We start from the raw sequence: 128579 nt of genomic DNA, 5'->3' as shown, positions 1-128579 counted from the left end.
AAATCACAGCACATTCCCCAACAAAGGGTATAGTTGTAGGGATGCGTTTTTAAGTTTTGGGAGTCAGATATTCCTTTTTTTATTGTTGCTATCAATATAGGTGAAGTTGATAACAACACAAATGAAAAAGTGCACACTGCCCACGCATCTGTGTCATCCGCCCTGGTAATGTTCTACCCCTGCAGCCCAACATTTCCCTCCACGGCTGCTGTGGTGTCACAGCTCCCATAGTTGGTCATTTGTGTCCAACTGAATCGAGTCCTGTCCTCCCCTCCGGCCAGCTCCAGTGAGGCCACGCGTCAACCGCCAGAGCAGCAGAAACGCAGAGCTTCGGTTGAGTCAAGGACAGTGGCTCAATGAAATAAGATTTTAATTTTTTTGAATATTCCAAAAAATAAAAGGAAAAAAAGAATACACAACAGACTTTGTTAATTTCAGGGCAGGCAGCCATAAGTGAATCAGTCTGACAAATGTTGCTTAGCTAAACCGTCCGTCTCAACCCAGAACAAAGAATCACACAGCAGCAAAGCTTTCAAGAGTCACTGCTGATCACTACCAAAGAGACCCAAACATTGTTTTCAGGACAAGGGTTTGCATGATTAAACATAAAAAAAAACACCTCTGAATCTCAACTCACACATCGATGTGAGCTCATCTCCATATTATGACAATTCACTCTCTCCTGCTTCTCTACGTATCACCAGTCAAGCTCTTTGGCCCATTCCAAGCATCGAGCATCTCAGGAGAGTTTTCTGGCGTGCCACTGCAGTTATTAACTTTAACCAACAGCTGCCAAACTGTTGAACTGCTTTGCTCTGACGTTTTAGCCTTTTGTCAGCGCCTCTCAACTGTTGTTAAATGTACAAATGCCTTTGAAAAGCAAGTCATTTTACTTTTTATTGGTGAGTAATTATGTGTAACTGTTGCTGGTTTTCTTGTGATCCATCACTGGAATCACGCAACAGTCCGTATCATGGTCAATCAATCTTAATAGTTTGGTGTCATAACTCTTAACAAATTGAATTGTGTCCTCTTGATGAAGTTAAACAGTCTTTGAAGAGATTCTTTGTGTTCCGCATGGTGTTCACATGATCTAGTTACATTTCCTGGACAATATCTGGCATGGCCATTCTTCTGCCTCGTGGTGCGGAGAAATTCAAGCAGAAAAGCCTTTTTGGTTCACGTGCTCCTCTCTGTCCCTCTCTCTCTCTTCCAGGAGCGTACTGCCACGCTGAGTGCCTTAGCAGATAAGGCCACGCTGACCCAACAGGTTCTCAACACTGTGCCTGGCATCAGCTGCAGTCCTGTGCAGGGTGCCATGTACTCCTTCCCTCGAATAACCATTCCTGAGAAGGCTGTGAAAGAGGCCACGGTCAGTCCCTCACCCAACAGGGTTTAATGGTTCTTGATTACTGGAATGACTCTTCAAGGCAAAAAAAAAAAAAAACAAGAAAAGAAAAGAAGTCATAATAAAACAATAAATTATACTCTACACTCTCTCTCATAATTGTTCCACTAGTTTACATAGCGTCTATGTCGCTTGTTCCCCACAAACTCATCCTAAACCTAGACAAGTCAGAAGTACTGCTGTAAACATAGTAGTACTGCACCATTCTGCATCAAAAACTTCATTTATTGGTGAAGTAGTAAGTATGCACTGTGCTTTATACCACCTTCTTGACTAAAAGGAACAAATGATTTCCAATACTTAATGTTTCAAGTGGAGGTGGTCTGCTGAGGGGGAGTTCCAGTGAGTGCAGATGAGGCGATCCACTTAGAATCTGATTAGGATTACAGATGATAAAGTCAGAGTAGAACTGACCTGCTGACCCCTAATCAATAATACCTCTAATCACTCAATTGAGCTGTTATAATACATCCAATCTACTCAAATCAAAAGTCAGAGCTCATCGAGCAACACTGACTGCATCACCTTTTGAGCTTGTTCTTCATTTAAATGTATACATCACCTGTATTTCAGCTCAAAATACCAACTATTTTATGTTTTTATTGTATTTTAAGTTCCGTTCATTTGCATATTTGTCCCACACACATACACACACACACACACACAAAACAAACCAATGACACAAAACTCAACTGCTCAATACACAACCTGTGTGTGTCTGTTAGCTCTGCCCTCGCGGAGAAAGTAGCAAAACTTTACAAGCGGCTATATTTATTTTTGTTTTTTATTCAGTCTTAACAGGAGTGCTGCATCATACTGTAGCCATGACTTATTATTAAAAATCTTCCCTTCCTGATCATAAATACATTGCCATATAGACATATTTGCACATTATTTGCTCGCATTTAGAAGTATTTTGAAGACATTCCATGTGTGTTTTAACGGATTTGTGCATCAAATTTACTTTTTTTTTTCAAGAAGTTTTTTTGGGGTTTAATGTTAATTTTTCAGATCAGTGTCACATGACTGTCAAAACTGTATGCTACTTGTGTCCAAATAGAAGGTGTTTTATGCTATTTTTATATATATAACAATTTAAATCATTGAATTAAATATACCATGAACTATCAAGGTATAGTTTTATGTCCAAGCTGGATATTGAGCATTTTTGGGTCCCAGTTGCTCAAGTCCCATGGCAGCCATATTGGGAGTTAGATTTTTACACATTCTTACATGTCTCTTACATACCTTGATGGACGTCTTGTAACCGACCATGTGCTGTCTTTTCTGCAATCTCAGTTGTCTTTGTACGGCTAAAGAAAAGGTCTCGTCCTTCCCTCGCAACAGTGTAGGGACATAAACTCAAGTGACCAACTCAGAAGGACACCTGTGCTGACGAAACCCTGAACACATCAACAAAAGAGAAGACGTGTTGCCATGAAACAGTAGGCTGCAATAATAACACAATAAAAATGAACAAACTTTAAAAGCTTTTGAAGGGTTTTACGTAGAGACACTCCATAAAATAAATTTAAGTCATACATACAAACCATAGCACAGGGGTATGGATGTGGGGAACATTGTCAATGATCAGAGGGCCTTAAGTGGCAATAATGCTATAAAAGTACATACTGTACTTGAGATGTTAAGGCCACGCTGTGAGATTTTAGATGAAGTGCAGCCAAACTGCACTCACTAAAAGAAACAGAAAAGAGGAAAAATTCAAAGGCTGGAGAAGAAGCAGAATAATCCCTCCTTATAACCGGAGCATTAAACTGGTTTGTTTCCCTCCCTGTTAGGAAAAAGGTCAACAGCCAGATATGTTTTACTGCATGAAGATGTTGGAGGAGACCGGGATTTGCCTCGTACCTGGAAGTGGCTTCGGCCAGAAGGACGGAACCTACCACTTCAGGTGCGGAACACTTACTATGCTACTAATTATCCAGCATTCTGCTTCTTATTATCTTCATTTACACTTCATTTTTCAAAATCTCTTATATCAGACTATTAAGAAAAGCTAATGATCAATACAATAATCCCCTTTTTGGGAGAAAAAAATATTAATCTTGCTGTTTTTCATTAAATTGCCTTAAAGGGATAGTTCATTCAATTTCTGAAATTCCATCAAATTAAGCAGTGTTCTGTGGACTAAAAGTTCGCCCAACCTTCCATCAGAGTGACAGTGAGTAGATAATTACTGAATTTACATTCTAGAGTAAACTATCCCTTTTAAGTGTCTGTGAATAAATCAGGTAACTTAATTGTAATTAAATTAAATTCTCTTCCAAACTCATGACTTCAAACTCTCGCTTATTGCTGAATTACTTCTCTTAATCCTTCAGAAGTCCATACAAATCATTGAACTTCTACTTAAGACATCTGCTGTTGATGCGTCACTCATTTCACAGTTTTTTTCTGTCTGTCTCTTCCTCCCTCCTGCTCAGAATGACCATCTTGCCACCAACCGACAAACTCAAGATCCTTCTGAGCAAAGTGAAGGAGTTCCATCAGAAATTCACGCAACAGTATTCTTAAATTCAAGCTTTTGTTATTCCACTTTTCAAAATAAGGGAAGTCACCTATCACAAACGGAAAGAGCTCAGCTCAGTCACAGCGTATCTGTCACTAATAAGTGCCTTCACGTGGGCTCTGGTGTTCTCTGTGATGGTGCGCGTCAGCCTCTGCTACTGTCTCACGTGGATGTTTATGGATGGTGAACAACAAGGCGATATTAGACAACAGGACTGGACAAGGAAGGAAGGAAGTCAGAGATGTTTCAGTTGGTTAGGATGAAAATGGCTTCATCTTGTAAGTGTTTCAGCTTTTGAAGGATGTACAGTGTAGGTCTGTGTATTGGTAAGTATGAATGAGTAGTGAATGATAGTGTGACCATGTGCCAAGTTTTAATAAAGGTACTGAAGGAAGCTCATGCTGCTTAAAATCTGAACATATTCCATTCCTGCAGGCAGTACAGGACGGGGAGGAGATAGGCAGAAAACACTCAATTGCATGATCACCGATACATGACTTTGTCAAGCCAAAATAAATGTCATTCTCAATATTATGTGTCATGATTCTGAAAAAAGCCTCTGTGATTTTTTGATTTTTGTTGTTGTTGTTGTTGTTGTTGTTGTACTATGCCAAATGTACTGCACGTGTTTGTTCTTCAGCGCCACCTAGTGGACACAGGAAGTGATATTTGGACCACAGAACACATCTTAGTTAGCTGCGTCATGCAAAATCCAGATATTTGGAGCAATGGTGCAGGAAGGTCAAGGAGGGGGGGAAAAAAAAAAAAATATATATATATATATATATATATATATATAAAAAATGAGACAGAGATACATGTGTGTGAAAGATGGGGGAGGGGTTCGGTGAAGTCTTACAGTCGGAAATCAATTACATCACAAAGTAAAAAGTAAGAGTTAAATCCATGTTTTTTTATGGGCATTATGAGTAGCTCCTTAAAATATATCCCCTTACAAACTCATTCATGCTTTGTCTGGCATAATGTAGGTCTTTTCTCCACCTCTGCGTTCACAGTCGTACACAAACACTTGGATTTGAGATAAAAATGAACTAATTTCAGTTACAGTTTGGTGCTACATTAAGCAATTGTTACTGTACTTGCCAGCACAATCAGTTGAAGCAATTAGCTAAAGGTAAAATACACTTTTTTGGGTGATGTATCACTTTAATACCTAACAATAATTTCACGACGTAAATACTGATTGCGGCTTTGAAGACACAAACAATAGAAAATCTGACAATGAATGACACTGAGTGTAACATTCTGTAATGGACATTTGTGGCAATGGCACTGAGCTTGTGGAAGAGATGAATTTGTTGTAATTAGTGAAACATGACAGACACCATCTCAAACGTGACCCCTCAGATCACACAAGTGAGACAGCCAACTGTAACTGTCGCCTCTGATAATGCTGATGTCAAGCCTCATTTCAGCCTCAAATATATAAATATATATTATTGTCGCTCATCTGTCATCAGTTTTATTGCCTAGAATGCATTTTCGAGGCGGGTTGGGAAGATGGATGGTAGTCGAGTGTGTGTGTGTGTGTGTGTGTGCGCACGCCGCAGAGATTGAAGGACTATATGGAGAGTGAATCATGTAGTTTGAAGGGGTTCTCTGCTCTCTTCCTCTCTACTCCACAGTGGCTGTCAGCTTCAATTATCTTTGACAAAGAGCTTCCTGAATCCTAATTACACCGAACTCCATCTTTCCTGGAGCTCCTCAGGATTCACTCCAGCTGCATGATGTGCTCACACATTCCAATCCTCTTCATCCTAAATTAATTGGGGTCGTTTGCGCTTTCTCTCCTGTCTCCTGACACCTTTGGGGAATCTGAGGTCATCATTAATTTCGGGTGAGGATGTACTGTAGAGGGACGCGCAGGCAGTCATGCATCAGACGTCATCGATATCATGTGGCTGTCATGGTCATGACAATGACCAGGCTTTATTGTCAGTGTAGAGTCTTATACAAGGAGACTCATCTGACGGACCGTCTCGGTAGCGGTTGTGAAAGGGCATCCATATGGCGTCCTCTGCGTGGGGGTGGATGACCTTAAGAGTCATCTGGGAGCTTAAGCTGCCATTTACCAAGAAAATTTCAAAAGCCACTACTGACTTAAACAAGTTAGGGTGGTAACTGATGTGTTTAAATGCTGTTTTTGTTGCGGTTTATTTGCCTGATCCGTTACTGATTCCCTCACTGACTGATTTTTTCCCCCTTTTTTCCCCCCTTCCTCCGTTTGAAATAATTATTTCCCAGAATCTACATGTGGCACTGTTGTCACGTCTTTCTTGTGAAATGAAGACGTGCTTGGGGACGTTTCCTCTTCTCTGTCACGATGCCTTCATGTTGTAGGTTTCCAGCTGCATGGGTGTACAACTCTGAGCAACTGTCAGAAAAAAAACACTCTGGCATCAATTAAATAAGGTGGTATATTTGAAGACATATGATTCTGGTTCATGTAAACCAGGAGCAACATGGTTGGTACCAGCTTGTAATCCCCAAAAAATCCTTATCATCAAACTGAGATGGCCGCCAGCGGTAATCAACACAAAAAAATCGGCCATAACAGTGAAAACCCCCAATGAAAACACACCAAATTTGTGCAGTTTTTTTTTAATTAAAAGTGGATGTAAATACTTTATAACAGATTAATTGAGAAAAGAACTGAGAATGCTCAAAAATGTGCAACCGAATTGTTCTTTGTTAAATGGGTTCCACAAATATTTTACATTAGGTCTTGTGTGTTTTTGTTTATTTTTATTTATTGAGCAATAAGCAGTAATATTCCTTATTAGCATTTGTTACACTCATTTTAACTTATTTGTTACATGGTGTCAAATCGGTGTTAAATCGATTAAACTAATTCAATAACAAACGGTTTTGTAAAAAAACAGGTTTTAAATTTTCTTATAATATATAAATGGATGCTTAAGTAGTAAAATCTGCTTACCTTCTACTAAAAAAAAAATCAATATTTATTATTATATTATGTATTGGTGGCAGGACCTTTACCGTTTTTTTCAGAAGTATTGGGGTCATGTGTTTTTGTGTATTACATGAGAGCAAAAATATGACTTACGACACTCCCTTACTCCCATTTATTGTTCCGTCAAGTCAGTCTGAATGGTGCCAGTGAAGTCTTTACAAAAGTATTCAGAAACTGCTTCTACCTTTCGCATGTTATCATTACGAAGCAATTAAACTGCTGGAACTGGTGCATTGTGGGAAATGTAAATACAAGCCACCAGCATCTGAAACCATCAACCGTATTGTTTTGTTGAATGTATGATGTGTGATTAAGGTTATTACAATCACTGAGGAGAATGTAACAGCCATGGCGGTGTAATTACAGATCAGAGGAAAGAAACAGATGTGTGTGTGTGTATGTGTGTGTGTGTGTGTGTGTGTGTGTGTGTGTGTGTGTGCAGTGTTTTCTGAATATGAAGCTGATTTGTGGTCAGATGACATTTTATGGCCATTTTTCTTTTTCCAGACACTCCAACACAACATCAGCAAGTTTAGCGAAAGTGGAAATAGAAATCCAGACAATAGGTGGGGAGAAACACCCACCTCCAGGATAAGAAATACAAACTAACGTGTACTAGTGAGCTGCGCAAGTCTAAATATGAAAAATGCGGTACATGTCAGGTTGACAGACAACCAGCAGAGTTATACTTCAATCAATCAATCAATCAAACTTTATTTATAAAGTACTTTACATACACAACATGTAACTCAAAGTGCTTTACACAGACAAATAAATCCATTCCCTCGAACCCCATCACCCACCCCCAACCTCTGTATACCATAGACAATTAAAAGCATCAAACCCACGCCACCCCACAGTTCTCTCTCTCTCGCGCACACACACACACACACACACACACACACACACACACACACACACACACACACACACACACACACACACACTAGAATCGTGGGCATTTGGCTGAGTATAGATGAACCAGACAAGAAAGCCAGACTTAATATAATAATCAAAAGAAATGTTCTTAAGTTGTGCTGCTCAGTGAGTATTTTTTACCTTTAGACCGAACATTTACCCAATTTTATGAGAACAATGAGAGTCCTTTTCTTACGAGTATTGAGAGCTCACCGACAAACGTATGAAAACAGTTTTTCCATGCTTGTTGAACCCCTACTGGTGATGAGGTGTTTTTTCTTCTTCTGATATTTGCCCCTTAAGATCCTCTAAAATGTCGGTCAAAGTCTCCACAGTCAAGTTTTTCTTCCTTTGTTGTCATGTTAAGAAATCATTCACATCTTCTTCTCACTCGTCAGGTCGGTAAAGTGGAGGAGGGCAGAGTTGAAAAAGTAAGAAAAGCGAAAGGGAGGGAGGGATGATACAGAGATTGGGTGATAAATCTTGTTCTGATCAGGTTTCTCTGGTGCCCTCACACCTCAGTCTCTTTCTGGGGGTAATTAATCAATCCCAGACTGGAGGCATTGATCTGCCTCTTGCGGCCCTCGGTATGTTTACACTCCTCGATTGTATTTGCCACTAAGCCCCTCGCTGCTGCTCAATCTCATCGGCAGAACATGTGACACTCCGCCCTCTGGTGCCATCAGCAAAACACTGCATCGATTGACATCTCGATGAAAATCAATCTACTTATTTATTTTTTTTCCTCTGGTTGCGCTGGGGATTTGGTTGTCGTATAATCCTTTGTTGTATTATTGAATTAGGTTGCAATACATAAAGTTTTTATTTTGTGCAATCAAAACAGTCCTGGAGTTCAGGGACACACATGTCCCCATAGACAGCTGCAGTTTTACAAGGTTTTATGCAAATGTTTTCCTCTCGTATTTGTGTATGGCCAAGCCACAATACACTCGAGATAATTTGCTTTGTAACAAGTGACTCTTTAAAATCTATATTTCAAGTTACACTCTCAGATTTCTTCTTAAACCATCTGCAGCCTGCTGATACCGCCTTATGACATTGACACGTACATTGATTAAGGACTGGGCATTCAAATCTCAACGTAAAAGGAGATATTCTAAGCAATTTAGTGAGCAATGACCCTTTCAGACCCGTATATGTTATCAGTCAACGCGTTACAATGTAGGCTGCATTTCAATGTTCCAGAGAGTTCAGTTGGATCTCATTGTCAATAGGAGATAAAACATCAAAACATTTAGTTAATTTACATTTGCACAGTAAATAAAACAGCACAAAGAAAATGTACACATTCAAGGCTTCAGCTGTTCTCTGTTAAATGTTCTCCTACACTACCCTAAACGGTATATATATATATATATATATATATATATATATATATATATATATATATATATATATATATATATATATTATCATGCTCCTAATTTTGTGTTGGTCAGGTGCTAAAACCTTTTGCCTTTTTTCCAGACTTCTGAATCTCTGCTCACATCGAAGAATTTCTGCAATTCAAATGCAGGGAAATGAACTTCTGTCAGGTTTTCCTCTCAAATTGTCTCGTCTACATATTCTAGGTCACTTGTGTTCAGCGGGCACGCAGATCTTTCCCAGCCTGGCCTTGTACATTTAACCGCAGCTGCGTTTTCTTTAGCTCTTAAAAAGCGTCTTGCTGTAGGTATACATAATCTTTCACAGGATGCAGCACATGATTCAACATCTTATTCACAGACTGTTAGAGAGAGATGACGTGTTTGGCTTTGAGCTCCTGCTGGAGGACAGGAGGACACCACAGAGAGGAAAACATGATATTTAAATTGAATTAGTAACATGGAGTACTGCGCCATGTACCCAGAATATTAAAAAAAAAAAAAATACAGCAAGTAATGAGCAGTGGCAGTGTCCAATTCTGTCAGCATGCAGACCTCGGGGGCCCGGCCGATCAGAATGATATCATTTTATCTTTTTTATTATCTTTAAGACAACTAATGTGAAGGTTTTTGCAATGGGAATTTTTTTTTTTTTGGATTAATGGCAAAGGTGACTTGCGACTATGAATATAGAAGAGACAAAAGAATGGAAAGGACATTAGCATGATGTCTGACATGTTGTGGATTAGCTGCAAAATAAAGAAAGAAAACATCCTCTATTAAATTGTTTCTGTCAGAGTTCTTATGAAAAGGATTTTCCACAACTGTCTGAAACAATAAAGCAGGTCATTATCGTGCAATATGGTTTCTGCATTGTCAATTGTTTTATGACAATTAAGCTTTAGCACTTAAATAATAGACAAATGACTTGATGAGAAAAAAAAAATCCTCTAAAAGCATTCAGAACTGTTCATGAACTATGTTATTTTGTTACGGGGGGAGCAGACAAAAGCTTATATAGAGAGGTTGAACACGGCTGCGTCGTCAGTGTGGGACTCATTCAACAAAAACCTTCTACCCTGAACTTCAAATGATTTGATTCCATATCTCCATTGCAATGCCGATGTTCCATGTTCTAGTTTCCCTGTCTTCATAACATCATGGTTGTGTGATGAGTGGATTGTTGGGAGCAACATGGTTCTGTGCTTCCGTGAAGAACTTTTTCTAACCGTCATCAGCAGGAGGGCCGTTCACACGTACGACTGCAGTGCAGTGCGTGAGGCCTCGTCTGTGGATCACTTAAATGAACGTTTTGATTACATCACTGGGGTTCATGTGGCAAATCTGTTCCTTTTAAGTTGGGAACTATTGTTTCACGTCTTATTTGTTTAGCAGCTGTAATGAGCAGTGATCTCCGGTTTGGAGTCTGTTAAAACAGAGAGACTGTGGTCAATAAGAATATAAAACGCTAAATGCGGCCACTGTCGTCTTTGCGTGTCTGGCAGTGTTGATTTCTTAACAACAAACAGCTTATTAGCAGGACCACTTCACCAACTGATGGCTGATTGGGAGACTTTTTTCGATTCCTTGCACACGCCAGCTATTTATTAGGCTCTGACCTCATCTCAACATTTTAAACTGTTTCCACCACCCCCTGCAGACTTCCATCCACAGCCGATATACATGCAGAGATTCTCAATAAAAATCTGCAAATTTTTAATTCAGGAGCATCTTTTTTCCCTTTCAAATTTTGAAGTATGCGTAAAGTAGACATTCAGAAAACACCAAGCACCGACGGAAGAACTCGGATCGAGTTAACACGGGCCAAAAGGAGCAGCAGCACAATGAGTCAAAAATGTGCACTCAGATCACAAATCTTTCCGCTTCCGATTCTTCACCTGCCAGGCAGAAAGAAATAAAGAAATCAGGCAACACAATTACCAAAAGCTGCAGCTCTTCAGTTTAACTTCCAGCCTGGACACTGGTGCTTGCTTCTCCATCTCTGTACAGGACCAGCTTTGAGTGGGTGGTGTGGTAACGCAATCTGTTACACCCCCTGCTGGGCTGAACTGCGGAGCCCTGCCTTTTCACTGGCCTGTCTGTGCAAAGAAAACAGGATGAGAGAGGGGGAAAAAAAAACCAGTCAAATTCTAAAAGAGCAGAATGTGTGAGAAGTAGTGCAGGACGTGTATCTTCTAATCACATGGTCGCCCGCTGCAATATGGTCTTCTATCAGTGGATGAACACGAGTGCCAGTGATCGCTTTATATCTGTATACAAAACATCAGTTATGTAAAATAACACCCACGCAGAGCTGGTCACACAAACACAACAATACAAACACACACACTCATACATAACATACTCATTTCCCTCCATACATTGGGCCATTATTGATATGTTTTATTTTATTTCCCCTTGATTAATTCAAATTCTCTACCGACACAATGAGAGCTTTTACGTAACCTCAAGTCTAACCTAAACACACACGATGTGTCCGATAAAACATCCAGTACAAGGAGTACGTATTTACTCTGTGGAAGCCTACACTTTTTTGAGATCATGAGAGAAGTATTGCATTATTCCGAGGAAACTGAGATTTTTTTTTTTTTTTTTTTTTTGCTCGTATCAAGACAAAAAAAGCACAGTTATCTCAAGACAGTTGGATAATGAACTCATCTCATTGGAACTCCGTGTAAAATGTAGCTGATACTACAGCCCTCCTCCGTTTTGGTAGAATATCTTCTTTTATTTTCCGTTTGATTTTAAAAAGCGTGGTCTGGTGTGATTTTGCTCTAATTGATACATCTAACCAGGTTTGAAATGATGTTGATTATCATGGGCACATTCATTCACTCACTCACTCATTCATTCATTCCAGGTTTAAGAAAGGAATAAACCAAGGACACTGCCAACCCCTCTTCTATGTAACTCAAATTTCCCTTTCTCCTACCCTTTGTGTTGAAGGTTTTTTTTTTTTTTTTTAAATCGCCGATCACAGTCACCTTCTGTTCTCTTACACCTCCAACACCTACTGTCATCAGTTGTATGTCACCAGGGTATAATAAACTCTAGGAATAACCTCATATAACACACCTTCCCTCTACGCCTCTCCAACCATATTTAAGAGAAAGAAATTAGCTTCCTCCCAGGTATTTTCTGGCTTCAGATCTCCACACTTTTGAATTCCATCACGCTGCTAATGAGAGGTGGACTCTTCAGACTCACTCTTTGACGAACTTGTCAAATTCCTGACTGTCAAACGCACAATTGAGGCCTGCCTAACCAACCACGTCAGGTTTTATAAACGTCATACATATTTCATGCGGCATCACACTTATCTGACAAAGGACTGAAATCACGCCTCGAATTCCATTCGACAATTGGAAAACGCGTCCGGCTTTGTGGTCAGATTGGCTGCATGTTTTATTCATGTCCTCTGAACATCTGCTTGTCCAGATGTCAAAAATCATCAGGCTCCCACTGGGACTCCTGCTTGACTGGCTGTAAATGAACTCAAAACTCAAAACAACCTGTCAGGACTCTCCTCCGCCAGAGGAATCTTTAGTGGAGGTGAGTTGAGTGACTAAAAATCTTGTGCGTGGGGTGAAAGTCTGCAATGTGAGGTCAGTTTTAAAAAAAGATATTAAGAATGTGATTCACTATGAAACATTTCTAATACAAGTTGTGTCTCCTTCCCACAGATTTTTGGTGGATTTTGACACTGCTGTTCACTCCTGCTCTTGGTTGACAAGTCTCCCTGAGTCACTTGAGCTTTGTGCCAACTGGAGGGAAAGAGCCTGACCACTAACAAGTGCTCACTGACTCATAGCCACCGAAGTATGTCTCGCTGTGTGTGTGTGTGCGTGCACCTGTGTGTGTGCGTGCGCATGTGTGTGCGCGCTGCGCGCGTCTTGATATACTATGCTATTTCTCACTTTGCACCCTTCCCACAGAAAATGTGTTCTTTTATGTGTGTTTTAGCTCGCATGCCGTGCCCTTCCGAACAATAATGTCAGGGATACATGAATAAGAAAAAAAAAATCCTTCACTTCATTTAGGAGATCTTGTACCCCCCCCCCCCGCCTCCTTTAACATACTTCAGACCAGAAGAAGGACGAAAACACAAATACAGCAGCCCCCATGCGAAAGGATTTTTTTTCATGGGGGAGTCATTGTCTCATAAGAGGCAGACGGAGAAAAAAGGTTTTCAAGGTCTTTTTCTTTCTGCTGATTTCATCTCCTTTACTGCTTTGAAATCTTACGCAACTACAACCGTTGCAACATAACGTCCTCTGGCCAATTTAGATCAAATTCATTGAGTCTGAAAGAAAGGATCAGTGGAGATTTTTGCTTTCTCCGCGAAAGAATACCTTGAAATTTCTTACATTCGTAATACTGACCACTTGACACGATGACAAGATATGACGAACCCTTCACACTGCATTTAACATATTTTGTGCAGGAGAAAACAAGCGCTGTTATGTGTCTATGAAAAAAATGATAAAAGGCTTATTGTGGGAGGCTGCGAAGTTAAGATGTATTTAACAATTGACAAATTTAGCTCCGCTGTCCTCTCAACGCGTGGCGAATCTGTACTTGAATGGAGGTACACTTATATTCCCTTTTCCTGTGTTTTTTTTCCCCTCACAAACTGAACGTGCGATTGTGTTTTTATTCTATGTTCCATTACACCACCTTTTTAAAAGAGACCTAAGTTGCGTCAGCACTTCTGAATGCCGCAACTTGAAATCCTGTCAAGACGACAAACACGTATCCAACATCTCATTCAGACCGCAGTCGAATCGGATTTTTACTTCAAATCAGATCTTTTCCTCTCCGCCCTGTTTTTTTGCGAGTGATGTGATCAGATTTGCTGTGTGGAGCCACTGCCAGCCTGTCCACCAGACACAAACTGAACGCAGCCAATATCATTGTGAGTGATACAAAAGACAATTTGAAATCCAATTTGAGTGCACGGAACAGGGCTGCCCAAACTGGGGCCTTCACATTCATTTTGGCTCACTAAACGTAAGAAATGAATACAAGCGTGATGATAAAATCTTAACTATTTCTGTGAGGTAAAAAGAAATGGTCTTTAAATGTGTAGGATCACGAATAATTACATTTTTTTTCATCAAATGATCAGCCAGTGGAGTGACTGTGTACAGGATGTCAGTTTGGCACAAAAAAAAAAATGGGGCGACGTTGGCACACACAGAAAAAAGCTTCGTAACAACACGAGTTCACCCTCAGGCTGCAAGTCGCTGTTAAGTCCGAGTTTTGCCCCACTAGGGGGAAAGAATTGGGTACCCCTGGCCTAGACAGAGACGCATCCGTAGAAATCTGATGGGAATCACGTGTCAAACCGCCTCTAAATATGACTTGGATCAGATTTGCAAATATACATAATATCGCACCACCCATGTCTAATACGAATCTGGATGCACCTAAGATGGCAGTCTGAATAAGGACAAAGCTTCTCTCCTACCGAGCAAACGGGACCATTCGGGACCAGTTTTCACATCCTGGTCATCCATCTCTCTGGGCGGTGAGGTGTGTCACTGAGTGACAGTCTCTGCATTCATGAGCACATCATCATTTGGCCTCCTCTCTGAGAATTAGCCTTTCATCACTCACACTTTGGGAAAAATACATGGGGCCAAACACAAACCTCAGAAATCAATGGTAGGATCACTTCCAGGAAAGTTACATAGTTTGTATGTGGACTATCACACATTCAAAAAGACTTTTCAACTCAGCATCTCTTTTAATACAGAGCCGTTAATGGTGAATTCCAATTCATTAAGTGATGTCACCTTATTTCCCCTCTAAATGGCCCAGTATTCAGTCATTTCATCGCTACATTTGTGTGAAGTCATCCCTCACTGCCAGCTCCTTGTGACTCCCTCCTTCTTCTCACTTGCTCTATAGATTTTCTTCAGATGATAAATTGGACTCAGGGAGCCACTGAGGTGTGACCAGGTGCCAAAGGACTATAGCTTTTTGTCTCTAATGCTCCTAATTAGGCTTAAGACCTTTAGGGCTGGTTGAGTAAGTGTTAGCAGCATGTTAGAGCGGTCAGGAGTGCTGAGACGAATAAGAATCAATACAACACTTACATACTCCGTTAAAACCCCGTTGAAATAATCCAATAACTTCACATAATCCCTGCAATAAAGGCATTGAGATGTGAAAATAGCGGCACCGTATTATTATTCTGTAAAGCGTCAATGATGCGTCTCCCAGTTGTTTTTCCACTCTGTCTTTTGATTGAAGAAATGCAGGGATTCTGTCCCATCCATCACCTCCACCCCTCCCCTCACTCTCCAAACACTGAGGCGGGTAACATTTAATTTCTAGCCCATTCTCTCACCGCGGTGGGCAGAAACTTGAGCCACAGAACGACCTAACGCATGTTGTGTAGATTTCCATCTCCTTTGTTGCTTTTATTGCGGTAGGAAAGCAGAGATGCACCAGTTGGACCGATGCTGCCGCGCGTAAAGTTGAGTTGTGGATGGTTACTTTTTCGCATAAACATTTAAGGGACAATTTTATCTCCAAAAGTTGCAGCGTCTCCAAGGATCCGGTCAAATTCTTCCCCAGAAGGAGGTATCGCTCACAAGCAGGCTGGAAGACCATCCACCTCGGAGAACACAGCGAGTCCGCAGAGCGCAGATGATCGCAACTGGTGTTTGTGGTGTCGCGCTGGTGCTGGTGTTGGTGGTTCTGATCCCGGTAGTGGTGAACTCCGCCGGAACCCCCGCCCGCTATGAGATGCTCGGATCCTGTCAAATGGTGTGCGACTCCCACGGGACGGCGACCACCGCCACGGCGAAGGCGACCAATCCAATGAAAGACAACCGCCTGGTTCAGTCGCTGCCGACCTTCATCCAGGGTCCTCAAGGAGAGCCGGGACGCGTGGGGAGGATGGGTCCGAGGGGTCCGGCTGGTGAACCTGGACCACCTGGACCCGCTGGTCCACCGGGGGACAGAGGTTCACCAGGCCCCCCGGGGCCACCCGGAGCTAATGGACCCACCGGTGCCATCAGCGCAGCCACCTACAACACGGTCCCAAAGATCGCCTTTTACGCAGGACTGAAAAAGCAACACGAGGGATATGAAGTACTGAAATTCGACGACGTGGTCACAAACCTTGGGAACCACTATGACCCCGCAACGGGAAAATTCACCTGCTCGATCCCAGGGATTTACTTCTTTGTGTACCACGTGTTGATGCGAGGCGGAGATGGAACTAGCATGTGGGCCGACCTCTGCAAAAACAACCAGGTAGGAACCTTGACCTTTACATTTGTTGCGGAGCTTCTTTGAAATATTTAGATTCTCAGCATCGTGAAAGATCATTGGTTAAGTTGACTTTCTGACTTGTCTTTTACGCACAACTTCAAGACCTTTCATTTATATAAATATATATTTCTAACAATAACAATAACAATGACAATAATGACGTGCTTTCAGTTGCTCTGAGGGTTAAAATGGAGCCAGAAGACAGGAGCTGTCCGGGGTTCTGATACCAGCAGCAGCAGAACAACTTTTCATCGCCACACATGTCAACTTTTTCTTCCAGGTGAGAGCCAGCGCCATTGCTCAGGACGCAGACCAGAACTACGACTACGCCAGCAACAGTGTGGTGCTGCATCTGGAGCCCGGAGATGAGATTTACATCAAGCTGGACGGCGGGAAGGCGCACGGAGGCAACAACAACAAGTACAGCACCTTCTCCGGCTTCATGCTGTACGCTGACTAAGAGATCTGCTCCACATTTCCACTTGCTTCACTGCACATGCTGAGTTCAATGTCAGTTGGATTAGTCGGGACAGTGTGCCACCATTTCCATGTAGTGCAAAAAAACAAAACAAAAAGATGCTGAGGAAGTCACACAGGAAAAGAAAAGTAGCCTATTGTACAGTGTAATTACAGAATAAGATGTGAATTTTAATTTGTACCACTGATTGTAACTGTCAGTTTGATTGGTGTCGCTATTGTGTGTTGAATGAACTGTTTAGCAATACTGATATGCCAAACATACTGTAGCTGCTGTGCTAATATACTGAGTGAGTGTGCATTCATTGTATTGATAAAATCACATCCACGAGACGTGCTTTGTTTTTCATAACGACCGTCGCGACGCTTGATTATAAAAGAAGTATAAAGACAGTAAAATGAAACACACCATTAAAGATTGAAACTTTTTGTCTGTCAACGTGACAGCCGGTCGAGGCATCACGGCGGTCCGGTCTGGACAGTCCCCTGACAGCAACGTGTCCTTGAACCTGTCGGCCTTCATTGATCCGCCTGCTGTTTGTTAAGTCTGCTAGATATGAACCTCGTATATAATATATGGCTTTACTCTCTAATCCTCTGACAAGATTAATCAAAAGTTACACAGTTGTTCACCGTGCACAGTCAGCTGTGGCCATCGTGCCATTGATCATGGCGTGAAGTCACCCTGTGAAGCCACCTGTTCCCAGATGAGAGGAGAACGTGTCCTTCATCTGGGCCCCGCCGGCTCGCCAGCCTCCCATTGACGCCCCAACACCCGCTGAGGGGCTACTCATCTAACACTGTGTGTGAAGAGCAGAGCGGCATACTGATTACCAAGTATTTGACGTTTAAGTAAGCAGAATTTTTACAAACTGAAAAACGAAAGAAAGCAGCGACTCTGTTGACTTGACAATGAAACAATTAGAACCCTCCTGACGACGAAACGCAGGAGCAGTTCTGTGGTTGAAGTGTGAGCAAAACAAGGCTGCTAATGAGAGCCACTCTGACACTGCAAGGCTCTTTCATATTAGTTACTTACTAAGTAAATAATACATCATCACAAATACACAATCACAGTTTAATGTGGGTCTCTGAAAGTTTTTGGTTTGGCCAAACCACAGCCTATAATCATTTTCTACTTCAAAGTTTTTGCTTTGCTACAATTTTTTACATTCAAGCTCTGGAAGCTCAGTGATTAATGGGGTGAAAAAAATCACTTTAACAGATCAATTTAAAAAGTGCAAGAATCTCAAAGTATTCCTTGTTTAATGTGTTGTTTTCGTAGTGTGGAGATAAAAGTCTGGCATCACCAAAACCTGCCTCGGCTCTCTTTTCTCCCTCACTTGAAGGTCAGCCATCGTTTGGGGTTGTCGATGAGGATCTTATCCACCTGCTGCTGCGACATGCCCCTCATCAGCATCTTCGGCACAATGTTCCTCAGGATGTGAGAGAAGCCGTGGCCACCGTACTTAGTTAGACGGTTCTTGGTGTGGATGTCATGCGCGACCAATAGCTTGTCCTCGTAGCCCTCTTTAGCCAGCAACGCCAAGCTGAACACAAATAAGGAAACGTGTGAGACGTGAAGGGCCTGCAAATATAGCACGACTGACAGGTTTAGACATTGTGACGCCTCCTGATGTTAAACTCGTGTCCTTTGTGACACACACACACACACACACACACACACACACACACACACAAACTTCAGCATGTGTGGTGGGAAACTGGTGTCTCAGTTTGTGTGAGAAAACTGCAGGGCATCTCTCCTCAGTGAGTAAAACACAAATGGAGAATGGAACTCAAAAACTAGAGGGCACTCGGAGCTCAAGCCTCCACCAAGGTGATGAGAAGGTGCTTGCACCCCTGCTGACACTGGAGTGGGTGCTGGTTCCACAGAGCAAGAGGGAGGTGAGACTGATATTTGGAGTTTGTGTGAAAGCAGTGCCACTATCACGTCCTGCATCCAGTAAGTGGACGTTGCTGAGCATCACCTGAGTGTAATTTCTACAAAAACCAAATGAATTTTCATCAGGTTTGTGACCACTAAATGGCGCCATGACGATACAACTCGTAAATGTCTTCAGACTCTCATCAAACGTGAAGTTTGGAAAAGACCCCAAGTCCAGTTATGGCAGCTGTGTGTTCCGTGGGAATTATCCTCATCGGACACCTCGGCACGAGACAAAAACATGCAGCGTCCTCTGTGACTAATCTGCCTCAGACTTTGACGGATTCTTCCTTCGCCCATAGCGCGTCCTTCAGTCAGATTTGGTGAAAATCTGCCTTATAGTTTTTGTACAATTCCATTGACAGAAAAACGCTGCTAAAAGCAAGAACACCTTGACAGGTAATAACGTTGTTACGACGTTGAAGCCCCTGAATAAAATCCAAGTTTTATCTCTGATCTCACTTCCATGTGAACACAGGGGTGTGTTTATACCTGGCACATGGACTCAAAAAAACCCACTCACGCCTTGACCCGCTGGCTGTCGCTGGGCATGTCCACCACCAGGTTGTAGGGGTAATTCAGCATCTCCATCCCAAACAGATCATATTCCAGGAAACTTCCCAGCTCAGCAAACTCCAGCAGCTCAGCGTCATCAAATATAGTCCTGCAGGACAAAGGCAGGGTCGATATGTGTAGGATTTTTAGAAGTTCATATTCCATCTTTTTAATATTGATCTCATGTGGTTAAAGGGAACCCACTATCTAAGGACTACAGAGTAGCTTGATGATTCATAGTTCATGTTGCACCAGCACTTTTATGCAGCCCCTCAGTTCATCCTCTGTCTGACACAAGCTGTTGAAGCTCCTGTTTCTTAAAGACCCCCATCAATGAACACGCTTTCTTCTGATTGGATAACTTTGATACTTAAGGTCAGATGTGGTGCTTGACCTCTTGAATTTGCTTCTCAACCAAAAACAAAAAATCGTTTTGATGGAATAAACTCCAAAAACTAAACAAAGAGTTGAAAGGTGTCTGAGGCAGGTAGATGGATTCCCTGGGCGTCCCAGGGATGAGAATGACAATTACTCATACAGATAAATGATCAACAGATGAGGAAAGGCGCACAAGTTCCTCTTTAATACATTCCCCAGATGAGCAATGGCAGCTACCAGGCAGTTAAGACCTACAATTAAATCTGACCTCAACATTCCTGCACTCCTAACCTGTCAAGGTGAGACATGACGGTTTTGCTGATATCACCGCCAGCCTCCTGGAGAATGTGGACGACTTCGGCCGGAGCGGCTGGATTCCTGCCAGGATGGATGATAACCGGGCAGCCGAGCTGGGTCTGAGCATGAGCTGTGGCCCTCAGCACCTTCTTCTCGCTCTCTGTGATTGGCCAACTCGTGCCGATCTCTCCAATCACACCGCAGCAAATGTCTGTGCCGTCAGCGCCATGAAGCACCTCACTGACGATGATGTCGGTGAGCTGAATGGCAGGAAATGAGAAGTTAGTCAAAACAGGGCACCATCCCTCTACTGCAACCTTACTCTTGCCCTAATTTGGGTCAAATTGGTACTTTAAAGAAACAGTGTGGGATCTAGTGACATCTAGTGGTCGGTTCGCGATTGAAGCCCTCAACTTCATTGTGATTTTATTGCACTCAACACATCAAAACAAGGCCGTAATAATGACAATGTTTTGTCACATCCGCCTGCAAAATGACAAGCAGACAGACATTAAAATGCTTGTTTTCTGAGTGGAGTTTGGTTCACGAATACAGTTTTAACCTTATCTAAAGCTTGTTACTTAGCCAACTCCTAGCCTGTTAGCTTGTTTTTGCTAGCACACTGAGGAGGAGGAGGATCACTCAGGTTTAGGTAGAATTAACTTCTAGTGTATTTACCTACTACCAGACTCCAGGCAGCAACATGTGGAAACAAGGCTTGAATCTCTCCATCAGCCTTCATGTTTTCGGGGTGATCGTGAAAGATCTAAATTGATATGTCGTCATGAATATCATTTTTCGTTACCTGTCTGCCCTGAGATTCCTCCAAATTCTACACACCGTTACTTTAAAATGATAATTCTGATATTTCTGTCTCATCCACCTTAGACAGACTCGACGCATGTGAACCACAGCATACGATGATGCAATGGGTGCGAGTGTGATTTTGGTGCAACAGCTACACCCAGCCTGGGACTCACCTTCTCCACGGTCATTTTCTTGGTGGCCTCAGTGTGGGTGCAGTCTACGTAGTACCCTGCTCCTGCAATGATGTGGACGCCGGTGTCCTTGGCTAGCTGCCTGAGGGTGGGCAAGTCCCTGTCGATGCCTGTGGTGGTGTTCTCCACTATCGTACCCCCGCCGGCCTTCCTGTAGGCCAGCAGCTCGTCCCGCACGGCACTGGTCTCCTGCTGCAGCAGCAGGTTCTCATGGCAGCTGTAGGGGTTCTGTCTGAGCCAGTACATGTGCTGCATCTGGAAAGGTTTCTCGGCCACCTCCTCATCACCTGGAGGAGGGGGGAAGTAGCAGCACTCGAAACTCATCGTCAGGTGCTCGTGGGTCATGGTGCGGCCCAGCTGGTCCGGGTCCACCAGACCCAGAACGGTCTGAACCTTCCCGCTCAGCTTTGACATGCTGGATCCTCAGTGTGCCCCCGAACTGGAACAGTATCAAGTATTTGGTTAATAATTAGGACTGAAGAAACGTCACACGTGAGAAGAAAAGTGTCAAACCAGGTCATCTGCACAACCTTTGGACTTGCAGGTTCTCACCAGTACTCAATCTCTTGTCTGCACAATAGTTTAATGAAAATTATTTAACAAGTTACTTGCTATAACAGTAGGCTAAGAGTTATTATACTAGCAAAGCCTTAAGTTTCATGCAAAAGCAACATTCAACGCCATTAATTCCAACTAAAACAAAGTGCAGCAAACTCAGAGCAGCAACACGAGGAGGGCGACGACTGAAGTTTCACCGTCTCAATCTCTGAAACGGCTGTAAACTAAAATAAGATATCGCTGACTTTGTTTGCCTCCAGTAGCGATCCTCTTGCTCCACTCGCCCAACACTCCCACCCGCTAGCCAACTCCGAGATCAGCACAGTTAATGTTACGCAGGTTGCAAATCATCGCGAGAGATTACGAGAGTATCGGCGCAGGAAAATCCTACATTATTATTAATTCCTTAACAGTGTGACTCTTTTACAGTTTTGATTTCATTTTAATGACGTTTAGATGCCGTTTAGGGATATTTTGAAAAGTCAAACAAGTAACAAAGATATTTTCTATACAAACAACAGCCCATAGACTTAACTTTCATTGTTTTTGAATAGATAATATTTGAGAGTTCAAATTACCCTGTCTCTGACATTGACGAAAAGGAAAATGTTTTAGAGAGAATACCTTAAGTGTCATTGATCTTCTTTGCAATGTTACCAGAATCTATCAGCTTTTAACCTGTTTTCTAAGTGGCGCAGACATACAGTAAACTGCTGATAAACCCTTCGACACCAAGTACAAAAATATCTAGCAAGAGTATCTCGAGTAACTATACTTTTATTCCACAGTGGTTGTGATTTTTATTTTTATCCTTTACATTTTTAATGAAGGATCTGTTCATTCTACTTCACTAAATGTCCCTTGGATGTTTGTGTCGCAAATTGTTATTACTCCACTGAAATCAGCTATCAACGAGTAACTATGATCTGAAAAATATAGGGAAAAAATGTGGATTTTCAGATAAAACAAAAGTAGCTCAAAGTGTTTCTCTGTTTCCTGAAAACCATAGATGGGTTAACGAACGACTGTTAAATACAGTATAATATAAGCGATGAACTATCACTTTTGGCCATTTGATGAGAATATGAAAATGATGCATCGTTCGAGAGACAGATTGTGACACTTTTCATTCTCAGCAGATGGTCTCCACAGCAGCATTTGGTCTGGCGTTGCAGGACTGCCCTGTGAACAGTCACTGCTGCACTCACCAACCTCACAAATGGCTCAGTAAACTACCACCATCATAAACGAACTGGGCTGAGGCCATCCAACTTTGTAGATCATCCCCGTGTACATCAAACATATGGGATTCAGTTCAGTTTTTCGTGGTTAAGACTAAGATCTAGTTTGTGTTTACAGGGAGAAGGTGATGATTTTTTTGTTGTTGTTTGTTTTATTCACAACGGGGCTTCGTCATGCTTTCAGGAGCCTGAGGCAAAAGTAAACAGTGGGTCCACTCCAACGCTGACTCATTTTTGACTTCTCTGTAGAATCACTAGACCGTTTTCATACAGATGCAGAATCCTGCTGCAAAGCTTCTAAATGAAACTGTCATCCATGAGGTGCCTGATCTTAATTTGCATAAAATCAGACTCATTTTAAATCAGTCAAAATATTTCTGGTCAACTTCTGCAGCTCAAGCAGCACCTCTCTTAACACCTCACTGATCCTCTTAGTCACCGCCGCCTTGTGGTGGTCGGTTCCTGAGGTCTCCTGAGGTTGATGGCTGACTGTTTCTGCTTCCAGCTCAAGTACACTGCAAAGATGTGGCTCTTAAACTGTGACGAACTACAAACTCATCTTGCTTTTGTTGAATCGTGTTTGTTTTCATCTCCATTTAATTCATTATTCTCATATTGTGGCTCAGTGTAATTTGTCTTCTAATCTGAAAAGGTGGCGAGTAAACAGAACCCATTTATCTATCCCTCAAATCTATTGTGCTTGTAGAAATCTTAGCAAACGCGAAGGCAGAATACAAAATGAAGATAAAAGTTGATGTTGTCTCCCAATCACAAACACTTGTAAATTAAAACTGAATTCAAAACACACAAAAAAACACAATTTCCCCCTTGTACTGATAATAGGCCCAAGACAATTAATACATTCAACAAGAGGTGCAAACATTAAAAAAAGAAAGAATAAAGAATGCAACAAAGATGTAAAATCCATGCTAAATTATAAGGGATACACAAAGCTCTTATGTAAATGAATTGTTGTAGTGCTGTTACTCATACATACTGAATAACATCGCTCTGCGGGGCTCCTCATTAGTGGCAAAAGAAGAGTGTCACTCCCATTCAATTGTATGACGGCGTGTCTCAGACAGACGGGACCACTGGGAGATTCTTGGGTGGAAACAACGACTACCCCCCCATCATCTCCCTCCTGAGACACAGCTCAGCCATTAAATATCATGTGATTTTGCATGCTCACTGTATTTATTTCATTAACTGCCAGACCATTATTAAGGCATCTGCGACTAATAATTGCATCATTTAATTACAGATAAACTTGCGTCAGACACCGAATCCTTCGCTGGATTTATTGCTATCTGTTATGTGTTCTACTGACATTTCTGTGCTGCCAGATAATGCAGCACACTGACAAATAGGACTTGATGTCTGTGTCCCTACAAGAGGCCCTTCCGTGAGAGGAGGGATACTCTGGCGAAGGGTTGTAGTCTGGCGCCATCTGCAGACAGAAAACAGGGACATATTTTCATCTGGCCTGAGACATGATTTGTAAACTGACACGCACTTCATTATCACTGTAGGCTTCTTGAAACATTTGCATATTTCTTCTTTTGCCTGAGGGGAAACACGATTATGTTTCCATTCAGTTTAAATGGCATGAATGAAAATAAAAGGCTTCTGATGGGCGTTTTTTTGTTTATGGCCTCCAGTCTATTAATTGAATTTTCATGCTGGTAAGACGACCCAGAGCCCTACGGGTTGTGAATCCAGGTCAATCAATTATTAAGAACTTTAGCATGTAAGCAGAGTTTACAAAGATGAAACAAAGGCAGGAGACGTGATTGTCTGCTTGCAACGACATGTGATTAACAATGTGCTGTAGTTCAGTCGCGGCAGCCTCAGCTGTAAGTGCCCTTTGTTGTTCTTCTTGGGAGAAATATCTCAAGCACACTGATGATGAATACAACACAGAAACCTAAAAGGTCATTCATTTCTGCATGTTGATGTTAACACTTTATTCTTTCTGATATCTATGTTGATACTTTTATAGTTCTGAACTTTACCAGTGAGACAACGGGCTCAATCTGACGACGTGTCTGTCTACTCGTAGCAGGGCAATGCAGCATCTCGTCTTGTCTCATCTTGTCTTTTTAAAAAACAACAACATTTATTTAACAAACTACACGTAAGTACAACAGAAACACAAAATGAAAAGTGTTGTCACAGATGCGCATATTTTATACGCAATGACAAAAAATAATATATCTGTACAAGACAAATATTATATATAATTGTAATACAAAAAAAACAATTTCATTCATAAATAAAATTAGATATCTCATCTGTCCATCCATGTAAAATCATACTATTATTTAATTTCTTGTCTTATCTTATCTCAACTTATCTTATATGCCACATGGTCAAAATTCTAAATACAAAAACTGTGTATTTGATTTATTAGAACCATGAAAGAGCCTCCACTCTTCTGCAAAGTCTTTCCGCATGATTTAGGAATCTGGCTACAGGAATTTGGCCCCACTTATCCACAAGATAACCCGCTCTTCTAGAAATGACACTTCCATACCTATAGAGATAAGGAGGTCAGCTGTTGAGGGATAAAGTCTGGCCCACAGCCTGGACCTTCTGGGATGACACCAAACTCATTCACTTGGAGAACCGGAGCACTGTCACCTTGAAACAGTAGTATGAGTCGTCCTGTTGCACTATGATTGCTGACACAGATGCGTTCGAGCTTGTTTGTGTTCAAACTAAATTTGATAAGCTGTGATTGCACGTCATCCCAATTTCTAATTGATTCATGAATGTCAAAGTTAATTTATAAGAGCATTTAACACTAATTTTTCTCTGTCTTCCTCGATAAAAGTGTGTTAGTTTCAAGAAAATGTACCGTATCTTCTTCATGAAAATGTGGTTCCTTTTGTGAACAAATGTTCGTGCTTAAAACCGCAATGATTACGAGAGATTTGATTGATTATTATTTGGAGTTGTGATAGCATTGATGCAGGAGTTGTAAAAGTTTTATAAACTCAGAGGAATCACAAGACTGGGGATGCAAAGCTTAGAGACATGAACCAATTATCTACATGTGACAAAAGAGTTTTTACTATCTTCTGATTTACTAAAACCCCACTGGTGTTTTTCTTTGAATACTTCTGGGGAATTCAGGCTGTTGAATGCAGCCCTGCTGGGGTGAGAGATGCTGTGAAATGGCATGCAAATCACTTGTGCACGGGTCCACATGACAAGCCAGTGGTTGCTCCTTTCACGCAGCATTCTATATAAACGCTGAGCCCAGAAGCCTCCAGACAGCCCTGGAAAACTCGGATCAAGATTCATCATGGCTGTGAAGACTTTGATCGTGGCCTGTATGCTCGTACTTGGATTGTGTTTTATCACAAATAGTACGCCTGCTGAAACAACGCATGCCTTCTGCAGGATTGTCTGGTAACGTTTTGTTGTGTGTCAACATTGGTGGAAAAATATGTAAGTAAATACGACGATTACTCAGTAGATGGGGACTGAACAGAATCTTTTCCTTCAGGTTGGTCGGTGTGCCATGTGTTAAAGTAAACATGGCCATTGTGTCCCAGATCAAAGCAATGGGCTCCTACAAGGTAAGAGAGGACTCCTGCGGATTAATTTAGCTGTTTTGGAGTTAAGATCGATATAAGTGCATCTTTTTCTTTGCTTTCAACCCAGCTTGGCCCAGTGACTCCGGCTCACATTCAGGCCAACCACACTTCTGCAGTCGGTCAGGTCGAGAACGTCAACTTCACCATGACTCCCACAGCTATGAGCATGGGCTGCCACGTAGATGTGAGTCTCCTGTGTTTTTACGCAGCATTCACTTAAAAAATACTGAATTTAAAGATTTGAATCCAGCCTAAAATTCTCATGTTCCATCGGTTCCTCAGGGTTCCTCTGTGTCGGCGTTCTGGTCCAGCCTGTTAGATAACGGCACCAACTACTGCAATCTCCGTAACATCATAGTAGGTGTGTTTTCACACACCCTTTCTTCACATTAGTTGTGCCTTTACTTTGAAAGTTCTATCCTGATGAGTGGAAACATGTTTTTCCTTTAAAGCTCATTGTCCCGTTCCTTACAGGAAGTGGACTCTCTAAAGCTCCTGGATTCACTGAGTTCACCAACGAGTGGCTCTGCCTCGGAGTGGGACTCTCTGCCTGCAAATGATATGAAATATCTGTCATAACCCATTTGAAATTTTTAGCTTGTTATAAGCACAGAGGTGATACAATTCTGAATCAAATAAATACGTTTTAAATTGACAAGCAACTTTTTTCTAATTTCACCTTGTCGGTCTACTGTTATTTGTCTGCTTGCAAGGCATAATAATGTGTGGGATTGTAACGTGCTCCACTAGTAATAGACATGACTCAACACAGTCACATTTCTTGAATATTGAATATTTGAATATTTGTTCAAGTCCACTGAAAACATCGGATGATGATGGAGTCACCGTTGCCGTTTTTTGTATCGATCAGAAGTCTGATTTGAGTTCCTACAGGTATTTTGACCCTTCAGCTGTAAGCCAGCAGACAGGAAAAGTTACTGTTTGACTAAATGCTGGACTTTGAGGGCAAAACTATCATTGCTGCCAGACTTGAGTTACTCCGAGGTTGACATTTCAGAGTGAAACTTGACTTGTGCTGCGAATGGATCTCCAGATGAAAAAATATATCACATGCGTAAAGAAAAATGTGATCTGAGCCATTTTCAGAGTGAAGCTAAAGAGAAGTTGGCTACACTTTAGTTTCACTAGGAGTGGTACGATAATAATCTGGTTATGGTACAATTGTTAAAATTATACGGCATAAACCTTTTAACTTTTATAATTTTTTTTTGTTTGACAGAACATTGTTCATATTAAATTAAATAAATCAAAATTTTAATATATTCGGATTGTCTATTGAGTCAATCTCAAGAATGCTGTTCAAGGTTTCTTTCATTTTACTCGCACAAATATCTTTAGAAATGTACTCATATTTGTTTACAATTTTTATTTTGCCACCATGTGTATACACACGAAAAGATGTATGTGTATTTATTTTATTTTCAAGCTGTGGTTTTGTACTTGGGGTTAAAAGAATCATCCTTAGAATTGAAATAATCAAGGCTGTACATGCAAAATGATGCATAGCGTGAGATCACTCGCGTCACAATGTTCTCCAGCTCTAAACTAATTATTCATGCTCACTTTCCTGTGTTGGAAAGACCCTCTGAGTGAGTTGGCAACCTCAAAATTGTAAGAAATTCAATTAATTCTAAGTACATTCAGTTCTTTATGTATGTATGTTTGGATTCTTCATCTCTTGGTATAAAAAATAACTCTTTGATGAAAGATGTGTGTTGTAGAAATTGAACTTTGAGGTTAATACCGATTTCTATAAGTGATTCGACAGCAAAGTCAAATTCATTTTCACCCTCTGCAGCAGTCAAGCACCTCAGAAGTAGAACTACTTCCATCACTGCAATGTCAATGTCTCTCGCTGATCCTGCTTTCAACTGTGTAGCCGTTAAACGTCTCTTGTTAGACATCAAACCACTGCGTCCTTTGCTGTGACACAAAATTGCCGTTTACAACAACTTATTCAACGCCCTGCTGCTGTGTTGAGCAATGGAGTGCTGAAGTGTGGCTGCACAGAGGGAGGTGAGTCACCGTGACTGCAGGTTTTAATCGTTTCCAAAGCTGAACATGGACTGATCAAATACTCTTCTTTATCACCGCTCCTGCTTTCCTTTATTTTGTTTCACAATGTCATATGAATCCGTTAGGGCTGGGAGATGTAGTTACATATGAAAACCTCCACCGTATGATTCGCTAAAACTGATGTTGACGTTTTTCTGATGACTCATTTGTTCATTTAGATTAAACAGAAGTTGAGACATTTGGTAGAATGAGTGGCTCGAGTTTTGAATCATAGATGAGTCACACTGAGTCAAATCTGCGGCACTTTTCAATGAACAGGATATGATCACAAGAACACATTCATAATTTCGCACTTTTGTCTGGCATGAAAACTGATATACACTAATGCACACCCAGCTAATACAATCATAGCGCACACAACTCCTCCACCATCAAAACTCCACAGCATCAGAGCTGAGCATAACACAAAAGAAGGTTCTGTTGTCTTAATTTAGGAAAATAAATCCCCATAACACAGTTTTAGTTTACTAGTTACCCTTATCACCTAAGTAAAAGAACCAATGCAGCAGTAAGAAAATACTCCATTACAAATACTTATCCTGCATGAAACCCCCATTGAAGTACAAGTATGGGTAGCAAAATGGAGTATAATATCAAAGTGAATTACTTTACTGATGATTTATATGACACTGGACCTGAAGCATGTGTGTGACAGCAGCATGCTGGGGTAGTAGTAGCTGGAGGCGGAGCCAGTTTGGACTTCTTAATATACATTTCTATATGCAGGGACACCAGATCAATCTGACAGGTTGTGAGATGAGAAATGTCAATGAAAAAAAATACACAAATGTGTTTGTTATCTTTGATTTTGGACCGGATATGAAATCGTTTGAACATGTAACCACATGCGACCAGGAGAGCTGTTACAGGGAGATAAACATTTGACATGTGACCCTGGTTTGTGTTACACAAAAGGCTGGAAAACATTGATTTACTTTTCAAATGTATTCGCAAATATATCATAGGTTACAGTATTTGCATCTTGAATGCAACTAGTCACTAAAAATGTCGAGTATTAACTACAATACTACCGTCAGACAATTAGTGGCGCAGAACTTGAGCAAATAGAGTACAAAGATGCACTGAAGGTTTTTAGATACTTAGTTACTTTCCAACATGTTAATCAAGATGTGCATAAAATGCAAAATGCAGAAAATAAGTCATGTGATATCAACATGTGTGCTTTGAGAAACTTTCTTTTTGCCTGTTTTGGTTTTTTTTTAGTTCAACGTCATGTAGATGGACTTAAAACTGTTATATATTTTATGATTCTGTTGTCAAGGTCAAGGGTTTCGTATTTACTGGTGATTTTCTGGTCCTGACGTGGTTTAAGGAAAATAAAGAAAACTCTGGTTGTGTCATACGTTTTCCTTTGCTGTGACATTTACACAAATTCAGACATTCTGTCCTGCAGATAGAATGAGAGTAAAATGTCAAGCTTCCCGATCCTCTGATGTTCCACTTTAAGTCCAGAAAGCAGCGAGGAAGTCATCTGACTTATAAATGACCATTATGCATTCTGCCATTAGATCGAGTGAGTAATGATTAAAAGATTTTAAAGTTGTAAAACAAGATTAAAAGCCTGCGTGAATACAATTTGTGATGTGATGGTTTTTCCGTCCTTCCAAATGGCATTAAACAGAACTGGAAATTGAAGTTTTCTGAACTGTTTCTATATTGATGGATGTAAAAAAAAAAAAAAAAAAGGGGTCAGAAATACAAAAAATTGGTGGTAATCCTAATTTATATTAGCACAGAGGGAAATATTTACATGCTAGAAACCAGAAATGCAGGTGAGTGCAATAATGCAATCTGCAATGAAAAGAAATGTCTCCCATGTACTAACTGGAACTAATTTGAAGTCCCTAGGTCACATGACATGGAAGCTACTGAAAAAAACCAAACCCAACGCTGAATTTTGCATTGTATGACAAAGCAATGTAGCTAATAGTGTGTCTCTAGATTTTATGGTTTAATGGCTGTAATCTCTTGTGTGAGTGTTTCTGGTATAATTGATTATTGTGAATTACGGACTCGTGTGTGTGTGTGCGTGTGTGTGTATGTGTAATGGCCTGAGGTTGCTGCTGGTCTCCATTAAATGGTTCAGGTCTGTGTCTGAAGAGATGAATGTCTCTTGACAATGCAATGAAACAGTGATGCTGCAACCACAAGCCGCAAATAAGCAGCACAGCGTGACAGTTTTGGCTTCACCTCATTCACAGAAGAATCAACTTATCTAACTGACTCTGATCTCATTTGACTTAATATTAGACCATTTTATATATTAAATATATATATGATCATTCTTAACAGCTTTAAGCTTTAAAGGTACAATAAAGCGGTGTAAAAATGAGGTAATGTGGTATAAAAACATGTTGCAGGGATCGCAATGCAACACAATTGTAGCATCAGTCTCATTTACCGTCACAGCTCTGGTAATAAATGAATAAATACACATATGCAACTGGACAAAGTCAAATTGCAGTTTTTTTTTTTATTGGTATAGATAAAAGGATAATATCTTGCTGATTCAAGCGCAGCAAATCATAGCAGTTTGAACTTCAGAGCTTGTTAGTCTGTACAGGTGGCGAGTCCGTGGCCCAGGCAAGCCCACTCGTTGGTCACCTCCATGAAGCCTGGAGATGAGGCCAGTCCACTCGCTGGAATCAAAAGATGCACAAGCGTTATCAGATGATTCCATTTGAACGCAGAAGAATCAAATACACGCAGACAACTCTGAATTTTCTATCATAACAAGCTATACAACAAATTTAAGTCAGTTAAGATCATCATTTTGGTGTTAAAGGGTACAGTTATCATACATACTATAGCAGTATGCACGGAAATATAATACACATCTGCAAAAAACGTCTCCCGAGCTCACCTGACACCAGGTTGTAGAGGTTGCAGTAGTTGAGTCCATCATCAAGAAGGCTGGTAAATCCTAAAGACGTAGACTGAGCCTGATAAACATGGAAAGTATCTATTAGAATCTAGTAGCTATAATCAGCCTCCTTAAAAAAGAAGCTTCACTGCTACTCACGGTGACACGGCAGCCGCTGACCATGACGGTGGTGCTTAAGGTGAGGGTGATGTTCTCAGCCTGGAGGCTGTCTGCAGACGTGTGGTTGGCATGGATAGAAAGAGGAGTCGCTGACACAAGCTGGAAGGAAACAACACATTAGTTAGTAAATTCATCAAATGAACCCAAACATTCATGAAATATCTAATCTTTGAAACAAATCTAGCAAGTGTATGTGGAAAAGTCCATTACACAAAGAAAATTGTCTCTTCTCACCATATAATGACAGTCCGCACAGCCAAACTGTGGGTTGAAGGCTTGAATCTGTTGAGCTATTTGTGTACTGACTTCAGCACAAGGTATTGAAAAGAGCCTGGAAGCAGAATATGAGCACATTCAGCAAGATAAAAAGCAACACTTCACTGGAAAACATTTTGACTGTAAATCTGAAGCAAGCAGAATCAGGAGAAGAAAGAGAAGAAATTTACTTTCCACTGATGTTTTCAGTCCGTCTAGGATTCCTAGGTAACGAGGTCTTTCTGAGGTCTAATACAGGACAAGCTTACCAGAGCATTCTGCAGAAGGCATGGTAGGGTCCGGGGGCTGGGGCTGAGGCTAAAAAGCCAAACAGTCCAGCGATGAGAACGGAGGCCAGCAGCAGAGTCTTCATGATGGCAGTTTTCCTCCTGCTCCTCTTCTTCTTCTACTTCTATCACGGCTGAGGTCGACAGAAATGGATGAACGCCTGTTGTGAAGCGATTTATAAAGAATATCTGACCCCATCATGAGGTCTGGAAAAGTTGCTGAAAACTGATTGGATTAGGAGTGTGACTCTTGTGGTGATGGTCTGACGTGCTTGTCTTGTGCTGATTTCAAAGCAGGATGTTTCATTTAGTGTCCACATACTTTTGAGTTCTTGTTGATGTTATGACTTTATACACTGGTTACATATTCTGATATATGTTTAAAAAATGGAAGAAGAATTGTGGGTGGCATGATGGTGCAGTGGTCAGCACTTTTGCCTCACAGCAAGAAGGTTCTGGGTTCGAGCCCCGCCTCGAGCACAGGATTTCTCTGTGTGGAGTCTCCATGTTCTCCCTGTTCCTGTGTGGGTTCTCTCTGGTGCTCCAGCTTCCTCCCACAGTCCAAAGACATCAAGAGGGGACGAGGCTGATTGATACTCTAAATTGAAAACCGTAGGTGTGACTGTGAGTGTGAATGGTTGTCTGTCTCTATGTGTTGGCCCTGGGATGAACTGGTGACCTGTCCAGGGTGAACCCTGCCTCATGCCCAAAGGGTGCTGGGATAGGCTCCAGCCCCCCCCTGTGACCCTTAACAGGATAAGAAGTAGAAAATGGATGGATGGAAGAAGAACTGTTGTAATTAATCGGGTCTAACCTTAAGGTTACAGAATTAATCATGTATATTACAATTGTATTTGATACCTCTGTTTCCCTGCCTTTGATAAACTTATTGTTATTGAAGAGAAAACTTCAGGTGAGGTAGAATTTACAGGCAATTTTGCAAGATGCAGCAAGCACATGAACATATCTTTATAAACACACTTTCACGGTTATAAATATCACATCCTACGGTAAATATATATAATGAAACTATGTAAATCAACAAACAAAGGAAAACATTTCTACAACCAGTCAGTCATTAAATTAGCAGATCATACTTTTTCCACATTAATTAATCTTTTCCATCACCTCTTAGCTTAGCATTTATACTGTATACAGCTAATTAAAACCTATATTCTTCTTCTCATCCGCATAAAAGCAGACTAAAATGGTACCAGCTTTTATTCCATTCATTGGCGGTCAACCAACACGGAGTGTGGAGCACTTCAGAGAAACACTTCATGCACATACAGCTAAAATACATGTGCGTGGGGCAACGCAGCGGCTATGACTGTGCTAACCAACTGAAGCTGCCACACCGACCCCCATTTTTTGGTGTATATGATGAAATATGTTTATTTATGAAAAAGTTCCAAAGTGGTAGGCCCAGTTACATTAGCTATTGAGCCTGAGGGGAGAATGTGTCATTCTCCGTGGTTTTAATGGAGCAGAGCACAACACCCAAGGGAGTTTTTAGCACTATTTAAGATTCAGACGTGCCCATTTTCATCACTAGCGTGTAAATTGGTAATACAATGGTGGTGTGGGAAAATACATGCAATTTCAAGGGCTTTGGACATAAGCTGTTTCCCTATAAGCACAAGTACTGTTATGTGGCATCCATGGCAGGACAAAAATACGGAGAACATAGAGAAGGCCAGGCAGTACTTGTTTAAACGTAAGTTTTATTTACCAAAATAAATGCAAAATCCTAATTGGTATAGTAAAAGCAAAGACTCAAAAAAGGCACCACGGTGAGGTGAGCAGTCTGCTCAGGTCAGATGTTGAGCTGACGAAAATATATTGACAACAAAACTCAAATATACTCAGTCAATACCAGACTAATACTATAAATGTCTGAAGAGGACTGATTACAAAACAAGACCCAGGTGAAGCACTGATAAAAGGCGAGAAAAAGACAAAGAAAGTGACAAGGACACAAAGACACAGAAGGGAAGAGCTTACAAATCAGGAGAGGAAATGAACAGAGTAAACTAAAACATAGGTAGAAACACCAACTTGAAACACACCAGTGAAAAACCAGGAACACATGATCACTACCAAACGAGTCACTGATACAGACTAAAAAGTCAAAAACTCTCAGGCCATAACAAACCAAGACACGTTCCTGACTGTTCCGATTTTTTTAATCAGCAGATGATTACTTGTCATTTCGACATGAACAGATCATCTTCACTCACAATTATGAAATAAGCATCAGTCCTGCAAAGAATAAGAGGTACTGACAAAACAGGTAGAGATATATTAAAAATAGAAATAACACCAAAATGACAAACTGGCCCGGCGATCTGTGCCAAATGATCATTGTAAGTCAATAAAATCTCAGTAATTCTGCTTGTGAGACTCCACAGGTGGCAAGTCCGTATCCCAGGCACGCCCACTCATTGGTCATCTCCATGAAGCCTGGTGATGAGGTGAGTCCACTGGCTAGAGACACAAAATGTGGAAATCCCATCATTTTACATCTAGAACAGCTAACATGAGGAAAAACTTCAACTGAATTCAAAGAAAAAACAAAGCCATGCAAGCTCACCCGACAACAGGTTGTAGAGGTTGCAGTAGTTGAGTCCACCGTCAAGAAGCTGGGTGAATCCCAGAGATGTGGACTGGGCCTGGTTAGTAAATTTGGAGGCATTAGCTTAAACCAGTAGACACACAGTAAACCTAGTACGGGCTCCTGCAGTTATGGCTGAAGTTGATTATTTCTTATATCAGCCACAATGCATAAAAACATTCTGCTACCCAAAACCGTGAGTCTGCAGGAAGTAAAAGATCAAACCTTCTGAAATATTACAGCTAATACTGCATGCATACAGAGTTATTGGCCATGTAGACTTAAAAATGAGTGTTACTGACACTTACAGTCACTTGGCAGCCGCCGGTCATTATTGGATTGAAGGTAAATGTAATGTTTTCAGCCTGAAAGCCATCTGGGGAGGTGTGGTTGGCTTTGATAGATGGAAGGGTGGCTGACACAAGCTGGACCAGAAAAGAGGATATGATGATATATGATCCGGAATATCTAACATCTAAAAGCATCATTAGCGTAATGAGAAAGTGGTTCTTACCATATAGTGGCATTCATCACAGGCAGTCAGAGGGCTGAATGCTTGAATCTGTTGAGTGATGATGGCATTGACCTCAGCACAAGGAGCTGCAAAGAGCCTGGAAGTAGAGAGAGTCACACAGTCAGACACAACAGAGTATCAAAAATACAGAAATGACAAAACTCTCATCCTGCAGAACTTACCAGAGAGTCCTGCAGAAAGCATGGTAAGGAACAGGAACAGGGACAGGAGTGGAGGCTGAAGAACCAAACAGCCCTGCAATCAGAGCAGAAGCCAGCAGCAGAGTCCCGGTGGTCATGATGAAGCCGGAACAGGTTATGAAGCAGAGCTCAGGGGGGGCTGAGTGAAGGAAGCAAGAGAATTTATACCAAATTTGAGTCGGTAACACTGCGTGACATTGATTTCATACAAGGTGGGACTGTGGTCTTGAGGTCTCCATTGTGTCCCTTTGTTTGCTCCTGTTTGCCTGAGGATCCTGGGGTCCTGCTTTTAGAACAGTGGGTGTGTATGTTTGTGTTTGTGAGTGTCTGTGTGCACGCGTGCATGCGTGTTCGTGTGTGCGTGCGAGCGTTATGTCTTCTTTGCTTGAGATTTTTTCTTTTTGCCTTTGTACTCTTAAGAACACCCGCAGCTTCTTGATGCTTGTTTCTCTTTTCCAGGGATTATAGGTTCATAAAGACAAGGTTGTAGAGGCGTGTTTAACGATATAAATCAACGAGCTAATTCTACTAACTTCTTAGTTTGTGCTGCCATATTTTATGTTTGCGCAATGGACTTTCACACGGACTTATTTATCAGATGTTTACTCCTCACTCAACATCTGACCTCAACAACTAAATAATCCTACAAACGAAAATGAGTCAGCTGATGTGGGAAGAGCCATCAGACAGGCTGCCACATTGAAAAAGAAGCGTTATGTGCTTCAATTGGTTAATGATGGTTTTCACCATGACCTACACGAGTATGACACAGAAACACACCAACGCACATAATCATGATAATCACTGCTGAACAACAGCAGTGAAGTACACTTAGTACAACTGGGCTATCATGTGTCATGCAGGAAGAACTTGTACCATCTAATTTATCATCTCCTCTTCACCCATGGCTTTAAACATCCAGTTCTGAATCCTCAGGCCTTCACGCTCTTGGAGAAGTTTAGCCGGGTGGAAGGACAATGAAACTTTTTTTTTTTTTTTAATGAAATGAGGACATATCCAAGAAGAGTCTGGAGATTAACAGGATAACAGCGGCAGGTCAGAGCGCAGGGATGTCCTCCTTGCACTCAGTCCCCTTCTAAAATAACAGGTAGCCTATTTCAAGTCATTTGAATTATTAAAGTCTTTTTTTTGTGTATGCGCAGGCTTTGCGGCATGTGATTCCTGTTTTATCAGGTATGTGGACTCAACAGTATTTGTGTTATCCATCCTGTCGTCCAGTGTTGGTTGGTGATTTTCTGGCCTTGATGTGCTTTTAGGATAATAAACAAATGATTCAGTGTCACATGTTTTTCTTTTGCTCTGGAACTTTTTATTCTGACTTGAAACAACTATAAGACCATGTCAATCAGTTTAATGGCGATGACATGAAGCTGGGTGTAATAACAGAATACTTGTGAAGCCTTATTTTGACTTTGATGGTGATGTGAATTATTTCCAGTATAGAAACTGGATTTTTGTGCATTTTTTTTGTATGTGTCATATCGACAAAGAACACCCCCTCTGAGTACCTGAGTAAGCATAAGTGCCCAGTTGAACCCATTAAAACTGCATTTCTAGTTCCCACAGCTATTAGAGTGCAAATCCATGCACTCTAATAGGCTTTCATTCTGAACGACTGGCTCCAAAATGATAGTTTTTCACATTTTTTAACAGATTTTGGCATTTTCTCTTGTTTGGCTTGTGCGACAAAAAATCATTGCATGTCCAACAGCAGAAGGGGACCAAAATGTTGCCAGTACAGAAGGATTAAGGTCCAGGATTCACAAAAAAATTGTGGTAAATGTGATGTGAACAACAGAAGCTTGATTTTTATCCGAATTAAAAATCAAGAAACCAGCAGGTGCATTTTCACATATTTAGCGTCTATCGTGAGAGTTACCATAGAAACCAAACAAACAAAACTTAGAGACACGTAAGGTTTCTCCATCTTTGCATGCAGGAGTCCCTTCATCCGCTCACAATTAGACCACGATCAAATTTCATTTCGTTCAACATTTCTATTTATCATTTTAGAGCAGTAGCTTACAGCAAATTATTAGTTCTTCCTGTCAAACCCCTCCATGCATTTACATGACAGTAAATGGGCTTGGACCGTCAGTAAAGGGAGGAGGTGACCCACAACACCACTTATAAACCATTTACTGGCTAGTCCTGACCCCCCTGGCAGCCACACCTTTCATCATGTGACCATAATGACCCACATGCTGACTGACAGCATCAACGACTCACATGTGACCCTCAGCGACTCACAAGATGTTCATGAATCTAATCTCACAAAAGAACCAAAACAAATCATGTCCAAGACACAAAGAATTAGAAAAGCACTAATACCCCTACCCTTACTGGTCAGGGTGCATTAGTGACTGAGATGATGAGTTGATACAAAATCTGCAGAAATTTCCAGAGCCATTAAATACCCAAGAGGTTGTGTGACCAGGGAGCAAATGCAAATTAAAGAAATAAATTGTTTGGACCGGTTTTGGGGATAGGGGTGACGGAATTATCGATACAGTGCGTCCCTCCACATCTGCCTCCACAGGTCAAGAGGTCAAGTGATTCCCACCATAAAACATCTACTTCTACTTTCCATAACCTGGATGGGAGGATCAGTGTAATCAGAGCTCTCACATACTCCTCTTCAACAATGTGCACCACTTCAAGGACAGCTGACTGATCGGGGTCAGGCTCGTCGTAATAGCGGACCAGTTTCAGGGTGTATTGGGATACCTCAGTGGTGACGTTCAGGCTGCAGTTTTGTGAAAATGCTGTATTAGTGAGCAGACAGGACTAGAGGTTACAGCGTGACTGAGGTATGTGTGGTTCTTGCAACAACCATTCATTATTTGTCACTTATGCAACTTTTATTCTAGAGCTCTGCTGAGGGAGGCCAGTGATTTCTACCAGAGTTTATACCAAGCTAATGTGGGTCGACAGTGCTCATGTGACTTTGTGTTGATAATTGCCGAGTCTCCTCACTGAGCGTGAAATACATCCTTCTGCCTAAGTCAGATATCTGAGGACTCCACAAGTTCTCTTCCTTTGACAAGCTCACACCCAGGAAACCTCCATCGCAACAGGCAGCATGAAATGGCTCCAAATCCAGTTTGCAAAGCTGCATTTTCATCCAAAGGTTGAATGAGATCGGAATATTCAGAAAAAGGAGTAGATCGATATTCAACACCAGTCAATAGATTGATTCCCACTGGACATTCTTGTATCAGTCAGTGCCAGTGCTTGTTTACTGCTTGCAGCAACCAAGTCTGTTTTTGTTTTTTTTAATCACTGTTTTTTGCATGGTGTCTGATGAAATGAAGGTCTTTGCCACCTGACTGAAGTCCGCAGGATCTGTGATTGCTCAAATGACAACAATCACATTTGGTTAATTGTGATACTTCATTGAGATTAAAGCTTTGCTTGGGCAGCAGGAAAGAATGTTTGTAGAAGAAATATGTTCATCAAGTCAGATTCCCTCTCTGTCTTCATGCCATTATGCACTTAAAATATGCAGATATACACACAGAGAATCGGATGAAAGTGCAACATTTATTGGTATCTCAGTGTGATTGTAGGTTACAGTACAATTAAGTTGACATAAGATCAGTTTGTTTGTCATGATAGGCAATTGTTCTATGATTTCATTTGACTTCATCAATGCAGCTTGTTAGCCTCGACAGGGGGCGAATCTGGATCCAAGACACGCCCACTCATTGGTCATCTCCATGAATCCCGGTGCTGAGGTGAGGTCACTGGCTAGAGACACAAAACGTGGAGATCTGTATTTATGCATAAAGCTCATAGAAACAGGTGTGGTAATGTTATATTTTAAGCAACACGGAACAGCGTGCATGAGAAGTTACTTCATGTCTATAAATAATTGACGCCATACTGGCTCACCTGACAACAGGTTGTAGAGGTTGCAGTAATTGAGTCCACCGTCAAGAAGCTTAGTGAATCCCAGAGACTTGGACAGGGCCTGGTTGATGAAGTCAAAGGAATTTTAGCATAAACTAGTAGACACACAGTGAGACTACGGCGGTGCTCTTTGCAGCGTCTTACGTTCATATTTGCAATAATGCATAGAAATAATATTTGAGGTCAGAAGACTGTAACTCAAATCGAGTGGAACTCCAAAAATGAGACATGTGGGTATATGGAATATAACAGTAATATATATTTGTGTTTCATTCACATAAATATTTACTGGACATCACAAATGACCCTTTTTGACTTTAATTTGAGTTTAATTTCCTGACATGTTTTTTACTACATATGACAAAACCCCTTATTGATTACGTAAATCATAACCAAAGTTTATCATTTCCATTTTTTTCAGTGAATGTATAGTTCCCAAGAGCTACTCTGGAGCTCACGGAGGGAGGACTTATTCCCACAGTTTTATTGATGCTCACACTGACACGGCAGCCACCACTGATTACTGGATCGAAGGTGAACACGATGATTTCAGCCTGGAGGCCATCTGGGGAGGTGTGGTTGGCTTTGATAGATGGAAGGGTGGCTGACACAAGCTGGACCAGAAAAGAGGATATGATGGTTATATACATTCGAATTTTTTTCTGTAATCTTAAAAAAAATATTGCAAAAAGTGGTTCTTACCATATAGTGGCATTCATCACAGGCAGTCAGAGGGCTGAATGCTTGAATCTGTTGAGTGATGATGGCATTGACCTCAGCACAAGGAGCTGCAAAGAGCCTGGAAGTAGAGAGAGTCACACGGTCAGACACAACAGAGTATCAAAAATACAGAAATGACAAAACTCTCTTCCTGCAGAACTTACAAGAGAGTCCTGCAGAAAGCATGGTAAGGAACAGGAACAGGGACAGGAGTGGAGGCTGAAGAACCAAACAGCCCTGCAATCAGAGCAGAAGCCAGCAGCAGAGTCCCGGTGGTCATGATGAAGCCGGAACAGGTTATGAAGCAGAGCTCAGGGGGGGCTGAGTGAAGGAAGCAAGAGAATTTATACCAAATTTGAGTCGGTAACACTGCGTGACATTGATTTCATACAAGGTGGGACTGTGGTCTTGAGGTCTCCATTGTGTCAAGTTGACCCCAGGCTCCTGCTGGCCTGAGGACCCTGGGGTCTCTCAATCAGGCAGCTAAGTCACAGTGTTACTCGGTCTGAAAACCCTCTAATACTTCAGAAAAGATGTCTTATGAATCGAGAAAATTCTTCCCTTTCTAGAGCTGAACATGATAGTGATTGTTTGTAAGGGAGCACCTCACAGATGGAGTGTTTTTGTTCTAGCAAATAAATATAATATGATGCAACATCTGAGGAACAAAGAAACAATAGCTCAAAGCCAGGTGTCTTCTTTGAATCAGAAGGAATTACTAAATACCAAAAATTTCTGTACATTCAAATTCCTTTCTCCCTTGATGCAGTGGTTGTAGTTTCAATTTGCTTTTAATACAGACTGGATCAAATAAAAACATTCAAACAAAAGCAACCAGGAAAGACACACTGCTGTTGAATTTTCACTCCATATGTTCTCATATGTCACTCAGTGGATGGAACACCAGAGACAAAAATGACCAAAAAAACGGAGAGAAACTAAAAGCGACTGCAAAGCTTTTTGCGATGTCCTGATTTTATTTCGATGACTGACCTTTTAAATAGGTTCTTCTTTTTCTCTTGAATCTTTTTCACCTGATCCTGTGATTTCACACGTCTACTAATAGTCACCTGTTTTGCCCATGGCAGTCATGCCTCTGCCTTTCACACACCTTTTGCTAATCATGCTGTCACCTCACTGAGCTTTATTCCATTTGTAGAGGCATGGCCCCGTGGGGGGTAACCTATTTATCTGCTTCTCATTCTGTCCTCTTATCTCTCTCGTATGCCTACCCCCCCCTTCCTTTTTTCTTTTTTTTTTTACATATCTGATAATTGAGGTTGTCAAATACTGTCATTTCTGTATGTTTGTTTGAAAAATGACATGAATTATCATTATTCTATCCATGTATATCAGTTTACTCAAATAGTGTGTTTTCTTGCACTTCCATACATACAGTAGTTTCTGCTCAGTTATGTTTAAAGTGATTTAAAAAAAACATCATTTCACAAGTCACTTTCAAATGTAGCAGGAGCCAAACAGTCCTAGCGAGAGTTCAGAGCGAATGAAACTATCAGACTCGTTTTTTTTAATCAGTAGAACTATGTTTTATGAGCGGTGGGATTGGTATAATCCAACCCTATTTGCTTCTCCTCTCTATAATCTTGCCGCAACAATCCATTTATCACAAATCAGGGCTGGTGACAATGAGAGGACTCAAACGCAGACTCTCAGGGACAGTTCAGTATTCATTGATGAACGTGTTAATGTTTCACGGATCTGCAATGAGGCGATATGCACCGCAAAACATTTGGTGAACAAGATGCGCATGCCAAATTGTTTTGTTTCAAAGATAAATGCTTCTTTAATGGTGCCGCTAACCCATCTGTATCCTCAGGCCGTCACTCTGTTGGAGAGGGTTACATGGGGTTAGACTTGGGTGATTTGTATGTGAGAGTATACAAACACATTTCACGCTTGTTTTATTTATACTGCGTAGCTTCCTTATCCATTGAGCAGATGGATCTGGAAGTTCTTCCAAGTAGATTCCCTGTCCTCATGTACACATGCGGTGCTTTTAACATCTTGACAGTGATTGAGCGAGACTTTTCTTCCACTCTTACCTCTCTGGTGTATCGATTTGCTGTTTAATTGGCCCATCTACTTTCTTTAGTGGCACGCCAAATTAGCCGTAATGCTTTGCAGCGTACATCCAGGCAGACAGAAGCAAGGACAGATTTGCATCTTCAATATGCAACGTAAAACTCCAGCTATTTCAAGTGATCTAAGAGGAAGAAAATGCTGTTGAAATGTTGATAAGATCTGAAAGTTTGACTCTCTAAAGCTTCTCCTTGACCAGAAGTTCCTGAGACAGTACTACCGGACACTATTTGTCTTGGAATGAAGTGTTCCTTTGGCCCATTGTTGACTGTGTTTCGACTGGTGTCTAAAGACCCACAAAGGTTTAGCAAATTAGTCCGCTGACATCTAGTAAGGCTTGCACAGTATCATCACTCTATCAATTGTAATCTCTTGTTATTCTGCCGCATGACGTTTCCATAGCAACAATAAACAGTTTGCGGATTTTACTGAAATGATGGAATGACAGTGGAAGAAGTGTGAAAAAACAAGCTGTGTACATCTCCTTTGTTAGCAATAGCAATTTGTAGCAACATTCTAAACCATATTTCGCTCGTGTAAATATCATAACAACACATCTACGGAACATCTGAGTTTCTAAATAGGAAATGCACCCTCACGGGAGGTTCCAGTTAAAATGTCCAACTGGGAGCTCATAAAAAAATTCAGTCTTTCCAGCTCAACCGGAACGCAGAATAAATTCAGTCCCTGGTTGTTGTCCAAAGGTTCCTAGTTTCTGGGGAAAGTTCTTGTGGTCGAAAAGGGGCTTCAGCTAGATCACCAAGTGAAACATTTGTTGAGAAACTAAAAGTCGTAGGATTTCTCGGTACCAGGAAAAAACAATCAGTGCATTTCAAACCCACTTTATTGACAGCTTCTTGCCCTCAGTACAATGCAATGCAAGAATTGAGGTGCTGAGCACAGAAGAATAAATACGGTAATAAATACAGTACTGACTCGCCTCACTGGCCATCTGCAGTTGACACTCGCTGGAGCCATCAGACCCTCACCACAAATCCACAAACTGATAAGACATCACACACAACACTGAGCCAGAGGTTTTTGCTTCCACCTTAAATTACAGCGGTCGACATGGATCAACATGGACTGATAATGCGCAGCAATTCAGCTCTGCCTCAGATGTTCCTGCCTTTAAAATATACATTTCCTCTTATTAACTGGGCAACTTTCACTAATCTCCCATGGGCTATATCTGCCTTCATGCAGATATCCGTTTGCAGAGATTATCCTCTCACCTGAAGATCGGTACAGGGAGTAAAGACTGGAAGCAAGTAATTTCACACGGTTCATAAAGATGAATCTGTCAACGCATCCGTTGCATTAACATGAAAGAATGAACAGTACAATAATATTCAAATAATTAATGGTCACAGCTATGAAAGGATGACATCTTAGTTAAACAGCGGCATGCATTGCCCTTATGTATCCCACATAAATAATGATGAGATAAACCCATCAGTTACGGTTCAATCAGCTGAAGATTTTAACTTTGAACTCAATTTCCTCATCCGATATGTCATAAAACATCATGGCTATCAATGGAAGATTACATCAGAAGTCCTGCACAGTTGACGTTTCACTACTGTATGTTTCAAGTAGAAGAGTAAGAAAAACAAGGAATATTAAAAAATTACATCATGAATGCTCACTTTAAAAATCTGAAACTGACACCACTTTTGTTACGTGTATGGCAGGCAACCAAAGGCAATATATATTCATTAGTATCTAGGCTGTGTATTGCATTTATACAATACATGAGGCTCTGTTTTGTTGCTCCTTATCCTTGTTTTAATTCAACAGCGTTCATCATATGCTAAATTATGTTATGTTTATATATGTAAAGTTCTATTTCATTGTATATATATATGAGAAATATTTGTTAGAATTTTGCTTTCCAAAATGGCCATTTAAAATTCCGTTATTTGTGTGAATGTTTGTTACTTCTTATGAAAAAATAACTGTAGTTTTCTGTGATGGTTATTAAAGAGACAGTGCATAAATAACCAGTAAAAACCAGTTCAATTTTGTCCCTGGCATCCAGAATCAATACAACAGTCATTACCTTTATTTTCACTGATTCATTTCAGTTCAGACATGGGTTTTTTTCTTCAACATTGCATTTCTTCACTTATTTGCAACATCTCGGTGGAGCGATGGAGCAATAATCGCCTGTTGATGCAAGGTTGACACGCCTGTGGTATCTGAAGATACTTTTCCTCTTGAGAAATACGTCAGCTTTTTTTTTTCCTTTCTCTTTTTTTCTCCCGTCAGTCTGACCTGCTTCTTAAAACATTATGTAAACTTACAAACCTTGTACAAAAAACATGAAAAAATATGGAATATGGATTCGTAAAGCTGTTTAAAATGACACTTGTTTGGAGTGTTGGTGTCCAAACTCAGCGGGAAAAAAAAAGGGAACCAGGATATTCGCTGTTCAATAAGTGACACTACAGCACATTACAGTACATATATAGTGTGGGTAATCGCTCTCTCTCTCTCTCTCTCTCTCTCTCTCTCTCTCTCTCTCTCTCTCTCACACACACACACACACACACACACACACACACACACACACACACCAACCATCCCTTTCTCTCTAATACCCTCCGGTGAGGCAGTAAATGAAGGCTGATGGTCTACTTGCCTTAGCACATTTCCAAGAGCATTGAACCCAGTACAGATAAAACTGCTAGTTTTGAACTTGCATTATGGGCAGTAATTAACGCCTTCATACACGGTTTGTATTCCTACTGTGTCAGTCAAGCTTGCAGAGAAAAGGAGAGAGAAAGGAGTAAAAGCAATCTGGGATTAAGGCAGTCTCATAAATATTGCAGAGAGGTTTCTGGCCCCTGTTTTGGAGATCGACTGCCACAAACAGTCTTCAGTTGCTAGCTCTTACTAACGGCTGCCTCCTTCTCCCCACAGATTACACAACAGAAGGAGTGGATATGAATAGAAATGGCAAAAAGAAAATCTGATGTCACAATGTTCGATCCACGGAGGAAAAATATCCCGTCAGAAAACAACATTGAGCAGTAATCCTCTTTGGAAGAAAAGGTCATATTTGGTCTGCGTTTCAGTCCTTCACTCGTTGAATCTTTTACAGGGAGCCTAAATTAAAAAAAAAAAAAAAAGAAGAAGAAAAAAGCACGTCTCAGGGCGATTTAATTAAGAAATGAAAGTAAAGTAGAAGCCTATGTCTAATTTGTCCGCTGGAGTTAGTGCTAGAGGCTTTTTAAGCAGTGTGCAGAGACGAGGATAGACAAAAGGTCCCACTTACTGACAGTAGCTTACTCACTTAATTGAGTTCATTCCAAGATAAAAGTCAAAGCAGATACATACATATTAGTTGGACATAAGAGATGTGGCTCCTTCACTGTCTTCAGTTGAGTTCCTCTGATCATTTTGCCTCCTTGCAGCTTGCACAACAGGTTTTTATGGCAGTTTTTAAAATCTGCAAACATGGCAAGCATTATGTGCCGTAGCCTTTACAGTGCTTCCAATTACTGTTCTCAGGGCTTCAAGCTATAACCTTTATCAGAGCGTCCGTCACACCCGTCCTTATACAGTGTGCTAACAATCCCTCAGACCCACTCCTGCATGGAGCGCTTGCAGTACAGTATGTGGCGCTGCGTGCTCTTCCTCCTGAACTGGAAAACTGTGTAAAGCAGGACCATCATGCACAGCGCCAGGACGCAGGGGATAGCGATGGCCACTGCTTTCTCTGTGCCCCCTGTGCTGTCCAGTTTTATGACAACGTCCACATCGCCGTTGTCATAGTGGCGCTCCTCTGCCACTGGAGGGCTCCAGTCCCAGTCGGGGTCTGGAGGTAGACCATCACAGCCCATGAAGTCCCTCAGGATGGACCTCGGGTAGCCAAGCTCCACACGAAGCAGCTGGTTGTTGAACTTCCAGTATTCCTTTCCCTTGTAAAAGTAGGTAAAGCCTAGATGGAGGAATTATGACTTTGAGTTACTTATTTGTATCAGCATCATGAACAAGACTAACACTTTATTGTTATTACTTTACAGTAAATTAGAGAAATCTTAACTTGATGTAAAAATTCACTGGTCCAGTTCCTGTTTAATTGTCAAGTGAATTCTAAACAAACTTTGGAAATGTTGGGAAAAAAAAGGGAAAGACAATCAGGTGTGTGTCCATTTTGAGGCAAAAGAAGTAGGCTATGCAATGCATAATTTCCTTAGAAGATGGAGATATCAAACAAACTAGTGGAGGAGGAAGTCATCTTGGACATCGAGAGGTTCTGAGGAATTACTTTCAGTTGGATAAGTTGAAATTGTTCTTTGGGGCCAGCTAGAATCGGTCATGTTGCATGCTGTGCAGAGACAAAGACAAAGCTTGGGAATGTCAGGAATGATGCTGGCAGCTGGTCAGTTACGTGAGTTAAAGATGCTACGAGCCAAAATCTCACATTTTGTGACTTTTCTCTTTTGAAAGAAAATTCAAATTCAAAATGTGCATCAAAATATGTTGATATATGTGCTTTGCAAGACCACAATCTTATGGAAATAGAAAATGAAGAGAAGTAGAAGGACGTGGAGATTACTGCTGATTGTGCATCAGAGTACCTCTAATGAGTGGATAATTCTTTCCTGAAACTGGGCCAAAGACATGCAGAAACATTATGTGCCCCTATTAACTGCTCTAGATGCAGTGTTTTGCAACAGCAGTGTAAGCAAGAGTTCCTGTTTTGCTTTTTTTTAGGATCTGACAGCTTTAAAGTGTGACTTTACACTGTACTTTTAACATTTCATGGAGAAACGCCAGAAAATTGTAGAGAAGTTCTGTCAACTTCAGTGAAACAACAACAAGAACAACAACAACATAACAAAACTATACCATGAAACTTTTTGGCACCAGTCTCTAACTAAATTTAGAGTTAGAAAAGCTGACTTACCATTCGCTTTATCCACAAAAGCCCCTTGTGGGGAGTCAGGGATGCCCTTCCAGATGGTGATTGGTTTTGGATAACCCGGGTCCATGGTCCTCATGTCTTCATTGTACCTCCAGTATCTGCAAAAGGGACACACACGCACACAAAAAAATACAATAATAATTGCGTCCCAAAGTCTGGTTTGATGGTTCATTGGCCCTCTAACTGGGTTTGTGGGATTGTGATGAATCAAACGTCGGCAGTTTTGAGAGGCGAGCCTTTCTGAGCACAGAGGTTTCTGCTCTTCATGGTAAAAGGCTATAAAAGCCAGCGCTCCCTTCCAGACAAGCATGGCAAATATACGCGTGCCCTGGACAATCAATCGTCTTCACTCAGTCAAATCATGGAAATTTCAGTCTCTGACTTATTTAACATGACCACAAAGCACAATCAATCAATTCTCTATATTCTGTTTATCTGCAGCATGGGTTCCTTTCAGGCGTTGTTGTGATTTATCTGCTTTTCATACACTGGCGCTGACACACATAAATCCTTATACACAGTGTCATTTCTTTAGATCAGAACAAACACCATCCTGTCACATGCACACACGCGCAAACGCAGACGTAAAATCATGGCACGGACGATAGACAGAACGTCCTGTTTGTCAAGATGTGCAGCAGCAGGTTGAGAGATGACAGTATCATGACAAAGCATTTTGTCATCTCTCATCACAAGGTCACCTGACCTTTGAGGATGTGATTTATTATGGCAGCTGAACAAACTTGTCACATTGGCATACTCTCAAACTGTAAGACCCTCGCCACACACAGAATCTCCTCCAAAGTCCCAAGTTTATATCCAGTGATTTACACGACTTAATGCAAATTCTTGACATGTAAAGGTTACATGTAGTGTGATAGTATAGTCTTTATCTCTATGTACAATAAATATGTCCATGGATGACGTCATGTGTGCTTTCCAGAACAACATGTTCAGATACATTTGTAGCCTTTTTTGCCTTTTGTGTCCATGATGAAAAGAACAAAAGACGCCAATACGCCATAATGAGTGTCACACCAGTAGCATAAATTACAAATATATTGACGTAGTATGTCTCACAATCTTTGATCCAGAAAATATGTTCAATATACCTCCTAAGGCTTCAACTGACAATTATGTTCATTGTCAATTAATCTGGCGATTATTTTCATGACAAATCCGTTAACCGTTTGGTCTATAAAATGCTACGAAAATCAGAAAAATGCTCATCAAAATCTCCCAGAGCCCAAAGTGATGTGTCAAACTGGTTATTTTGTTCATCCAGAAGTCTAAAACCCCGAGTTTTTCTGACATGCTCACAAAAGAATCAACAGATCCTTACATGTAAGAGTTTGGAACTGTCAACTATTCCATATTTTTGCTTCAAAAAGAACTGAAACAATCAATAAATAATCAAAACACATTGCTGCTTATCATATAATTGATTTTCAATTCATTGTTGAATCTGTAATATTAACCGAGGCTTGTTCTAAAAGTAATCTAATTACTCTTACAAACACCGGGTCATTATGGGTTGAGTCTCTATGCTGATGACTTGCAATTATACTTCTCTCTCAACTAGAAAGATTTTAATCAATTTAAAAAAAAAAATCTCAATGAGGCCCAAAAATCCCTCCTGTCTACTATTGATCAGACTGAGGTTTTTAGTATCTGAGCTTCAAAGCACCTGGACTCTCTTTTCCCAAAATATATAAAACTGCAACCAAAAAAATAAAATCTCAGTTTCATCTCTGATAACAGACTGTGGTGAAACAAGCATGTGAACACAGTCGTTCAGTCCTACATCTCAGGGGGTTTATCAAACAGAAAACTAGAGGCTGTTATAGCCTACATGCTTTTATTTCCTCTCTTTTTGGACGGCGGTAACTCTCTATACTCGCCTGTGAATCATCAGACTTTACATAATCTACAGCTTGTTCAGAATACAGCAGCCAGACTCCTCATCAAAAACGAAACAAAAGAGGACATCATTCAATGTTTTATTCTTTCTTGTAAGGCTCTTTTGTAGTTTTCTTTTGAAAAGCGCCGTATAAATAAAGAATATGAATAACAAGAATACGTCGGCTGCTTTTCAAGGCCTTTTTTTTTTTTAAACTGAGGCGACACAAAACAGTTTACATGAAGATGCGGAATAAAATATGCCAAACTCAAACATGCATTGATCAACAATCCAATATTGAATATCTCACAAAGGAACAGTCCAAAAATGGGTAAAGATGAGAAGAACAAAGAAGCCAACATATATATTTTTATCTTTCATTTCTAAGAATCACCTTTCAAAATACTGTCAAACAAAAATATACAACAATTGTAATTGGAAACCTTTGGAGGATGTTTTTCTCTTTCTTGTCAGCCCGATTGTTTGCTACAAGCTATTAATAGATAGAGTCCCAATAAAAGTTCCATACATACCTGTCTCCTTTGAAGAAGTAGGTTTTGGCGGCATCCTCCCACCAGACAGCCGTCTCAATACTCTGAGTGGGCATACCGCTCCCAAACAGCGAGATGTCCTGAGGGTACGAAGGCTGGAGAGTTGTGTCCTTGAAGACCCAGAACCGGTTTCCTGAAGCACAAACATTAAGTTAAGATGAAGACATGACCCCCAAAAATGGTAACAGACAAACTCCTGTCAGCTCATTACTCACTCAAGCTTTCTCTGTTTTTTTTTTTAATCTACTTATTTCTATTTGTGTGATTTTAAGGGTCAAATGTATCACCTTTGTTTATACGTTTTCTGCGGAGCGGAACATGTATGTATGCAGTATTATCTATAATACAATAAACAGCGAGATGATTCTCTGAAGGCAGTTCCACCGAGACTTGTTGTTTTGAGTTTTATTGAAGCGATTGTTGCATTTAATTCAGTTTGATCATAAGTGCCTCAGGCAAAGTGAGGAGAGCTTCTGTGGTGATGTGCTGGCAGTAAGTAGCTAGACACACACATGCACACACACACACACACACACACACGCACACGCACTCACGCACACACACGCACACACACACACACACGCTCACACTTAAGTCCCCCTGAGTGAATAAATAAAGCATGAGGCACTCTGATCCTACTGGGTGACAGATGTCATGTTAATCTGCCTGATGGACGGATGGACTTGCATCCATTCTGTTACCCTCCAGAACACAATATAACTGCACAGTCCACCCAGTTTATTACACCATGATGATGAAAGATTACTGCATGTTAGAGATCACACTTGTGTACATTGTTGTAGTAAAACAATTCACTGCCATTACATCATTGTAAATTAGCAGGAAAATACAAGAATTGCAGCATTTTTGTAACTGAGGGTTCAGGGGTTGATTTGACTGATTGAGTCATTTTGTTCTAAAATGGAATCTGGGGTGAATAATGATGAAGGGGCAATGTTTTTAACCCAAATTCATTGTGAGCCAATGCCTTTCCTTAGTAAACAACCTTAAATGAGTTGCGAAAAGCCGATTTTAAAATACAAATGGGGACTTTGTAACCAGTGTATCCATCCACAGCATCTGCTGTAAAAAGGAAAACAAATCTGATGTTCTTACTACCTTTGAAGAACACAAATTTCCCCTCGCTGTTCTCATAGACGGCATCGATTTTGGGAGGCAATCCTTTCCAGAAGTAGTTAATCTGCATGGGGTATCCAGGGACTACCGAGTTGTCTCGTACTCTCCAGAACCACTGGTCCTGTACAAGAGCACAAGGCAGAATCATCAGCATCATCATGAAAACCTGTATCCATATTTATACCTGCTGATGATCCACTTTACCTTAAACACAAAAAGTTCCTGTCTGAGGATGGCCAAGGTGTTGAAGCCTCCATCACAGATGTTGGGTTTGGAGTTAGGGTTGGAGGGCTTTGCGCCCTGCGGAGGGCGATGAGGCCTGGCATGGCGGTCATGCTTGCGGGGGTCTGAAGGAAGGTGGAAGCGGGGAGGAGGGACTGTGGGTGGAGGCCTGGTTGGCTGCGGGGCTCTATCTGGTGGACCTAAAACAATGAAAACATTTGAATCTTGCCCTCGTTTTATTCTCTTTGTCCTCTTTGAATATTATGTAATCATGCAGTGGGGTTGTTTTTTGTTGTTGTTTTTTTTGTTTTTGCACCTTTCATTTTGGCACAGATGATTTAGCCAAGTCGGAGCTGTGCTGGCTGACTCATGTTGTTTTGAAAATGCTGATTGCCAGACCTCGTTCACAGCTGAGGAATTCTGCTACTTGCTATTCAACCAAATATGACCCAGTTGTCTTATGTAGCAGGTTTCATAATACATTTTTAATAATCTGTTACATTTTTATAATCTTGAAGTTTAAATACAAAAGTATAGGGTCAAAAACTCTACAAAATAAATATGGCACGGACAGAGTGATACACGGTATAAACTAGCAGCCTACCGGAGCACAGAAGTCACGCAGCAGAGCATCATTGGACTTTTGTCCAAATTAAAATGATGTGTAGAAAGTCTTACTGACATGAAACAGGTAACTTTGCACATTTCACTGTCTACATCTGCAGGATTAAATACAAAGTTACTTTTACAGTCAAATTAGTTTTATTTTGTAGTTTCTTTTACAGTTGAACAAATGCTTTTCATCATTTTCTGCTTAAACAAAATATTAAAATTTGTAATATATGGAGTGGGTGGGGGGGTTCATGTTACTGATAAGCCTTATCTAAGGCAAAAATGAATGTAGAGTGTAAATTGAGGATTACCATAAATTTTCTGGATGCCCTGTAGGTCATCGTGAGGTAGTTTGAAGTTCTCTGTGTCCATGTACTGGTAGAAAGGAGCCATGATAGCAGTGGGGTCATTGGAGTGTTCCAAACCGAGGGCGTGTCCCAGCTCGTGAACCGCAACCAGGAACAGGTCGTTGCCTGAGGAAGAGACGAAAGGCAGCTGCATTGACTCTTAATAAGAGCATCTTTATGATATTCATAAATAACTGGTGTTACACTCCAGATCCTGGAGCTGAAGAGAGCATAAACAAGTGCACACAGCCAGTAAATTCTCAGACTTTTAGTCACCTCAGCCACAAATTCAACTTGTCTGTGTTCAAGCAGGTTTCAATCAAGCAGGGATCAGGCAGCTTTAAAAAAAAAAGATGCATGTGTGCACATTTGAGTTCAGCGGCAAAGGGATATAAGTGAAATAAACATTTCTATTAGATAAGAAGCTGCCTTAACTTCTGCATTCACCTCTCTTTATCCATCAGTTTTTCCATCACACAGGGAGCTTCATCAGGACATAAGCAGAAAAATAGTAAGTGCCACTGTATGCATTTTTTATTTAAGGAGGTTGTTACGTAAGGTTATCTACTTCCACTACCACAAATATTTTTGGTAGTGTGCATCTCCTTTTACCTGCTAAAAGCATTCATGTTTTCTTCCAGGGCTGTGTTTCAGAAGGCTGGTTTAACAAACTCAAAACATTTCTTATGTCAAAGCGAAGGTGAGGAGATTATTTAGATCAGACTTAGTAAATAGATCTTCGCTGTTGCCTCTTAAAGGCTTCAGTAAAAAACCTGTTACTTTTCACAGCTCATATGCTTTTAGAACCTGTGATAGACTTTATTTTCTTCCACAAAACAAATAACTGACAGCTAATTGGTAGATTAATCAGCAAAAGGTGACCTTCAACAGGACAATACCCCACTCTTAATTAAACTGTCATCTAGATCCCCACCAAATTAATCCATATCATCCCTGGTAATGTGAATTTATTTCATAAAGGTCCATGTAGTACTTCCTGGGAAATTAATGAAAATGTCATCTCGCAAAAGAAAGTGAAAAGAAATCCCTTGATATGATCGGAGATTCACATCTGCAGCCAAATTTAATGGTTTCTTCCTTCCCTCACGCTCTACTCTTCCTATAAAGCTTCAAGTAAATCATCCTGCCGTTTTTTTGTTTTTTGTTTTTGTTTTTTGTTTTTTTGCGTAATCCTGACAAGCGGCAGACAAACACAAAAACCGAACAAATCACACAACCTCTTTGGTGGGTGGCAACAAAAATAATCATCCGGTGCAGCCTTCTGGTCCACAGTGAATCTAACAACCATTAAGCTATTCTGGTGCAATGTAGTGCAAGTAAAGATTACTGGAGGTATAAACTGGCAAACGTGAGCGCTTCTTCTCTTTTGTGGCATTAGAGAAGATAAGCACACATGTGAGCCATTGAGAGCAGAGGGACGCTCACGTTGCTACCCAAGGCACCACCGAGCAACAAAACCCATGTTATTACAAAGCATCTGAGCACATACAAATGTCAGCCCAGCACAAGCAAACATTGAGGTTCCTGTTTAATCATAATTACGCACATGCACACACACGCGTACGTGCACACACACGCGTACGTGCACACACACGTGCACGTGCACACACACGCGCACGTGCACACACAAAAAAAGAAATGGCATGGTCAGTGTCTACGGTCAGCACTAAGCTCATAGTGTCAACCTGATTTAGCAGGAAGTACAACATTTGCGTACAGCTTGTGACTGAATGTGTCCCCAGGAGATTGTTGCCCTTTAAAACATGATATCCACTCCTGCTGGCGGCGCTGTACAGAACAACCACTGACCCTCAGCCAGCAGCTAAAAGGTTACACCTCCCCCTCTTCCCATTTATAATACAACCAGCCTCTTCCACCAAACCAAAAATGTCCCATAAGGGCTCCCAAGTGACCAGCCTGAGCTACCATTAGCGCACATGTCAACATGCAACATTTACAATTACACCGCTGTGAAAGCCCATTAAAGCTTTCCAGCTTTCCAGACACATAAGCTCAGACAGGAGCTTTTCAGAATCAGCCTCGGTACTCCACATGGACAACCGAGGGACGCTGAGGAGGGGTGAGCATGAGTATGACTTGAAAGTCGGAGACAATTACCACTGGAGTATGAAAACAAAGGAAGAAGAAGAGGAAGAAGAAAACAGGGGAAGGACGGCGGGCTGATGGGTGACAAGCATTTTCCCTGAACATACAAAAATATGAGCTTCTTTCTCACGAATGGGAGGATAGGATAAGCACATGGGTATTAGCAAAGCAGCCTGTGACAAGCCTGGCACCCCGTAGGTAGGGTAATTTAGTGTGTTTGGATGCTAAGAAAGGCCTCTGATCTCTATTTCTGGGCTGCTGCACCCTGACACAATGCACACTGGCAGGATGCTCTACTTTCCATGTTATGTGGGCCACTTCGTAACAAAATATAACATAAAATAGCCCAACCGATCATAACTTTGCCCAGAATAACATGACATAACTTGTTTAACTAGCCTCCTGATGTAAGACAATTTAGCGTGACATTCCTTGACACTTAAAGGAGTTGCTATTAACCTTCTCTTTGTGTTGGCTTTGGCGGACCCCTCTGGCCAAAACCCCACTGTTTACCAAAATGATGACAAGATCAGTCATAATATAAAGATGTTCTCTCTGACTCAGGAGCGTGAAACAAGGATGCCATATATTTAACCAGTGCAATACAGAGTGATGAGGTAAAATTCTTTTCTTTCTTTTAAAATTGCTGACAATGTAAGATACTTCAATAATATGATGATTGTGAAACTTGTAGCGTTGTGTTACATTTTAGCACCATTATCTGACATGAAAGGTGAGACTACACCCGAGCTTTTGTTGCTCAGTCATCATAAATTTCATTTCATCTGATTTTCCAGGAAACCGACCTGAGCACAGGTTGTTAGAGGCACGATATAGAAATGGCAAACCTCCTGGGTGATGGACCTGTTTGCCTGAGAAGGTTATAGAGGCGTCAGTGTTACATTTATACAGCTACATAATAAGGTAAAAGGTCATAACAGCCGTTGTAAAGGTAGAAGATGTAACACGGAACAAAAATGTCTAAAAACTGAGTTTGTGTAGTTATACAATCCATTCCAACAATTCCACCACTACACAAATCTGTAATTGTATTCAGTGTGTTTCCTTCAATATGAATTCACATAGCACATTTCCATTTTAATGCAAATGTCATGGCTATCAAGAGCATTTTTATCTTCCAAAAAGGCAGAAGTTGACTAAACTGTCTCCACTAAGCTAACACATAAGGTATAACTACACAACAAAATTCAACCACGGATAGTTGACTCATTCAGCCACATAATCTTAGCTACAGTACGGTAGCGGATGCACGTCATGGTAGCGTGTTACCTGTGAATGTTGAATAAAATGGCATAACATGAATAAACATGAATAAAAATAATGTGGTAAAATCTGAATATATCACGTTGTCCATGAACATGATTTCTACCTGAACAAGAAATCAGATCATAATGAAAAATCCCACCATGATCCCAAGCTACATTACATTAACACGCTACCTCTTTTGTTATTGTTTATAACCCTCAAAAACACAATGACAATAATGAAACCGCGCGTGAATTTTTACTTTTCCATCAGCCTGTTTTGAAGCAAACCACCGAGCTACAACAAAATGGCAAAAAAATAAAACCCCACAGAATAGCCATAATCATGTGCCAGCAAACAATGTCTCAAAATAGCTGTGCTTTCTATCCTGTCATCTGAAGGCTTATTATGCAGGAAAAAAGCATCCATATCCTGACAGATGGGGTGATGCGTCTTTACAGAGCACAGCCGATGAAAGATTTCTCAGCATTCTTTGTTTTTGTTTAAGCATCCTTCATACTGGGCCCTGTGATACCATCTCTGTCATTTTGCCCTCCTGCCAAGCCATCTGTATTCCAACTATTTACTTTCCATCAGTCCTTATCTTCCTCTAGCCATGGCTGAGTATTTTTCTCTTCCCTCTTCTGTCCTCACTCTTTCCAGACTTGTTTTCTTACCTGACAACAACCTGCATTTCACATTTCCTATTTCCTTCCTCTCTTCTCTAATCTCAGCTCGGCTTCTCTGACACCTCGTCTTACTTCTGCCTGCAAGGATTTGAGAATTAACTCCTGTTTAAGTTTCAATTAAAATTTTAAATTGATAATCAAGTTACAATAATCGTGGTACCATTTATCGTTTCGTAAATCTCAGGGAAAAAAATCATATCTATTTTTTAGATGTAATTTTTAAAATAATTTTCATTATATTTAAACTTCAAAGAAATCTAGTTCAGGCAAAACTGACCAAAATAATCCTGATGATGATTTTGCAATGATCAAGCAGCCCAAGTTTCTACCATCATTGTCACGAGTCAATCTTTTACGTTTACATCCATTTTCTTTCCCACTCACCATCATGGTTGGGGTTCCCAAGGGTCCAGGGCTCATCAGAGTCAAAGTGCGTGTCCCCTCCTATGCCTGGACCTGGGAAATAAGCGTGGGCGAGGAATCCCCCCTCCCCATCGAAGGGTGAGCTGTCACCGTGAAAACCCGAAGCGAAAATGATGGTGATGTCCACGTCACGCCTGCCAGTCTCCAGGGCACTGTATGGAACGGCCTCGAACCGGAGGGGAGTCACACCCTGCCACACGTCAAACGCCCGTCGGATGGCATCATGAGTCTCCCGGGCGCCCACCTTTGGCGTGACATTTTTAATGCTTTAAGAAGAAAAGATGCAAAGCCAGTCAGCAGAAGACAAGAAAAAGCTCTGCAAAATGCAGTTAAATAATGTAGAATAAGTTGTGGGTGCAGCCCCTCAACCCTCGCCTTGTTATCCCATTAATTTAGAGAGATTTAAAAAAAAAAACTTTTCAAAATAAGGAGACACAAAAAAAGTACTTGAGACAACTATTTCAAGCCCGGCAGCATTCACTGAACTTTTCCATAGCCGTCTTTATCAGTCGCTAGCAGGCAGAGAGGAATTGTGAATCTTCTCTCTCTCTCGCTGCCCATTTTCATGAATAAAGTGCAGTCAGCAGCAGCGCTGGCTCTGCACTGATTGACATTCCATTTGGAGAGGTGCCTCATCAGTTCAAATTAGGGGAGGGAGGAAGGATTTGAATAAATTGCCAGCGTTATCGTCTATTACTGCTGAAACCTGTCAATTTGCAGTTGTGCCAGAGACCCGATTATCGGTTCTCCTCAGAACCTATTAAAGGCTGGAGCTTAACAGTGGAGATAAGAAGGTTTCTGCTGAGATTAGGGACATTTTACACTCAAGAATTTCAAACAATTTCATATGACCAGCCAGAAAAGCCTCCAATCTTCATGCTACTCAGCTAAAATAGTTTGTTTTGTGTTATGAAAAGGAAACGGAAAAGAAAATGGAAGAAAAACTACTTAGTCCAATTTTTTTATTATGCCAGCAGGCTATCCAAATGCTGTAATGTAAATATATTCACTACACACACGGGCAAAAGTGTGTGATAATTTTTGAGTTTTTACATTCTTGAGTGTGTGCCTGTGTGCCAGTGTGTGTGTGAGTGTGTGTATATGCCCCCTCATATGTGACGTATTTGAGTGGTCTCTATGACAACAAGAGCGTATGTGATCCCAGGTGATTCAAGATGAGAGACTGAAGAGAGCTGAGAAAATTAACACATACTAACCCTACAATAAGCCCTGTAAAACTCTATGGTTGCTATGACAACTGCCTCCACTGTCTCTCACCTGTAGGTGATGTGTGTACGCTGCCACTTCTGTCCTGTCAGCGCGTATCTCCGCTTCCGTGACCTTGAAACACTTTTGAATCTGTCCGGAACACCGCAGCGTGGCTTTTGCATCCAACTTGAGAGGAGAAGAGAAGAGAAGAGAAGAGAAGAAAGAGAAGAGAAGAAAGAGAAGAGGAGGTGACTCAAGTTTGCTGACTCAATCGGGAGGTAAACACCATCACAAGACAACATAACCCGCAGAAGTGAACTCAGTGGTTCTCTTTCTAACAAGTGCCAAAGTGTCACAGCAGCAAAAGGAGTGTGTTTTTGTGCAAACTAATTCAAACAATCTCATTTACAAAAATTACACCTAAATAAGGGCTGAGAGGAAATCAAATTCAGACCACAACTAAGTAACACAAGTACAGAACACACACAATATGTAGGCAAAAACATTCGTTCTCACCTCAGAGTGATATCACTGCATCATCATGCAAAATGAGAAGAAGGAAAAGTGTTAAAAACCGTCACCTGAGGTTGTTTCAGGCAAGGTGATAGCGGGTGACGTTAACATCTCTATTTCTGCTCTTCTCTAATCATTTTATTCCCACACTTGCTCAGGCCTCATTGTCATGTGCAGCTTGTGTTTATCTACCACAACGTTTGTATACTCACTCCTTGGTCTTCTCATCCAGCGTCCCTGTGACATTGAGACCATAGACGCGCTGCATGGCAGCAATGGCTGAGTGCATGGTTTGGGCCGAGCGCAGGACAGACATTCCTGGTTCTGTGCGGGGAAGGTAGCCATACCTCTGTAGCCATCCCTGCACAGAGGGAATAAAATATGTACGATTAGAGACAGCACACCAAGAATTTGCCCGTTCTTGGACTGGTTGACATTCTTGGACTCACTTGTCCACAGCCATGATGAAAAGCCGTTCTGTTGAGCGTTAATGAATGAGTTAATCACCTATTACTGGGTGTATGACTCACCCAGACTGTTGTGCTATGTGCAATTCATCTGAAGTGAAAGAATACAGAGGAGCGCATTCCCATTAAGTCGATTGTACTTCTTTAGTATTGATATCTCACATCGTGCAAGCTGTCTAACAGACGTACACACTCGAAAACAGAAGTACTTGTGTACCTAAAAGAGTGCAAATGCTTGTTGTAGGGGACTCTGTACCCTTTCTGTTAGTCACAAGTTTCCCTTCAGCCTTTTTGAAGATTATATTGCACTTTGGAGGTGACAACTGTACCTTTGAGGCAACATTCTTCACAACTGTACCTGAAAGAACTGAACTGTTCTTGTCTCGTACCTCCATTTTTGAGTGGGTGCCCAGTAAATGTTTAATGAAGATAAATTGTTGTCAGGTTTTTCCACAACAAGAGTGATTCAAAGTGGCAAATTTCCAGCCATTGGCCTGTGTCTTTAACCTCTAGTCTGTTGTCAATTCCATCTTAAAAATGCAATGAGTCCAGCTGGCTGAGCATCATTTATTCTTCATCTCACAAGAGGCTGTGTAGTGTCAAATCACAGCTATTATTACCAGAAAACCGCACAGTTATATTTATATTCCGCATCCCATTGTGCATGAGATGTTTAGAAGCTTTAATGAGGAATGTGTTATGTGTAGGATTGAGGCCCAGCTTCCACTTGCCCTGCACAGAGAGTGTGTGCCTTAACACAGGGCAGAGAGGTGAGATTGAGCATCATCCGAGAAGGGGGGTGGGGGTGGGGGTGACAGCCAGACTCAACCCTGATGCCGAGAACCACGAGGTGCCCACGCCATCCACAGCTGTCCACATGCCAAACAGCTGCCTGGCTGCACAGCCTCTGAGATGAGATATGCTCCAGCCAGCTAATCTGTCCATCCCTCCCCGACCTGCCTCTGCTGAGCTCAACGCCTTGTTTATCCCTGTCTCCCTCTCTCCTGCGGGTGTGTTTCCTGTGTGTGTGTGTGTGTGTTTCCTGTGTGTGTTGTGTTTATTCAAAAGGCACAGATCTCAAAGAGATATCAGGCAGATTTCAGTGAGCCATAAAATTGAATAATTATCTGTGAGTGTGTGTGTGTGTGTGTGTGTGTGTGTGTGTGTGTGTGTGTGTGTGTGTGTCAGCCTCTACATTTAATTTCTTTGGAGAGGTGGGAGGAGAGCCTGTGGAGAGGATCAAAATTACATTGATTATTACATTACAAAAAAACCCTGTTATACAACTTATGTCTGTAGATGTTAAATCTCCTTCAACACCAGTGATGCTGCCTGACTGGAAGCTGGCCTGTCACCACTGTCCATGAATACATTAAAGCGTGAATCATCTGAAATAGACCACCGCATGCAATCATATCTGGGTTGCACATTTGGGATCAGTGGGCTGGATCAGCTCAGCTCATGGACCGCAGTGTAATAACCTCAAATGAGCATCCTTCTGTTTCATTGCACCCCACAAAGGAAGAATGCGCGATATTCTCGCCGTTCTGTGCGCGATCTGTCTTGATAGGTTCACAATGTCTCCGTGTTCGTGTGAATTGTTCCCAAGGAGACCGAAGGGAGTCAATAATAAACATGTTATTGACGACGTGGAGGAGACAGCGCGGTCATTTATGATAAGCAACGGAGGGAAGGCCATTTATCTTACCTCAACGCTGAACTGATGAGCCTCCTCTCCGGATACGATGCACGAAATCCACAGCAGAAAATGCAAGCAGAATGCTGCCGCGTGAATGCAATCCGATGGTTTTCTTTTACTGGAGGATACTAAGGTCATAATGACCTGTTTTTCCCGAGTGTTTATTAGAAGAAGCCGCCCGTCTGCTTTGGCTCTTATGTCAAATGAAAACCATCAGGCGAGCTGTCAAGGCAGATGACAACGAGAAAAAGGGCCCCGCGTTTTCACAAATCCCGATGGTGGCATAAAGTGTTCCGATGTCAAGCAGAGATAAGGCGACATGTCAGAGCCGCTGCCCTCGCCATTCTTATTTACATCGGGCGCTTCATCCATCCAGATCCAGCAGCAGCAGCAGTAGCAGCAGCAGCAGCAGCATCAATGCCTGTGTACAGTAGCGACCCAGTCTGCGCCAGATTGGCTCCCTCCCGATTCCACGCCTGCGCTTTGATTTCTCTCACAGCGCAGCGCTGCTTGGCAGCATCCTGAGAGATGAATGCAATCCTGCAGAACTGAACTGCCTGTACGTTTGACTTCCACACCACAGAGACCACTGAAGCGTACATGCTGTCAGGTAGTTTGATCTTAAAGGCTGTAAATAAAGGCCTTGCTGATGAACAGATGCGCCTACATTCCTCCCAAGCAAGATCACCATGTAGCTAAACTGCATATAACTAAATATAACCTCCATCTTGTAAATACAAAGTAACCCATCATCCACTTTTATCTTTTGAATTCTGCAAACTGACACATAAGAGATTTCATAAACTGAGATATTAAAATGTCTGCCCCTTAATTAACCCCTGTGTTCTTTCTGGCCTGAAAACCCAAGACATTTATTGATGTTCAAGCTGCTTCAAGCACATAAACCACAAGATGGCGGTGTTTCACAGAGGAACCCGGCCCCCCCAGCTATCTACTGGTCTGTCAATATAAGGACACAGCACACACTGAAACCTGGATTCATCCCCCCCCCCCCCCCCCCCCCACACGCACAAAGTAATGAGTCGAGAAACTGATGTGAACTTGATCCGACATGAACCCCAGAAGACAAAAAAAAAAAGTGTTTATCTTTATGGCAGTGGATGATTTCATGTTGACACGGACAGTCAGGTAGTTTAAGGATACACACAGACAAATCAAAGATTTCTAGTGACTCATCTTGAGGTGCCATCAAGGAGCGATTATGTTATGACAAGCCCTCCCTGTCCCAGACTTCTGTCACGAAATGAGGCCGTCAATGCTCCTGCCACCTCCTCCTGTGTCCCTGATAGACCCCTGAACTCCTCATCTTGTAACAGGGAGGAGCAGCCTGAGGAGAAATCTATATTTCAACTGACTGTTCCATTCATAATCTCATTTTCCCACACGCTCCCACTCCAAGCGAGGGGTAAAGTGAATATTATCTGCCAAATTTTTTTCTTTCCTGGGGAATGGCAGGTTTTTGTGACCACGGCTCGATGCATCTGCTCTGCTGCAGCCTACATCTCTCTAACACTCAATCTTTTGATTCCTTTAAAGCCCACTCCAGAATGACTTGGAGGTTCTTTGTGGTAAGGGGTGCTTTCTCATCACGGCGCTGAATGAAACAGGTCATCGTTTACTATAAGAGAGCCGCAGCACCAGCTTTGAGAATTCTGTTGGTCAAGCAAACCAAATCAGTGCACCCTTGTAGTCAAAGCTCTATGAGCCATAAGGACGGCATCAAAGAGGATAGTCCTCCTTAACGAGATTAAACTGAACAGACTCCCGGCCTCGCTGGATTGTCAATGACATCACAAAAGGCACATTTTTGTCTGCACACATTTTCTCTTAAAGAGTTGTAGCACCGGCAGCCCTGACGAAATTCATTATTGACCTTTTAGATATTCAGACAACATTACTAGAAGTTTTCATGTTTTGTTGATGCAATTATGCTTAATATCAAGCGGTATAATTGAGGTTACATATCGGTGGAATATCATGCTTTCTTCTTTTCCATTTGTTTCTGTCTGGTTCAACTGTCAGCAAAATGATGCAAAAAAATGTCTTTCTTAACTTGGTGGAGGGGTGTAGAAAAGACAATGGAAGAAGCCTTTAAATTTGGGTGCACGTAATCGTAGCAGCACATGACGGCACCAGCTTCTTTACACTTTGATGTACTCCTCCATGAGGGTCGACTAGATCCATGTGCAGTTTGATCAGCTCACATCTATGTGATGGGTTACTGTGAAGACTGAGAGTTTAAAACTGTTGTAACTGGACTCTCCGTGGTCAGATCTGTTCAAAAATTTACGTTCGGTTTTTAAGTAATACTGCCACCTGGTGGTTAGAGGAAATAAACCTGATGGAGGAAACATTGTCTGCTTTACATCAAAATTACGGAGTCCATACATGTCCTCAGGTGGTGCACAGCAGCATTAGAGTACATGTGGATTCTCTTGTGCCACCTGGTGGACACAGGAAGTGACTTTTTGCACCACTCAGTCTACTCCTGCAAATAACAGGTGGAACAGGTGTGGGCTCCTTGAGATTTCTTTTTTTAATGCTTTATATTAGAATTTTATAAGGAACCAGCTTATCCTTGTAGGTTCGATGTCAATAAACACAACTATTATAATTATTCTCATAATAAAACTTACATCAAATGTCAGAATAAACAAAAAATAGCCACAGCATTGTTAAAACTTGAACAAACAAAATCTCCAAGACACAATTTCCGTCAGTCACAACGGTGAACAAAGTTTGAACAAAGTGTGAACAGAGTGTGTGTTATGAAACAGGATGTGACCGGTGGAGAGGTGGAGAGTGGGATTCCTTTTGGATTAAAGCAGGTTCATTCATTTACTTTGAGGTATTTACTGTGTAACCCAAAGGGCTGCCATGGCGACCACATGCTCTGGCAAGTGAACAACATGGCTCAGAGCCAAAGGCCTGAGGCTTCAGCAGGAAAAGGTAAAACACAGCGCAAACACACACACACACACACACACACACACACACACACACATTGCAATTCATATGAACTGCACACAAAGGTTGCGTGTGTGTGAACTCACAATTAAAAACAATGCTGTCAAATATTTAGCTTAACTACTACACTAATAGCTGAAGGATCGTTTCCCTCAGAGGGCAGATGGCCAGATGTATCAGGTACTCTCCCCGCTTCTCTAATTAAACCTAATTAGTTTGACAAATGTTCTAAATGCCTGGAGACTTGCAACCAAAAGGCTGAAAACAACATTTAGAAAACTATTTTTAAATCTTTCCAAGATAAGGAGAAACGAAATATGATGCTTAAAATTTTTATTATTAAAAAATCACAAAATAAAAGAGTCGGGAGGCAGGAAAAGTTTGGCTACATTGTTACTTTTTACCATCTTCTGAAACACACAGTGACCACTGTGTAATTCTGTGTTTTATATATATATATATATATATATATATATATATATATATATATATATATATATATATATATATATATATATATATATATATACACACACACACACACATATGCTGCTATTGTGCTCATTTATTCATATTTACATGCCACTATCATGAAAGTTGAACATGTGATTCCAACTGTTTAGCTTACCTGCACATTTACTGATTTATTTTTTATTCTATTCATCTGAAGAGTAACTTATTCCATGCATGTTTTTTTTAGCACTGCAATGTTCTGTTTTTATTTTCTTGTCTACTCATACTGATGTGTACTTGGAGCTGATCAGCACCAGGATGCTGTGAAACAGGATTTCAGAGCGTCTTTTGCGTCACTTACATGCTGCTTCTCTGTTGAAATGGGCCTTAAGTTTGTATCTTGCAGATGGGCTGGTGATGTCTGGACACAACAATCATCATCGCTAACAAATAACAGTGTGGACGGGAAAGAAAAAGATCTGATTTAAGATAAATCTGATTTTCGAAAACAAATCTGATTTGCTTACAGTCTGACTGAGATCCAAGTGGCAGTGTTATGGTCCCTGCGCTCTTCTTCCTTGCTTCTGCAGTGTAGCCTCCATCTCTCCATATCATCCAAGCTAATAAAAAAAAATATGAGGGTGTTGGGGGGTGGGGGTTGTAAATATTTTTCCAAAATGTACTGAGATGTTGCTGCTCCATCTGGGCCCGGTCATGCAGAACATCAGGATAACGAATCATCCCCACAACACGGTCACACAACCTTTCTGCTTCACTGAGTGACTTAATAAGACTCCCTCACACTGAATGTATACTTTATTGCACTTGAAAGATCTCAAATGTGTAATTTTGCTGCATTAATGAATTCATATTAGGCCTTTATACCAGGACAGAGTGAACACAAGGTATGGTAAATGTGTTGGGACAGGTATTTACTTCACCAGCCAGTGGCTGCCATCTCCATACTTTCACACACTTTCTTCTTCCCTCTCCTTTTATTCTCTTGAATCCCCAGCAGTCTGGCCATTATTCTACGTTTGTTTAGTGTTTCTGCTCAGCTAACAAACAGCTGCGGTGTGAGGCTTCGGGCAGCCCTGTATGACACACACACACACACACACACACACACACACACACACACACACACACACACACACACACACACACACACACACGCCGAGCCTCAGGATAGCAACATGCACGATAAAAACAACTGGGACTTCTTCCTTTTTCTCTGTCTTTCTTTCCTGTAAAGTTTCATAAGAGACATTGGCCAGTGTTGTTGAAATCGGCTGCTGGTGAGAAGCCAAGGTGACACCCCCCCCCCCCCCAAATTTGCTTTGTATGTGGTGAACCTTGGTTTCAAAACCAAAGCCAGAGTCAGTAATGACCCTGAGGTGAAACAAAAAAATGATTTTTACTCAAAGTGGTACTAAAATATTTGGCTTCTTTATGAGACTTTCACCTTCTAAAAAAATGTAAACAACCTTCAGAAGGGGAAAACTCTCACTTATTTCTTTATATAGCACCTGTCATACACCCAAAGGCAACCCAAAGTGCTTCACACAGTACAACTAGAATCCCAGAAAGCACCAGAAACAACCCATGAAAACAAAAGAAGCGAGCAAGCAGCACAGCACGAAACAATACATCACAAAACAATTAAGATAAGCAATGTGTTTTTAGCTCAGATTTAGTCAGCGTTCGCCTAATTGTTCCGCATTAGAGCAGGCAATACTTCCTGCGAGGTTGTATCACAGGATCTGACCAGTAGTGGACAAGAAGCTGAATATTAAAGTTGATTCTGTGAGAAAATGGTCGCCAGTGAACTGCAGCTACGTTCAGAGCTTGAGTGGTCCTGCCCTGGGACTCTTGTCGTCCCTGCAGGTTTATCTTGGTTGTCACATCGAGTCTGATATTTTTAGACATTATCAGGCCTTTTAGTCTCCATTTAAATTTAGAATATTTATCTGAGGTGATAATATTTGAATTCAATTTTTATTCAAGTGTGTTTAAATCACCTGTTCAGGCAAAGTTTGTTTGTTTTTTTTGTTTTTTTAACCCTAACAAGACCCCGTTAAACTTGGTTTTAAAACGTCGCCGTTTACACGTTAGCAGGGACGATTCAGGACACAGTGGCACTCACACTATTAAGAATACGTGGCCAAATGTGCCCAAGACCACCTCAGCTACTGGTTTGTGGAACTGGATCACAATGTGCATTCACATATAGAACCAGATTGATGATACTGACCAAGACGCCTTCTAGAAGCATGTGTAAACAGGGTCAACTACAGCAATGCAACGCTCACTCTCTGGCTGTTTGAACAAACTTATGACTCGATAAAAAGAAGCCATTCCATATTTCACTTGAATTCTAAGTCATTCCATAGAAAATCCCCCATTTCTGAAAAAGGTTCTGAATGCTTCACGATCACGTTGCAGAATAGTGTATTTAATGAAGCCGCGCAGGCTGTCACCTTCACATTACAATAAGAATATTGTCCAAGTATGGTCCATGTATTGGGACGGTATTCATTCATGGAGGCATCTTTTATATCTTGCTTCTTTTGTAACAAATGAGCTCAGTCACATCAACAAACCATTTCCTCTCAGAAATGTAAACAGATCATCGTGCTCTCGGCTACTAAGCATCACATTTAAGCCCATTCAATCCAATATTTTGAAAAAAAAAATGATGCAGTTTACTTGTCTGAAATATTAACCTGTTGCCAAAACAACTTAAAACCATTTTGGTTTTTTTTTTTTTTTTTTTTTAAGAAAACAGCTGAGTTCAACACAACACTTCTCATCTTTTCCTCTGCAGTTGAAAAATGTCTTTATCTAGATTGCAATCTTTGTTCTTTAATTTAGGTTTTTACCGTGATGACTAACATGTTCACAGGTTATGATTCACACAGAATTTACTACATTTCTCAAGGCCTTTGAAAGCACATGAGACTTGGGGGCACTTCTGCACTTTTTACTTTGCTTTATTTCTCTTGGGCCTTCGTAACTCCATTCGTGTGGGTGATAGATAGCCATATGATTCGTTTTGTACGGATGAAAAACAGATTTCAGTTGTGTTAAAAACTGCAACTGAGTCTTGTTTTTTCCTTCTCAACCCCTAGACAGCAACAAGAATCTTCCCTGGGGATCCTCGTCTCTGCCAACCCCTCAGCCCAGGGTGGATTCCATGTTGTCACTCACATCGTGGAAACAGCTCTTGACGCGTTATTTGTCAGCTTTAAGCAATCAAATATAAAAACTTTTCCGTCTCCGTCGTTCCCCGTTTCAAAGCACATGAGCACACTGAAGTTGGAAGAACCCTTTGGGGAAATGGGACCACGTGAGGAGCGCTTTGATTCAGCATTAAGGGTTTGGAGAAGACCCTTGAAAGCAGTCAACTGTTGCTAGGCAGCTTTAAAGTCTTCAAACGTTCGTGTGGCGAGTCAAGGTAGCGTGAGAAAGGGCGACATGTAGCACGACATCCTCGAGAGTTGTGAGATTTGTGACATCAAAAGTGAGCCAACAGTTTCTCAACGGAACAAAAAAAAAAAAAACGGACACTTGCGTAAGACCCATTCAACGCGGCTGGTCGAGCATCTCCTGTGAAACACAAGCCTCACGTTAGGTAATTTTCCTCAGGAGGATAAAGGTTATACATTCACCAAACACAATAATCTCTTCCTCTAACCGTACAAACAAAGACCATTTGCTGAGCTATTAGGCTGCGATAATGAAATAAAGGCCAGCGTGAAAAATGATTTCTATCACTCTTGTCCCCGCAGAGTCTGATGTGTGTACAACAACAAACACATTGGAGCAGCTTAGCATCCAATTAGGTCGTCTCAGATGAGGCAGACACTCCGTCAACAGTCTAGACGTTTTTGCCGTCCAACCCTGAATGACACTGATGCTGAGGGCTGTTTGTACACACTCACATCTAAAAATACCACTAAATATGTGTGAGAATCTACAAAGCAGCGTTGATGATACCACAAGTCACCGTTGGGATTTGTGAGCCGCTAAATTAAAACAGTAAGCTTTTGTTTCTCTGGTGTAACAATGAGATTCAATATAAAAAACAAAAAAAGCTGATATAAAAAATGATTTTTCTGGCTTCTTAGAAAGACTCGGGATGACTGCAGCCATTAAGCTGGATCTAGGATCATTCTGTTGCGATATAATCAGCTGATATCTGTGCTGATCCTCCAGGCTTCAACCTAAGCAGTCATGAGAGAGTCATCACCATCTTAATAACGTCAAATAGACCCCTTCTGACAGCAGATGCAGGCAGGATAAACATGGGGGACACTAGACAACAGTGGTATTGGCTACGTTCCACTTAGATGCACCCGTTCTATTATTTTGATGTTTACATGCTCACTAACCCATGTGGCTCCAGAACCCTGCCTTTATACACGACACTAGAAACACTGGTGGTCAAATTACTTGTACAAATTGTATTAATGAATGAAAGCGTGTTTTATATTTTGATTCCTTTGTAACGAATGAGCTCTCTCACATCAACAAACTAATTCCTCTCAGAAATGTAACCAGATCATCGTGCTCTTGGCTACTGAAGTATCACATTTAAGCCCTCTTAATCCAATATTTTGACAGCAGGGGCGAAAAAAATTGTTCCAGTTTATTTGTGTGAAATATTAACCTGGTGCCAAAACAACTAAACAACTCTGTTTTTGTAAAAACAGCTGAATTGCACACTTGATACAGTATCTCTCATCTTTAAAAAAAATGTGGATAAAATGTCTTTACCTGGATTGCTATCTTGGTTCTTTCAGTCAGAATTTTGCTGCGAGAACGAAGGTTCATATGTTATCACTCACACAGAATTTGCTACTTTTCTCAGTTTCATATCATTGTGAATTGGTAATAATGAAGGTTTTGGAACTTTTCATTGACTAAATGAAGCATTTGGAAACTTGAACTTGTGTTCTGGCTCTGAAATACACAATACTGATATGTTCACTATCCCCTAGAAGGGGTTAGAATCAACTACTTGATAGATTTAAGAATACTAAAGTATTTGCTGTGCTGATTTTATGGATCAGGAATGTCGATTTTTCTTAATTCTGTTGAACTCACTTACCAGAAGGTTATCGCTGCATCACTTCTTCAAGCTTATACAAATAACGGTAATGTTACATGGTGCAATACTTTCCCTAGAAATCTACAGATTTTATTAAAGAAACTTATAACTAACATATTCCAAGGCGTTTGCGTTGACCTTCTTTTTCTCAGCTACAGTCTCCTTTATGACTTGTCAGTAGGATCTGGTACGCGTGCTCAGTTCCAGACTTTGTGACCTTCACACTTATGTATTACGATTAAAAATAAATAAAGGATCAAATAAAAGAATAAGAAACATAAGACGTCCAGCAGCTTGAGTGGGGTTTACAAAGAGCCACAAATGTGGAGCGGAGGACCTGATAAAATGCTCTCATCTGAGTCTGGTGTCACTAAAATTAGTTTGAATAAACGTTAAAAAACAAAAGTACATCTGGTCTGGGTGCTGGAGTAGGTGTGATGGATGATATCGGAATTATCTGAGCAGATTTAGATTAAATACACTGAGGCGGTGTATTAGGTATTAAATTGGTGAACATTCGGCTCACTGATTTGAACTTGTGGTGGTGGCGCTGAACTGAAGCGTTTTCTGTGATATCGCCTGTTTTGGGCTCAAATTAAAGTGTTTGTGGATTACTGAGCATAAGGCCGGATAAAGAAGACTTGGATTACACTGGATGAAGCATCTGAGAGATTGTACAGGGACATTTTGTAAAGTTTTGCCTTGAGTCACCAAGAAGTCATGCAGAGAGGGAAAAAATCCTCTTGGATTTGAAGACTCCGAGGACTTGAAGGGGGAATTTGCACTTCTTGGGTGAAGTATTGCCTTTGAGAAGGATCATAAATGATCACATGACCTGTTTTTGAACCGATTGTGAGCAGATCTTGATGATGCTATCACTTCATTTTCTCCATGGTTGAGTATACATTCTGGGAGCGGTTTCAAGACAAATTTTGTGTATTGTATTCTGATTTGTGTAAAATAAATAAAATATAAAGGACTGGTTTAGAGTGTTTTTGCATTATAACAAAACTCACGAGTATTTCAACATACTATAAAGTCCCCCCACCCCCTCTCTAGACACCCTGCCTCTACCTGAGCGGTTGATTTTTCTCTTCTGTCCTCCCTCCCGCTGACGTCACCGCAGCCAGTAGTTTGTTCTCGCAGCCCGAGCTCGGACTGCCGGAGATTATCAACGGAGAGGAGGAGCTGTCAAACTTTGAGTCTCCTAGTAAAAGGAAAAGTCTTTCCCTCAACTAGAACAACTGGGAGCTTTTCAGGGTTTGTTTGTTTTTTGAAGCGGAGTATCGCGTGTGGGTTACATGGAGTGACACCTTCAGAGTAGAAACACCATGGCGAGCCGTTTTCTGGAGTGGATCTGTCTCACCTCTTTGCTCTGCTTGAGCTGCTGCGTTCTGGCGGAAAAGAAAGGTAAGTCAAGGGGAGAATACGGGAACGCAGCCGCGTTGCAGTGGTGTAAAAGAAGAAGAACAACAACAAAAATCCGGCTTTAGCTCTCTTCTCTGCCCGTGCGGCATTTGCGTGAATTTGAGAAATCCCAGAAAGCCGCTGAGAAACTCGATCCAGCGTGTGAGAAAAGTTTCTCACAGCCTCGCTGGCGGCTGTGTGACCTGGTTGGAGCCTCAGCGCCGCGTCACTGGCGTGTCAATACGCGATACTTATCGATAAATCACTACAAAGGGGAGCGTGCAAAACCCATACATGAACAGCAGAGTGGTTAAGTGCGTAAATACGCATCTTTGGCTTCATTCAGCGTTACGACGATGATCCAAGTACGCAAACTGGAGGATGATGATGATGATGATGATGATGATGATTTAGTAGGGAGGGATGATGATGTGGAGTTCGCAGTTTACTCGTTTACCTTAATTTATAGTCCCTTCTTAATTTATTGTTGTAACACCAAAGTGTGATTATACTTTTATATCGATTGATTATTTCACGTTTGGATTTGGTGGAAAGCTGTAAATGAAATATGTGGGTGTTCAGGAAACTGGAACTATAAGTTTTATAAGTTCCTACACCCAAACACTGATCACACAAGATCACACTTAACATTTTATATGAGGAATTTTTTAAATATCTCGACTTTGACACGGTTAAAAATCAGTGTTACCAAAATGAATGTTACTTCGCTCCCTGGCATTTCCACACAAAAGTGTTTGGAAAAGTTTCACAAAAGTAGTAAATCAAATTGATATGTAAATTAAATGTTGTTGTTTTTTTTCAGCTGTTGGGTTTTATGTTTCAGCACTTTTTCATGTTTTACTCAGCGGAGTTTTACAACATGGGAAAAAAAAAACCCTGCAACCTCTTGATTTCCTCCTCAGAGATCGAAATTTGATGTCTAACAACAAATAATCTTTCCATCTCGATGTCACTGAAGCCATAAAAAAGCTTGATACTCAGCCATAGATTAGATAATTGTCTCTTTAAGAAATTTCAACTTTTCTGCTACTACTTACTTGCCTGTAGCCATCAAAGTAGCACATTGGGAGCCTACGTCACAGACACAATAATACATCACATATAAGTACAAAAAAGATGCAATTAGACATAAAATTTATAACCTTAAGAGTCAAAGAGTTACATCAACAGGGCCTCCTTTGATCCAACATCTCATTTGTTAAATAAATAATTTTTTAATTGCCGAAAATGTTTTGAGATGGTTTGGTTTCTTTCCCAGGGTGAGTGGTTTGTTCGTTTGACTGACTCAGACCTCATCAAGGCCAGATGTCAGGAGAAAAAGTGATCATTTCACTCCCTAATGTCTTCAGGTTCTTATTAAACATGAATCATCTGTCTCCGTAATCATCGGGGCTGATGTTCCTCCTCACGAGAAGATAAGCACCAGTGTGGTCATTGCCAGAAACACGTGTGGACGTAGCGTCTTTCCCATCTGCTCCAAGAAACCCTCTGGTTTCGAGAGAACTATAACAAACCCAAAGTGTTTGGGAGCCAAAAAGACCGAGTTCCTAAATATTTCTAGGGTTCTAAACACACCAGTCAGCACAAGTTTCTCACAGTAAATAAGGATTCTGGAGAAGAGATGATTAGAAACGAGCAGCTGGGATGGTAGTTATAATACGCAGCACATTTCTTGCAAACTGGCTCAATTTCCATTTTGAGGGAAGTCCAGGGTGGACCATATGTTTTTACGTTTTGTATTTGTTATTGTTGTTGTTGATTTGTGTTTGGCCAGAGGCTGAGACAGATGTTTCTTTGTGGTGCGTCATGTTTTCCCTGCACACACTGTTCATACTAGTTAAACCTGATTTAATCAAGATGTACAATGTTGTCACCAGAGGAGCATCAAATACTGAAAGTGTACTATGAAATACTGCGCTGTTAATGCCACCGTGTTGCTTTTGCAGTCGCTTGTTCAAGACACAGTTCGAAAAGTTTTTTATTTTGAAATTTTTCTTTTTTTTTTTGCTGGCATGCTTTCCACTTTAAAACATATCACCAAAATAAACATCAGGGAATGAAAAACCAGTGTTGGTGTGAGCTTAGTGACTTTTCTGAGATAATCACGCAGGATTTGAGATGTTTTTATGAATCTTAAGAAGAAGGATCATTTCCTCAGCCCACGAGGGAACATGTAATCCCTTGACTTATTTTGCAATTACCAAACCAAGCAATACATGTTTTGAAGGGATCTATCAATAGAGTCGGTACCCGAATGATGAATCAGAAATGTAAGGAACAGATTGAACTGTTTTTTTATTGGCTTTTATGCAAAGTATCAGTATTTCCAAGGTAACTGAATGCATCATTAGTTATGTAAATAACGTCATGTGGCCTCTCCTGCAGGAAGCCCACCTGCCTGTCCTCACCTCAGCCACTCAGAACTTTCTGGATAATAAAGAAAAAGGTCCCTCCTCCTCTCTCGGAGTGCTGGCATGCTGAGTTATTAGCTGTCATTGCTGTGGTTTGAAATAATGCCTGCAGCTTCACCCAGCAGCCAACCACAAGTACTGACTGCGGTGGTTCATTTCCCCGATGAGCTGCTCAATGAGCTCAGAATCAACCGGACTCTCGTTTGTCGCCGGAGGTCTGTAGAGGTGGTGGTGATGATGCTGATGATGATGCTCTCATCTCTTCCTGCTGTTGAAGGTCACATCTTCAATGCAGTGCAGTTATGAGCTGATAAACCTGTGTGAGATTAAGTTTGAATTAAAAAAAAACAAATCTTTTCAATCAGTTTTGTGAATCATAATGTAACTTGGAATGTTGTTTTTTTTGGGGGGGGGGGGGGGTAACGTAACACTGAAAAAATATACCAGTAAAGTGATAATCGCTGTGGTTTGTACCAAACAAAAATGTCCCAGTGTGCCTGAGGAATGATTCAGAGTTGCAGCTATCGATTAACCGCCAGTTATTTACAGTAGAAATCGATGAGGTAATTGATTAAACTAATAGCTTTCAGTGGCTTTTGAAACAAAAATGTCAAATTCCTACCAACTCTTGAATATTCAGATTTGATGGACTCGTCAATTACTCAACAATTCATCGATTTATGGTGATGGGCAGAATATTTGATGATGTGTAGAATCGTCAATGGTTTGCAGGGTGAGGTTGAGTGTTGTCAGGTTGTCCCGTCATCAAAAACCTCTCAGCTTCTTGAATGTAAATATTACATGCGGCCACATTGTGATATCAACGATATTTCGATAAATTGTGCAGCCGAGAGTTCCTCTAACTGGTCTATTACCTGTGAAAGATGAAACTAATCTCAGGGCATGTTGGTGGCTAAATCTTTAATCCTTGAAGCAAGGCTCGCCGACTCTCCGCGGCCCAGGATAACCAGCTTATATCAATATGTTTTTTCCCGAGCTAATGGATTATTCAAGGTCTCGGGAGAATTAGATTTGAAGATAATATATGAAGGTGCAGTTCAGCTCCATCGCTTATGAATTTAAATGTGCTTGCAAAGGTTGAGCTGAGTCATGACAAAGCTTCAGTCCTGCAGTGCGTCTCAGCACCCCGAGTGCTTTTCCGTGTGCGCCGGGAACCGGTTTCCATCATCAGTCATTTTTTCCCCCATTGCTGAAAACGGCATTTTCTTATCATTAAAGCCCACTCTCTTGGATTAGATGGATGTCGGTAGTGACATACAGGCTGTGATCCTGTGTAATCCTAGAATCTCGAGTCTGCGTTTCAGGGTCCAGGCTGCTGCTGCTGTCTTGCTGATTCTGACGACCTTCCCAGACTTCCATCTGCTTGTTGGAAATATGGCTTTTTGCTTTTGGGCCGTGGGAGCTGGCGGATAATTTCTCATCGCCCTCCTTCCCAGCTTTGATAAACTGCACCCAGTCTGAGTGTTTGAGATTTTAGAGAGCTTCTGGCGAGGTGCAGGATTTTGGTTTCACTCAGGCACAATAGCACCTCTGTAGAGATGGCAGGTTATCTGGCAGCGCTGATAGTTCTGTAGAGCAACTGAGATCTGTGGCGTGCAGGAGACGCACCCGAGGCTAGACACGTATGTCATCAAGAGGCAGAAGTGAAGCAGCTTTTGTTCGTCTTCCTACTTTTAACCCGAAAGACACACGACAGTAAATCTATTGTGTAGCGCTGCAATTCTGTTGCAGTCAATTACTTGCCTGCTTCCACTGAGTTACTGTTTTTATGTCTGACATGAATCAGTATTTAAATTTGTGCTCGCTATCAATGATTTCAGTAATCAAAAGTAACCCTGCAGCTTTTATAACACATCGATGTTCTCTGGTTTGTATACATGCAGCGTGGAATACGTCTGTCAAAGTGGTTACTCATTGAACTGATTTGTTTGTACATGGTAACAAAGTCATCCGCTGCATTTATGGCTTTCCATGATCCACTGGCTGTGCACGGAGGCTCCAGTGGAAAAGGACCAAGGAATTCATGTTGGAAAAAAAAAAAAAAAAGCCGCTGTGCTATCTTCCCATCTCCTCAGGTGCCACGGTGCCGTGTTGTAAAAGGAAACCAGACCAGAGGTGTGTGTGTGTGCGCGTGTGCGCGCGCGCGCGCGTGTGTGTGTGTGTGTGTGTGTGTGTGTGTGTGCAGATCTCTAACAGGAGTGGTCATAACTTTGAGTGATTTCATTCTTTTGCCTTTTGGAGCAATACTGAGCTCTTGTCTGAGGGAGATGGACCTTGTCTTTTGGAAAACATGACTCACTGGTAAATTCTTTTTTTTGGATTCACAGTATATTTATTAAGAGTCAAGTTCGACAATTCAAAGCATTTAAACACTGACTGGAATAAAATTATTTGGTCAACGGGCTTTTCTTTTCGATCAAATTTGAACTTATCAAAGACAGGTATATTACATGAACTGGAAAAAATACATATAATGGGCACAACAAACCTTGTCCACCTGTTTTTAGTTTAGAACAATTCTTTTATTATTTTTTGGAAGGGGGGTTCAGGCTCAGATACCAAACATCCCAAAGGTCCGGTTTCTCAGTAGTGAGGATTTCCTCCTTTTCTTTGTCTTATTCAGTAGTTAATTTATTTTCTCTTGGTTTTGGACAAAGCAGGCTCTTTAAAGACATCATCTTGCGCTTTAAGATACTTTCACGTTCACCTTCCTTTTAATAGCATTGTTTTTAATCAAATAATTATTTGAGAAACTTATTGTTTTCAATCTGTGTATCAAATCAAATTAACATTTGTTGCATATCTAAATAATATTTGCACGAAGATAGGAACTTTCAACCTGCTCCTCAGCATTTATTCCAATATTATGAGTGTTCTGATAGTGGCGCTTGGTGACAGAAGTGGAATATACCTCTGTATGTATCCTTAGATTAAATCTATACCGACAGTCATTTTTGAAGACTAGTACTTTACGAGAATAACTTCAGGGGTTAAATGAAAGGGAACACCGTTCTCATTTGGCTGGCCAGTGTAATAACTTCTCTTTTTTCCAATGATGCCAATTATAGCTGTTGAAAATTTTCTCACCAATCAGTTTCTACTGTGGAATAATTTCATTTTTCCAGTTGTTGGATGAAACATTTTGTGAATGTGTCTTGTCAGACTTAAATTGCTGAAACAGTGATTCAGTGCTGGTCTGGAGGGTAAGAATGGAAAGTGAACATGTTTCCTTCCCAGAGGCTTTCAGCTTGGATAAAAACCGTTGCTCTAACACACTGCATGCCCTGAGAAAGAGACATTTTCAGCTGAATTGATGGTGAACAGACATAAAATGCTTTCTCATAGGAACCGGCCCTTTTACACATGTAGCACACAAAAGGAATAGTTCAGATGCACGTTGCTTTAAGTGTTGCGAGAGCGGGAGATGACGCAAAATGTCTGTTGCGGTTTCCTCTTCGTTTGAGGTTAGTAGGTGATAAGACCAGTCCAACCCAGCTACCTGTGTGCATCACAAGTTTGAGCCCAAACAGCTCCCGTAACCAGGTGTACTTTGCATTTTTGGACATGTCAGAGCATCTGCTTAGAGGAAAAAGTAGATGATGATGTATGCAAATTGAGCAACAGAGATGTGCACTAGTTGGAACACAGATCTTCATATTTTTACTCTTTTGCTCCCAACCTGTCCCCAGACACATCTGACCAATACATTTCCTTTTTTGGGGTCAATTGGTAGTCGACAAACCAGCCAGCTTACAGCTGCATCTGTGCAACCCAGTGTGGTTTGTGGTGATGCAAACAGACTACAAGTATGAAAACACCCATTTGTCTGATGGTTTGGTGTCAGCACTTATCGCACAAAAGTTCCCAAACATTTTGGAACCTTTGTGAAACTTCTTTTTCTTCTTCACTCCAGGATTATTGGATTCCTCCATCTTCACACCGGTCAAATAGTAGAAATGGCATCAACACAACAAGTCACTCACCATTAATTCTCCATTTAATGACTTTATTTTCTTATTGTGCACTGGGAAATTTGATGACTTCATGTTTGCAGCGTGTGTGTGTGTGTGTGTGTGTAGCTATACATAGTTAAAGTTCTTTTTTCTTCTCAGACAAATAAAGTTGGAGTATTTGTATTCACACCGAGCGCCGTCTCTGTCACAATGCAAATGCATGAGGTGTCAATTCGACGGACAAGGGTGGCACATAGATCAGAAGACGGATCACAGCAGAGGAGGAAACAGGGACTTGGAGGATAAACAAACAAAGAAGAATGACAGGCTGAAATCACTGACTTTGCTGTTTCTGTCCTAGTTCCTTTGCTTTAGCCTCCATATTGGAACATAAGAGTCTTTCACCTTCATCCTACAGACTAAGCCTTGGGTTATTTTGAGGAGCAGTGCTCATCTAAAGAGGAATCACCCATAGGGAGGAGAACAATAGCTTCACAAACAAATCACCATCTCTGAACATCTCAGGTTGATCCCTAAAACTTGCATGCGGCCTCCTCCTGTGTGGTCCGTCGGCCTTGGAAAGCTTGTTGTACGTTCTCCCTCTCTTATTAGGCAGTTTGAATCTTGCGGTTGGTTGTATCGTGTTCAATTTATGTACATTTTTCTAAATTCATTCATGCATTTCAAATGCTACTGAAACAGAATTCCAGGATGTTCAATTTGTAGTCCCTATTGCCGTCTTGGGAAGGGGGGGCTTCCTGTTCCACATCCTGATTAGAAGGATGTTGGAACTCTCCAGCAGCTTTAACTTGAGCCATGAGGGTACTTTCCTTTAGTTTGCTTTGGCTCTGTTGCGTAGACTTTTGCTTAAGCTTTTTTCTTTCTTTCTTTCTTTCTTTCTTTTTTTTTTACTTTTTCCTCTTGTAAACAATAGAAAAAGTGTGTCAGACATTGATATATCAACATTTTGCTTGACTTGAATTTACAACAGCCACTTTAATCACAGGGAAAGAGGATTAGCGGACTTCAAAAGCAGAATTCATAGAATACATTATTATTTCTGAGTCTTGATCTGGCTTGTCTGTTTGCTGGACTGCAGAAAAAAAAGAGTTTTTAAACTTGTTTTAATAAGTATTACACGCTTCATTGCATGGGTGCGGTCGGGTGCCAGTCAAGATGTACAGTACGCTATTGCAGTCTTTAGAAAAGCGAGCGTCAACGAGTAAGAACTAGTCAAATAGAAACAAAGGTTTAGCTCCTGTAGCCTCCCCTCGATAAAGAAACACACTCGTGTTAACATTTTGCATTCAGCATCATTTAGATTTGAAAAAGTGTCATGGCAGATGTATGTGTGCACACAGGAAAAACTGGAGAAGAGTAACCAGACACACAGAATACCCTGATAACTGATACCTGGATTGCCATTTGGTCTTATAGCTAAATTATACGGTACTCCCCAACACACGCTCACACACGGGCAGCTCCAGACACTTTGGTTTATACGACTCCTCTGGAGTACTCTTAAGGGACACGTTACACACACACGCTTGATAGATGTGTGTCTACAGGAAAGGCTGTGTAAGTTTTCCAGTGCATGTGCAGCTGGCGCTCTTGTGCGCTGACATGTCTGCACAGTCACAACAAATTTGCTGGGTACAGAACCACTGATGACAAAATTTATATCATGTGGACCCTCAAAGTGGAAACTGTAACACTAGTCAAGACATTCTGTCATGTCTTTGCCGAAAGTCTGGTGCTGACAACCTGCAGAGTGTAAAGTTCGGATTCTCAGTTTACGCCGGCTATTGTGTTTGGCTTTCCTAACTGGAATCTTGCCCATAGAAAATGATATATACATGGGTGTGTGAATGTCTGGGTGCTAAATAAGATAATGAGCGCACACAGAGATGCACTCGTAAAGAAAAGGGAGAGCGCATGAGATGAATAAATTAAGCCCCTCAGTGCCTCATGTATGTGTCTCTTTTTCTCTGCTAAAATCCGGAGACAAGGACAAAGAATTCTTTATTCAGGACTTTGTTGTCTTCTTTGACACAGACTTATCTGTCTTTCGCTGACCTTAACTTGCCATGTAGACATGACTTTTCAACCCTTTGTCAACAGTGAGGAGAAAGGCATCCACGTTTACGAAGATTTATGGAGGCTGCTATGGAATGAAAGGCCTTTTGCTGTTTGTTTTCAACTTAGTATTGATAGAATCCAACTGTTGATGACTTGAAGTCGTACAGAAGTGAAGGCTCTGTCGCTCTTCATAGCCACATTTCTTCGCTTCAAACATTTTAACATAAAAACATAGCGTTAATTATGGCTGCATGTAAGATACTGTAAGACGCTACATAGTCACAAACTGTGGTGCACAGTATTGTTCTCTAAATCAGCGCTAAAGAGCAAGGAGTTGGTCAGATTTCTCACAAAATGATTATGGAAATTTTAGGGGAAAATTAGCGATTTGGGTTGTCATGTCACATTTCTTAACAACATCAATTGGATTACGTGATATGTACCTGAGCAAATATCCTTATATCGATGTTGTTAAAAGTGCCTCTGAATACTGTCGTATTGCTATTTCTTCTATATTTCCCAGTCCTATTGAGTCACAATAAATAACACTGATGTACGTGCTTCAAAAATTAATGCAACAGAGCCCACAACAAGGGCACTTCGCCTAAAGGTTTGTCTCCATCACTACAAGAAGTCAACGAGTTATCTTGTCGTAGTGAAGTATAATTTTAGTAGCCCTCCATGACAAAGTGCTGGCTGAAGTACAACAATGATGACAGGGCTCCTGAGTGTGTATTGTGTTGAGGGTGTGTTCGAGGAATACAATTAGATGTTTCTCACAGTGGTTCCGGAATTTTACAGGCCCCTATTACCTCTCAAGGATTTCATCATCTTCATAAATGTTTTTCATCCCAGTCAGTGATAGATGAGCTGATGGCACGTTGGTGGCAGGACTGGTCTACCAGGCTGGAGCACTAACATGCAATATGCTCCGAGCACAACACACCCTCTGAGGTACCCTCTCACATTACCTAATAAGTTTCAACAGCACCGATGCTTCGTTGAGTTCAGAATTAATTTCCTGGTGGGACCTTTAGCGCAACGTCTACATTACCACGTGTTTTCATGATTGAAGCCAGAGACCTGTAAAATCTGGAGGCATTCTTGCTTCACTTGCAATGTTTCCCTCCGTAATAAAGGTGGAAGTGACCTTCTCGTTGCATGATTGCACATTTAATGAAGGAAGGCCGCTGTGTTATATTCCAGCATCATTGACAAATCATCGATATTAACTACACTCTCCTCTGATTTTCACAGCAAACCACTTCGGCTGGATAAGTGTGTGGTGAGCTAGTGAATGTGGTAGAAATACCCTGGAGTGCATAGCTGGAGTAATGCCAGGCAGTCAGGATTAGCTCTCTGGACCTGTATTTTATCCACTACAACAACAACCTCTTCCTGAGCTGATTAGAAGGCAGCTCCAGACTTTTTTTAATATGAATCCACTTGTTTGGGTTTTATTTCACTAATCAGGCATCCAGACAATTTCCAAGAGATTAAGAATATTCAAAATCTAATTTGGGTTACTGGGTCAAAGGGCATTTAAACATCCTACTACATTTGATTGTTTCTCATTGTCAAGCAGGATGTATTTGAATTATGAAAAAAGGGAAATCCTGCGCTTTTAAAAAAAATGTCTTTTTATACTTCCTTCGAGGGTTTCTGAAGTGTACCAGGATTTATCTTGGCACCATAGTGGTTCACTGAAAAAATACATTTCAAATTGATTCCAAGATTTGAAGCTGGAAACATCATCTCAGTTGATTTATGTATCTCTTCCACCATGGAGGTGATTGATGCCATTTATCTGTCCAGGATCGAGAAAATGTAAAAAACTAGTAGGCTGATTCTGGCTCCAAATTGGACGCCATGATGGCGGTATTCCCTCTCTGGGTGTCCTCTCGTTATGAATCTGTGACTGTGGAGCAATAAGCTAACAGGGTGATGCCATGAAACATGTTTGTAATTGAAAACATGACCCACTTTCTCAGCAGATGAAGTTCTAGTCTGAAATTGTAGATTTATATTATTCAATAGCTTAAACACTTTTTTTTTTATAATTGGAAGAATAGAATACGGCACACGTAATCCCAGCACCATTGAGGTTCATAATTAATTTCATCCAACTCTGAAACTCTCATCAGCTTTAGAGTTTCTTGTTGCGAGTTATCAGCTCATTATGTCGCTGTCCGACCCCATCGGCTCCAGAACTCAGTGGCTAAAGAGACGCGAAGAACAGAGCTAAGCTAGAGGCCACTTGGAGACAGCATACCTCAACCAAGATGAACCCAGATGAACCTGATGTCGAAAAAAAAAAGTTTGCAACAAGTGAAACAGAGTTACCACAAAATGTTATGGTTTCTTTCTACACCCCTCAACCAAGATTTTGTGAAATTCATCTCATAGTTGTTTGTGAAATCCTGCAACACAGCCAACACAGCACACAAACATCATGGCGGAGGGAGGGAGAACAGGAGATATCCTAGATGCTGGATAACAATAGAGTAGGAAAGGTGTTGTTCCTGGCTTGGACGCCGATCATTTATTCTTCAAGAGAAGTCATGAGAGTTCACGTCTCTAAACACGATGATTCCGAGCCAGGATCCTTGTTTTCGTCAGTATAGCTGATAGCGAGGGAAAGGTCTAGCCTGCCAAGTCTGATGGCTTTGATGACTGACACAAAGCAGCCAGGCTGAATGTTTTGCAAAAGCCCCTCTGTGTTCCCGTAGTGAGGGGGCGGCCTTGAAACAACCGGCCGCCTCAGTCATAATCATCTTAAACAAGCTCACACATTGTTCAGAGCTTTATAAATCATGTGTGATGTGTGTCCATGTGTGTTTTATTTTCTGAGGGACAATGATAACACCCCTCACATACACACACACACACACACACACAATTGGCGAAATGAGCATCTTGTGAAAAAGGAGTCACTACTTTTCTATCTGGCCTGTTCTCTCTTACTCTGAAGGAGATGTTGTGAAAATACTCCGAAGATTTTAAGTGAGAACTCCGGGGCCCCAAGTACTTGGCAGTGGCGCGCCACTGCATTTCAGACATTTTAGTCTGATGTGTCATCAGGACATTGCTAAAAATTCTCTCGTGTTTTCTTGTACAAATGAAATTGGTCATGCCTTTGGTGAGTACAAGGCAAAATGTAAGGCAATCCCTCCACAGTGTTAAATTATGCAAGCTTCTTGGTTGCGCACACTAATTCCCTGGGCTCCCTTCCTCCGTTCCTTGCTCTTGCCCTGTGCCAGATGAGGAAGAAACTGCTCATCAGTGATTTTAACGGTTTCCTGATGTGTAAGTCGGAGGTTGAAAAGGTGAGTAAGGACTGAGCAACAGAGTTAAGCTTACTGACACAAACCCCAGAGCTTTTGTTGAATCTTCCTTTTATGGGGTCTCTCTCTCTCTCTCTCTTTCTCTCCCTCTGTCTCTCACACACTCTGTGTGTGAGTGTGAAGACTCCAGTGAGGAAGAGTTGCTAGAGACATGACTAAAGCAATTGTTGGCAGGCAACGCTGTGAAGCAGCGGTTAGAACTACACAGAAATGAGCCTGTCAGCAGTCAGTCTAAAAATAAGAAACCCTTAAGCAGAGAGGCTGCCTCAAAGAGCGTCTATCTCCTTTGTTTAGTTGAGGAGAGGAGTCCAGTGAGTGAGACTTATCTGTTGTCTCCGTTGATGTCCTCTAACCTGGGCCTCCTGCACTGCGTTTGGGAATGCTTAAACCAGCAGGGAATTCCCAAATCCCAGCTGCTTTCTCTTGCTGGAATGATGTGTGAAATTTGTGGGTCTATTTACTTGTGGTGGTTGTTTTTCTCTTTCTCCCCTCTTTTTCTACCTCTCCTCTTCTTTTCCAGGCATGGTTCAATGGCGGTTGGTGGAGGAGGGGAGGGGGAGGGAGCAGTGAGGCAGCGGCGTGCTTGCCGCCCACTCCCTCTCCGCTCTTCCTCTCCGGCTTCCTGTGGGATTGAAGAGGAGTATGGTTTTAACAGGGAGGGAGAAAGAGAGAAAGAGAGAAAAAACGAGGGGTGGGGGTTGTCTTGGCTAGAATGGTCTCTAACAGGGAGAACGTCTCAGTGTTGGAACATTTTAAGAGAATGGCGGGTGCATTATTGGAATTTAAATGGGGCTGGAGTTGATGGAGGTTGTGCGAGTTTTGGGTAACAGGAGTAGGACTGTTCAGTGACTCCATACTCAACTAATGGACTTTACAAAAGGTTATGTGGGGGAATTATATGACCAGTGATATGTATATGGGCTCATAATTCAGCCAAAGCTGGAGTATAATAAGAGTGCAGCTGTGTTGCGTCAATAAATCAACCTGGTGCTGAGTAGTTTATTTTATTTTATTAATGTAACTTCCATCATACATGTTGTATTTATCTCCTCTATCATGCTCACCACTTTGAATCTGGGTTTTTCTTACTCATCTACTGCAGAAGTTTAAATAATAACCAACAGGATTGTAATAATAGATTCCTTGTAAGTCAGTAACTGAATGTTTTTCTAAATTAAATGGGTGGGTTATCCAAATTCCAAAAAGAAACCATATTTTCGCCTCTGTCTCTCTCTGTGTAGCCTCACAAATACTTTCATTAATACTGTCTCCCCAGATATGAGGAGCTTTTTGTCTCTGGTTTTTTAGCTCCACCCCAACACAGTGAAAGGGAAGCAAAACTGAAAGAGCACAGTTTAAACCAGTAATGTTTTTTCAGAATATTGTTGGTTAAAAACACAAAGTACCATTAGAATTTTTTTGGAAATATGTTTTTTTTTTGGGGGGGGGGGGGTGTTTGTTTGTTTGTTTGTTTGTTTTTTGCAAAACTAGCAAGTATTTTTCCACTTGCTGAAAAACAGCTAGCTTTTCTGTGTAGTGGGGAAAAATATTTTATTTGGTGTTCATTCCCTGGTCAGATGACGCTGAAGTAGACACGGATAAATTTCTACGTTGTGTAGAACTTCTTCGACTTTGTATCATCTTGGTCACAAATTCAACCTGTCAGCATTCAAGCAGTGTTCAGACACCATTCTACGGATACACACTTACGTCCCCTAGGGGGAGCCCCCTAAGTATGAGTTTGAAGTCGAAGTACGAGTTTGAAGTGGTACTTCGAGTTTAAAGTGGTACTTCAAGTTTAAGAAAAAAAGTTGAAGGAACAAAAACACAAAGACAACAGCAAAAAAGACAAAAGTGTTCCTTAAAAAAAAATCGAAGGAGAAAAAGAAAAAGTGAAAGGAAATAAAGACAAAGTGTTAGGGAAATAAATAAAAATGTAGGAGAAAAAAAATGTAGGAGAAAAAAATAAAGTGTTAGGATATAAAAAATAAAGTCGTAGGAGAAAAAATAAAATGTGAGGCGAAAAAAAAATAAAGTGGTAGGACAAAAAACAAAGTGGTAAAACAAAAACAACATACACATGTATGTCCCCTAGGGGGCTCCGTACCATTCCACACAACAGACAGAAGAAAAGATTATCAGACATGCTATTACTACAAACTCGATGTACCAGAAAAAAAAAAAAAAACAGAACGGTAACTTGTCTGTGCATAATTCAGAAAGGAGTCAGAGACTGTTTTTTTTGCAGTTTTTCCTGGGTGTGCATATCCTCAATATATACGTATATGTGCAGTGGATAAAAAGTATAACATCTCCTCTCACACTGGCTCCATTTTGGGCTCCTGCACCTCCTATAAGAAATGTATTAGCACTTCTGCGCCTGAAAGGCAACTTCAGCTGATATTTTTGTTGGTCTCAAGTTTGGTGCTTGGCAGTATATATAGAATATATAGCGTTACATCTGCTTGCAGTCCATTTTTGATACACTGCAGCCATATGATCAGTATTTTTATGAAAAAAGCTGTTGTTGTTTTTTTAACCTGATTCCTCTTTTGTCATTTGGAAAGTATAGATTTTAATGTTTTTGTGTTAAAGAGACATCAAATGTGCACTTAGCTGTACAATGTCAAATTCCTGCTTTTGGGGTTTATGGTATTTAACTTCAGTTACATTGATATTTTCATGTATACACGGACACATTTTCTTATTATGTTAGAGTAGATTGAAGAAATATCGAAGAAATATTGCTATTGTGCACAAAGTGTCACAGTAATGTTGTTTTGAGGGTTAGTCTGTGATTCCCAGCAGTACTGTGCAGATGGTTTATCTTAGATTCTTTGCTGAAAACAACTGAGTGCTGAGGTTGGAATGGTCGTGAGAGTGGTTGGACAGTCATGTTGAGGGTTGTAAAACTAAAACCATGAACTGAAAGATGCTAAAAATTTGTTGGGTTTAGCTGAGAAGTGCCGAGTTTGGAGATACTTCTCTGTGGGTCTGTCACTTGAAGTGACCGCTGCACGCTACATATAATCATTTGACCACTTGTTAAAATAAAAATGTTGATACAGCAATTTAGAATTCAGCAAAAATATCTGTCCTTGTCACTCTGGATGATCGGCACACCGACTTTCTTGCCATTAACCTCTTGATGTGAGATCTGTGGAGTATCGAGAGAAGTAGGGACACTGTTTCCAGTTAGAGATGTCTCAGTTATATCTTTGTTTATTGGGAGTATAACAAAAATCTATTCTGCAAACTTGGACAAACATATGTTAAAAAAAAGAAAGTAGAATTGACCTTGTTTATGTACTATATATAGATATACAAATATAAATAAAATAAATATAAATATATATATTATATTAAATATTCATTTAGACCCAAGAATTTAGAGACTGATCTGCCCTGGGACTGGTTCTGTTTCAGATGTGCCATGTTCAGGGACAGATGTATATGGTGTATACTGTATACGCTTTAAGATCTTAAAGCAGTCCCAGTTTGCAGAATTGTGAGTATACATACTGTTTTCCGGTGTTTGCGTGGAACTAAAATCCACGGTTTCCTCAAGCTGAGATGGAAAGTAAATATTATCTGCTGCAGGTATCTGGAGTGTCTCAGTGACTGCTAGAGAGCTCTCCTCGGTAGCAATGAGTAAACATGAGCCTTTTTGGTCTTTATTTGGTCACTTTGTAGAGCTTTAAACAGACTGAACTCCAGAGGCAGCTGTCAAATCCGAGCCAGGCGATGAGCTTGGACCGTTTCGAGGAGGAGATGTGATGTGTTCAGAGGGATGCTCCATTTATTTGTGTTCTACAGCTGCACGACCTGAGGTTTGGTCCCCTTTGTTAGCCTTTAGGGAAAGAGCACATGTTCATCCATTAGCTGTCAGGCTTGACACCCCTTTTCCTCAGTTTGACCCCAGAACCAGCAGCTGCAGCCCACTTCTACAGCTCAGTTAGCTGAGCCACTTGGACTCTTGCATGTACTAATGTATGCAGTCCTGCATGTAGTAATGTATTTAGTAATGCATGCAGTCCTGCATGTAGTAATGTATTTAGTAATGCATGCAGTCCTGCATGTAGCAATGTATTTAGTAATGCATGCAGTCTTGCATGTAGTAATGTACAGTATGTAGTAATGTATGTAGTCCTGCATGTAGTGTTGAAAGTAGTTTTGTATGGGAAGAGGTCCTGCATGTAGCAATCATGTAGCCCTGTACACAATACTCATGTAGCCCTGCATGAAGTAATGTATGTAGTAAAGTATGAAGTCCTGCATGTAGTCATGTATGTAGTCCTGCTTGTTGGACTCTATGTAATGTTTGTGTCGTCTTGCATGGGAAGTAGTCCTGCATGTAATACTCATGCAGTCCCTCATGTAGTACACACACAGCCCTGCAAATAGCACTCATCTAGTCCTATATATAATACTATGGTACTATGTAGACCTGCTTGTAGTACTCATGTAGTCCTGGGTTTCGTTTTATGTAGGCCTGTATATTATACTCTTGTTGTTCTGCATGTCGTCCAGCATGTGGTACTCATATAGTCAAGTGTGCAGTCCTTCATGTCGTACTCATAAAGTACTCATGTAATCCTGAATGTAGTATTTATGCAGTGCTCGTATCATTTTGGATGTACTGCTTTTGTAGTACTTGTGTTGTCCTGCATGTAGCGGATGTTCATCCTACATGTAATGTTCATGTTAGTACTCGTGCTCTTCTGATACTAATGTAGTACTCATGTAGTACTCATGTAGCTCTAAACCACTCCTGACTCTCCCTTTTATCCTTTTTTTCTCCCTATTCTATGACGGTTCCGTCACTTCCTGTGGTTCTCTTTCTCCAATAGTACATTAAGTTAGATTTAGAACATCCTCCTCCCCTGGAGACAACAATCAGTTACCATCTGCTTCATCATCACAGGCTCGCCGTCTGGAGCCGACCCGGCACAAAGATCAACTTCCTGAGATGTCAGAGGGGCTTGTGTTGTTGCATTACTAGGGGCTCCCTTTTTTCCTTCTGAGGCCCCAAGATGTTTTCTCTAAGGGATTGGAGCATCTCCCACACAAAGGAAGATTGCCTTTCCCCCTTAAAGAGAGCAGGATATTTATCATTTTTAAGTCCTTGTACAAAGTGGCTTAAAAAAAAACCTCCAAGATGCCGCCAAAGAATGAAAATATAACTGCTAGTGAAGCTGCTTTGCTCTTTATAGGCAATTTGATCCATCGTCTCCACCCTAAATCACAACCACTCAGAAAATGTAAGAGGAGGAAGTATGGGCTGAGAAAGAATTGAGGAAGTGATTTTTTGTTTTGTTTTCTTTTATTCGCTGATAGCAGCCTTTGGGATTTTTTTTAATGCTCCCGTTAAATATGAAAATCTGGAAATTTGAGTTATAGCCACTTAAAATAGCTCCAATAAAAACGGATACTTTATCAACATCATTTTCATACATCTGTAGAGATATAGGAGGCATAATTTAGTCCAAAATGAGAAAATTAATCTTAGCATTGATTAGTTATCAGCGAACTGACGGTTGAGTTACGTAAGATACTTTGCCATAATGTTGTTTCTTGCCAAGAGACATAAACAAGAACATCAGCTGGTTGTTTCTCCCCTCGTATGCATTTTCAGATCATCGAATCATCCGACTCTGGATGCGGTGTAATTGAATTGCAGTTAGTGAATGAGAGGAAGAGAGGACAGTTTCTTCTGTCTGCAGGAAAGCATGGTGATTCAAAGGTATAGCTGATGGCTCTGTGTGCCAAAAGAAACCATTAGATGGGATTGAAAAGTTACTGCTGTGTCCCGGGACAGTTTGGTTTGCTTTTGTGGACGCTCATTATTTCCTTTTGTGGCAAGGAAAGTACAATGTTTCATTCAAACATTTAAATTAGACCTCAGAATGTGAGTTTACGACGGACTTTGACTTTTCCCTCGGTTCGCTTTCAATCATGACAATGCGTATTGCATCATATCCTGTTTAGTTAATGAGTCTCAAATGTTGTGTAAATTTTGTCCTCAATTGAAACCCTTTTTTTCTGTCAAATTCATTTAACAGCCCCAAACGTAAAAAAAGTTAACAGCATGGTTGCAACACGGCAAAATAAATACATAATCCAATGAAATATTCTTCCATTAATGCTCCATCTGAAAGTCATTCAACTCGAGGCTTTGCTTGAGGTTGTGGTTTCCGTGTTGTAATGACATTGTCAGGGTTTATACAGTCAAAAACTAGCAAGCTGGGAAAAGTTTTTGAAAATGACAACAGAAATTTGGGAAAACTTTCTTCACGAATGCCTGAATATTAGCGTATATGTGTTTCTGTTAAGGTAGATAGAAGTCTAAGTTATTTTCCCAAGGGTTTCTCTGATCTGTTTTCATGTGTAAACAGATGTTTCACAGACTGTAGAATCATAAAAGTTTTTCTCACGCATGTTGAAATGTCCCAAAAACTTTCTAATTGGGATTATTTCTACTGAAGTGCTCGATGATTCACAATGCTGGAAGGAGTTATTATTGTGTGGTTATTCATTTTCTAAGTGGAAAACATATTGAACTGATAATGGTGTGATTTTTGTGAGGACCAAAGAAAGTTGTTTTTTTTTTCCAGGTTGGAATATCTCTGCAGCAGCGCAATACTTCATTGAGAAACTTTTGACACATATTTTGCAAATATTGCACCTCCTGAGTTTTGGATTTTTCTTCAGGCCATATTGCAATTCAGTAAAATTTCTTGAATTTGTTCAGCCCTCATGTGCATGTGCATGAACCCTTTTCTATCTACCTATAGTTATGATAGAAGCAGGTGCAGTCTCAACTTGTGTGGTATTTGTTTGAAAGTCCAATCGTCATGCTGTCTTTCTAGAAAAAAAGAATCCTCTTCTTTCGAACCTGAACAATCAGTTAATCAGCTCTCATAATAAGCTCGGGCAGTTTCCCTTTCTGTAGATGCACGGATCCTCTAGCCCCAAGAGCCAAATATCAGCCAACACACCCTTGACTTCCAACAATAGTCCCTAAGTAAACATGGAGAATAATATGTGACCACACACTGCAACAAGCCTAGATGATTAATGATCGGGATTATTGAGCCTTTTGTCAGGCTCTGACTTGGTGCTGATTGGTAAGGTACAATCCAGGGGATGATTTGTGCAGCTCTAAACCACAGTATTGCACATGCTCGCTCTCTCTCTCTCTCTCCCTCTCTGTCTCTCTCTCTCTCTCACACACACACGCTCTTTCTCGCTCTCTCTCACTCACTCACTCACACACATACATGCACACTACTGTATGCCGAAGCAGAGATATACCAAACCACCACTCCTTACTCACGGAATCTGGACATACTATGATGACAATCCAGCTGGAGGAAGTGAAGCAATATGTAATGGCTCTTTGTCACAGTATCAGTTAACGTCACTGCAGGCCCCACCTTTGCAATTTAGCAGATACAATGTTGTTGTTTTTTTCAGTAGGTTTGATGAGTCAAAACTGAATCAGATTTAATGGAAATTTTGATTACTGTAATGTCTGGTCTACATATTTTTTTTACGTACTGTCTTGCTTTAATAGCAGAGTAATTGGCAAGTTTAGCGACCTGCATGACTGCATTTAAGACTAGTGATAAACAGAGTAGAATAAGTAGAATGGTTGTGTGGACATAAGGCCAACCATCCTTTGAAGGACATCTGTTTATGGTGGCAGTATCTGAATAAATGGCTGATATTGCCAAGCAGGATTAGTGAGGTTAGCAAGATAACTTCAGGTTCAACTCAGGATTTTCTGTATCAGAGAGATGGTTCACTTTTTTTTTTTTAGATTCGAAATGAGTGCGCCCAACACATGAAAACATCACCTTCTCACATCTCACTTCTTTGGAACAAAATCATGTCACTAATCCTGAAAGATCCCCCGGACCTTTGTGAGCAGAAATCCCCAATTCTGCTCTTCGTGGATTATTTTTTCCATATGTTGGCTTCAGTTAATTTTAAAGCTATTTCTTTGTTCTGAAGGCCTGAGACTGATTACTGCACTAAAACCTTGTACTTGTTGAGTTTGTAAGATTTGTAATGAAGTGTATTTACTGGTTGTGATCAAGTTTTTATAATTACTCATTCACTCCCTGTACAGTTTAACACCGTGGTTGTAGCTGAAAGAATGACCCCACTTTTTTGTGACCTTGGCCTGACTTTGGCTTCATCAGTAGTGCTGCTGTTTACCTGTGGAATTATATTCCTCTTATTTGTTGTTTGAGTGAATTTCTTGGCTTCTCCATGCTTGTATCCCTTATACGTGGACACACACCTAGAATGGGAAAAGCTAGATTTACTTACATAGTTGCAATGCAGCTTATCATTCAGTTATAAGAGTTTGGTTTTGTTAAGCCAGCTAACTAAAGATATCCTGGATATGTTGATCTTACTTCCTTCTTAAAACAGTGCAATAAAATATACATAGCAATATATTCTACAATACTAGCTCCTGTATAGAAAGTTTTTATTTTGTAGGTATTTTTATCAATTTGTCAGTTTAGTCATGAATATAATGTGACATGCCTATGATTATACTGCCCAGGTGGTACATCGCAAGTTGTATTTTAAGCTCTTGCATGAAATTATCATAGTATGTATATTATCGCAAAAGACGGTATTACAATCATAAATTAAACCATGCATTGTGATGTGTATTGTATCATAAGGTCCAAGCCCTGGTCTTTCATTACCGGTGTACTGGACAAGATCAACGTCTGGATTAATATGTTTTTCTCTCTCGAGTGCTCGCTCGTTTCTGTAATCTCCTGTGTTTTCTTCCTCCTTGTTTGACGAACAAGTCCGACGCGTCTGCTCAGACTTAGAGGAAGTTTGCTGAACTTTTGATCACCTGCCTCATCCAGCTTTTACAGCTCATCGTAAATATTAACAGAAAGAAACAGCCAGAGGGGAAGTGGGCCGTATGTTGCTGGGAGATTCACTACATTCAGTGTATATACAGTGTAAGAACAAACCATTTACTAGTATATAGCTTCCCTATCAACAAAGATGTCATTCGGCAGGTTGAAATCAGGTTGATTAATATTCACAACTGCACATTCTTGACAACCTTTTGTTTATTACGGTTCAATTTCTCAGCCTGAGTAATAATTAGAGGGCTAATTACATCTCACACAGTTCCTCTAATTAAAACGGTCAGCTCGCTTTCGCTACTTCGGCGTCTGTAGCCTGGGCGCTGAGGCTGCTGGACTGCAGGGTTCATGTCAGGGAGACCCCTCAGGGACGAACTAATGAAGAGGAAGAAAGGGGGGCCGGAGACAGCTGTTTGCGCCTAATTCTCATTGATTCCATGCCCTCACTGTTGGATTGCGTGAACTTAAAATAATAAAGTCACTGCAAAAGAACAAAATATTGGCTTCTGGTTCTACCTGGAATGTTTATTTTTTTTATGCGACAAATTAGAAATGCATCATTGCCGTCCAATTAGCTGTTGTGTACAGTTTTGTTAGGTGTGTCTAAGAATTTAGAGCTTGTGTTTTGGTTGTCATCGCAGTCAGGAGCAGGCATGTTGTGGAATGTGTGTGAAGACACCACATTACAGCAGCAGCATCATCATTTCTAACACTCAAGAGGAATACTCTCTGGTTTTAGTTAACCTATTTTTCTATGTGACCCATAAATCTTGACTTCAAAGAGGAAAAATCGGTGCTAATTACATGTGGGTGCAGTGTGTTTTTTGTGTTTGTACGGCTGTGTGTGGTGGAGGGGGGGTCACAATGTTAACTTCAGCTGAATCTCTTCAGATTGCCAGCCAGAACCTGTCTGACCAGCTCAAGAGAGACAACAAGTTCCATGCTCTCCCTTGCTCCATTTATAAAGTAAAGGTCTCGTTTGTCTCCTGCAGTTATCAGTAATAACCTCCTTATCCAAACACTTTATTGCATATGGTGAGATAGGCAAATATTATCAGTTGTAGTCCTGTGAATCTCTAAGTCTTTATTGGTCAAAGCCAGAGTCTCATTTTAATCCTGCTTTGTTTTTATTCTAAATTCAGACATCATAAACTAGGCTGAAGTTATTGTGACAGTTGTTAATAATGACAAGATATAAAACGCCCTCCGCAAATTCACATGCAGATCTCATGGAATCAGTGACACACCGAATCTAAATCCTTTTCTCTGAAATGACACAATGTCCTGGTCTCGCGGTTGTTTTAACTAGCCCGCGCAGCAGTGGAAAGACTCCGGCCCCTGCCAGTATAAATACAGCCAGCTCACTTTGACTCATAACCAAGATCTTGTTTTGTTGTGGAGATTTGATTCCTCTTGTAGATGTAGATTTTTCATGCGAAAGCTGGCCAAGTTATGACTGACATTCACAAACACACAGCGAAAGTTATAAATCAGTGTGTTGTATAAGCTGTGGACGTCTGTGACTGAAAGCGCTGCTGCAGGCTCCAGTCTGGACAAATGCTTGTGTGACACTACGACTTCTGTTTCAAGTAACATATAAATAAATCTGACAGTTTTTTCTTTTTTTTTCTTTTCTCTCTGCAGTTTGCCAAGGCATCACTAACCGTTTAAACCTTCTTGGTACCAGAGAGGACCACTACCTTAATATGGTGAAGACTTACAGCAACTGCACAGTGGTCCTGGAGAACCTGGAGGTCACCTATATGGAGGAGCACCACGACCTGTCCTTCCTCAGTGTAAAGACTTCAGATGCTCTCATCTCATGTGGTGGTCTGATGTTTGTCTGTCCTACATCTTCACAGCTTCCTCGCTGCTCTTATCACTTCAGCACGGATCATTATAGTCAGTGTGCCTGTCGTGACGGGTGGCTCAGTGTGTTTATAACACAAGCCCAGCTGTGGCGAGCAGGCCTTGAACGCGGGACAGATGTGATTAGGGACCACACGCACTCACAAGCAAGCGAACACACACAAACACAGAATAACATCAGCGTCAGCACTATCATGCAGCCACTCGGGGTGTTTCCACTGGGGAGGATGGACGCATCTCACTTTTCCGCATGCTGTTTTTTTTTCGCCCCCTTTGATTTTACAGTGTTGAAGTGATTTCTCTTAAACAAATGTGAACTCTTACTGTCCAGCTATTACAGTTAAAATCGTACTGTCTGCTCATCGCATTTTCACCTAAGGTTCTGCGTGTAAAGCTTCTGTACAGACGCAGTGACGTAACCCTCTGATTTCTTGTCTTCATACAACTGGGGAGTGGGAAAGCTCCCTTTTTGGAAAGTTTCCAGTTCCCAGTGAAGAGCTTTTAAGTAAAAACAACAAATATGCAACATTCACTTGAGAAAATCTCATTTCTGATGTCAAAATACAGACAAATGGCAATCAAACTCATCACCAACATGGACAGTTACAGTATTGACAGATAAAGTTATGAATCCGAGCCTGAAAGGATGATGTGCAGAACCTAAAAGTCTTTGCATGAGTGAGAAAACAGGGAAATTTCAAGGAACGTTTCATGAATGAGGTTCATTGCTCTGCATAAATATTGCACTGATTTACATAGTTTTTCCCAATTATTTTCATTTTCACTCCTTATTTAACCAATTTCACCTCAGTGTTTGAAAAAGGTTGATGTAGATGAAAGCAGATCTATGTCCTTGACTCTAGCCTTCAAAGAAACAAACTTGTGTTTTCCTCCACAGTCAATAGAAGAAGTGAGCGGCTACGTCCTGATCGCCCTCAACACAGCATCCAGGATTCCACTGGAAAACCTGCGCATCATTCGTGGTCACTCCCTCTACGATGGAGGCTTTGCCCTCACTGTGCTCGCTAACTACGACAAAGACACAGGTCAAGGCACCAATGAGCTTCTGCTGACCAGCCTCACAGGTCAGAAAGCCTCAATTTTAGGGGCACTTTTATTTTCTTTTTAATCGCAGTATTATTAGGAAAACATAGTGTTTGAATTCATGCAGTGGTTTTGTTTTGCAGAAATTATTAAAGGAGGTGTAAAGTTCAAAACCAACAGACTTTGCAATGTAGAGACGATACAGTGGTATGACATCGTTAATGGTGACAACAAACCCAACATGGAGCTCCCAGCTGCCAGCAACAATCCACTTTGTAAGTAATCCATTCCGCGTCAGAAGACAAAGACTACAGAAGTCACTCATTACATCGGTTAATCTGTTCATGTTGAGGGTTTCAAGTAAACATTCTTTCTCTGCTGCCCGTGTTCTGTCTTTACAGGTAAAAAATGCAACTCCAGCTGCTTCAACGGCTCATGCTGGGCACCTGGTCTGGAAAACTGTCAGACTTGTAAGCCTCATTCTGTATTTTAATCTTAAACAAACAAGTGAAATCTGTATCGATGTTATATTAAAGGAATATTCTCTCATGTTTTTGGTTAAAGATCCCCTCCACAAATATAGCAACAAATACTCTTAAAAAACACAATAAGTCTCCTATTTCTCTACAAAGTCCATTATTCCTGTTTAAATTTTATATTTAATGAGCAAAGAGAAAATTTACACTTTCACCAATGAATGAGAAAACTGCCTTCTAATGTTAAACTCTGCACAAACAGCATTCTACACAGTCAAGTTCAAATATTCAACTGTCAGAACACGAAGAAAAACACTTTGTTGACTGGAGGGCAGACTTCTGATTTACCATCATTAGTGTCTCATCTACATTACAATACCTGTATGCCAAAAACAGCAAGACGCAACAACTAGGGAAACACGCTCTGCCATCTTTGTTGTAATATGAACCAGTACTGTAACATAACACGTGTAAGTAGCACAAAAAAGACTTGCCCTTCCCCTGAATGTGTCTTGTTGTGATTTCCAGTAACAAAGCTGAACTGTGCTCAGCAATGCTCTAAAAGATGCAGAGGACCTTCCCCCAGTGACTGTTGTAATGAACACTGTGCCGCAGGCTGTACGGGACCCCGGCCCACTGACTGTCTGGTGAGGAAAAAAAAGACACCTCGATTTTTGTCCCTAGCAAAATAAATCCCTCACCCTGCAGCATTTACGATAATGAGACATTTAACTTCTGATTAATCTGAGCATCAGCCTCCTCAGCTGTCCCTCACTGACCACCTCTCAGGGTCTAGCCAAGGCTGTGGTAGAGGAATGCACTGTTATCATTAGTTTTGTTGTGTTACCAGTGTACTGGAAGTCTTGTTTTTGCTGCAGGCTTGTCGAGACTTCCAGGATGACGGGGTGTGCAAGGATTCATGCCCAGGCCTCCTGCGCTACGACCCCAACCTGCACCAGCTGGTACCCAACCCACACGGAAAGTACAATTTCGGGGCCACCTGTGTCAAGAGCTGCCCACGTAAGAAAGATTTAAAAAAAACAAACAAACAACTTATTCTTGTTACTGACTTTATGCAAGATTTTTACTTTTACCATGTTTGTTGTCAAATAACAGGCTGCATTTGCTGGTATGAACCACTTGGAGCATGATTATGAGCTTTGTCACATTGTGCTAAGCTGAACTAACATGCAGGTTGTCCTTCAGAGTTGTTAGACATTAAATGGTTGTCTAGTTTAATTATAAACTCTATAAACAAGGAAAGAAAATGATTGAGTTTCAGGGCGTGTTAATGCCACAACTGTTCTTTCTTAGTTTAACTTCCACAGTCATGTCAAAGTGCTACTCTATGATCTGTTGCAATACATACAGCCAGATTATTAAAGCCTAATATATTTGTACGTTGTGATTTACAACCTGTGAATGTACAAAAACTTTATTTGCAATCTTTCAAGATAACTACGTTGTGACTGACCATGGCGCGTGCGTGAGGACGTGCAGCGGTAACACATACGAGGTGGAAGAAGGAGGAATCAGGAAGTGTGCTAACTGTATTGGACTGTGCCCCAAAGGTAGGGAGTCAAACTGTCATTTGTAACATCCTTCTTAGTAACATACACAATAATATTGGCACCATTTATTAAAAGTAGCCTGTTTGCTTGGTCCTTTGAGCCACTAGAGACGCGTATTGCACTATTCAGAATGCTACATTTATATATATATATTGAGCAATAAATAGTATGACGCAATAGAATCATGAAGTTAAAGACTTTTTCTCAAAGGGGGTGGTGAAATATCACATTCATTTTGAATGATTAATAAAAGAAAAATAATACAATGACACCCTAAATTATTCACCATAGCTCTCTGTGTCTGGATTAAGTATAAATCTTCTATATGATGGTTTTATATATTATTGTATTGAAAGAACGTATCTCATTTGTAAGCGATCATGGTGCTGCATATCCCAAAATGGTGACTCATTACATTTTACTATTTTATAGTTAAACCTTACTCTCATTCATACAAACATCTTTTATGTCATCCTGCATATATTGTACTTTTTTAACTGCCAACAAATTGCTCCACTTCGACCATTCCAAGCATGAAGAGGCTGCTTTGGACAAAATAAGATGAGATGAGATGAAATGAAATAGATTTTATGAAATTCCAAAAGAAATCAGTCTTGGGTACATACAGTGTTTTGCTCTGTTTTGATGAGTTCTCTGAATGACAATAAGTCACTAGCTTTTAAACTGTTTCTTATTCTCCTATGTATTTTCTTTACTGTTTGCAGTGTGTAATGGACTTGGCACAGGCGCTCTGACTCACACTCTGTCTGTCAATGCCACCAACATTGATTCCTTTAAAAACTGCACAAAAATCAATGGTAACATTGCTTTCATCCACACATCCATTCATGGGTAAGTGAGCGAACACGAGCCCTCGTTCTAATCCCAGCAGATCAGTGTTCTCGCGGCAGTTAATATGTTTGTTGTTGTTTGCAGGGATACATACACTAAAACACCAAAGCTGGACCCTGCCCAGCTTGATGTGTTTAAGACAGTGAAGGAAATTACTGGTAAGACCTCTGAGGTCTCGAGAAATCGTTGCTCACTGTATGTACGCTTAAATGTTTCACATTTAAAATATTTGTTGCTTCAGGATACCTTTGGATTCAGACATGGCCAGAGAGCCTGGACTCACTCAGTCCTTTTGAGAATCTGGAGATCGTTCGAGGACGAACCAAACGGTATAAAAAAGCATAGCATACAAATTTGGCCTCCTGTGGATTTATTCAAGTTTTTTCATAAAACCTCTCATTCATTTTCTTACTTTCTCTCCCTATTTCATCATTCCCCATGGTAGCGGTAGCCGCAGTCTGGTTGTGACCCAGCTTGGAATCAGCTACCTGGGCCTTCGCTCCCTCAAAGAAATCAGCGATGGAGACGTGGTCATTTTCAAGAACCAGAACCTTTGCTACACAGTCAAAGATCACTGGAAGAAGCTCTTCAAATCTAAGAGTCAAAGTGCTACTGTCGACGAAAATGTGGATGCTGCAACATGCTGTAAATACAATTAGCTCCCTAGCAATCTGCAACACTCCTAAAATTGTTGTGTAACTTCAGATTATGCAATTCACAAGACAGATTAGATTAATCACATCTTCTTTCAAAGTTGGATAATTATACGGGAAAGCTCTCGTCTTAAGTTTTTATGTTTGTTTTCAGCTCTGCAAAACAACACTTGTGATAGGAAGTGCACGCCAGACGGCTGCTGGGGCCCCGGTCCAGACATGTGTTTTGCTTGCCGTGACTATAACCGTGCCGGGAGCTGTGTTGACTCCTGCAACATCCTGGAGGGGTAAGGGAGGAATCAGGGGTTAACTGCCTTTAAATCTGCAAAATGCAGCATTCCTTATTTAAGATAAACAATCAGCACGTCAGATCTGTTTACGGTCTTGTTCACTCCCTCGTCGTCTATTTTTATACTATGAAAATTTCCACACCAGGATCTTTAATGGAGATTTGTTACTGCAGCAATGCTAAACCCCCCCCCCCCCCCCCCAAAACCCAGCCAAAGTATTTTGGCTTTAAACTTCAATAAGACAAACACGGCAGCTGAAATGACACGTTCACTTGCATCTGTTTATTTTTGCTGTCGAACATTGAACTTTGACATGCTTCTAATTTAACAACTGCCCTAAAAAAAAAAAGAAGGTATTTCACTTCTTGTGTATCTGTTTGAACTGAGGTAGAAGTCTGTCCATTTTTTCTTGCAGTGAGTTTCGGGAGGCCATCGTCAATAACACCTGCATGGAGTGTCACCCTGAGTGTCAGCGGATGAACGGAACCGCAACCTGCAGCGCTCCTGTATGTGTGCAAGAAGCAACCAAACAAAACAAAAACACTCGTGTTAAATAAAGCCTTGGCAACATTATTTATGAATCTAAAATGATAAATGTTGCATTTTTGTGGCACAGAGCATCATGGAGTAACAATTCCGCAGCCTGAAATGTGTTGCACAAGTGTCAGCTTCTTCAGCAGCAGCCTAAATAGACCATGATGCAATGCAGCATGAATATATGTTTTTGTTTTGAGCAAGGGGTGTGGCTTTGTGATCCAGTTGGCTCCTTTTCCTTCTTTTTTTAATACAGTCATAATCAGATCTTTGATTGAAAACACAGCAGTCAGGCGCCTGTTTGGTGTGGCTGAAAGTAACTCTTAGGGAAATAGGGCAAGAAGTAGACAGACCAAGAAAAAGAGAGTCATTTTTTGGTTTTTTTTTTGAGAAAGTGGGTTTTCTTGGCCTAAACTAAAAGCACCTGACTGGGCAAATTTTCACTGTCAAATATGTGCATCTTTTATGAGGAGGATTAATGCAACACGCATTGAGAAGTGATCACTGTGAGACATTTGCATCTACATGAAATTCTCTACTATTCTCAAGAGAGTTTCTGTATAAACATCTTTTGTGGGGTTTTTTTTTTTTTTTGTTCTCTTTTACTTCCAGGGTTCTGCAAGCTGCACCAAGTGTGCCAACTTCAAAGATGGACTGTTCTGTGTGTCTCGCTGTCCCCAAGGTGTGCCAGGAGAGGACGACACACTGGTGTGGAAATACGCAGATGACATGAAAGTGTGCCAGCTCTGCCACAAAAACTGCACTCAAGGGTAAAAAGTATTGTTCAGCTGAAACTAAGAACTGGCAGTACATTTTCTTGCATTGCAAACATCTGTATGTCATAATGTTCATGCTGATTCTAAGCCAGAAGAGCCTTCAGTGCTGGCACAGATTACACAGAGAGGTTAGCTGTCAACATGAGGTAGTTTTATATGATGAAATCAAACAATTCAGAAGATATGTTGTGGACTATACTTGGGTTAAGCGGTACTTAGATTTTACAAGTTTTTTTTAATGCCAGTTTGTCTGTTTCAAGTTAGTTTCTATTGATTCAAACATTAAACAGAGACGTCAGCATTGCACAATAAAACAAAATAAAAGAAAACAGAGCTCAACAGTGACGTCCTAGATTTTAAACAGTTCTGTTACACAATTTCTCATTAATTACCCCTATTGGTGTTTCAGAAATAACTACCAGATAAAGTTGATTCCGGGCAAAGCAAGACACACCAGATCGCAGTTGTACGCCTCCTTGAGGTTCATCTGTAAAAATAAAACTTGACCTTTGACCACCATATATTTTCAGGTCATCTTTTTAGTCCCAGTGGATGTTTGTATGGGTATTGTCACTTTCTGAACCGTGTGACCTCTCTGATGTTCTCTGTCAAGCAAGCTGCACATCAGGAGGGATTAGGAGTTCAGTGTCACCTCTATAACAACGTTAACAGAAATGAAAGTAGACTGTGCTCCCTTTGATGGACCAGCAACACACTAAAACGTTCTTTACTCTTGATGTGTGTCTGGATTTTGCTGTTTTTCTGTGAAAAAACTGGAAAGCAGGTCAAATATTCATGTATTTTTACTTGTTAGATACTTCATGATTAAATTGGACCTCATAGAAATAAACAGATCTCACCTCAGGGATTGATGTGTCCGTTTGAAGCAATTAGTCTTGACGCTTTTAACAAATTCCAGATATCTTGGAGGGTTTCACTGGAAAATATCAACGTCTGATCAGTTTTGGAAGGCTGAAGTGTTCTGGAAACAAATGGAAATATATCAAGAGTTTTTAATGGACACTGATTGCAAAAGCATTTTCTTGATTGTTCAGCTTTTTAGGAAATCAGCAAATGTATGATGGATAGTGTGACAGCACAATAATGGTTACTTATGATTCTTTCAATTAATTTGATAACAGCTGCACCGGACACGGACTGCGAGGCTGCCAGCCAGCTATGTATGTATACAGCAGATGTAATAATCAACTCTCTTTGTTGTTTGAATTCACACTTGTGCTCTATTTTTTTTATGCACCTTTTTTTTTAAATCAGCTCCTGCTTGTCTTTCAGCCCCTCTGGTCTCTCAATGATTTCGGCGGGTGTCGTCGGCGGTCTGCTGGCTGTCCTTATCGCAGGCTTGTCCGTCTTTGTGTTGCTACGCCGACGCCACATCAAGAGGAAGAGAACCATGCGCAGACTTCTGCAAGAGAGAGAGGTAAGATGAGGAAACTGGTGGGGAATCCAGAGACGGGAGCGGTGTTTTAGTCTGTTCACTCTCAGGCTTTTTTTCCTCTGTACTCAGCTGCCAGTAAAACTTTCTTCTTCACCAGGTTGACCGAAAGCAGAACTGCACTGAACAAATATAATCGTAATCTGGCTTCACAGATAGAAATAAGCTGTTATTAAATTTGCACACTTACCACCAGTTAAACCACCAGGCTTACAACCCCACTGGAAACCCCGATCAATTCGACAATATAGATGAAACCATAAAAACAAAACACACATATTCATGTGACATAAACTGAGGTCCTGATGTAATGAGTCAGCGTGGTCTGACACTTTTGATAAAATTGAAGCCTTTTACTGTGTGTTACTTGAGACGCACAAGCAGCAGACATCCAAACCACCCCCAGTCACATGTGGTTTGACCTGCAGTCACCGAGCTTGTAGTGAGACATAAACATTGTGAGAGACAGACGATATTTTACAGAGATGCCTGCTCATCTAGTTTCTGCTCAAATAACATGTTTATTTTTTTCTCTCCTGTCACGTATTTGACAGGACACAAAATGTTCATCTGCTACATTGCACTGTAAAAGAATACATGATGTTTCTTCCAGTTGGTTGAACCTCTGACACCCAGTGGCGAGGCACCAAACCAGGCTCTGCTGCGCATCTTGAAAGAACCTGAATTCAAGAAAATCAAAGTGCTGGGCTCTGGCGCTTTCGGCACAGTTTACAAGGTAATAACATGCCTAAGGTTTGTTAAAATGCCTGGTGGCCAGATTTCCCTCCTGTGCGTAGCTTTATAGGAGCTCCCAGTCCCGCGTGTGCCAAGCCCACAGAACCCTGGCCCAGCCTTTCACTCGTCTCCATCTGCTGTCAATTTTTCAATTAAAATTAACATTTTCAAGTTGCCAGATCATGAATGACTCCACTTTCACCTCCAGTGGTGCTTGTGCGTGCATTAATCACATTGTGGGGACATCTGTTAATACACTACATTGTGAGGACTCACTTCCCTTCCGGGGAAAAAAACGTGCAATATGTAAATCATTTATTTATCTTTGAGGAGGATACATGGTTTGCGCAAGTATGTGTTTGGCTATTTTATTTCTATCGTTGCAAGACAACTTTAGAGTTTTATACCTTTTCAAATATTTGAGACTGTTCACATTTCTTCACTGTGAATAGTGGCTGTCTGCAGAAAAAAGACTTCAAGGCTGCAGTTTGACTTTGGATAAGTTTGAGTGAAGTTTGTGATTGGCCATGTACTTTGATCATGAAGGTATGGCTCAGTCAGTGGCAAAGCAGTATTTAGATATTTAACTTAATCAAGAGTAGGAATGATAAATAGGGAACTAGGGAGTCTAAAAAAATCCAGCTAACAGGTATATCCTGCCACGTATTATTCATGTATGTAAACTTTTTACTTTGAGAGGATGTATGCATAAACACATGTTTTGCAATGGTCGCTCAAACATGGCATATCTGTGAAGATAATACAAAGACAAGGATTGGAGGTAGAGCATTTAACCGTTTAACAAAAAATAACTTAACAGCGTTAGGGTACAGTCTCAGAAAGGCACTGTCTAATTTTAATTTATTATTATTATTACTGCTATTATTGTTGCCGGGCAAATGATGCAAGGACATGATTTCTAAATTAAACCAAGATACTTTGCCTGCATGAAGAAAAGTGTTGACATCAGCTGATATCAGTTAGCCAAATAACTGTCCAGGCCTGAACCAAAAGTGGGAGGCTAATATCAGCAGATGGCATCAGTCTGGCTCTATACAGTAGAATGTGGTTCCAGGCATGCTGCACTCATGCAAACATGCATGTCTACATTACTGGTCATACTAGAACATTTGCTTCTACATGCATGTGTACAAGCCCTGACATTTTCAGTTTTCTAGCCTACGTGAGGATTCAGGTGTAATTGAAGCCCATGAAATAACACATCTGTTTCCATGCAGGGCTTGTGGGTTCCAGAGGGAGAGGATGTGAAGATCCCAGTGGCCATCAAGGTTTTAAGAGAGGCCACATCACCAAAGGCAAACAAAGAGATCTTGGATGTAGGTTCACAGATTTATGCCACATTTCTGGATTTAAAGTTTAAACTAATGCTGAGTCAGGAAGAAACAACTGTCCTTTTCTCATGTTGTTCCCCAGAACTACCTTAGTGAAGTATGTGCTGCTGGTGGGAAAAGACCACGGACAAAAATACATTTAGGGATCATCAAGATAGTTTGACGTACTTTAAATAGCTCCATTGTGATGCGGAGTGATTTATGATTATTGCTTTCTAGATATTATTTGGACTGTAATGTATCCTGTAATTCATTGGACCGACAAGTTAATTTGAAAGTAATGAGCACTTATTTTCAAGGTAATGGAGAACATGTCATGTTGCTGTATGGTGACCCTCTCGTGGGACCGTAGGAAATGGGATTAATTCATTCGAGAGCTGTGTGTGTGTACGTGCATGTGTGTGTGTGTGTGTGTGGGTGGCAGTGTGTAATCCAAGGCTGAGGTGTTCTGGAAAGGAACGCAGCCTGCAGCCGCTCTGAGAAAGCAGCCTCCTCAGACTGCATTATGCAAACAGCTGAATCTGCATTTTATAAGCTGTGATTTTTTTTTCTTCTTCTTTTTTCGCTTTTGGTAGTGTTGCTCAGTCGCTCCACATCTGGACGTTGCGGTGTCCACTCACATCCTCTGAACTCTATGGCTTCAGGGTAGAGGCTTTCTTCTGAAGGGAAAAATAGACGTGCCTCTCATCAGACTTACAAGGCTCCAAGGGTTTAGGTAGTTAGTCACTCACTAATGTAACAGCCACATGGAAAAAGCACATCATTAGGTCCACGTGTGCAATCTAATGTGATCCAATACAACTGCTCTGGCATGAATTGTGCTATTATGAAGATGATTGACAACATCAGAGATGTAGTAATGTAACCACATGTTTACAGTTAAAGTTGTAGGACTGAATGTTAGAACCTTTTTAATATAATTCACTCCAAGGACCTCAGTAATGAACATAAACTATCATTTTTCACTGAACTACAATCATTAGTAGAAGTACCATTTAGAAGGACTTTTACAGCTCTGTGGTATGTATTTTTTCAAACACTATATTAATTGAAATGTAAACCATTTTTTTCTTAATGTAATTACATGTAGAAAGACTTTGATTTAAGAGTCAAGGAAAGGAGGAGCAAAAGTCAGGTTCATTCAGGTTCAACTACCGAGATAAAACTAATGACCTTATGACAGGAAATGAAAGCTTATTTCACTGTGTTTTACCTTGTTAGAAACTTCCTTTTGTTGACCCCTGGAGGTTATCTTGTTTGTTTGTTTTTAATCATTCAGGTGGTTTTCTATTCTCAGGTGAGCCAAGTCAAATATCTGCTGCTAAGAAACTATAAGCTGTCGTGAAAAATATATAAATGTCAATATTTATTCATTGAATGTCACTCAGTTAGATTTCCTTCATGTTGAACCACAAGCGTGGTTTTTCTTCCTCTTTCCCCCTCATGCATTAGATACCAGATACCAGGCTTTGATCATTTCAAATATCACTCCCTAAAAAATAAAATATCAAAGTTGCTTGTTTTTTTTTTCCAAGTGAACTTTGAGTGGTAAAATATGTTGACATATTAAACCCAAGAGTTGACATGTAGTTGAAACTATATTTACAGTACTTAGTTGAACAAATGTTGTTCTGAAACTGTTTCCAATGTGTGAAAATACCAAGGAGCTGAAATTTTTTTGGATTATTTTTATGGTTTTATGATGATTTTTAATCAAAATCAAAATAAATATCACTCAGGTACTGGTATCACAGTCAAGGTACTGGAAAAGGTACCAGTATTTAATTTTTTTTTTTTTACAATACCCTGCCCTGTAGAGTCTCGATTTTCTGCCGCCCACAGCAAATAACTATTAAATTACAAAAAAAAAAAAGAGAGAAAACAATCCGGTCTCCACTTTCCTATGGCAGGAGGCGTATGTGATGGCGAGCGTGGATCACCCCCACGTGTGTCGCCTGCTGGGCATCTGCCTGACCTCCACGGTGCAGCTCGTCACCCAGCTGATGCCCTTCGGCTGCCTGCTGGACTACGTGAAAGAAAACAAGGACAACATCGGCTCCCAGTACCTGCTCAACTGGTGTGTTCAGATCGCTAAGGTGAGAGAGAGAGAGCACTGCTGATGTTTCACTCTACGGTGTGATTATGATGACGTAGCAGCTGTTCAGCAACTATAATGAATTATCCATCATCTGCACGGGCCTGAGACAAAGCAGACAGTTGAGTTTTGCTTTAGAGGGTCTCGTGTTTGCTGACAGAAAAACACACGCCGCCTTTTACTGCCTAATCTGACAGGTTATTGGCTGAGTATTAAGCTTTCGTGAATGACCTCAGCATTTGTGTCTGATCAAGCAATAATTTCAATATTTTTGACACAGCTACTAGAATAAAGCGCTTTTCTTATGAAACAAGCTCTGCTTCACTATCTGTTTGACAAAAGGGTATGAACTACTTGGAGGAACGCCACTTGGTCCACCGTGATTTGGCAGCCAGGAACGTCTTGGTGAAGACTCCGCAACATGTCAAGATTACAGACTTTGGTTTGGCTAAGCTGCTCAGTGCAGATGAGAAGGAGTACCACGCAGATGGAGGAAAGGTAGGTTAGAGATGGCGACAGGAGGTTCCAGTCCCGTTTGGTGCTCTTGATCCTGTAATGACTCAAGACAATAAAAAAAGACAGAAAGGTCAAAGCTTGGGTCATGCAGGGGACGGGGGCCGTCCCTCGATGATGAAATGTTGACTCAGTAAAGCCAAGAACGGGAGTGCGGGCGCATGCATATGTTTTTGATAACCTTCTTGTAGAAAAGGAGATTTACCCCCAGAACCACAAAGGTTTTTTAGTGTCTGAATCTCATTTGTTTCCTTAAGTTATGATATCGCCTCACGCCAAAATTGTTTGGTTTCATCATCGTTGATTAACGTTGGACACAAGTCACAGATTGGCTCGTTTGACGGATGACTTCCTTTGTTTCAGTCACATCGTTCCCTGTCATGATGGAAAGATGGCATTTTTTTCATGTCTAGATTTGCTCTAGATTATATCTTATGTAAGTGAAGTGTTATAAATAGTGTCCGTCAGAGAGCTGAGTTCTAAGAGAAATGACAAACCAGATAAGTTCCTTCTCAGTTGTTCTTTTCATCATTGTACTAAATAATTTTCCTCATAAAAAACACTTCTTGTGTATGAAGAAAGTGTTGTATGTCCTACAAAGTCCTTGAAATATGAATATAAATTCTCTTTGAAAAAAAGAAAAGAAAATGGGTTTATAAGACGTCCTTGAAGGACTATTTGTGGTCAACAGATCCTTCAGCCCTGATGACCATTCAAGTTGGGAAGATCTGGTTGGACTCAGGAGAAGATCTAAATTTGACCGTGTTTGTTAAGGTTTAGAGCCGATGTTTTCATTTTTCGGTTGAAAGCAGGAAAGGAATCCTGGCGTTCTGCTGCCTGCCATATCCGTGAAATCTCCTCTCACAGTTAGCAACAGGAAACAAACTGTGGTTTCCCAAACTAAGTTTGGTGTGTCTCCTTATGTGGACTCTCTTGCTACATTGGGACTGAGAGGTTGCGAACTCTTTTTTGTTTTGGTAACTCTAGTAGAGTGCCCGAATACAAATACGCACCAATTTAATACTGAAAACCATAAGCAACCCTGGATACATTTTAACTTTACATTTGTGAACTTTTCCAGCTTATTAAATGTTTTTGTCGACAGGTCCCGATTAAATGGATGGCTCTTGAATCTATCCTGAACAGAACGTACACACACCAGAGTGATGTATGGAGTTATGGTGAGTGTCATGATGCGAATGCGTGTTGTACCCAGCTCTGCATGCAACATCCCAGATTGCACTTGAATCTTGATCTCCTCAGATATGTAAAACAGCTGGGTTTGACTACTCATGTGTATTGGGGACCGCCTCACTGGAGAAATATTTATTCGCTGCTAAGTAGCCAAAGTGCTTTAGCAGCAAGTGAGGCTGAGAGAAGACAGAAGTCATTTTGGATGAGATGTTGTTTTTGGATCTAAGAAGGATATAGCTTGCAAAATTTGAAGAACACAAGATGAGAAAGGAGAACATCCTGCTTTCATCTGTGATTTTCGGACACAGGTAGCACACGCCCACACGTCAGATCATTGCATCAACCTACTGTACATATACAGCTCTGATTTGTACACACACCCCCAAATACACACCAATACACAACGCACGGCACAGGTTTTACGCGTGGGCCAGTTTCCAAATTCTATTTCCCCAAGAGTTTGATCATGCCTTCCTCTCAATATGGCAAAACCATCAGCAGCCCCTGGCAGAAGTGACAAGCTTCCTTTCCCTCTTTTCCCTTTCTCAGCTCCTTCAGCTCACAGATACATCCTGCTCACTCCCACTCCTGCAAGCACAGCCAATTTGTCAACATGGCTATTTTGATACCGTGTGATATTTGCTAAGCGTACATTCTGTCCCTCTCGTTTTGACTAAAGAAAAACAAGAGAGAATGACAGCACATCACATGCCAACTGTCTTTTTCTTGATGTAGGTGTAACCGTTTGGGAGCTGATGACATTCGGGACTAAACCATATGATGGGATTCCAGCCAGTGAAATAGCTGGCGTCCTGGAGAAAGGCGAGCGTCTGCCTCAGCCGCCAATCTGTACCATCGACGTCTATATGATCATGGTCAAATGTAAGTTAAGTGGAATTCTGGTAGGAACTTTTATAATATAATCAATACTACAATTGTGCAATACCTGGTATTACTTATTTTGTAATTGTTCTCATACAGCCTACAGCCGTAGTGCTTCCTGAAATGACTGGTTTGCTTCATTTTTAATAGTTTCTTTAGGAAAAAAGGTAAAGTCTCTTTCATCTTTTGCTGTTCTCTCTGCTGATGTGTCCACATAGGTTGGATGATTGATGCAGACAGTCGACCTCGTTTCAGAGAACTCATTGCAGAGTTTACAAAAATGGCTCGGGATCCCTCTCGTTACCTTGTCATTCAGGTATAATGTCACCTGACCAACTTCCTGAAATCTCCTTTTGTGACTATTTCTGTCGTGAAGATGCTGACTGGACTAATTCTGTTTCAGGGGGATGACAGCATGCACCTGCAGACTCCCACAGACAATAAATTCTACCGCAGCCTGATCAGCGGGGAGGAAATGGAGGACGCCGTGGATGCGGACGAGTACCTGGTGCCACAACACGGTTTCTTCGCCACCCCAACCACTTCTCACACCCCGCTGCTCCACTCCTCCGTGAGCTCATTCATAAAAAACATCACACATGCAATCAAACATTTCGAACTGACCGTATTAGTGCGTCCAAAATAAATCCAAAGCCGTAATATTATCACAGGTTTGATTAGGGTCCAATCGAAACAGGACTTTGGTGGCTGATGCTGATCGCAGTACTGGATGAGAAAATTTCAATATCCATACATTGGCCAGAGTATTTATTTGTATTTTGTTTATTTTTTACAATCCCTCAAATATGCTTTTCCAGCACTTGTGATAAAGAAATGCGTACATGTTGCAAAAGACTGCGAAAATAGTTGAATTCATTGTGCGATTAAGGTGCATATTTGTCTTCAGTGCTTGTGTCATACGACCAAGACCAGAATAGTCCACACCTCAGCTCTTGTTTACTCTGACATGACCTTAAGTTCATCAGAAAATGTTATTTACCATGGCAGTCTTATCCAAATACACTGAAACAAGAATACCAGCTGGTTTCCCAGAAAAAGCAGCATTTTCTCCACATGCATCAGCAATTCCTTCTTTTTCAACATGCAATCAACTGAAAATGGAATCAAGCCATTTTCACAGTGATTCTGTGAAATTGGATTTCTGCATAAATCATCAGCCTGTGAGTCAGAATGAAACTAAACATTCTTTTTTTAGCTTGTTGAAAGCTATTATTTTTTCTTTCAATCAAGCAGAACACCAGCTGTTGAGCTGCATGGTCACACAGCAAGGAGTGTTTAACCTGTGGTCCTAAATTGAACTCTGTACGTCCACTCTTATCCCGGCATGAACCCCCTTTGACCCCAGCAACCCTTGAATCTGTATAATTGTCATCACTGAGACTATTTCTCCTCTTTTTAACCCCCTACCCACGGGGCCCCATCATCATCCCCTCTCCCACGTTTCCTCCCAGGTGCCCTGTGATTGACGAGAACTCTTCTACCTCAGGTTCAATGAAGGCCATGCGTAGGTCTGGTGCCTCTACCTGGGATCAGTGCCGTACACTGACAGCCTGGTTAGCCTATACGAGCTTTTAAGTTTGATTACCTTTGCAGGCAACCATGCAAACTTTTAAATCTTTGTCCAATAAAATCTGAGAAGGAGCCTGTTTTTGTAATATGACTGGGGCATGGCCCAGTATGAGTCCAGAAATGTTTTACAGATGGTTGCTCTTTCAGAGACTTTAATTTCCTTTTCTTGTCCAGAGTGATTGCATTGCTGCAGCTGTCACTCTGTTCGCTTTCTTCGCTGGGTTTCCATGGTGTAACACCATTCACCGTCCTCTGACTCGAGAGTCTGACAGAAACAACAAAGCTTGTCAGACAGCGTGAATGAGTAGGAATCTGTTTGATGGTTGCTTATTTTAATCCTCATTAGCTGGTGTTGAAATTACAGCACTCTCCAAGCATAAAAACACATCACGATCGCTCTTTAAAAAGCGCTCGCTTTCCCTCTGAGATGCTTTAAAATAGGAGGTATGAAAAATAGCTGTAGCAGAATCAAAGATAAATAAAGTGGAAGATTAGAAAAATAAAGGTTTTGGCCAAATCCAGAACACAGCAGACTGACTCCTGGTGCACTGAACTTGTCTATTTGACAGCACATGAACCTTTTCCTGACTTCATCAAGCATGCTGAGTCCGTTAAAACATTAGATCTTAAAAAAAGCTTATCTTCTTTACAGAGCCTCAACAGCAGCATTGGAATGTGTCACAGCAGAAACGGCTTATTTGTAAGGGAAAATTCCTTTTATTTTTCAACCCATAAACACTTAAAGGAAATGCTTTCCTTTAAGCACAACAGTTAACAAAAAACGCCTGTGTTTTGTGCTACAGAGTACATTACCGAGCAGAGATGGAAGCATGGTTCTTCGCTATATTCCTGACCCCACAGACAAATCTCTAGACGAGGCCTTCCAGCCAGCCCCAGGCAAGTATCCTTCAACTTCAAAACCCTTGAGTTGCACAACATGTTTATGTCTGTCAAGTGAGGCTCAGATAAACTCTCTTCTGCTGCCTCATTGTTGGTTAAGTGAGGAAGGGGGACACCTAGTGGACAAAAGTATTTTGCTCTTAGAGTGCATTTATCTAGGTGGCTTTTTCTTTTTGGTGGTTCGATGGAATTGATTAGGTTTTGGAGGTCAGAGGTCACCGTTACTGGAAGAAAACTTTTTTTTTTGGCCCCAACTACAAACACCACAACAAGATTTCACACAAATGTCCAATCATATGAAATGATGACATGATGAAATTCTATATCGAAAAGGTTGAAGGTGGGCTCCAGTATGATGTCATAATATTGTGCAAAACCTTTTTATTTGAAAGCCATCTTAGAAACACCTGGAGAGAATGGTCAACCAAAAAGAGGGGGGAAAAAGCCTTTACTCTGACTGGAGTGATTGGCGAGACACACAACCAGGAAGCAGTATTTGTTTGTTTGTTTGTTTGTTTGATCTTAAGACCAAACGGGTGTTGCTTGATTCTTGTCTGTCTTTTTTTTTCTTACCATCTTCTGAATACACATCCATCTTTTTACTGCTCCAAACTCCTCCTCTTAACTTTAACCGGATCAAAATGTGATAAAACAGTGTCCTTGAACACACGGTGAAGACATCATTTTCAGAAGTTTGTCATGTGACTGTAAAGAAGCTTTGATCTGAGTAGAGCAACACTCTTTGATGTGTGCGGCCTATTAAAGGCGTTTCAAGTTTGTGAGTAAGTAGTCACCATTAATCCTCTGACCAGAGTGCACCCATCGATTTATAGTGTATTGATCATAATTGATGCAGCAGAGGATGAGAGAGTTGATTTTAAGGATGTGGTATGAATTAAGGTCCCCATGGTACGTTCCTATACTGTTTCTAGTTGTAGCATACTTTTGTAAGTTTCTCTTAAACACCCACTACTTCTTTGAAAGACTTCATATAAAGTTCAGTTCAAATTATTTTACAAGACCAACGAAATGTCTTTCAGAGCTGCTGCTGACATCAGATGTAAGTTCTGATAGGTTTTTGTATTTCGCCGGTATTTGAATCAGACCGTCTTTGAGGATGAATCAACACTACACATTTCAAGGTGTAAAGTAACTTTTTGTGTCAAAAGGTGAAGGCTGTTTTATTTGCAGATGGTCAATGAGACAGATATCCTCTGATATCCATACAGGGTTGATATACCGGCGCGTCCGTGTCATTTACATCTCACTTGTTCACTGTTTGTACCTTGAATTATTCACATCGTGGTTTACCGCGACAACCCGACTGACTTGTACTCTTAAGGACCTGTCATTGACCTTTTATATGCAGTATTATTGTACCCCGTTAAAAATGTTCCACTGTGCAGTAATGTCATGGTTTATGGGTAAACTGGTAAAACTTTATGGACCATTAAGTTCCATATATGACCCGCGAGTATGTATTTCAGCTGTGTATACACAGCACACCTGTCTCCTAGCTAATATAACCGTCTTCTTCCCACAGACTATATGAACCAGAACGGAGCTTCAAATATGATGAATCCCATTTACCAGCACCCCGGCCCACCCCGCACCCTCCTCCCCACCATCTCCTCGGATGACACAGAGTCGGAATACCTGAACTGCTTTAAGAACAACGCCAACGGACCCGAATATCTCAACGACGTCCCATCCCCCGCCATCCTCCCGCTCACCTCCAACGGCTCTCTTCACAACATTCAGAAATACCACCCGCAGAACAGCATAGACAATCCCGATTATCAACAGGATTTCACTCCCACCTTCAAGACACACACCAACGGACACATCCCTGCAGCAGAGAACGCAGAGTACCTGGGTCCAGACTGAGGATTTAGTGGACAAGGAGACGACATGCAGACAAGAAATAGGAGACTGTTTCCTATCTCAAAGGGCATTCCTGACTGGGACACATGTCCACGTGGTACCATCAGTTATCATATATGTCATATCCTGTCTTTAGGAGACACTTGGTGCAGCTTTCTGTGTTGTCTGCATGCAGTCCTGCTCAACACTCCTCTCATTCCAAAGAGTTTTCTCCTTACAACCAGACTACAAATGACTAGATGAAAGTGGGACTTTTACTAAAAGGAAACTGTTGTAACCCCTGTAAGACTCCCCTTAAAATCACAGCAGTGAAAAAAAATCTCTAAATGTTGTGCACAAAAATGCTGTGATCCAAATGTGTGTGGGTGGAGAAGAAGATGCTATTAAAAGGATGCCAACTCCACCGTTTTTTGTAGGAGGCGGAAAGCTCTGTTGCATAGAACTGAACAGAAAGGCGGCAGCTGAAGCCAAACTATAACGTGTGTGTGTGTGTGTGTGTGTGTGTGTGTGTGTGTGTGTGTGTGTGTGTGTGTGTGTGTGTGTGTGTGTGTGGAATCACACAAGACACAAACAGGACAGATAAGTTGAAAACCGACACCTGATGTGAAGCCTCAGAACTTTTATCTGAGGGGGAAGTCAAGGAGATAAGGAGGGAGTTGTTGAGATTAAAATGCTGGCAAGGGTCCTCGGAGGCCTGACGACACTCTTCCTGAAGGATGAGTCAACGAGGAAACAATGTTTGGATTGTACAGTCAGCTCAAAGGGGAATGCAGGTGAATTAGGTTTGTGCCCTGAGACTGTCCAGATTGGTTTCTTAGGATGTCTACTTTGTCCCACAAACTATGCAAAGGTAAATAAAGTTGTTGTTTTCACACTGCTGTTTTTACCACTGCGCCCGCTCACAAGTCAGCCACCGACTAAGCAACGTGTACTCAGATGGAGCTTTGTGATTGGATGTCAGCGATGATGGTATTCATGGGCAAACATCAGTGACCAAGATCAGAGTTAATGGTCTTGCTCACTGACAATGAAAGCAGGGCAAACCCATAATTAGTCCCGCTAGGGCTGGGAATTGAACTGGCAACCCAAGCTTAAAACTCTATACTTTCAGCCACTTCTCTACACTTCCAGATGTGTGAATCCTTTGTTGGTGTATTAGCCAAAGATAACCACGAGCTTCCTCCCTGCCAAACATCAAAACACTAGCAAATCAAATCAGGCGCCCCAGTGTGCAGCACACATGTCTGATGTTTAAAACCTGCAGCACTCTTATAGTGAATCTATCTATCTGGGACATTAGCTCTTTAATTCAGCCCTTTAATTGATGGTGCTGCACAAATCACATCATTTGTAGCACTTCTGAGTCCAATAAGAGCAGGTTTTTAATGAACGCATTGTTTTTAACAGTTAAAACAATTTTCACCAAATAAAACTGCATCAAAACTGTAAAAGCGGTTAACCACTTCCAAACACATTCCAAAAGAGTTTTCACTGTTCTTACATTCCAGAAAATTTCTGAACTGTCTTAGACCATGTGAGCGTTTTTACATCAAATTTGTATTTCCCCCTAAACGTGATGGACTCGATCCTGTAACTAAGGATGTTCAAGGTGGTCTAATGTATTGATCTGTGTGTACTGTTTGAACACTATAGTTTCACACAGGGTGTCGACACTGAATCTATGAACGTAGCTTCAAAGTCTTGCGAGAGCGTTAACTTTGACATAATTATTCCTAGTTTTAAAGGAATATACAGTTGTAGCAACCTGTAAGCTTTCTGTTGCAGATTTCGCAGGTACATGTACAGATGGCAGTGATAATTATAAGTTTAAAAATGATAGTTATAATTCATGCTATCCGTTTTGCCACATCATACACAAATATACACTTATTCCTGAATTGTGATTATTTCATTTCAAATAAAAACAAATAAAACATCATTTTGCTATGGAAATAAATATTGTGGGTGCTTTTCTTTTTATTTGTTGTAAACATGTTCCCAACTTTTTTAAGTGCAAGGTAACCTACAGGGAGGACACTTGAGTTCCCGATGATTCACTCATCTGTTCTGTTTTTTCATCTTGACGGCTGCAGCCCTTCAAGTAACAATTTGATGAGAGCCTTTAAAAGATAAGGGGCTGAAAGAAAGCCGTATCCATGCCCATGCTTCACTCTTTCATAAGAACTGATTGAAATGCACATATGTTTGGTGAGTGACGTGACTTGAAACCGTCACTGCAAGGAGATAAGAGGTGCTTGATTAAGCATTAGGGGGCATCTCATCACTGTATGTGAACACAATACTTTAATAATGTAGTTCAGTAGATCAAAGGCAGGTCTTGATTTAGATGCTCCTGATTCTGCCCTTCCTGGCTGTCCAACCAAGGAGTTACCTGACCGGTGTGTCACGGCCTCCTCACTGGGGGCAAATTGAACCATTAAATTGAATAAACACACAGAAAGGATGTGGTGTTGTCTACTGTGTCCACAACGCAAATGAAAAAAGCGTAATTATTACCTCAGACGCTACAGCTGTGCAAGGGATTTTCTTCCGCAGCTGCAGATCTCAAGCAGATTTAGATCAATTTTGAACATTTCAGTAAGAGTGAGTAAATAAAAGATATGCGGATATAGAAGTGTGTATGAACCTATTTCAAAAAAACAGCATGAATTCATATTTAATAGGATGTTTTGCGTTAGTTTAGTCATGTTCAGCAACAGTAGAGATCTCTGAACTTAGGTACCAATTTACTATTTAAATATTAGTGATATATAATAACTGAACTTTAAGCTTGGAATTGGTGTTTTCGGTGTATTATTAAACTAACTCAGTAAGTCCCTCATTAACACACTTAAAAGACCAGTCTGCCGGTTGTATATTTCAATAGCTAAGTTGAAAACAAAAATATGTAATAATAATGGAGCTAGGATATATTAAATGGACTCAATTTTATATAGTGTTTTTCTACCTTAGTGGCACTCAAAGCGCTTTACAGTGTCATCTCATTCACCCATTCACACACACTGATGGTGGAGGCTACCATGCAAGACACCAACCTACTCATCAGGAGCAATTATGGGTCCAGTATCTCGCTCAAGGACACTTCCACATGGTCACCGGGGTCAAGGACTGAAACAGCGATCCTTTGGTTGCTCGATGGCCACTCTACAACTGAGCCACGCCGCCCTTAGCAGCCATTCGACTTGAGGAGAGATCTGCATCAGTTTAAAACAATGAATTTCTATGAATATGAATACAGTTGCGCTCTTTCATTTTGTTCATGTATTTCCAAATTAGCTTTCATTCATATTTTCTGATATTTCTATTTCCATTAGACACTGAATGACCGTATCATGAAAGGGCTAATTGATGAGATCAACACGATGATAGTAATAAAATTTGACTTGATATTTATGAAGAAGGCTGATATGTTGTACTTATGTTTTAACACCTCCCCCCCCCAAAAAAAGAGAAACAAGAACTCAGTTCCTTACTGAAAGACTATAACAGCTTTTATAGATTCAGATGTTTGCGTCACGTCAGATGTGTTTAGATGTAATTTGTCACCAGCACCGCTTGGTGGCAGCACTCAAGGGACAGTTTGTCTCCACCCCACACAAATAATCCCACGAAGAGTAGAGCAACAACAAGATATGTGAAACTTTGCCAGACCTGTCACTTCGTTTCGATCTTTTCAGTAAGCGTGATGAGGTCCTTACCAAGAGGAAGCGGTTTGTGTATACTTTTTTTTATTGCATTCCTGTCGGAGGGATATTTTAGATGGGTAAGTGAATTAAACGTCCGTGTTCTCGTGATAAAAAACATGACTCAGCTTCGTGCGCCCCTGCCAGTGTAATGTTAATCTGAGGCAGCTAACGTTAGCGAGGGGTTTCAGGTCAGTTCATTTACTGAGGATACCCGTGTTTTCCCAGTGTTATGATTCCCTTCGACAGTAATGGATTTACTAGACAGCGGAGCAAAATAACCAATGCTACTTGAAATTCTGGTTAAAAACAATAATAATGCCATTAAAGTGAAAACGCTAGCTTGGACGTGGCTCTGACACTGGTAGTGCCTGTAATCGTTAAACGTGTCGGGAACAAAAATCTAATTATATCATCTTGTCATCATTCAGATGAAACTAACGTCAAATCTAAAATAAACGTTTCTCATTGGCTGCGTCTTGAAGCTGTAAATATTCCCAGTCAAAATGTTAGCAACCTGGAATGAAAATCTCAGAATCGAAATGGCATACCTCTGCTTGTGGATGGAAATCACATTATATTTCATTTGGGGTTTGCAGAGTTAATTCATAACCAATCATATGAAAATTCACAAAGACGTTAAGTAATGCTTTATTAAGCATGTGTTCGACTATATTTACATCAATGATGAAGGGCACCAATATGTTATTCTCCGGTAACTGAGATGGCTGGTTAAGTATTACGAAAGATGGATGGTGATGATCGTGTTAAAAGCAAAAGGGTACCAGATTAAAATGAAAACTGTCCTTTCAAATAACATACATAAAGGTGTAATAACACAAGATTCCTTTTTTACAGAGCAATTATTTTTTCCGTTATCCATCAACAGGTAAATAATCCCAATCCGGTTATCAAGTGATGGATGTCATGATGATTTCATTCATTCATTCATTAGATTTGAGATCTGCTCATTGAGTCGCTGCTGCTGCAGGATGTGCTCCCTCATGGAGAGTTATTGGTTGTAAATTCATTAAAGAAGTGTACCTGTAAGGTGTCATGAGATAACTTTTGTTGTGATTGTTTAGACAAGTAAAACTGACTTGACTTGACTAGAATTGATTTAATCAGATGTAGATAATGCTCACTCACAATCAGTAGAGTCACACCCCCACGCATTGTCACTAATCATTGATTTTTAAGATAAGTTATGAGTGTAAGAACAAAGTTGTGGAAGGAGTTAAAAGTATTGATCACTTGAGGACAGCAGCGGTTATCTAGAAAGGATTTTACAGAAACGTGTGTGTTTCTGTGAGTAGCATGATTTGTTCATGAAAGACTGCAAATAAACAGTATAGGTTTCTGTTTGGCATTCGATTCAGATACTGTCTACTATTTTTCAAATGAATGTTTGATAGATTTGCAGTACTGGCCTATTCTGGAGCTCCTGAAGTCTTTAAATGAAAAAAAAAAAAAGGGCAGAGGCACAAGTGGGCCAAAGTGTATCACTGGTCTTCGTCATGAAACTGTAGAGTAAGTGAATTAACTTCCCTAAGTCGTGCCTGCCGATGAAGAACATGTGAGAGCTCTGCTGCTGAATAGACAAAAACATTTTAACTGCAAAAGCTGTTAAAAGACTGACAATAAAAATCCATTCTAAAACCTGTCAAATTCAGTTTCCCTACAGTTGCACAAAAAAACAACAACCCAGAACTTGGTTATACACGTAACACATCAACTGAAGTGTTGTTTGCTGCTGCTATAGAAATGTGATCATATTGTGTGTCAGGGTTTGGTCAACATTTCCTGATATGACTAAGCCGAGTGATGCTATGTCTTAATTACACCGCTTACTCTTCAAATATCACGTTGAAAAGGGAAACATTTTTTGCAGAAGTGAAATTTTTATTTTCAGAATTGCAAAGCACAAGACACCAGATCACCGATAAATAAGCATGATCAGAGTCTTATCCTTGCAGATCCGGACCCTCGTGGGTGTTGCCATTGTTGATTGGAAATCCAAGTTGCTTTACATGGTATTCACTTGATTAGATGAGTTCTCTGCACTTGTGAGCATTGTGTTTTTGTTGTGTTACTGTCAGGTTGAGGCGCAACACTGTGTGTGGTATGGTGAGTGTGGAGAATCTGAAAAAGTACGTGGAAAGAAGTACAACTGCAACTACACTGGTCCTCCAAAAGCACTAAATGAGAGTCTGGAACTCCTCACGGTACATATCCTGATACTTCCTACTTACTGCTGATGTTTCATGCTCAGATGATTCTCTCCAGCTGTGTTTCATTTGTATGACGTAAAAAAAAAAAATCATGTTAAAACTTATCAAAGTGACATCATTACTTGATGGGTTTCTGTGCAGGAGCTTTGTCCTGGATACGACTATGGAGACCGTAATATCTGCTGTAATGCCGACCAGTTGCGCACTCTCAAAGGGAGCCTCCAACTGCCCCTTCAGTTCCTGTCCCGGTATGCACTTTGGTTATAACATTAACGAGCACATGACCCGAAGTCACCATTCTGGACCATGAAGACGAGGCTATCTTTCGCAAACTCAAGACTCAGATATTGTAGTCACTTAACCACATTTGTCATCATGTTATTGTTTTCCCTGTGCACTAAAAAAACACTTTTAAACTTTCACTTGTGTTATTATTCCCTCAGTTATTCAGTGACTACTTTCACATCTGTGTGTAGGTGCCCCGCTTGTTTCTACAACTTGATGAATCTCTTCTGTGAGCTGACGTGCAGCCCCCACCAGAGTCAGTTCATGAATGCCACCAAGTTCAATGGGTCCAACGTCCTGGAAGTGCAGTATTACATCGGAGAAACATTTTCTAACGGTGAGTTCACACACCACTGATATGCTGCGGAAATGACTTCAGCATGAGATCACGCTCTCGCTTGGCTAATTCTGTCTGTAGCTGAAGTTCATATTCAGTTGAAACAGGGAAGCGTGAAGTGTAACTTTTGTGACTTTTTTTCCAGCCATGTATAATGCCTGTAAGGACGTCCAGGCGCCGTCGAGCAATGTGAAGGCTTTATCACTGCTTTGTGGCAAAGATGCAAGTGACTGCAACGCTACTAACTGGATCCAGTACATGTTTGATATAAACAACGGGCAGACTCCCTTTCCTATCAACCCCATTTTCTCCGGTAAATCTGCCACCTGTTTTCACAATGCAAATAAAAAGTTATTTCTGTGTTTATGTCAATACAGTTTTCATTAATTTCTGTTTGCTGTTTCTTTGCTCAAGACGTCCCAAAGTCTGGTTACACTCCTATGAACAACAAGACGTATGACTGCACAGAAGGACTGGAGGACGGCTCAGGTCCCTGCTCCTGTCAGGATTGCTCAAAGGCCTGTGGTCCTAAACCCGTCCCCCCTCCTATCCCCCCTCCGTGGACAATCTTCGGTATCGATGCCATGACCGTAATCATGTGGATCTCTTACACAGCCTTCCTTTTCGTCTTTATTGGAGCTGTGCTAGCAGCTTGGTGTTACAGGTAAAGGACTGGTGGGATATTCTACTGGGACCAGTATTGGATATCAACGCTCCTATCGTTTGTTATCGCTCTGTTTTTTTTTATATCTAATTATAATTTGTGTTGTTGTTTTTGTTTTTTTGTATTCAGGAAAACAACAATCATGTCTGAGTACGGCCCCATATTGGACAGCAATAACCCGCTGTCCCTCAACAGTGATCATCCTGACACAGGTAAATCTAACATGTCTTGTTCCTAAAGTTGTAACAGAAGAAATCAAATTATTTCATAAAAGTCACATGACTGAAAGTAACTCCCAGTCCTCTTTTCATCTTAGTAAATGCATCATGCTGTGAAACGCTGGGTGAACGCTTTGAGAATATACTGCGGAACATCTTCAGCGCCTGGGGTTCCTTCTGTGTGCAATATCCCTTCCTGGTCATACTGGGCAGTCTGATACTGGTGGTGGCCTCGTCCGGGGGCCTGGTCTACATGCGCATTACCACTGACCCCGTCGAGTTGTGGTCATCTCCCAGGAGCCAGGCACGCCAGGAGAAGGATTACTTTGACAGCCACTTTGGACCTTTCTTTAGAACTGTACAGCTCATTATAACCACGCCTCTCAATGACACGTTCATCTACTCCCCCTACCTTGGTGGATCAGATGTTCCATTTGGAGCCATCTTTGACAAAGAAATACTGCATCAGGTGGGTCCTTTGAGTGGTAAACTTAAAGCGATCTTGCTGTAATTAGAGCTTCGGGGAGTTTGGTACAAGTGCTGTTGTTTCTGTAGGATCCAAACTAAACTTCATGAGGTTAGACTATCATCAGGAGCAGCTGCATCTGTGAAACTGTGATTCATTTGTTCCTCTTTCTTTATCTTATTTTGACCTTCCAGGTCCTGGATCTGCAGCTGGCTATTGAAGCTCTTGTAACCACATACGAGGGCCAAAATGTTACCCTGAGGGACATTTGCTTGGCTCCTTTGGCCCCATTCAACGACAACTGTACCATCTTGAGTGTCCTCAATTACTTCCAGAATAGCCATGACGTGCTGGACCACATTAAAGGAGACGAATTCTTTGTTTACGCAGACTATCATAGCCACTTCCTCTACTGTGTCAGGTGATTATTTGTGGTTCAGTTCTTCTGTTCCTCAATGACCTCTAATTCTTTTTTGACATTCTTTATTTCCTTGTTTTTTTTTTAGCAGAACACTTTGTGGTCAAAACGAAATTAGTAAAAATGCAAATCAGTGTCTGAAGGAAACGTCTGCATCTCAGGAGAAAATGTGTTCTCCCTGTCTGCAGATATTGAGAGCTGCTGTGGTGATCGGTTGGCTCTTAAAATAGAATAATTACACTTCCTTATTGGTTGTCATGAAGGGTTTCTATTTATGGAGGTCGTAACAGCACAACAATGAGGTTTAAAACATAGCAGACAACCACTGATCGAATGATGACTGGTTTTTCATAGAAAATTTCATGTTTTCCTCTTGCAGTGCACCAGCAAGCCTCAACGACACCACCCTCCTCCACGATCCTTGCCTGGGTACTTTTGGAGGTCCCATCTTCCCGTGGCTGGCGCTCGGTGGCTACGACGGTAAGATGTACACGGGCGTAAGATTTAGGCGTATGCACCTGGACTTCTTTTGGTGTAGAAGACGTTTCGCCTCCAAGATAACCTTCACCGACATAAGATGTATATGTTTTTGAGGAAGTGGACGGACTGTTTTTCACTGACGCAGGTTTTTTAAATTGAGCTAGAACACGCTGTGCAGATTTTAAACCTTCATGCTATCTTCGCAGATTTTTTTCTTGTTGCACCAGTAGGGGAAAAAAAAAGTGAACTTCTGGACATTATCCTTCTGCTTGTAGATTTCCAGCTGTATGAGTTACACCTGACACTTTTACACCAGCTGCTGAGCGTGCACAGTATTTTGAATATATTGGCACTTAGAAGCTATAAGAACCCCCTACATGCCGTGTACAGTGTAATAGCCTCTGTGTGGGATGCGTATATAAAAGCTATTACCTACTACTCTGTAATGATTAGCCAGGCTGCTATAGCAATAACTGCCATGATTCTCACAATAAAATAATGCTTCTCTGAGCACATTTAGCTTAAATATGCTAATTTTCAGCTTCTCTGATGTTTACTGTTAACTGTTTGCACGACTCACAGTTCAACAATAGAATTTTTTTCTCTTATCGATCCTTTATTCAGCCCCTCGGATCATCCTCTATCCAAGATAAACCATTTTAGCTTCCATCTATTTAAGCTCCCTCCCAAAATATCCTACTTTCTTCTGTTTGGCCATTTCCCTTGAGCCCGCAGAAGTGCTGCTGTTCCTTCAGTTGTTGAGTTTGCTGTCTCAGTAGCAAATATTAATTTAAGGACCAAAAAAGCATAAATAAATCCTAATTAACTTTCCATAGTACTTGTCATTGTGGTTTATATTGAGAGTATGCAATAAATGCATCTTGTTTGTTTGTTTTTCCACACCACAGATACCAACTACAACAACGCCAGCGCCCTGGTGATCACTTTCCCTCTCAACAACTACCTGAATGACACTGTCAGGCTGGGCAAAGCTCGGGCCTGGGAGAACGAGTGAGACATCCACCCACTTTCTAAAGTTTGTTCGATTGAGCTGTTAAAGCTAGCATCAGTTCCTGGTATTTACTGTGCTATTTCTGTGCATTTCAGATTCATCAACTTCATGAAAAACTTCAGTAACCCCAACCTGACCATAGCCTTCACTGCAGAGAGGAGCATTGAAGACGAGATTAACCGAGAGAGCAACAGTGACGTCAGCACCATCGTGATCAGCTATGCTATCATGTTCATCTACATCTCCCTGGCGCTGGGTCACATCCACAGCTTCAGGAGAGTCATGGTATGAGTTGTGCCTCTGAATAGAATTCCTATCTTACTGTACACACATCACCTTGGCTTTCCTCCATCCATCATCTGACGCATGAGCTCAACGAACGACTTTGAAACTCGCACAACACGCTCGACAACTTTTCGCATTTCAAGCGTGAAGGGAGCAGCGAAGGAGAGACATTGAGCTGATCTTTTTCTCACTCACAGGTGGACTCTAAGATTTCTCTGGGTATCGCTGGCATCCTGATTGTGCTGAGCTCTGTGTCCTCCTCTCTGGGGATCTTCAGCTATGTTGGGATCCCACTCACCCTCATTGTCATCGAGGTCATTCCCTTCCTGGTTCTGGCTGTTGGAGTGGACAACATATTTATTATAGTACAAACATACCAGGTACATTATTAACTTTCCCTCCACTGAAATTGTGTACCGTCACCTAGTTTTTTATGATGTATTTATTGTCTTCCCTGATGGTATAATAGTGCCTGTATTTATATCGTTTGATTGCAGGGCTTTGTCTCTGACTTAAATGTGCTTTTTTATATTTGGTAACAGCGAGATGAGCGGCTTCCTCAGGAGGAACTCCACCAGCAGATTGGTCGTATTCTTGGAGATGTTGCTCCGAGCATGTTCCTCTCCTCCTTCTCTGAGACTGTGGCCTTCTTCCTGGGTAAATGTAACATATACTGTGTGTGTGTGTGTGTGTGTGTGTGTGTGTGTGTGTGTGTGTGTGTGTGTGTGTGTGTGTGTGTGTGTGTGTGTGTGTGTGTGCTGGTATGATATAAATTCAAGTATTGAGAGGACAGAATGGACCGAGTAACCTCAAAAAGTGTCATATTTTTCTAAAGAGTCACATGCTGATAATACTGTTGACTCTTTGGTCTGCAGGAGCGCTGTCCAACATGCCTGCAGTGAGGACTTTTTCTCTGTTTGCTGGCTTGGCCGTTTTTATTGATTTCCTGTTGCAGATCAGTTGCTTTGTCAGCTTGCTTGGTTTGGACTTGAGGAGGCAGGAGGTGAGTTTGAGGGAAAAGTTGGGGACAGTGATGATAATACTGTAGGGTATTTTTGTGTGAACCCTACTAAACACAGCACGTGTTTGACATCTTTTAAGTAAACCACGCTTTGTCCAAAAGGGTAATCGTCTAGACATCATTTGCTGCGTGAAGCTGCCGGAAGGTCAGGAGACAAAGACAGACAGCCTTCTCTTCCGCTTTTTCAAGAAAATCTATGCCCCTTTTGTCCTCAAAGAGTGGGTGCGGCCCATCGTAGTAAGTGATTTTTTTTTCTTTTAATCATGCTGCTTCTTTTCTGTCCTGTTGGAATTGTGTTAAAATGATGTGACATGAAAGAGAAAGGAATTATATTTTGTACATTAAATGCATCTGTTTCTCTTTTTTCAGGTGGCAGTGTTTGTGGGAATGCTTTCCTTCAGTATTGCTGTGGTGAATAAAGTAGAGATCGGACTGGACCAGAAACTCTCCATGCCTGATGTAAGTCATTGTCACTTCCTTGTCAGTTGTCAAGGAAGCGAACTCAGTCACGTGACTTAAATTAGCTTAACACATGATTATAATCTGGCTTGCCTTCCTGTTCTTGGTCCATTCTGACACTCTGTCTCCTCATCTAGGACTCTTACGTGTTGGAGTACTTCAAGAACATGAGCAAGTACCTCCACACTGGAGCTCCGGTGTACTTTGTGGTAGAGGACGGTCTCAACTACAGTAACCCAGAGGACCAGAACGCTGTGTGTGGAGGGGTGGGCTGTAACAACAACTCTCTGGTGCAGCAGGTCTACACAGCCTCACTCATCAGCAACTAGTAAGAGTCAGAACCAAGTTCATGTATATACACAAGACAAACTGTCGATATATTGAGAATAACTGAACTTATAATATAGATTAGTGTTGGACATTAACTATAAAATGGAATGGTGAGACCTGGATGGACAAATCCTCATTAAATTTATTTAAATCATATTTAAATCGTACAACCTGCTAGAGATGTTGCTCTGATCTAAGCGTCAACTCGACTGTTCCGTTTGCTTTCAGCACCACCATTGGCTTCACGCCGTCCTCCTGGCTGGACGACTACTTTGACTGGGTGAAGCCGCAGTCCACCTGCTGTCGATACTACAACGCCACCGGAGCCTTCTGCAATGCCTCTGGTAAACGTTAATCCAATGTCAACACGCTCTGACCTCTTGTCTCAGCCTTGCGAGAAGCTTTTTTTTTTCCATGTTTTCATGCATACAAGGAAGTCGAGCACATTTCAGGGCAAAAAGATAGCAAGGCTGTGGCGATGCAAAACATTTCAATTTCATAACAGTTGAAATATCACACACTGGTGTGCTCAGGAAGATTCAGACATTGCAGATGTGACTGAGTGTAATTCACACACTATAATTGATCATTAAACAGCGCAGATATGAATTGTGGAAAATCATGTGTTCCACTTTCAGGAACCATTTATATATCATCATGCTGCTTTGACATTTCAAAAATACTTTTCCTTTAAGGGAAATTAATTCTACTCTTGCTGAGAGGGCTTTATGAAATCACGTTATTTTAGGTGTTGTTTTGCCTCACAGAACAGGTTTGAATTCTTCTTTTGGGATATATTTTTTCAGTGGTAGACCCATCATGTGTCCACTGTCGGCCAATGACGCCCAGCGGAAAGCAGCGGCCCGTTGGGGGAGACTTCATGCGGTTCCTGCCCATGTTCCTGTCTGACAATCCTAACGTCAAATGTGGAAAAGGGTAATTTTATAGATCATTTAATCGTCATGTTTCTTGTATGATTATATGCTCAGTTTCTTTAACTTTACTCTCTCTCTCACGGTTCATTTATTCTCCTCCAGCGGTCATGCAGCCTACGCAACAGCAGTTGACCTGTATCCCAACAACACAGGGGTTGGAGCTACTTACTTTATGACCTATCACACCATCCTGAAGGAGTCCCCAGACTTCATAGATGCTTTGAGAATGGCCCGAAACCTGGCTGAGAATATCAGTCAGACCATGGATCACAAGGTTTTTGCCTACAGGTCAGTCCTCCTATAATAAACTGTCAAGATGATTTTTTTTTTTCACAGAGTTAGCACCTGTCTGACATGGTGTTTTTAATCTAAAGGTTTTGTTTGTTTTGAACTCAATGTTCAAGGCTGTCCAGGGGCTAAATGGGTCATAGATAAGCCCTCAGCAAAGAAATGATTTTAAATGCTGACGTTTGACCTTCAGTAGGAAAGTTTCCTGTCCCCTCTGCTGCTAATGTAGACCAAAGCCTCGGATAGAGAGGTTTTGTGACAATATTCCACCAAAAATTAGATTTTTTGTTTCGATGCTTTGAAATAAAGGCGAGCTTAAAGCAGCTGGGTTTGTAAAATTGTTTTCTTCCTTCGCAGCGTCTTCTACGTGTTCTACGAGCAGTACCTGTCCATCGCCTATGACACGGCTCTGAACTTGAGCGTGTCCCTTGCAGCCATATTTGTTGTGACGACGGTGTTGCTGGGCTTCGAGCTGTGGTCAGCCATCCTCGTCAGCTTGACCATCGCCATGATCCTGGTCAACATGTTCGGGGTCATGTGGTTGTGGAACATCAGCCTGAATGCGGTATCGCTGGTGAACCTGGTCATGGTGAGACGCAGCATGAAAACACTCACACCACAACTGCAACAAGCGTGATAGTAGAATAACGGGTAGATCGAAAATATGAAATATTCCAACACAGGCCAGCAAAGACAAAGTCTATTAGTTTGCGTTTCATCATTTCCATGTTTCCGCCAGTGCTGAGTAGTTTCTGTGGTTTGTTGCAGGCGTGTGGCATCTCTGTGGAGTTCTGCAGTCATATTGTTCGAGCGTTCTCCGTCAGCGTGAGGAACAACAGAGTGGAGCGAGCTGAGGAGGCTCTGGCTCACATGGGCAGCTCTGTAAGTCTTATTTGACCTCACAGGAAGTGATACATTCCTTTTGTTTTATAATAACAGCTGCTTTTTTTTTTTTTTTTGGTGAAAAAATAATGCTCCTTCCTGATTTTGTGTGCTAATATTTAAAATAATTTAGGTCCTTTGTTCATCAAAGCCATTAATAATCATTTGTGTCCCAGGTTTAGTGGTGCGTTTCTGCGTGTTGAGTGGTCCTAACTGTGTCTGTCACAGGTTTTCAGTGGGATCACTTTAACAAAGTTCGGAGGAATCCTGATCCTGGCACTCTCCAAGTCTCAGATCTTCCAGGTCTTCTACTTCAGGATGTACTTGGCCATCGTGCTGCTGGGGGCCACGCACGGCCTCATCTTCCTTCCCGTCCTGCTCAGTTATATCGGTCGGTGACGTGAAGAAAAAAACAGATTCATGCAGAGATTTCATTCTAGTTTATACTAAATTTCTGTTTTGTGACTCTTCCAGGTCCTTCGGTGAACAGAGCAAAGGTGTTTGCCGCTAACAAGCGCTACGCTGGTACAGAGAGGGAGCGCCTACTCAACTACTAGCAGTCAGAGATTATGGACAATGAACTATTTGTCTGCGAGGGACAGAGTGGGTGTGAGCGCCAGCCATTTCTGTGATTACTGACACACACTCATCATCGTTGTCACTACTATGCATGGATCTAACTCAGGAATACACATGCCCTGGAGCATCAGAGGCCTTTTTCAAAACGCATTTCCTCAGAGGACTGGAACCCCGGCGTTGTCCCTCTCCTCACACTACAGGACAAGCTTCAATGTTTGAAGCACAATTGACAAACACACAACAGAGAAAATGACACTTTGACCGTGTGGACATAGCAGAGACCTCAGCCCCCCCATCATTAGTTTACAGACAGCCTCAACTCAGTTCCATATGCTATAGGTTATTTTGATTTGGGAAAACTCCAAAAGGTCAGTTTTCATGTTTATATGTACGAAAACTGACCTTTTGGAGTTTTATATATATATTATTATATATATTTGATTCAACTAATGTTTATTAAACTTCGCAACAGATTTAACAGACAACAAAAGCAATATCATCATTTCACATCATGTTCGGCATCTACTTGAAACTGGAGTGTTGTTACTGAGACAGCCAGGCAGCCACTTGTTGCAGTTTCACTCAGCAATAACATGTTTCCTGTGTTTTGTCTTCGGAGTTTTCAAGTATTTGAAAAGTATTCGGTTTAACTTTCCTCTCGCCAACTAGGATTAAGAATTATATTTAAAACAAACGGCAACAAAAAAACAAATGTGCAGACTTTCAGCTCTTGTGGCTTTTGAGGTTTTCACATCCGTGTTGGTTTGAACTTTGTATCACTTACTTCTGCACGAGTGTAGAGACACATCTGTTCCTGAAGACCCCAAACCGTTTCTACATTTAATTAACCTGGTCTTTCATTTCCACATTTGTTTATACTTCAGATGTTTGCATGACTAGAATCGTAATCCAGCCATGATGCTGTCGAGTGTGCAGACATCCAGATTCATGCTCATGCCAGGTGTTGTGAGTAATATTTTGTCTAATAACGGTTTTACACTGAAGTGTAGTATAAATATTACATTTTTGCAGTTACAAAACAAATTTGTTGCCTAAAAAGACAAGGAAACTAATCTTAAAATGGAAATGTAAATAGCTTCCACAGAACTAATTTAGATATTCTTTGACCTAACATGCGGTAATACGTTTTTCATTCCTACATCTCTAAGTTATTATTTTTATTATATTGACTGTTGACATTGTGTTGCCAGACATTGCTGTGTGAAAACCCCCTTCCAGAGTCCAAATCCGTCAAGTAATAATAGCCAAACTGTATTCATCCCACTTCGTTGTTTCTGTGTACCTTGGATAGCGGAGTCTTTCAGTCAAGGCGAAGTGCGCCCTCTCAAACTGAAAGACGGTTTGGACTTAACTGGAAGAGGTTGTCTTCAAAAACACAGTACAATTCCTTCTGGCACGGGTTTTTAAATGATGCAGTTCTCCAGAATGTAAGTTAAATAAGTTTGAACCTCGATGTTAGAAATGTTTATGAGCAACTGACTGAAGGGGCTGTATGGAGTGTGCTTGTAGACAGTGCTGTGCATTGCTAAGAGACCAATCATCGCTGACCCTGACGAACGTGAGGGTACGAGTTTTTAACAGTTTTAACACATTAAAAAGTTTCATGAAAGTTTAAAGTCAAGCCTCCTTCTCATTTGCTGTTTGTTCTGTGAATTCATGATTTGACCATAAATGATTTGCACCGATGTCTCAGAAGATATATTTGATATTAAAGTATTTATTGCTGTCGCTAACGCACTCTGCTACTTTCAAGAAGCCATTGTAAGCTATTGTCCTCATTCATGAAATGCTTTTACGCACACGTTTGTTCTTAACACTCTTCACACTTTTTTTTAGCTCTCTGTTTTATTAGAAAAAGCGGAAATAAATCTTTGGTTGGTCGACAGTTTAAAGAGGCGCACAATAGACGTCCTTTCCTGTCCTGCTGCCCTCCAGCAAGTCTTGTTAAAATCAAACAGGTAGGTTTTGCATAATCCTACTGACAGAGGGACAAACAAATAAACAAACCAACAGATGCGATGGAATCGTGAGTGATAACCTCCACCTTCTCAGCAGAGACGAGTGTTGACGCATTTGCAGTAAAAACGTCCCAAGTGGTGGTGTTGATATTCTGCTGATTGAC

At 41.0% G+C, this 128579-nt stretch overlaps 10 protein-coding genes and 1 long non-coding RNA gene across 16 annotated transcripts in view; 5 read left to right on the top strand and 6 right to left on the bottom strand.

Moving 5' to 3' along the window:
- gpt (glutamic--pyruvic transaminase) overlaps positions 1-4713 on the top strand; it is a 14741-nt gene extending 10028 nt beyond the window's left edge. For all 3 annotated transcript variants that reach the window (XM_086204035.1, XM_086204034.1, XM_086204036.1), the window contains 3 exons: positions 1217-1372; positions 3208-3320; positions 3853-4713. In XM_086204035.1, coding sequence (XP_086060161.1) covers positions 1217-1372; positions 3208-3320; positions 3853-3943 — 360 coding nt within the window. In that variant the 3' untranslated portion in view covers positions 3944-4713. The remainder of the gene's footprint in view (positions 1-1216; positions 1373-3207; positions 3321-3852) is intronic.
- A 10784-nt stretch (positions 4714-15497) lies between these two features.
- c1ql3b (complement component 1, q subcomponent-like 3b) lies at positions 15498-18314 on the top strand. The gene is made up of 2 exons (XM_086204031.1): positions 15498-16526; positions 16825-18314. Exons 1-2 carry the CDS (start codon positions 15915-15917, stop codon positions 17002-17004), a joined length of 792 nt encoding a protein of 263 aa, XP_086060157.1. The 5' UTR covers positions 15498-15914; the 3' UTR covers positions 17005-18314.
- pter (phosphotriesterase related) lies at positions 18065-22086 on the bottom strand. Of its 3 annotated transcripts, none has more exons than XM_086204029.1 (5): positions 21750-22074; positions 21180-21636; positions 20194-20459; positions 19493-19633; positions 18065-18571 (listed from the first exon to the last, which is right to left on the bottom strand). In XM_086204029.1, the coding sequence occupies exons 2-5, from the start codon at positions 21609-21611 to the stop codon at positions 18361-18363; spliced, it is 1050 nt and encodes a 349-aa protein (XP_086060155.1). In that variant the 5' UTR covers positions 21612-21636; positions 21750-22074; the 3' UTR covers positions 18065-18360. The 3 variants fall into 3 exon arrangements, with proteins under 3 accessions (XP_086060155.1, XP_086060156.1, XP_086060154.1); XM_086204030.1 differs by having other exon boundaries at positions 18066-18571; positions 22001-22086; XM_086204028.1 differs by having other exon boundaries at positions 18068-18571; positions 21728-22074.
- A 4208-nt stretch (positions 22087-26294) lies between these two features.
- On the top strand, positions 26295-27369 carry LOC147261809 (uncharacterized). Its single transcript, XM_086205021.1, has 5 exons — positions 26295-26413; positions 26511-26583; positions 26669-26785; positions 26884-26962; positions 27076-27369. The coding sequence occupies exons 1-5, from the start codon at positions 26307-26309 to the stop codon at positions 27159-27161; spliced, it is 462 nt and encodes a 153-aa protein (XP_086061147.1). The 5' UTR covers positions 26295-26306; the 3' UTR covers positions 27162-27369.
- A 3837-nt stretch (positions 27370-31206) lies between these two features.
- On the bottom strand, positions 31207-32438 carry LOC147261808 (uncharacterized). Its single transcript, XM_086205020.1, has 5 exons — positions 32287-32438; positions 31997-32093; positions 31742-31861; positions 31583-31661; positions 31207-31358 (listed from the first exon to the last, which is right to left on the bottom strand). Exons 1-5 carry the CDS (start codon positions 32388-32390, stop codon positions 31270-31272), a joined length of 489 nt encoding a protein of 162 aa, XP_086061146.1. The 5' UTR covers positions 32391-32438; the 3' UTR covers positions 31207-31269.
- Positions 32439-34454: 2016 nt separating this feature from the next.
- On the bottom strand, positions 34455-35936 carry LOC147261807 (uncharacterized). The gene is made up of 5 exons (XM_086205019.1): positions 35615-35936; positions 35433-35529; positions 35227-35343; positions 34898-34976; positions 34455-34791 (listed from the first exon to the last, which is right to left on the bottom strand). The coding sequence occupies exons 1-5, from the start codon at positions 35728-35730 to the stop codon at positions 34676-34678; spliced, it is 525 nt and encodes a 174-aa protein (XP_086061145.1). The 5' UTR covers positions 35731-35936; the 3' UTR covers positions 34455-34675.
- A 3282-nt stretch (positions 35937-39218) lies between these two features.
- LOC147261806 (uncharacterized) lies at positions 39219-40567 on the bottom strand. Its single transcript, XM_086205017.1, has 5 exons — positions 40450-40567; positions 40268-40364; positions 40063-40179; positions 39548-39626; positions 39219-39403 (listed from the first exon to the last, which is right to left on the bottom strand). Exons 1-5 carry the CDS (start codon positions 40563-40565, stop codon positions 39315-39317), a joined length of 498 nt encoding a protein of 165 aa, XP_086061143.1. The 5' UTR covers positions 40566-40567; the 3' UTR covers positions 39219-39314.
- Positions 40568-43197: 2630 nt separating this feature from the next.
- Positions 43198-61090, bottom strand: mmp16b (matrix metallopeptidase 16b (membrane-inserted)). 2 transcript variants are annotated; one of them, XM_086204026.1, is made up of 11 exons: positions 60493-61090; positions 58530-58678; positions 58321-58335; positions 57874-57990; positions 56557-56861; positions 52055-52216; positions 51114-51331; positions 50892-51030; positions 49755-49905; positions 47304-47419; positions 43198-46331 (listed from the first exon to the last, which is right to left on the bottom strand). In XM_086204026.1, the coding sequence occupies exons 1-11, from the start codon at positions 60619-60621 to the stop codon at positions 45970-45972; spliced, it is 1863 nt and encodes a 620-aa protein (XP_086060152.1). In that variant the 5' UTR covers positions 60622-61090; the 3' UTR covers positions 43198-45969. The 2 variants fall into 2 exon arrangements, with proteins under 2 accessions (XP_086060152.1, XP_086060153.1); XM_086204027.1 differs by lacking the exon at positions 58321-58335.
- A 9064-nt stretch (positions 61091-70154) lies between these two features.
- Positions 70155-113793, top strand: egfra (epidermal growth factor receptor a (erythroblastic leukemia viral (v-erb-b) oncogene homolog, avian)). The gene is made up of 28 exons (XM_086204025.1): positions 70155-70447; positions 92824-92975; positions 93947-94133; positions 94236-94367; positions 94494-94562; positions 95097-95215; positions 95447-95588; positions 96023-96139; positions 96865-96991; positions 97076-97149; positions 97233-97320; positions 97437-97636; positions 97799-97931; positions 98350-98440; positions 99081-99238; positions 100387-100425; positions 100538-100682; positions 101311-101433; positions 102671-102769; positions 104695-104880; positions 105222-105377; positions 106498-106573; positions 107322-107468; positions 107687-107784; positions 107872-108039; positions 109711-109758; positions 109862-109955; positions 111502-113793. Exons 1-28 carry the CDS (start codon positions 70369-70371, stop codon positions 111843-111845), a joined length of 3591 nt encoding a protein of 1196 aa, XP_086060151.1. The 5' UTR covers positions 70155-70368; the 3' UTR covers positions 111846-113793.
- On the bottom strand, positions 98272-100651 carry LOC147261804 (uncharacterized). The gene is made up of 3 exons (XR_015115867.1): positions 100503-100651; positions 100105-100226; positions 98272-98438 (listed from the first exon to the last, which is right to left on the bottom strand). It is a non-coding gene; the product is annotated as an uncharacterized LOC147261804 (long non-coding RNA).
- Positions 113794-115464: 1671 nt separating the features above from the next.
- npc1 (Niemann-Pick disease, type C1) lies at positions 115465-128125 on the top strand. Its single transcript, XM_086204024.1, has 25 exons — positions 115465-115626; positions 117646-117771; positions 117919-118025; positions 118254-118399; positions 118545-118712; positions 118814-119063; positions 119193-119275; positions 119380-119750; positions 119942-120168; positions 120545-120645; positions 121554-121656; positions 121753-121942; positions 122140-122322; positions 122485-122599; positions 122818-122945; positions 123066-123200; positions 123333-123422; positions 123560-123750; positions 123981-124096; positions 124559-124688; positions 124790-124975; positions 125333-125564; positions 125744-125857; positions 126086-126248; positions 126332-128125. The coding sequence occupies exons 1-25, from the start codon at positions 115549-115551 to the stop codon at positions 126412-126414; spliced, it is 3816 nt and encodes a 1271-aa protein (XP_086060150.1). The 5' UTR covers positions 115465-115548; the 3' UTR covers positions 126415-128125.
- The last annotated feature ends 454 nt before the right edge of the window (positions 128126-128579 follow it).

This window comes from Aulostomus chinensis, chromosome 5 (genome assembly GCF_037954235.1).
Source record: "Aulostomus chinensis isolate RoL2024-O1b breed Wild chromosome 5, RoL_Achi_v1.0, whole genome shotgun sequence".
Taxonomy (NCBI): domain Eukaryota; kingdom Metazoa; phylum Chordata; class Actinopteri; order Syngnathiformes; family Aulostomidae; genus Aulostomus; species Aulostomus chinensis.
This window is presented reverse-complemented; position numbering and strand designations above follow the sequence as displayed.

Coding starts and splice junctions, on each gene's coding strand:
- c1ql3b (XM_086204031.1), top strand. CDS start 15,915: ATGATCGCAACTGGTGTTTGTGGTGTCGCGCTGGTGCTGGTGTTGGTG. Junction 16,527..16,824: donor ACCTCTGCAAAAACAACCAG/GTAGGAACCTTG, acceptor TTTTTCTTCCAG/GTGAGAGCCAGCGCCATTGC.
- pter (XM_086204030.1), bottom strand. CDS start 21,611: ATGTCAAAGCTGAGCGGGAAGGTTCAGACCGTTCTGGGTCTGGTGGAC. Junction 19,634..20,193: donor GTCATGTCTCACCTTGACAG/GTTAGGAGTGCA, acceptor TTTGTCCTGCAG/GACTATATTTGATGACGCTG. Junction 18,572..19,492: donor GACAGCCAGCGGGTCAAGGC/GTGAGTGGGTTT, acceptor ATTTGTGTTCAG/CTTGGCGTTGCTGGCTAAAG.
- LOC147261809 (XM_086205021.1), top strand. CDS start 26,307: ATGGCTGTGAAGACTTTGATCGTGGCCTGTATGCTCGTACTTGGATTG. Junction 26,414..26,510: donor GCCTTCTGCAGGATTGTCTG/GTAACGTTTTGT, acceptor CTTTTCCTTCAG/GTTGGTCGGTGTGCCATGTG. Junction 26,584..26,668: donor AAGCAATGGGCTCCTACAAG/GTAAGAGAGGAC, acceptor CTTTCAACCCAG/CTTGGCCCAGTGACTCCGGC.
- LOC147261808 (XM_086205020.1), bottom strand. CDS start 32,390: ATGAAGACTCTGCTGCTGGCCTCCGTTCTCATCGCTGGACTGTTTGGC. Junction 32,094..32,286: donor GCCTTCTGCAGAATGCTCTG/GTAAGCTTGTCC, acceptor TTCTGCTTCCAG/GCTCTTTTCAATACCTTGTG. Junction 31,662..31,741: donor TCAGCGGCTGCCGTGTCACC/GTGAGTAGCAGT, acceptor CATGTTTATCAG/GCTCAGTCTACGTCTTTAGG.
- LOC147261807 (XM_086205019.1), bottom strand. CDS start 35,730: ATGACCACCGGGACTCTGCTGCTGGCTTCTGCTCTGATTGCAGGGCTG. Junction 35,344..35,432: donor GTGATGAATGCCACTATATG/GTAAGAACCACT, acceptor TTTCTGGTCCAG/CTTGTGTCAGCCACCCTTCC. Junction 34,977..35,226: donor CCGGCGGCTGCCAAGTGACT/GTAAGTGTCAGT, acceptor TTTACTAACCAG/GCCCAGTCCACATCTCTGGG.
- LOC147261806 (XM_086205017.1), bottom strand. CDS start 40,565: ATGACCACCGGGACTCTGCTGCTGGCTTCTGCTCTGATTGCAGGGCTG. Junction 40,365..40,449: donor GCTTTCTGCAGGACTCTCTT/GTAAGTTCTGCA, acceptor CTCTACTTCCAG/GCTCTTTGCAGCTCCTTGTG. Junction 39,404..39,547: donor CCTCTACAACCTGTTGTCAG/GTGAGCCAGTAT, acceptor TTGTGTCTCTAG/CCAGTGACCTCACCTCAGCA.
- mmp16b (XM_086204026.1), bottom strand. CDS start 60,621: ATGACCTTAGTATCCTCCAGTAAAAGAAAACCATCGGATTGCATTCAC. Junction 58,679..60,492: donor CTCATCAGTTCAGCGTTGAG/GTAAGATAAATG, acceptor CCCTCTGTGCAG/GGATGGCTACAGAGGTATGG. Junction 56,862..57,873: donor CGTACACACATCACCTACAG/GTGAGAGACAGT, acceptor TTCTTCTTAAAG/CATTAAAAATGTCACGCCAA.
- egfra (XM_086204025.1), top strand. CDS start 70,369: ATGGCGAGCCGTTTTCTGGAGTGGATCTGTCTCACCTCTTTGCTCTGC. Junction 92,976..93,946: donor ACGACCTGTCCTTCCTCAGT/GTAAAGACTTCA, acceptor TTTCCTCCACAG/TCAATAGAAGAAGTGAGCGG. Junction 95,216..95,446: donor CCCGGCCCACTGACTGTCTG/GTGAGGAAAAAA, acceptor TTTTTGCTGCAG/GCTTGTCGAGACTTCCAGGA.
- npc1 (XM_086204024.1), top strand. CDS start 115,549: ATGAGGTCCTTACCAAGAGGAAGCGGTTTGTGTATACTTTTTTTTATT. Junction 121,657..121,752: donor GCTCGGGCCTGGGAGAACGA/GTGAGACATCCA, acceptor TGTGCATTTCAG/ATTCATCAACTTCATGAAAA. Junction 122,946..123,065: donor TGGACTTGAGGAGGCAGGAG/GTGAGTTTGAGG, acceptor TTTGTCCAAAAG/GGTAATCGTCTAGACATCAT.